The sequence below is a fragment of the Mus pahari genome, chromosome 10 (genome assembly GCF_900095145.1).
Source record: "Mus pahari chromosome 10, PAHARI_EIJ_v1.1, whole genome shotgun sequence".
Lineage (NCBI taxonomy): Eukaryota > Metazoa > Chordata > Mammalia > Rodentia > Muridae > Mus > Mus pahari.
In genome coordinates this window covers 39,776,069-39,904,263 of record NC_034599.1, presented here as the reverse complement: position 1 = coordinate 39,904,263, position 128,195 = coordinate 39,776,069, and the positions used below count along the sequence as shown (strand labels likewise).

Genomic DNA, 128,195 nt, shown 5'->3' with positions numbered 1-128,195 from the left:
AAAAAAAAAAAAAAAAGAAGAAGAAGAATGCTTAAAGTAAGGTGATGAAAATATCAGCAGAATAAAGTCCACAATCAGCCCTGAGCCTGGATTCACAGCAGCAGCTCTGGAGAGTAGGGGCTTCACATGCTCGCTCTGCAATCCCCCTTCATCATGTATCTGGGTTTGTCCACAGTCCCCTTCCCTATGAGTTAAAGTGACTAAGTTCAGGATAACATTGTAGCCTAAGTTTGAGTTTCTGGTTGGTCATGCTCCATTCTACCACCTCAAGTCTGTGAGAGAGGGCCTGGTGGTGTCAGCACCGCAGAGAGAGTTGAGACAGGGTCCATATCTTTGCCTTGTGCTCACAGCCTGTGGCATGCCCTCCCTTAGGACCTGACAGGTGAACAACTGACCTCCTTTTAAAGTAGCTTTTAGTGGCTGGAGAGATGGCTCAGCAGTTAAAAGCACTGGCTGCTCTTGCAGAGGTCCTGAGTTCTATTCCCAGCATCTGTCTCTGAGGGTTAGTAAGGACAAAGCCCTGGGTTCGGTTCCAACTGTCACATCAACTGGTAGCCCATAGCTGCAACCCTGGACTCTGGAGGTGGGAGTAGGAAGATTAGGAATTTAAAGCCAGTCTTAGTGATGTCAACGTCCAAAAAAGACCTGGTTTTGGTCACATTTTCCTCTAATAATGGATAAAAGTATATTATGACTTCTAACATCTATTCTATTTCTAACCACACAAATGTAGAATTTACTTAGTACACTTTACTGGTATACTGGTATAATTGATAAGAACTTATCCTTGGTCACATAGGAAGCAGTTTTTATTATATTTTTATTTATTTATGGGAGAAGGGTATGCACATGCATATGTGTGGAAAGCAGAAAATAACTTGCTGTAACTCTCCTTCCAGGATGTGAGTCACAGAGATCAAATTTAGGTGGTCAGACTTGGTGTGAGCACCCTTACCTACTGAACCATCTTGCCAGCCCAGGAAGTTCTGGCAACAGGCAACTTTTAAGAATATTGACTGTCAGCCGGGCGTGGTGGTACGTGACTCTAATCTTAGTGCTCAGGAGGCAGCCAGAGACAGATAGAATAGATTTCTCTAAGTAAGTTTGAGGCCAGCCTAGTTTACAGAGTGAGTTCCAGGACAGCTAGGGTTTTATAGAGACCTGTCTCAAACACAAAAATATTGGCTGTTAAGCCTAGCAGTGGTGGTGTTCTCTTTTAATCCCAGCACTTGGGGGCTGGAGAGATGGCTCAGTGGTTAAGAGCACCGACTGCTCTTCCAGAGGTCATGAGCTCAATTCTAAGCAACCACATGGTGACTCACAACCATCTCTGGTGTGTCTAAAGACAGCTACAGTGTACTTATATATAATAAATAAATAAATCTTTAAAAAAAAAAATCCCAGCACTTGGGAGACAGAGGCAGGTAGATCTCTGTGAGTTCAAGGTCAACTTGGTTCACAAAGTGAGTTCCAGGACAGTCAGGGCTATTACACAAAGAAATCCTTTTTTGAAAAACAAAAATCCAAAAACTCCACACACAAATATATATAAAAAAAAAAGAAAAGAAAAAGAAAAAGGAAAAAAGACTTTAGTGTTACAAAATATCAGTATCACTGCAAGGCTGGGAACAAAACCCTGCCTGGGCTAATAATTCTAAACACTTGCTTAGTATATGAATTTCTAAGACTGCCTATCAAAAATATAAGTTCTGAGATAGGCCCTTTGAGACTCTGGGAGGGAACAGGAATCTATACTGCTATGTTTTATTCCTTTATTGTATGTGTATGGATGTGTATGTGTATGTGTATGTGTATGTGTATGTATGTTCTGCCTGCATGTGTGTCAATGCACAGCCTTGGTGCCTGGAGGCCAGAGAGGCCAGAGGCAGCAATAGATTCCCTGGAACTGGAGTTACAGTGTGAGCTGTCCTTTGTGGGCTGGGAATTGAAGCCAGGTCCTCTATAAAAGCAATCAGTGCTCTTAGTCATGGAGCTATCTCTCTAGCCCAAGGCATCTTATTTTTAAGGGCAAATATCCTAGTTGATTCTTACAGTCAATAAAGTCTACAACACTGCCACACTTTAGATGAAACTCCTCACTAAAAGCCAGTGATAATGATAGTCTATGTCAGGGATGGGCTCACCAGTAAATGTGAAATTCTAGGTTTGATAGCTAGCAGCTGACAGGAAATAACAATAGCAGGCTTTATTCCTGAAGGTGCCGTCATCTCAACACTCCTCTTGATTCCCTACAGGAGCTCAAAGGTCCTCAGGCACTACAGGAGACTGTCCCTGCGGACTCCGGCCTTCTCACACCGACCACACCCACAGCCCTGGTCAGCAGAAGCCCAGAGTCAGAGCGCACGCACCTTGTTGTCCTCCTCGTACTCATCACTGCTGTTATCAGCCATCGTCTTGTTGGGAAGATTGGCAGAAAAAGGAGGGCCTTAGAGGAAGAATCTTTTCATTAGTTGATGTTTAAATTATTGTTTCAAAAAACAAGTATCTTTACACTTTTTTATTTTTATTTAATTTACTTATTTTTGGTTTTCCTTTTTTCTTTTCTCCCCACCTCCTACCCCTCCCTAGTTTTTCAAGGCAGGGTTTCTTTATGTAGCCCTGGCCGTCTTGGAATTCACTTTGTAGACCAAGCTGGCCTTGAATTCACAGAGACACATATAGAGGGGATCTTTTGTGCAACATTTACCTGCCATTTTTTATTTTTTAAGCCTTGGCCAATGAGCTGAGGCAAGATTAGAAAGGGAGACATCTGGCAGAGCTAGAGGAATTCTGGGAAACTAGTCATGTGCAGAAGATTTTACCCCAGAAACAAAAGGCAGTCTATGAAACTGAGGACCAGGTAACCAGCTATGTGGCATGACTTAGAATAAAATAAACAGGTGATTAAGATATGAGCTAGTCAGGGAATAGAGCCAAAGCTATTGGCCTAAGCATTTATTTATATATAAATCTCAGAGTTGTTATTTCTGGGAACAAAGTGGACAGGTGGAAAAATACAAGGTTACAGATGGTTTTTACTACACACACACCAAGCAAGCACGTTTTAGTTCTACCACTAGGGAGGCAGAGGCAGATGGACCTGTAAACTCAAGACTTGGGCTACATGGTAAGACCCTGTCTCAAAAATAAAATAAAATAAAATAAAATAAAATAAAATAAAAATAAAGCACGAGGGGAAAGCTAGGATACTGGATTCTAGTCATCGCTGTGTCAACTCAAGGCATTGTTACGAGCATGCCTCTGCATAGCCCTGGACGACTGACTAGCTGCAACTGTGAGAGTAGAGATGGGACTGAAAAGGGTGTGAACAGAGAAGTGAACCTGCTGGGCTAATGAGCGGAGGGCTTGAGGGCAACTCTGTCACCAGCCAAGTGACTTCCTCTCTCTGAGTGTCAGTATTTTCTTTCCTAAATGGTGTCAGGGACAGGACTGAATGACAAAGCCCACCTGGAAGGGAGTGACTTAGAACCTGGCTAATAGCAGCTAGCTGTGAATTTGAATTTGAATCAGGGCATAAGAGCATTAAGAGAATCTACAGGAATAACAACATTCTGAAATAGAAATAGAAAAATAACTAGGGGCTGGTGAGATGGCTCAGCAGGTAAGAGCACCCATCTGCTCTTCCAAAGGTCCTGAGTTCAAATCCCAGCAACCACATGGTGGCTCACAACCATCCATAACGAGATCTGGCATCCTCTTCTGGAGTATCTGAAGACAGCTACAGTATACTTCATATAATAAATAAATAAATCTTTAAAAAAAAAAAAAGAAAAATAACTAAAGCAGTGGTGACAGTTATCAGGAAATGTAAATGTATTCAAAGCCATTTAACTTTATACTTGAAGTGGCTAAAATAGCATTCTATACCATGTATATTTTACCACAGTAAACAAAAATGAGTGCGATCCCCAACTTGGGACTCAGTCTAACACATGAGCAAACCTTAATGATTCTGTAGGGGCAATCTATGTTGTATCTGTGCCATGTCTCTATCCATGCCACAGTCCAAACCATTACCATGGCAACCCAGCCACTGGCACAGTATTTCCACTCACCACCCCAATCTCACCTGTGTACTCTCCAATAAATTCTACATGTGACAGCAAAACAGGCTCTGAAGTTCTGCATTCTGCTTGGTAAGCCTGTCGCCTACCGTCTGATCGGGCCGTAACACACTGCCCTTTCACCAGGCACTGGTCTTTCCTCTTGAGTCTTCCCTGGCCACAGATCGATCCCCACCCACCACCATGATGCTTCATAGCAGTAAACCGTCTGCCTCCATCCTGCACACATGACATTCTTCATGATGACTGTCTATTCACTGTCATCTTTCTTCTAAGATTACAAGGGTCAGCGTGGAAGGGATGTGCCTTTTGTTTGCCATTGTGCTCACATGGCACATAGCAAGCATTCAAACATGTTAGGTGATCTGAGAATACTGGCATGCACCTTCACTCTCAGCAATGGGGAAACAGAGGCAGGCAGATCTCTGAGTTGGAGACCAGCCTTGTCTAGAATGAACTCCAGGGCAGCCAGGACTACACAGGGAAACCCTGTCTCAAAAAAACAAACAAACAAAAACAAAAACAAAAACAAAACAAAAAAAGTTAGGTGAATAAGTAAATAGTGAAGCCTTCTGATAAAACTGCTGCGAGTGTGGTTGGGATGGCAAGTTATGAAGCATCTTAACGAATTGTTAGAAACAAAAACACAGCGAGTCAGGCTGGAAAGATGGATCAATGATTAAGAGCACTGGCTGATCTTGCAGAAAACCCAGGGTTCAATTCCCAGCACCCACACAGCAGCTCATAACCATTTGTAACTCCAGTTCGAGGAGATCTGACATCCTGGTCTGAGGGCACCAGGCAGGCAGGTGGTTCACAGAGAAACACACAGGCAAATAACATTCATACACTTAAACATTTTCAAAATAATTTAAAAAAACAAACAAACAAAACAAAAACACAGTGAACCTGTGCCAGAATCTACAACAGTACACCAAGTTAATGACAGGGGATAAGTTTGCACTCAAAGATCCCCAAATCTGATGAACTGGTTTCTCCCCCAACTAGTGAGAAGACAAAAGTAGCGCCAGGTTACCACAGGTCAACACTTGCTGATATAATCTAAGAGCTTGCGGAATACAACCTGAATCCTATCTGTGTCACTGTTTTGAAAACCACCTCCCTTTCTGTCTCTCATCTTTTCTTACCTTGATGTCCTGGGGTTGGAGTACTAATGCTGGCAACCTCTTCCGAGTCGTTGATCTCTAGACGCTCATCGTATGTCTGGTTCTCAACAATTTTGGTCTAAGCAAAAGGAGATACGATTACATAGCTCCTATCATGGGATATATATATACATCCAGCACTCCGCGCAGAGATGCATTCACCCCCACCCAAGCTTTCCCCCAAAGGGAAGTTTCCTGACCCAAGAGCAAGCAGATAATCAGCTTCGACTCTTAATTAGCCAGCACTGGCTGAATGCCGCGGGAACTGCAGTGGAAAACGGTATCCAACCTTTCCCAGCAGCGGCCCAAAAGCTCTACATAAGACGCAGTCAGGGGAAACACAGCATGCACAGATAGACTGCAGCCGTCTGTCTCAGTTTGGTCAGTTTTCTCACCGCTGTTGAGGCTTCTGCCAGGGGTGGAGGGGATGGGGATGGGACGGGGCTGTTGAAGTTCTAGAGTATAGCCAGAGTTCAGCCTGTGAGTCACCTCTGACCCGGGAAGGGGAAGGATGGTCCTGAGAGAAGGCAAATTCCAGCCTCGGCCCCATCCACTAATTCGCAGAGCATCGCCTCTATTTCCACCCCTTTTGAAGATAGGATCCCACCGGGTTCTCGGAGAGGCAAGGATCCAGGGCAGTTGGTGGGGCGCAGAGAGCAAAGAACGCTGGCGGGAGCACCAATTACCTGTAGCCCCTCTGGATCCGTTTCTTCTATTTGGAAAGAACCCCAGCCAAGGACTGGGGTCTCACTCTCAGGCCCGGCCACTTCAAGGATCCCTAAGTGCAACAAGCCGCCTGTTGTCGGTCGTTAGGTAAAAAGATAAATCAAAACAAAGCGAGAGTCTGAAGGAACGATCGCGAGACGTGCATCGCCGCCACCCCGCCCCTCTGCAGTGGCCGGTGGTGGCGGAAGCAGAGACGCGGCACTAGGATAGAGAGGCCCGGCGCAATAGGCAGCCTAGCAGCCTGCTTATCTATGGTTTCCGCAACTGAGTCGGTTGTGACATCTAGTGGCCAAAGGTGGAAGGCCAGGCTAGTGGATTTCTTTTCTCCAACTGGAAACTCATCTCAAAGACAAGGCTCATTTGATTTGACCCACGGTTTCCCCTAGATAGGCCTAAACCACAATGTAGACTCTCTTCAAGGAAAAGTCCAAGCATGTTTAAAAGCCCTTTTATAGCATCTCTATGGAGCTATAGCCCTTTTCCTCGCGGTAGCCTATGTCACAGGAACATACGTTCTCTTCCTTCATCTGAGATTAGGATTTATCTGTGTCCTGTATTTTTATTTGCTAAAGAAAAATATGAGTCAGGCAAGCTGGTGCATAACTGCAATCCTAGCGCTTTGGAGGTGGAGGCAGGAGGATTAAAAGTTCAAGATCAGCCTCAGTAAGTAACTTGGTACATTTGAGGCCAGCCTGGGCTATTGAGGTCCAGTTTCAAAACTGATAAAAATTAAATAAAATAAAAAATAACGCCGGGCGTGGTGGCACACGCCTTTAATCCCAGCACTTGAGAGGCAGAGGCAGGTGGATTTCTGAGTTCGAGGTTAGCCTGGTCTACAGAGTGAGTTCCAGGACAGCCAGGGCTATATAGAGAAACCCTGTCTCGAAAAGCCAATAAATAAATCAATAAAATAACACATTATTTCATGTAGGAAAGCACACACGCCGTGTGTGTGTGTGTGTGTGTGTGTGTGTGTGTGCGCGCGCACGCAGGTCAGAGGGCAACTGTATGGAGTCTGTTAAAGTTCTTCCTAGTACCAGTAGATTGCATAAATAGTACTTTGAAAACCCTCACTGGAAGGCAGACATGGTGTGCAGGTCTATAATCCCAACCCTTGAAAGGGTGGAAAAAGGAGTCAGGAGTACAAGACCAGTCTGGGTTATATGAGACCCTCTCTTCCTCAAAAAGTAAGATAGGATCCTACAGTAAAACTAGACACAGCCTCTGGATTAAAGACCACAGTAAGGGCTGATGGCTTGGCTTGGCAGGTAAAGGCACTTGCTACCAGAAAGCACAAGACAACCTGACAAACACAATTCAAGCATCAGGATCCCTGTAAAAGTGGAGAGAACCAACTCCATAAGGTTGTCCTTTGACCTGCACGCCCACACACACACACACACACACACACACACACACACACACAGGGCAGCTCACAACCCTCAGTAACTCCAGACCCAGGGGGATCTAAATGACCTCTTCTGGCCTCCAAAGGCACAGACACATGCAGGCCAAACACGCAGACACAGAAAATAGTTTTAAAATAATAAAGCAATAAGAAGCTCTCACTGCTAAGGGCAAGGAGGTGTACCTCTGTGGTAAGCACTTACATGGCTTGCCCAGGGCCCGGGCTTGAATACTGATAAAAGGCAAAATAACAGGATGCTCATTGGATAAATCAAGGAGTAAGTGATTAAGAAACATGTAATGAATAAATAATATTACAGATGTAATTAATTTTGGAAATCAAGGTTGGAGAATCGTGAAAGAATCACAGAAACTAACCACAAAAGCTGCCTTACAAAGAAACACGGTGCAGCCAGGCGTGGTGGGGCATCCCTTTTGTCCCAGCCGTGAGGAGGGAAAGGCAGCCGGATCTCTGAATTCTAGGCCAGTCTCATCTACAAAGCGAGTTCCAGGAAAGTCATGGTTACACAGAGAAACCCTGTCTGGAGCCCACCCCACCCCCCAAAATAATAAAAGAGAGAAAAAAAAGAAAGAAAGAAAGAAAGAAAGAAAGAAAGAAAGAAAGAAAGAAAGAAAGAAGAGAAAAGAAAGAGTACTGTTATTCTTCTGAGGTCCTGAATTCAATTCCCAGCATCCACATGGTCGCTCACAACCATCTATAAGGGGGATCTGATGCCCTCTTCTGGCCTGCAGATGTACATGCAGCAGAGCACTAGACCTGCAATCCCAACTCAGAAAAAGAACAGTGAGAGACTCAGACATGCTTCTTTAAAAAAGAAAATCGATACCTAAAAATTGTACAGATCTATGGGGGCATTTTGTGTTGTTTCTATACATGTGTACATTAAAAAAATATTCAAATCCTAGCATTTCTAGATTCCCAACCTTAAAAAAAAAAAAAAAACAACTTAATGTATGATCTTATAGATGGTTGTGAGCCAGCATGTGGATGCTAGGAATGGAACTCAGGACTTCTGGAAGAATAGACAATATTCTTGATGGCTGATCCATCTCTCCAACCCTTCAACTTTTCCTTTTCTTACTTGACACAAGGGCTCATGATGCTCAACTCTATGGACTTGACCTCAAACTCATAGTAAGTATCCTGCTTTTGCCTCTCAAGTGTCGTTGTTCCACATGTGTGCTGCCAACAGTTCTCATTATTTTGTGGGGAAAAAAAAATCAGGGTTCTTCCTTCTAGGTTTTTTTTTTTTTATAAATATATACTAAACTATATTATGTTCTTAATAGCCAACTTTTCTATGCAACAGAACACCAGAACATATTTCTTTCTGTTTTAAATTTTATTTTTATTTTATGTATATTTGTGTATGCATGTATGTCTACATGAGGCTGTCAGAGTCCCTAGAACAGGAGTTGCAGACAGCTGTGGATGTTGGAGATTGAACCTAGGTTCTCTGGAAGAGCAGTTAATACTCTTAATCACTGAGCCATCTCTCCAGCCCATTCTTTTTTTTTTTTTTAAAGGTTTATTTATTATATGTAAGTACACTGTAGCTGTCTTCAAACACTCCAGAAGAGGGAGTCAGATCTTGTTAAGGATGGTTGTGAACCACCATGTGGTTGCTGGGATTTGAACTCTGCACCTTTGGAAGAACAGTCGGTTGCTCTTACCCGCTGAGCCATCTCACCAGCCCTGTTAGTGTTTTTCTAATTCCTAAAAAATATTGGGGCTGGAGAGATGACTCAGCAGATAAGAATACAACCATCTGTAAATGGGATCTGATGCTTTCTCTGGCATGTCTGAAGACAATGGTAGTGGACTTATTTATATACATAAAATAAATAAATCATTTTATAAAAAGATTTATTTACTTTTATATGTATGGGTATTTTGCCTGCATGTACGTTTATGCATCACCTACAAGCCCGGTATCCTCAGAGTCAAGAAAAGGGTGTCTGATCCCTTGGGATTGGAATTATAGATGGTTGTGAGCTGCCACGTAGGTGCCAGAAGTTGAACCTTAGTCCTCTGGAACAGCAGAGGGTCCTCATAAATCCCTGAGTCTATCTCTTCAGTCCAGACTTTAAACTCGAGTTTCCTGCCTCTACCTCCCAAGTGCTAAGACCAAAAGTGCATCTCACCATAGCTGGTCTTTGTTTGACTCCACACACACACACACACACACACACACACACACACACAGAGGTATGTGGCGCACAATGTCAGCCTGGTTTATAAAGTAAGTTCCAAGATAGTCAGAATTACACAGAATAACCCTCTCCGGGGAGATCTCTTTTTTTCCTTTTTAATGTACAGAATTCCTCCAGTTTCACTCCAGCTGCAGATGGCTCCCCTTGATGCTTCACTGGGGTGTATACTGTATTTTCTTTATCCACTTGTCAGTTGGTGGACACAAGGCTGATTCCATCTTGGGCTACTGACTAGCACACACCTCTTTTGCTGCTTTATGTTAAAAAGTGAATTGTCTCTAGTCTTAACACTAAGGATGCAAAGGCAGAGAGACATCTGTGTGTTCAAGGCCAGCCTCATCTACAGAGTGAGTTCTAGGTAAGGCAGGTATACAAAGTAAAGCTTTCTCAAAAATATGGTTTTAGTAGAATTGCTATTTTCTGTTTTATTTTTGTGATGCTATATCCATAATAACAAGTATAAATTGTTGAGCAATTACTGTGGTGGAACACTTAGCTTATACAGTCTAATTTATTTTATATTATCTAACTCCATAAATTTATGAAGTATGTGTTCCCACCAGTTTAAAGAGTAATAACTGAGGCTTAGAGAGGTGTAGTGACTTAACTAATGACTCAGGCCTTAAGTACTGGAAAGGAGTTAAGGGCAGGTCACTCTGATTCCTGGTTTGTTTTAACTTATGTTATACAGCCTCTAAGGCTCTCCTGACCAAGGACACTTGTGGACATACATTTTCTTTTCTTTCTTTTGTGAGGCAGGGGAAAACCAAACCTTCAAGATTGGTGTTCTGCAAGAGCAACATAGGATTTTAACTGCTGAGCTATCTATCTCTCAGGACTCTAAAACAAAACAAAACAAAACAAAACAACACCCTTTTGAAGTACACAGTTCAGGACTGGAGAGGTGGCTCAGCAACTCTGCTGCTTTTTCAGACAGCCCCCAGTTCGATTCCCAGCACCCATCTCAGGCAGTGCCTGCAGTCCCAGACACATAACTGAACACACACAGGATTTAAAATTAAAATAATTACATATTAAAGATAAACCATACAGTTCAGTGGCTTTCAGGATAGCTGCCTCTGGGTAATTCCATGACACTAACATAAGCTCCTCATGCACTAACTAGCCTTTACATCCTCGTCTTTTGGAACTCCAGTAAATCATGTATATGCTTTCTATCCCTGGTTTGGACATTGCATACAAATAGTGGCCTTTGCATCTGGGATTAAAGGCTTGTGCCCGGCTGGACAATTTTTGATCTTCCTCCTCAGCCTCCTAACTTACCTGGGATTGATTACAGGTGAGGGGACACCATGCCGGCTTTATTACGGGAGTTCTAAACGTCATGTATTCTGGATACTAGTTCCTCATGCTCACAGATTATTTTATATAATCCATTGACTGGCTTTTAGGAACTTTGAGAAGAAGCACCAAATAAACGCAGGCGAAGAGAAAGAAAGGACAGACGGATGATGCTCCACAACTCTAGGCAAACTTCCCGCAAACGCTGGGCTAACGGAGGACCGAGCTTCCTGGCTTCCGAGCTTACTGGGGAGACGCTGCCTGCCGGCCCCGCCCCCCGCCCTTTGACCCGCGCCGTTTCCGGTTGGAGACGTGGCTTGGGGCCGCCATCTTGGCAAGAGGCGAAGCGGCAGCGGCTCCTGTCAGGGGCGGCAGGTCCGGAGCGGCCGGAGCTCCGCGTCTCTGGGCGGCAGCCCGAGTCCCTGCAGAGGCAGAGCGCGGCGCGGCGCGCCCCACCTGCGGCCTCACCATGGTAAGCGCCGAGCCGGGTTCGCTTTCCACGTCCTCGCCGGCCGGGCCGGGACCGCAGCAGCCGCGCCCGGAGCCCGGCTGTCGGCCCCGGCTTGGCACGGCCTCCGGGAGTCCTAGGGCGAGAGCTGCCGCGCCCACCCGGCCTCCGCCGGCAGCGCCGCCCGTCCGGGCTGGTGGTTGTCGCCTGGGCCTTCCGTCCTCAGGTCCCGCCGGTTCCCTGCGAGCTCCGGGACCGCAAGACTGGGCCTGTCCGCCGCTTCTCGTCCTCCTGTCACCACGTCGTCTCAAAGCTTTTCTTCTCCTTCTTACTCCTCCTCCTTCTCTTAATTGAAAGGGGGAAGCAGAGGCAGTGCGGAAATGGTAACTTCGGGCTCCCGTTTGTGGGACCCCGGTGTCCCAGTAGCTAACTTGGGGCTCCCGTTTGTGGGACCCCGGTGTCCCCGTAGCTAACTTCGGGCTCCCGTTTGTGGGACCCCGGTGTCCCCGTAGCTAACTTGGGGCTCCCGTTTGTGGGACCCCGGTGTCCCCGTAACTAACTTCGGACGCCCGTTTGTAGGACTCCGGTGTCCCCGTAGCTACCCTGTGCTAGGGTAGCGCGTACGTGTGTCTTTGGCAGCGAGGCTGGCGCAGAATGTATAGAGAAGGTAGAGAAACGGAGCGACCACACCGGGCGTCTGTCTTAAGGGACCGACCGTTTAGGTGGAGTGGCAGGAGCGTGGCTTACTGTAATCACAGCTGTTGTGTGGAACAGGAGAGGTGAGCTGTGGTTGGGGACTTTTTGGTGCCATCGGAGCTTTCTTCTCTATGAACTCATCTGTGACCAAGACAGGAGAGATTATTGTAGGTGAGAGTAGGAGAAAGCAGAATGGACTCCACCCGATCCTCCTTTATCGATTGAAATCTGAATATTCGTGAAAACGAGGAGATTCTCGTTCCAGCGATCTAGTAACTTAACTTTTGAAGAATTTTTAAAGGTGCTTTGAAAGTAAACCTAAGTGACATGACTCTCTTGGTACTTGTCCTATTAAGTTCTACTAACAACTCTTTTGATAAGAACTTGGTTATAGGAGAAATTCATGTTTGGTCTTTAAACCACAGAAAGTTTCTTTTCCAGCCTCAGGTGTATACATTACATCAAGTAGGTTTGCCTCCCAAAATTTGGTATTAGACATAAAATTTCCAAAACCTCATATACTGACCCTGAACCCCAATTCCATGAGTTGATGTTGTTATTGTTGTGTCTGTATGGTTTTTCTTTTATGTTTTTTAAGATGTTTTTATTTTATGTATATGAAGTTGTGTGTTTGTGCAATACCTGAAGATGGTATTGGATTCCTTAGAACTATAGTTATGGACACTTACCAGCCTCCGTGTGGTACGGGGATTCTAACCTACATCCCATGCAAGAACAAGAAGAACTCTTACCTGCTGAGCCATACCTCCAGCCCCCATTTTTTTTTTTAGTTTTAGAGAAAAGGTTTCTCACTATGTTGACCTGGCTGTCCTGAAACTCACTCTATTGACCAGGCTTCCCAGCACTAGAATTAAAGGTGTGCACACTACTCTTTTATGTTTTAGGGAGTTTTCATAGTTTATGTTAGAGTGTGTAATTTTAATACTAACATTAGAACCTTATGGAAACAAAAAATCCAGATAACCTTTACCAAAATCTAGTTTGTTAAAATGTTCTTGGAGCTTTTAATATTTCAAATGCATTTATAATGGAGGAATGTGTCAGACTTGGTGGCACATGTCTTTAATTCCAGCACTAGGGAGGCAGAGGCAGGCAGATATCTGAGTTCAAGGCCACCTTGGTCTACAGATTGCATTCCAAGACAGCCAGGGCTACACAGGGAAACCCTGTCTCAAAACAAAATGGAAGATTATTACGAATCAGTAAAGCTTAGGTATTCCATGGTGATGTGTGTATACATATACATGTGTGCATATATGTGTAAACTTTTCTGTACATACAAATATTTTTGTTTGTCCTTTTGATGTGAATACATATTCATATAGCTGTGTCCTGTATTTCTGAATACGATATGACACTTAGCATGATCCAGATATCTATAGACGCCTGTGTTGTGGAGAGCAGTTATCTTAGCATATTCTACTCTGTCAAGTCAAAGACCTGCTTGGTATTACTTCTGTATGTTTTTGGGCCCTACTTAATTACAGAAAAATCACTGTACCATAGAGTTATATCAAGTGGGGTGAAATTTTGATCTTAAGGTTGCATCAAAATTTCTTGTAGTTTTTCCTCAACATTTTAATATAAGATTTCCCAACGTTTAGAAAATTTCACAGAACCCTATAGGGAACAGTCCTGTAACTACCAATTAGTTTCTCTTAAAGTTTCACTATAATTATTTTACACACCTAAATCATTCATCCATTTCTTCCTATCTTTTAAAAACATATATTTCAGAATAAGCTACAGGTCCATAAACATTGTTTTGAGAAATAAACTTTTTTGGTTTTACTGAATTATAAATGCAAAATATCCAAGAGAAAATACCATCTCCTTTTCTTTAACCAGAAGATGTCTATATAGTCCAGGCTGGCCTAGAACTCACCATCATCTTGTCTCTGCTTCCTGATAGACTTGACCATGCTAGCTGAAATGCATCTTCTGATTTGTCCTTTTTCTTTAGTTTTCTGTAAGCTTAATTTTCTTAACATTTGCCAAGCATTTCTTTTAAAGTTTTTTTTTTTGTTTTTTGTTTTTTTTGGTTTTTCGAGACAGGGTTTCTCTGTGTAGCCGCCCTGGCTGTCTTGGAACTCACTCTGTAGACCAGGCTGGCCTCGAACTCAGAAATCCGCCTGCCTCTGCCTCCCAAGTACTGGGATTAAAGGCGTGCGCCACCACGCCCAGCCAAGGATATATTTTTAAATGCATGCTGAACTGCTTGTGGACGTTGTACATCGTGGTGCGGAGCCTAGTGCGCACCACGATGTACAACGTCCACAAGCAGGTAGCGTCGAACTCAGAAATCCGCCTGCCTCTGCCTCCCAAGTACTGGGATTAAAGGCGTGCGCCACCACGCCCAGCAAGCATTTTTTTTAACTAACTTATATTTGAATAAACTTGATAATTAGTCCTGTAATACCACCCATTTCTAAAATTTGCTTATCTACAGAACATTGTTCTTAATTAAGAAGATGGTAAATAGACTTACTATGATGGCAAATATCTTTACCTACTGAGAAGTTTTCAAATGCTTAAACTTATAAAGTCTATAGACTTATAGGATAGTGAAACTTAGAGATTGTGAGTATGTAGGGGTGTGGGCATGTGGTATAGGCTTGGGTGTCTTCTCTTGCTCACTGCTAGGTTGAACCAGAAGCTTGCTGTTTGAACTATGCTGGCTGGCCAGTGAGCTCCCAGGATTTACTGTCTCTGACCTCCAGTGCTGAGGTTATAGGCATTTGCAGCCATGGCTGCATGTCTGGCTTTTTATGTAGGTGGTAGAATTCAGCTCCAGGTCCTCATGCTTATAGAGGACTAGCCACTTTCCCAGCCTGCCTCCCCACCCCCTTTTAAGTAACATTTGTTTCTTTAGTAGAGCAAGGCAAACTCTTCAGTCCTCTTTTTAAAAATTTGTTTATCTGCTTGTGGACGTTGTACATCGTGGTGCGCACTAGGCTCCGCACCACGATGTACAACGTCCACAAGCAGTTTTTTGAGACAGGGTTTCTCTGTATAGCCCTGGCTGTCCTGGAACTCACTTTGTAGACCAGGCTGGCCTCGAACTCAGAAATCCGCCTGCCTCTGCCTCCCCAGTGCTGGGATTAAAGGCAGGGATTACCATACCCTGCTGTCTTATCTTTATGTATTCAATACCTGAATTAATCAAATGTTATTTCTTTTATCAGTTAGAGGTAATCTTTTCTCCTCTGTTCACGCTCTTAAGTTTCTAAGCATATAATGCCTTATATTACAATATCTTATTTTTTGTCTTATATCTACTAATTAGGCTGCTTCTGATCAAAATGTCAGTTTTTTTCTTCTTAAATTTATGTTATGCATATAGATGTTATGACTGCATGTATGTCTATATCATGTGCATAGCTAGTGCCTGTAAAGGCCAGAAGAAGGAAAAGCCAGAAGAGGGTTATTGGAAACCTAGAAGTGGAGTTACAGAGAGCTGTGAACTACCATGTGGATACTGGGAATGGAACCCTGGTGATCTGGAAAGGTAGCGGTGCTCTTAACCACTGAGCCATCTTTCCAGACCCAACTATGATTCTTTATAATCAGAGAGCATCTAGTGTGATAACAGGCTTTCAGTAACTCATGCAGCCCTGACATTGTGGTACATATAGGTTATCTCAGCATTCAGGGAACAGAGGCAGGAGAATGAAAAGTTATAGGCCAATCTCAACTACATAAGGAGAACTCTCAAAAAAAAGCAAAAGAGAACAACAAAATCAAAGGCTGAAGATGTAGTGGTAATACACCATGTACTCAGCCCTGGGTAAAATAAATTCAGTAGAGTTGATAGAATCAGAGATGCAGGAGCATTCTGTTATTTCCTTTAAATCTAGCCTTTTCTAAACTTTGGTTCTTATTTGGGAAGTAGAACAGTATTAGCTCTTGAGATTTCATATAAGAAAAATGCAGTGTTCACTTAAATCAGAAAAAAAAAAAATCTGGGCGTGGTGGCCCACACCCTGTCTCGAAAAACAAAAAAAAAGAAAAGAAAAGAAGAAAGAAAGAAAGAAAAAAAATCTGTTTCGTGGAGGGAATATATTTGTGTTAGATATAGATGGAACACTTGTCAATATAAATTATTAAGGTCGGTGGGGTTGTTTCATTTTGTTATAGACAGAATCTCTCTAGGCAGCCAGACTAGTCTTGGACACACAGAGAACTCTCCCTGCCTTTGTCTCCCGAGTGCTGGGACTAAAAGTGTGCACCACCACCCCGGCTCAGTTGAACTGTTTTATTCTTCTACGTAAAAACAAGTTTGAGCCAGGCATGGTGGCGCATGCCTTTAATCCCAGCACTTGGGAGGCAGAGGCAGGCGGATTTCTGAGTTCGAGGCCAGCCTGGTCTACAAAGTGAGTTCCAGGACAGCCAGGGCTATACAGAGAAACCCTGTCTCAAAAAACCAAAAAAAAAAAAAAAAAAAAAAACAAGTTTGGTGGTAATTTTCTCCCAGATTCCCTAACTAGCTAACCTCTCCCCTCCCCTTCCCTCCTCTCCCCTCCCCTCCTTATTCCCTTCCCTACCCTGTGTAGCCCTGGCTGTCCTGAACTCACTCTGTAGATAATGCTGTCCTCAAACTCACAGAGATCCATTAGCTTCTGTGTCTCCAGTGCTGGCATTAAAGATATATACTACCAACACCCAACTTTAGGATGACCTTGAGTTTCCCATCCTTCCTTTACCTCCCAAGTGCTGGGACTGTATTCTTTGGATGCTGTGGCCTTCTGTACAGATAACAAAACATTGAAACTGAATGGATGCACATCTGTAATAAAACTGCGTTGGAAGCTGAGGCAGAAAGAACATACTTTGAAGGCAGCCTGGGCAATTTAGGAAGACCCCTAAATAATATAAAATAAGATGAAACTTAAGACAAAATGCTGGGGATATATAACATGCTTGCCTGTTATGCTAGAGGCCTGGGTTCAGTCTCCAGTACTGGGATGGGGAGTAATGCCACTGTGAGGATATTTATTCAAATTAACTGACTTTTGTTTTTCAAGTTCTTCATCTGTAATGGACAGGTTTTCATAAAATTGAGACATTTAACAAGTAGGGTTTGTTTAAGAGATTATATCCTAACAGTGAGTCTTGCCAGATGTGTCAATCTTTCCTTGTTGCTTGTGCTTATGAGCACTTGGATCTCTATACTGAAGAGGCTGTTAGAACACTGCTTAAACCAGTAATCCTAACACTTGGGAGGTGGAGGTAGGAAGATTGCTGAATTTGAGGCCTGCATGGTCTAAAGTGATGGAGTTCTAGGACAGCTAGGGCTACACAGAGAAACCCTTTCTCTAAAAACCAAATAAAAAACAAAAACCCACCAGGCAGTGGTGACGCACGCCTTTAATCCCAGCACTCAGGAGGCAGAGGCAGGGGGATTTCTGAGTTTGAGGCCAGCCTGGTCTACAGAGTGAGTTCCAGGACAGTCAGGGCTACCCAGAGAAACCCTGTCTTGGAAAAAACAAACAAACAAAAAACCCCAAACCACACTGTTTAGCCTTCCTACTCCTCTCATTGGTATTTGAAGATCTTCCTCCTCTTCTTGCTCCTCCTTTTGCATTTGTTTTGTTAAATAAATTGAAGCTATCAGAAAGTTGTTGGGTCTTAATCATTGCTCTATGGATGTCAAAACTTAGGTGAACAGCAGGCCTGTAGAATTTCCACTTCACAGCTTGTTTGCGAGTCTAGAAGAGTGAGTGGGATGGAAGGCTGCTCAAAGGCAGATCAACTCAGACTTAAAGACCTAAGTAAAAACAAAAAGGAAACTGGGGACTTCCTATTTGATACTTTGTTTTCTTTTTCTGAGACAGGTAGCTATCCTAAACTAGTACTCCTGCTTTAGCATCCTGAGTAGTAGAATTAATCTAGTGTTGCCATACTCTGGTGAGCTCTTAAAAAACTTTTGATCAGCTTCATCAGACTTCTGTTTTGACATGGAAATCTCTACCCCTTTTTAAAGAAAATGCTTGATCTGTTGTCGATTGTCGTGCCAAAGTAGAATGCAACCCAGCTCTGAGTCATAGTTGACTAATCAATAACGTGTGTGTACAGGTCGCTGAGATGCTACGCTGGTGACTTTATTTGCCACCTGTCTGATAACCTGAATTCAATTCCTGGAGCCCATAGTAGAAGGAGAGAACTGACTCCCTCAAGTTGTCCTCTGGCTTCTACACACATGGGCACTCCCACAGGTTCTCACAATCAGTCAACCAATATAAATAATAATTTTAAGTATGTACTTTGGAAAAAATAACTCCATGCGTGCTTGTGTGTAGTACTGAGTGGTGGAACCTCACTCTTTGCACATTCTAGGCAAAGGTTTTTTTAACACACACACACACACACACACACACACACACACACATAGCTTTAGGTATACTATGGAATAATTGCTTCATTTTCTTCTACCTTTGTCTTATAAATTACATGCAGTAATTAAAGAAACAATGAAGTATAGTTTGAAAGACAATGTAATGTCACTGATTGTGCTAATGTGCTATTATATGGAAGCTCTCCTGAGGTGCTGAGAAAAACAAATGTAAAAAATAAGTAAGGAGTACTTATTTATGTGTATGTTCTTGGCAGGTGCTGTTGGCAGCAGCAGTTTGTACGAAAGCGGGAAAGGCTATTGTTTCTCGACAGTTCGTGGAGATGACCCGCACTCGGATTGAAGGCTTATTAGCAGCTTTCCCAAAACTCATGAACACTGGAAAACAACATACTTTTGTTGAAACAGAGAGTGTAAGATATGTGTACCAACCTATGGAGAAACTGTACATGGTATTGATCACTACAAAGAACAGCAATATCTTAGAAGATTTGGAGACTTTAAGGCTCTTCTCAAGGGTGGTAAGAGACCTGTAATACTGGATTACACTGTTGTATTACGTTCTTTATTGAAAGTAGGTTTGACTCTAAAATAGCTGATATGATCAGTTTGTGAACCCTCGTACACATCTCAACAAGTTATCCATGCAACTCATTTTTTTTTAAATGCCTGCCTGCTTGCTTGCTTTTTTTTTTTTTTTTTTTTTTACTTACTTTGCAGTGCCTTATGCATTCGATACAAGCACTCTGTCGTTGAGCTACACCCAATCCCCTCCAGCATTTCTTTCATTCAGCAGACACTTGTTGGGTTCCTTCCTAGACTATAAGTATTCCAAAGGAGAATGCAGATTCATTCTGTATATCCCAGTTCTTTTTTTTTTTTTTAAANAGATTTATTTATTAATTATATGTAAGTACACTGTAACTGTCTTCAGACACTCTAGAAGAGGGCATCAGTTTTCATCATGGATGTCTGTGAGCATCATGTGATTGCTGGGATTTGAACTCAGGACCTTTGGAAAAGCAGTCAGTGCTTTTAACCGCTGAGCCATCTCTCCAGCCCTATATCCCAGTTCTTAACTAATTTAGTATGTCTGTTTCTGAAATTTGTTTGGGCCCCCACCCTGTTGTGTATGTCTGTGTTATCATGCGGATGGTGGGAATTGAACCCAAGTCCTCTGGAAAAAACAGTTCATATTGTTAGCCACTGAGCCATCTTCTCTCCAACCCCATTGTTTTAGTAATTGGGATCTTTTTGAGACAAGATTTCATGTAACCCAGGCTATCTTTAACTATGCTGTGTAGCCAAAAATGACTGTGAGCTTACACCTCCCGAGTGCTAAAATTCATTGTTTTTGAAATTTGTATTTAAAAGACTTAGAAACATAGCTGCTATGAAATTCTTAATCTTGTTGTCTGTTACTATCTGTAATTAGATCCCTGAATATTGCCGAGCCTTAGAGGAAAATGAAATATCTGAGCACTGTTTTGATTTGATTTTTGCTTTTGATGAAATTGTTGCCCTGGGATACCGGGAGAATGTTAACCTGGCACAGATCAGAACCTTCACAGAAATGGACTCTCATGAGGAGAAAGTATTTAGAGCAGTCCGAGAGGTAAGTGACTGCCAATTTGAGTGTCTTTCTGTTAGCTTTCATTAATCGGATTTTCCTGGTTTTACTTGCTAATGTAGACTGTACTGAAAGCTATAAACACGTCTCTTTCCATAGACTCAAGAACGTGAAGCTAAGGCTGAGATGCGTCGTAAAGCAAAGGAACTACAACAGGCCCGAAGAGATGCAGAGAGACAGGGGAAAAAAGCACCAGGATTTGGGGGATTTGGTAGTTCTGCAATGTCTGGAGGCAGCACAGCAGCCATGATCACAGAGACTATCATCGAAACTGATAAACCAAAAGTGGCGCCTGCACCAGCCAGGTATTATCTAGTGTGTGTATTACCAGCAACCTAGGATGCAGAGGAAGGCTCTATATGTGTGTGCTTCATGGGAGTGATATTTGGTTTCTAAGCTAACTTAAATAATGAGGGACTTAATTGATGTAAGCCGTGATACTAAATTTGGATATATAAAAGACAGGAATAAAGGAGATATCTATGTTATTTTTCCTTTTATAAGAGTATTATACAAATTACGCCATGATTTCTTCATTTCTTACAACAGTGGTCTTAATTGGTGAAGTGGGGTAGTATTTAACTGTGGAATATGAATTTTTCTTTTTAAATATTATTTTATGGGTATATCTGCCCTGCCTGTGTGTATATATGTTCATTGTATTTGTGCCTCTGAGAGGCCAGAGGAGTGTTGTCAGATCACCTGGAATGTAGTAATACACAAATGCCAGGAGCTTTATGGGTACTGGGAACTAGACCCAAGTTCTCTCTAGGAGCTGGGTGCTCTTAGGGTAATCAGGTTTTTGGTTTTGGTTTTGGTTTGGTTTGGTTTGGTTTTCTGAGACAGGGTTTCTCTGTATAGCCCTGGCTGTCCTGGAACTCACTCTGTAGACCAGGCTGGCCTCGAACTCAGAAATCCGCCTGCCTCTGCCTCCTGAGTGCTGGGATTAAAGGTGTGCACCACCACGCCCAGCTGTTTTGTTTTATTTTTAAATTTTGTGTGTATGCCTGCAAGTATGTGTGTGTACCACATAGGTGCCTGGTGCCCATAGAAGTCAGAAAAGTCCATTCAGAACTGGAATTAGAGATGACTGTGAGCCACCATGCTGGTGCTGGGAACAGAGCCTGGGACCTCTTCAAAAACAAGTGCTCCTGACCTGAGCCATCTCTCTCACCCCAGAGTTTTCTTAGTCTTTGTTGTTGTTGTTTGTTTGTTGTTTTTTTTGAGGCAGGGTTTCTCTGTGTAGCCCTGGCTGTCTTAGAACTCACTTTGTAGACCAGGCTAGCCTTGAACTCAGAAATCTGTCTGCCTCTGCCTCCCAAGTGCTGGGATTAAAGGTGTGGGCCACCACTGCCTGGCTTGTTTTTGTTTTTTTTTTAAAGGAATGTCTAATTTTTTTTTAAAAAATAGGGATTTTTTTTAAATTTATTTATTTATTATATGTAAGTACACTGTAGCTGTCTTCAGACACTCCAGAAGAGGGAATCAGATCTTGTTACAGATGGTTGTGAGCCACCATGTGGTTGCTGGGATTTGAACTCTGGACCTTCGGAAGAGCAGTCGGGTGCTCTTACCCACTGAACCATCTCATCAGCCCCTGGTTTTTTAGTCTTAATGTTTCAGAAGAATCTGTGGCTGCTGAAGGTATATGCAAAATTTGTTTTTTGTGCATAGTCACATTTATCTAAATGGAAAATGCTGTTTCCATCAGACCATTTATGACTATAAAATTATAGCTTTTGTATTTGTGTACTTGATACTTACATATTGATAATAGCTATCCATTTGTGCAAGTTCATATTATACTATCAGTGTTGTAGTTGTCCACCAACACTAGGAAACAGGTTTTCTCCTAAGATCTTCACATTCCTTCAGAGAAAGCTTTGTTTGTAGTAGGCTATTAATTAAAGTTTGTGAGTTTTTTGTTGTTGTTTATCATATATTTACTTGTTTTGTATTCTTCCATTTAGACCTTCAGGCCCCAGCAAGGCTTTGAAACTTGGAGCTAAAGGAAAGGAAGTAGATAACTTTGTGGACAAATTGAAATCTGAAGGTGAAACTATTATGTCTTCTAATATGGGAAAACGTATCTCGGAAGCAACCAAAGTGCACGCCCCACCTATTAATATGGAAAGGTAAGCAATGACTTCTTCAAGAACAAACAATACAATTCTTTTAAACCATCTTTTTAAAAAAGTTGTTGTTGTTGTTGTCGTCGTTGTTGTGTTTTTCTTTAAGACAGGATCTCACTATGTAGCTCAGGCTCACCTGGAACTCAACTGTGTAGCTCAGGCTGGCCTCAAATTCACAAGAGATCCTCCTGCCTCTGCCTCTCAAATGCTAGAATTAACGGTATGTGCTACCACACCTGGGTATTTTTATTATTTTTAGTTGATATATATCTGTGTGGAGCTCTAGAGTACAGATGTCTGGAGACAAGAGGTATTAGATTCCCAGGAGTTGGAGTCACAGGTAGTTTTGAGCTACTTGCGTGGGGACTAGTACTCTCCTCTGGAAGAACAATGTGTGATCTTAACTCCTGTATCATCTCCCCAGTCCTTAGAGTTGTCATTAAATTCTATTAGTTCTTGTTTATTTATGTATTTATTTATTTTTGTGCTAGGGATTTAACCCAGAACCTTTCGTATGCTGAGCACACTATTTACCTCTGAACTGCGTACATTCTAGCCTCATGTTTTTGTGCCTTTTAACTGTTGCTGATTTAAAATTTTTATTTAGTGCGTAATCCAGATATTAACTTACAATTTTTTTTTAATGTTTTATTTATTTATTTATTACATGTAAGTACACTGCAGCTGTTTTCAGACACTCCAGAAGAGGGCGTCAGATCTCGTTACAGATGGCTGTGAGCCACCATGTGGTTGCTGGGATTTGAACTCAGGACCTTTGGAAGAGCAGTCGGGTGCTCTTATCCACTGAGCCATCTCACCAGCCCAATATTTTTTTATCCACTTTAAGTTATTGGGAACTCAGTCATCTATTTCCTACGAAGTTTAAAACTTGCCTTCTATTAGCTAATTTAGGAAAAGTATCTTTATGGCTGTTGTGTAACTTGTCTCTTAAGCCAGGNATGGTGGAACATACCTGTGATCCCGGCACTTGGGAGGTAGACACTGGAAGATCTGGAGTTCAAGGTCAGCCTCAGTTATATGAAAGCCTAGGTCAAAGAAAACAACCCTCGATTTATAGAGCTGGAGCTACATTAACCCATATTTTGTCCTGTCTTCTTCTCATTAAAACTATAAAGGAAAGTCAATCTTTAGTATAAAATTTGTGAAGGTCCTCAAAGCAAATTAACATGCTAAATTTTATGTATTTGAATCTAGTATAATTCAATTTGTCTTTTATCTCAGGTCGGTGGCATTTTTAAGCAATAGGTTAATCAAGTTCATATAATCAAGATGCAGATTTCTTGCCCTTAATCCCAGACCTACAGTTATTGATAGTTTGGAGGCCAACTGAAAGATGAGTCTGGGAGGATACCACTATCAGGTGTGCATAAAAGTGGACTGTTTACTCTTTCGTGTGTTCTGTTTTGTAAGAAATGAACAGTTATATCTGGATAAATCTCTTCACTCACTAAATAACTTGTGCTATTTTGGTTGTTTTGAGAAAAGCTGAGGCTTCATGCCCTTTTTTTTTTTTAATTATTTTATTTATTTATATTTTAAGTACATTGGTGTTCTGCCTGTATGTATGTCTGTGTGAGGGCATCAGATCCCCTGGAACTGGAGTTATAGACAGTTGTGAACTGTCATATGAGTGCTGGGAATTGAACCCAGGTCCTTTGGAAGAACAGCCAGTACTCTTTAACTACTGAGCCATCTTTCCAGTCCCCATGCCTTAAAAAAAAAAAAAAATGTATTTATTTATTCTTTACCTTATGTGTTGCATTTATGGATCTTGTGCATGTATGAATGCAAGTGTCCACAGAAGCCAAAAGTGGGCATTGAAATCCCCTGGCACTGGAGTTAAAAGCTGTTGTGAGCTCACTCCTCATGGGTGCAGGGAGCTGAACTTAGGACTTCTATAAGGGCAGAATGTGGTTGTTTGTTTGTTTATTTTTTTGGTTTTTTGAGATAGGGTTTCTCTGTGTAGCCATGGCTGTCCTGGAACTCACTTTGTAGACCAGGCTGGCCTCGAATTCAGAAATCCGCCTGCCTCTGCCTCCCAAGTGCTGGGATTAAAGGCGTGCGCCACCACTCCCGGCTATCAGAATGTGTTCTTGATCAATGAAGACTTCATACTTTTCAATACCATCACATAGAAATGAGAATTTAAGACTCTTTTCTAAGTGATTAAGTTAACTTTAGCACAGAATGAACTCTTGTAAAAGGTAAAGTGGGGCCCTACATTTCTAAGATTTGAACTTTTGTGTTTTTGAGTCTAGTGTCTTTGTTTTGGGAAGGAACTAAGAGGCTGAGACAAAAACAAAAAACAAAAAACAAAAACAAAACAGCAAAATAAGAGCCCAAAATATTTGTAGTCACTGTAGTTTACCTAGCTTCAAAACAGTTCTAGAGCTAGGAAGATGGTTAAGTGGTTAAGAGCACTGACTGGCTGCTTTTCTAGAGGACCCAAGTTCAGTTCCCAGCATCCTCATGGTGAGTCACAGCCATCTGTAACTCTAGTTCTGGAGAATCCAATGCCCTCTTCTCTGGTGTTTGCAGGCACCAAACATACACATAGGCACACCACATGCATATAGACATGCGTTTCTATTACAGAATATGTGTAGATTGTACTTAAATTGCCCATAGCAGTAGCCTTATTTTTTGTTGTTATGTATTTCTAATTTCTATAGTAAAAAACTTTTTTAAATGTATAAAAGTCTTCTCGACTATGTAAGTTTCATATGGTGGAGACAACCAATATTAACTACTTTTTGGACATTTTTCTGAGGGAATAGGATAATTTGTAGTATACAGGGGAGTAAACACTTGTGGCTTACCTCTTTAAAATCTTTATACAAAGCAGACATATATTTATATCTTAGTTGATCAGGACAAGAAAGTATTTAATAATTGTGAGTTCTCGTATAGTTTTGGAGTTAGTTTATGATCATCATGGACGGGAGCATTGTGGCAGGCAGGCATGGTGCTAGAGCAGTAGTAGAGAGCTCACCTTGATCCTCAGACAGCCTAGGCTTGATGTGGGCTTCTGAAACCTCACTATTCCACCAGCTGAGCACCAAATATTCAATGGCCTTTGGAGGCCATTCTCATTCAAACCACCACAATTAGATATAATTTCCAGTTGCATTTTTCCATTAAATTATAGATAATGAGTAAATAGTAAATAGTGCTTTGTTGTGGTAAATCTCCAACCCCAATAAGCCTGTACAAAGAACACACAACTCACTTACAATATTTATAAGCTGTATATCTATACTGGGCTAGATTGGGAGCAGCGCTAATCTGTGTATAAGCATAAATATTTAGGAAGCAGTGTAGTGATATATCCATTTAGCAAAATAACAGTAGTAAGTTTTCTACTAAGACCTGTGGCATCACAAACCATGGACTTTAATTAGGCTTACATACAGAAATCTTACATACTGAAATCTTTCTTGTGAAGTGTAGGCCTCAGATCAAGCCAGAAAGCAGTAGGTTCCCCTCCTTTAACCTACATGCCCCTGTTGCACCGTTGGTCCTACCTTGCCTGGAAGGACACTAGTACAGGATTCAGGGTTAGCACTTGGTAAGGCTATTTATCTTTCCTCCCCAGTGGCTGCATAGTATATCTTCCAGCACTGAAAGCTAGCCAACAGGGAAGAAGTTTTCAGGTCAGATCCACCAATCTCCCAATGTCCTGCAAGCAAAGTGAGTTGTATCTTCAGCAGTTGTCCTTAGCATCTAGTTAAGGTGCGCAGACAAGAGCAATGGCAATAGTTTGTGTTGTTTGGAGGCCTTATATCTCATACCTGGCACAGAGATTTTTCTTTAATAAAACATATCTTCTAGGGGAAGCATTGTCTACTTTTACAGAGTATCTATGTTGAAATTCCTTTTTTAAAAAAGAAAATATGTTTTTTGTTTTTTTGTTTTTGAGACAAACACTGCATAGAACTTGTTATGTAGAATAGGCTGGCCTTGAACTCACAAAGATCCACCTCATCTGCCTCCTAAGTGTTGGGATTTAAAAGGTACACTACTACACCTGGCTTTTGTTTTTTTAAATTTGCTTACAACGTAAGTTTAGACATTACTGTCTTCTTTGTTTCCTTCTTTCTTGAAACGTGGCACTCACTGTAGGAGCCCATGTTGAGATTTGTGGGAATCCTCCTGGTTTAGCTCCATGGGCTTCCATGTCTACTGAATATGATTTTCATATTGAAGGTTTTCTTTATTTTTTTCTCACTGCTACCTGGTATTCGTAGTAGTATGTGTTCTAATAGCTGAGCCATCTTTCTAGCTCCTTCTCTTTCTTTTTAATGGCAGGGTCTCTTGTTCATACTGACCTTCAGCTCAACTGTGAGCTAAAGATGGCCTGAACTCCTCCTGACTCTCCTCCCAACCCTCCCAAGCACACATACCAAGGCAGTGCCATCAGACCTGGTTTTATGTGGAGCTGGGGTCACTCAGTGCTCCATGATGCTAGACAAACACTACCAACTTAACTCCGTCTCCAGCCTGCTTACTACTTCCCTGACAGACTGATTTACCTTTGTTCTGCAGTGTGCACATGAAGATTGAAGAAAAGATCACACTAACCTGTGGGAGAGATGGAGGATTACAGAATATGGAGTTGCATGGCATGATCATGCTTAGGATCTCAGATGACAAATTTGGCCGGATTCGTCTTCATGTAGAAAATGAAGATAAGAAAGGGGTGCAGCTACAGGTATACAGAGGCTTTTTATACAAGCATAGTTCCTGTTCTGGATTTTCTGTTTGATTTTTGCAGTACTTTGAAGTTGAATACAGGCTATTGTTCGAGCAAGGCTCAACTATAGCCTTAGCCACCCTTTTTAAAAGAGGATATAAAATCTTAAGTCTTTATAGAAGGGAAATCTTTCCACAAAATTTAATACACACACATTATTAGGAATCCTATTTATCCACCATGTAAACCAGAGGGGTTTATTTCCTGTTAGTCTTCATCTCCCTTCCTCCCTCCCTCCCTCCCTCCCTCGATGGGCAATAGTTGAGACAAGGTCTCATGTACCTCAGGCTGGCCTCAGACTCACTATGTAACAGAGTTTGACCTTGAACTTCTAATTGTCTGATACTCCTACCTCTAACTTCAGAGTGCTGGGACTGTAGGCAGTTGAATCCAGAGCCCCGTATATGCTAGGCAAGTTTTTTGTCTACTGAGCTACATTTTTTTCAGTTTCTTACTTCTTTTTTATTTTCAGTGCATTTATTTATTTGTTTGTTTGTTTGTTGTTTATTTTGTGTGTGTCTGTGTGTATATATGTCTGTATGGGCATGCATGTGCCCTGTCATATGTACAGAGGGCAGAGGGTAACTTTCCAGTGTTGGTTCTCTTCTCTTTTTGGGTCCCAGGGACTGAGCTCAGGTTATTGCTTAGAAGCAAGAGCCTTTACCTACTGAGCCGTCTTGCTGGCCCCTTTACTTGTCACTCTGAACTTCAGGCTTCTTTTCTCATTCCAGACCCATCCAAATGTGGATAAAAAACTCTTTACTGCAGAGTCTCTCATTGGCTTGAAAAACCCAGAGAAGTCATTTCCAGTCAACAGTGATGTAGGGGTACTAAAGTGGAGACTACAAACAACAGAGGAATCTTTTATTCCTTTGACAAGTAGGTATCTGTGAGGGGTATTCTCTTATCTTCATTACCATAGCAACTTCTTTTTGGCGAAGTGGGAATTGATGCTATTATTTTGTATATTTGAATTAATCATTTTAATTTCTTAAAGTGTATGTGTCTTTGAATGAATGTATGCCACCTATGAATAGGTGCCTGTGAAGGCCAGAAGAAGTCATCAGATCCCCTGGAACTGGAATTACAGATGGTTTTGAGCCACCAGTGTATAGTTTTATGTGGGAAGCTATAGATCTGCAGTTGTTGGTCAGCTGTACTTCTTTTCTTCTTCTTTTTATTATTTATTTATTTATTTATTTATTTATTTATTTTGGTTTTTCAAGATGACAGGGTTTCTCTGTAAATCCCTGGCTGTCCTGGAACTCACTCTGTAGACCAGACTAGCCTCGAACTCAGAAATCTGCCTGCCTCTGCCTCCCAAGTGCTGTGATTAAAGGCATGCACCATCACGCCCGGTGGCAGTCAGCTGTATTTCTGTTCTTCCATACTCTTGATATTAGCCCAAAGGCCAAGAAACAGTTCTACTCTTTTTCTAAAGCTGAGGTGTGATGGCCTTGTTTTTCTTCTCAGTTAATTGCTGGCCTTCGGAAAGTGGAAACGGCTGTGATGTCAACATAGAGTATGAACTACAGGAAGATAATTTAGAGCTCAATGATGTGGTCATCACTATCCCACTCCCGTAAGTGAAAGTCTCTTAATAATCCTTATCCTGTGTTAATTTGTAGAGCTGGTTTCTGGGGTTTGGAGATGAATTTTAGAGGCAGTACCTCATTGTATATCCATTTTGAAATGTTGGCTTATTTTCTTCCCCCTGAGGTAATACTGATTAAACCTAGAGGCTTAAACACAGCAAGAGCTCTACCACTGAGCTATGTTCCCAGTCCTCTTTGTACCTGTTTTGAGACAGTTTCACAAAGTGGCCCAGACTGCCCTTTAATATCAAGAGTAGCTAAAATTATAGGTCTGAAGCACTAGGCGTAACTGATACTGCTTCTTCATAAATACCAGTTGTGCATCACTCTGGAAGCAGAGGATCTCTTGAGTTCGAAGGCAGCTTGGTCTACAGAGCAAGTTCTAGGGCTACACATACCCAGTTTTGGAAAACAAAAATAATTAGTTGACTAAAAAATAAATTAAAAACCAGTTGTGAAACCTGGTATGGTGGCATAGGCCTGTAATTCTAACACTTGGAAGGTAGAGACAAGAGGATCAGAGCTTTGATCCTGGGCTATGTGTGACCCTGTTTTGAGGGAGAAGGGAGGTGGGGTGGAGATCATGACTAATGTAAAGGAAGGCAGACACATATGGCTTCCTAGAAAAAGGTAATCCTTTTTGAATAGAAATCAAGAGGTAGGCTTTGCAGACGCCACTGTCGCTTTCCGCCGCTTGCTGCAGCCATGGTCAACCCCACCGTGTTCTTCGACATCATGGCCGATGACGAGCCCTTGGGCTGCGTCTCCTTCGAGCTGTTTGCAGACAAAGTTCCAAAGACAGCAGAAAACTTTCGTGCTCTGAGCACTGGAGAGAAAGGATTTGGCTATAAGGGTTCCTCCTTTCACAGAATTATTCCAGGATTCATGTGCCAGGGTGGTGACTTTACAGGCCATAATGGCACTGGTGGCAGGTCCATCTATGGAGAGAAATTTGAGGATGAGAACTTCATCCTGAAGCATACAGGTCCTGGCATCTTGTCCATGGCAAATGCTGGACCAAACACAAACGGTTCCCAGTTTTTTATCTGCACTGCCAAGACTGAACGGCTGGATGGCAAGCATGTGGTCTTTGGGAAGGTGAAAGAAGGCATGGACATTGTGGAAGCCATGGAGCGTTTTGGGTCCAGGAATGGCAAGACCAGCAAGAAGATTACCATTTCCGACTGTGGACAACTCTAATTTCTTTTGACTTGCAGGCATTTTATCCATCAAACCATTCCTTCTGTAGCTCAGGAGAGCACCCCTACCCCATCTGCTCGCAATGCCCTGTAATCTCTGCTCTCACTGAAGTTCTTTGGGTTCCATATTTTCCTCATTCCCCTTCAAGTCTAGCTGGATTGCAAAGTTAAGTTTATGATTATGAATAAAAACTAAATAATAATTTAAAAAAAAAAGAAATCAAGAGGTAGAGAGTAAAGTACTTATGAGAAAGGGGCCAGGTGGTGAACGAGTCCTGGGACCTGAGTTGGTAGGCCTCATAGACAGCATGCCTTTGTCAGTACATGGAGCTGTATACTTTGGCTTGTTTGTTGGGTTTGGTTAGGATGAACTTTTTGAAACAGAGTCTCACTATGTAACCCTGGCTGGTCTGAATTCCGAGATCCACCTTCCTCTGTCTCTTAATGCGATGGTTAAAGACTTCTACACCATGTTGAAGTGAGCTTTTACTTTTTTTTTTTGAGCTGTATATTTTGAAAGGGGTGGAATGTACTTTGAAACCAAGACAAATGAATTGTAGTGCTAGAGCTGCTTTCTTGAGTTAGGCCTCACTCACTCTGTAGTCTTCCCAAGGCCAGGAGGATGAGCCCATTTCCAGTCAAACTTCTGCATGTCTCAGAGAAGCTTAGTCTGTCAGCCTGTGCTTTCCTTTCTCTTTCTCTGAAGGGAGGGGTGTGTTTTGGATACAGTATGCCTACATCGGTTTCATTAAGTTTTCTAGAAGTTTTAAGTTATGATTGACAAGAAGCATGCAGTGCAGTAAGTTTTGACATGTATACAGCTGGGAAACTGTCAGCACGGGCAAGAGAAATACGTATGTCAAGCTGGGTGTGGTGGCTTACACACTAATCCCAGCACTTGGGTGACCAAAGCAGAAGGATCCTCTGAGCTTGAGTTCCAGGTCAGCCTAGGCTATGGAGTAAGACCCTGTCACACACACATGCACTTTAAAATTTTCGTTCCAACAATGTCTTGTGTACTTCCCTGGCATGTTCTCAAGGTCCTCTGGGAATATCATGTGTCTCCAGTAGAGAGCGCTCTGTTACTACTTCAGCTTTTACCCTCACCCGCAGCCCTGCCTTAGGCAATACAGGGCTTAATTGTGAGCCACAGAGTATTGTATTGTTATATGCCTCAACTTTTATTGTTACAAAATAATTTTATATGCAGCAAAATAATACTTAATTTCTAGTTTTGTTTCCTTTGATTACTGAGGGATTTATCTTGGCCAAGTCTAATTTTAGTCATGCTTATTTCTGGCTTCTCTCTCTCTCTCTCTCTCTCTCTCTCTCTCTCTCTCTCTCTCTCTCTCTCTTAAAGACAGGATTTCTCTGTGTAGCCTGGCTGTCCTAGAACTCTCTCTGTAGACCAGGCTGGCCTCAAATTCATAGAGATCACTTGTTTTTACCTCCCAAATGCTGGGATTAAAGGCGTGCTCCACCACCACCTGACCTTATTTCTGATTTTTAAAATATGCTGTATTACCAATTGTTTTATTACTTTGGAGAGATACCATGACAGCTTTAAAAAAAAAAAAGAAAGAATTTTTTAAAAAAAATTATGTATATAGCATTCTGTCTGCATATATGCTTTCAGGCTAGAATAAGGTACCAGATCTCAATATAGATGGTTGTGAGCCACCACGTGGTTAATGGGAATTGAACTCAGGACCTCTGGAAGAGCAGATGGGGATGCTCTTAACCTCTGAACCATCTCTCCAGCCCCCTATAAAGAAAAGCATTTAATTGAGGCTGGCTTACAGGTTCAGAGGTTTAGTCCATTATTGTCATGGCAGGAAGTATGGTGGCAAGCAAACAGACATGGTGCTGGAGAGATAGCTAAGAGTTCTACATTCAGATCATCAGGCAGCAGGAACAGTGAGCCACTTGGCCTGGCTTCAGCTCCTGAAACCTCAAAGTCCATCCCCCCACTGACACACTTCCTACAAGAAGGCTACAACTACTCCAACGAGACCACACCTCATAATACTGCCACTCCCTGTGGGCTTTTTTTTTTTTTTTAATTCAAACCACCATGCCAATATTCCCATTAATATGATTAGCCAGCACACCTATAGTTCCAGCCCTTGAGAGGCAGGAGAGTTCTGATTTCAGGCCTATGTTATACAAAAAAACCCTAATTTGAAAAAAAGTAAAATAATAGGGTGACTGTCTTCACAAGTCTGTTGTTCCTTCAGAACAATAAATAGCTACCTTGAACAGTGGTAGGGCTTGGGCACTACTGACGGGTGGACTTTTTGTTTGTTGAGATTTATTTTCCTACACTATTTTTGGAATGCCACCGTTTTTAGGTCTGTCTACTCTATAATTATGGCTGTGGTGGTTTCCTGTGTCTTCCTTCAACTCTGCAGTGGCCTGAAGAGATCTTTGAAAAACATTTTACCCCAGCATCTGCAGCAGATAGAAGTCAGAGTCAGGGCCGGGCACAGAGGAGGAGTGAGCCCTGCAAAGTTGATAGGAAACAGTTAAAGTCTTTTGCCACCCCTAGAGTAGTCTTTGTTTTCCTCATTTACCCTGCTCCTAGTGTAAGCATTGAGTGTCACTGGTGAACTACAAAAGAGTAAATTTAGAATCTGTGGGAGTAGGTGACACTGCCTGTCAGCCATTTGTGGGAGTGCAAAGTACATCCTATCTAGCCCCGATTCTTCTGTGACCAAAGACAACCGTGGATCTCTTTTTCCAGTCTATTTTGCCCATGTCTTGTAGTCATGCTTTCACTTCTCTTTTTTCTTTTTGATTTTTTTGAGACAGGGTTTCTCTGTATAGCCCTGGCTGTCCTGGAACTCACTCTGTAGACCAGGCTGGTCTCGAACTCAGAAATCCGCCTGCCTCTGCCTCCGGAGGGCTGGGATTAAAGGCGTGTGCCACCACACCCAGCTCGCTTTCACTTTTCATTTACCAAATAAATCCACTAAATTATAATCAGATCAACTCACTAGCATTGGCATCAGTAAGGTTTGAACCATGATGAACTCTTTTTTTCAAAACAAATCTTCTCAAAGTTTGAGTTTGCCTCCATTATTGCTGTATAAAGTCTCCCTACTGCCAAACTGCTTTATTTATCATTGTCATTTATTAAAGAGTTTCATGGTTAAAAAGTCCTTAATAGGGAGCTGTAGAGATGGCACAGCGGTTAAGAGCACTGGCTGCTTTTCCAGAGGATGGGGTTCAATTCCTAGCACTCACGTGGCAGCTAACAACTGTTTGTAGCTCCTGTTTGAAGGGATACAACACCCTCATACTGACATATAGTCAAAACACCAATAAATATAAAATTTTAAAATGTCCTTAATAGGCTAGCAACCCACTAGTGATTTCTGCAATGAAAATATTTTTATAGACATCTGCAGTCTTAGTTCCCTGCTAGCTCCTAGGTCAGCCCCCAGAGCATTATCCTAAATGCCTGATCTGTTTGTCTTTCTCTACAAAGGGAATTAAGTGATGTCCTTAGCCAAGGTGTTATGACTTCCATCCTTGACCTGACCAAGCAGCATAATTTTTAGAAAATTTGAGGCAGAATTTGAAATATGTAATCAAATTAGAGTTTGAATTTTCTTGTTGGAGTTCTGTGAGCTCTAGACATCTACACTGAATGCTTGTTTCTCATGACAGATCGGGTGTCGGTGCACCTGTGATTGGTGAGATCGATGGGGAATATCGACATGACAGTCGGAGAAATACATTGGAGTGGTGCCTGCCAGTGATTGATGCCAAAAATAAGAGTGGCAGCCTGGAGTTCAGCATTCCTGGGCAGCCTAATGACTTCTTCCCTGTTCAAGTTTCTTTCATCTCCAAAAAGAATTACTGCAACATACAGGTACTCTGTTGTAACAGAAGGCGGGTATGGGGGAGGCAGGACAAGTGTCTGATAGGTAGCATGGTTTCATGTCGAGGCAAAAATCAAAGCTGAAGTCTTCTGCAGACTCCAGTTCTGACCTAATCATTATACTTCTTTTCTTTCCCCCTTTATAACAGGGTCTGTTTATGTAGCCCTGGCTGGCCTAGAACTTGCTATGTAGACCAGGCGCCCCTCCAACTCATAGAGGTCTGCCTTCTGAGGGCCTTTTTTTGTTTGTTTTGTTTTTTAAATCTTCTGTTTGAAGTGGCCAGAAAGCTCAGCAGATAAAGAGCCTTTACAGTTCTTGCAGAGAACCCTGGCTTGGTTCCCAACACCAACATGGTTGCTTACAAACATCCAGAACTCCAGTTCCAGTGGATCCAATGCCCTCTTCTGACCTCTGCAGGCACCAGGCACATAAATACACATAAAAGAAATCTAAAAAGAAAAAAAATTATTTGTGTATATGTGGGACCACGTGTGTCCCAGCAGTTTGTGGAGGTCAGAGGACAGGTTAATGTATTCAGTTCTCTCCTTGGCAGCAGCAAAGCAAGCACCTGTGCCTCCAGAGCCATCCTGCTGTTCTCAGATTTCTATGAGTGTGGGGCCAGCCTGCTCTACAGAGAAAGTTCCAGGACAGCCAGAGCTACATGGAGAAACCCTGTCTCAAAAAACAAAAGCAAACAAACTAAAAAAGAAGAAAACACTAATCCTGGAGCTGCAGAGATGGCTCAGTAGTTAAGAGCATTGGCTGCTCTCCTCCAGAGGACCCAGGTTTGACTCAGAGGATCCATGACAACTCACATGTGATTCCTGTGTCTGTGACTCCAGTCCCGGCTGATCCAATGCCTACTTTTGGCTTTTGCTGTCACCAGACACAAAACGATACACAAACATGAACGCAAAACACCCATACACATAAAATAAAATGTAGAAAAAGAAGATCTTGCAGCATAGTCTGGCTTTGGACACAAGAAACTTGAGATGGATTTAATAAGTAATGCAGAAGAGGTAGCAGGCTTACTTAAGATCAGAATGGTTTTTTTGTTTGTTTTGTTTTTTTAGTTTTGTTTTTGTTTTTTTTAAAGATTTATTTATTATATGTGAGTAGACTGTAGCTGTCTTCAGACACTCTGGAAGAGGGCGTTAGATCTTGTTTCGGATGGTTGTGAGCCACCATGTGGTTGCTGGGATTTGAACTCAGGACCTTTGGAAGAGCAGTCAGTGCTCTTAACTGCTGAGCCATCTCACCAGCCCTAAGATCAGAATGTTAATTGATCATCTTTATAGAATGTCTGGCTTTCCTGGGTTTTATATGGCAGCCTGAGTGAGCCTTGCCACTCATTCTAACTTTGACTTTGTGGCAGCTGCTGTCTTAATGTAGCAGTCATTTTCTCTAAAGAACAGATTAGATGATGCCACAAGGAACGTGTATGAGCTCTGAGTACTTTTTGGTATTTCCAAGGTACTTTTAGTGCTGCTTTTAGAGAATGTAATATAAATCTGTGATGAAAATGTAGTTAACATCTCAGAGACTCACCATTGTTTTTCCTATCTCCCCCCCCTTTGTTGTCCTAGGTTACCAAAGTGACCCAGGTAGATGGAAACAGCCCCGTCAGGTTTTCCACGGAGACCACTTTCTTAGTGGACAAATACGAAATCCTGTAATACCAAGAAGGGAAAGCTGAAAAGGAAGGATTTCAGATTAATAAAGAAGAAGCCAAAAGTGGCTGAAGAGTTTTTCCACATTTACAAGCCATTGGAGATCCCCCCACCCCCTTTTCACAGTGCACGTACTCTGCGCGCAAGGACCCTCAACTCACACCCAGTGTTGTGGTGTCACAGAGACATTTTTGACAAAGAAATGACACTGACATAAAGGGGAAAGGCTGCTGATTTCTTTGGCCAGCAGGAAGCCAGCTCTCCAGGGAATGCCCCAGTAAATAGCTCTTCTGCCTTCACCTAAGTCTCCCTTTATTTTAAGCCCTAAATATAGGTATATTTCATACTTTGTTTTAAAAAGTTTTCTCTATAGATTTGAGTCTTTCATACCCCTTTGCTTTCTGTTTTCTTTCAGTACACTTAGCACACACTGGGGTCATCTGTCTGTAGTATTGTGTTCAGCACTCTTGAGAACAAGGTTATCTAATCCATTCTTGACGTTAGATAGTACCAGTGAACTGTTTAAGGGATATAGAGTCTAAAAGTTGAAATACAAGGTTGTCTTGTTTTCTCTCCTGTATCCATCCATTGCTCCATCTCTTTTTGAAGTCGTCCTTGTGAGCCCTGCCCTTCCAGTTGCAGGCAGTGCTGTGAATCCCATTTGTATCAATATTAAAGGTAGCCAGCTGGGAAGCAGCTTTTATGTGTACACACCTTTTCAAGATGCCGAATAAGATGGCTACATCCATTTCCACACAAAATCATGTCTGCTGCTAATGCTACCCAGACTTACAGTTCTCTACGTGCTTCGGGGCGACTGAGTTGAAGCACTGTAGCCCACTTAGATGCCGAGTGTCCACCTCTTCCCCTTCCCAGATGCTCTTCCCTCCATCAGTCTTCTTTCCAGCAGAAATGAGTCTAGTGAGTCTGTGTCATTTCTCATTAGCCCTAAACCGTAGGAGAGTCCCCATCTTCACCGTTTGAGCGGTAGCATTTTGAGAGGCAGGTGATTATACTGGTGTTTAGTGAGGGGTTACTCAAATATACCCCATCTAACCTTATTTACCACCTTCCTCTCTGTCCTTGTTTCTGAAAACCTTTTTTCTCCTCCTCAGCCTTTTTGGTGTCATCATGTAATAATTGTAGGAGTTTCTCAGCTCATTTTGATCTATTACTTTTTCAATAGGGGCTGAATCAGCCAATCCTGCCAAGCACTGGATTGGGCGGGGTGGACGATCAGTTGCTGCAAGGCTGCAAGCAGTAGCAATGGGAAGCAGTAAATGACAATAGATGACCTCCACTCTCGGGTGGCTGCAGAGCAGAGATCTCTGAACACCTGCCTTCCCTGGCAAGAGTATATTATCCATGGAGCAGAGCGGTCCCACAGAAGGCTGTGGCTGGGACAGCTTGCCAAAGAAATTTCTAGCCTTTCCCTTTCCCCTAAACTGCATCAGGGAAGAATCCTTATCTCTAGCTTCGTTTTCACATGAGGTTTTCTGAGGAAGGGGACTGGGATAAGAAGTCTGTCATGTAGTAAAGTAGAGGAGAAATCTTATTAATCCAGTTGTATTTCAGAGTTGTTTGTCCCTATGATTTTTTAAGTCAAGTTTAATTTCACAAGACTTTTTTTCTGAGATTACTTTTGGGGTAATATTTAAAATGAGAGACATTTTGTAACCCTGTAAAATACATAGGGAATATAACATTCCAATGTACACAACGAAGGCAAATTCTTTAATCAAATAAAAGAGTATTATAAAATGAGATGTTTACTGGACTCTTAACTTTGAGGTCTGCTTGCTGATTCATGATACTGTAATAGGATCTAAAATTAAAGATTAATGATATGCTTTTTTAAAAGAAAATAATCTATCCAAGTGTATTCATTGCCTTATCTCCATTTCCCAGGTATTGTGCCTCTGTTGTGTGTTTGAGTACACACTCAATCCTGAAAGAGTTTTTTGTAGGATTAAGGCTTCTTAGAGCTTTTGCCAGGTCTGGAGTATTCCAATTTTTAGCAGTTTGGAGTCAGTCAAATGAAGCATTTTTTTTAAAGGATATCATTCTGCAGTACCCTGGAGCCTTCCCTTTGTCAGACAGTGATGAGTAAATGAACCAGGAAGGTATGGGGATGCTTTAGAAATTTGCTTATTCCCTCAAATGGCGCCTTGTAAAAGATGGTAGTATTCGCCTGTGGTCTCAGCACTTGGGAGGCAGAGGCAGGTGCATCTCCATGAGTTTGAGGCCAGCCTGGTCTCCTTAATGAGTTCCAAATACAGCCCAACCCCACCCAAGTAAAAGGTAATACAAAATGGAAATTAAAAGGGGGTGGGGACTCCAGAGAGCTCAGTTGGCAAAGTGCTTCCCATGCAACATAACCTGCTCCCAGCACCCTTGTAAAACCCGGGTTATGGTGGCTGCACAGTGTCGAAGCCAGCCTGGTCTAAAGAGTGAGTTCCTGGACAGNCAGGGCTACACAGAGAAATTCTATCCCGAAAAACCAAACCAAACAAAAAACCTCTAGGGGCCAGAGTAATGCTCAGTGGTTAAGAGCACTTGATGATGCTCTTATAGAGAACCCAGGGGGTTGGTTTCCAGCACCTATATTGTGGCTCAGAACTATAATTTCAGTTCTAGGGGACCTACTGCCCTCTTCTGGCTTCTATGGGCACCAAGCACACCCACAGTGCACACCTTTAATCCAGCATTTGGGAGGCAGAGGCAGTCAGATTTCTGTGAGTTTCAGGCCAGCCAAGATTACACAGGACAGTATCTTTAAAAAGCAAGAGTGAGGAGTGGAGAGATGGCTCAGCACTGACTACTCTTGCAGAGGTCCTGAGTTCAATTCCCAGTAACCACATGGTGGCTCACAACCATCCGTAATGGTATCTGATGCCCTCTTCTGGAGTGTCTGAAGACAGCAACTGTACTCACATACATTAATAATTATTATTTTTTAAATGGAGTGAGGAGTATGTTTCTTACCTTGTAAGCTTCTTAGAAGCAAGGCCAGGGAGTGATGCCTTACTACAAAACCGTCTCCCTCCTTTTCTTGCACCCTTTTGTAGACATACTTGCAGCTCTCGTGCTTTTTCAACACAATGTAGAAAAACCCACAAATTGTTGGCTGTACATTGCTGTTATGCAGTAGTAGGACAAATCTCTAACAACACCATGCCTCACTTTGTACCAGCGACTTTGTGACTGATACAAAGCAGGCTTTTATAAAATTGAGGCCACCTTGCCCAACTCACAAACAGAAGTCAAGTTGCCTTGCAGTTTTAACAGGGACTTCTCGTCCTGTCCCCTACCAAAAAGGAAAGGTCTTTTACTTTGCTACTCATTGGGCAGGGCTAAATGATAATATATGTCTGAGATAGCAGCATGGCCCAACAAAACCATAAACCTAAAATATTTTCTTTTTTGGTCTTGCTAGATTTTGTTTTGTTTTTTGGTTTTGGTTTTGTTGTTGTTGTTGTTGTTGTTGTTGTTTTTCGAGACAGGGTTTCTCTGTATAGCTCTGGCTGTCCTGGAACTCACTTTGTAGACCAGGCTGGCCTCGAACTCAGAAATTCAATCTGCCCGCCTCTGCCTCCCGAGTGCTGGGATTAAAGGCGTGCACCACCACGCCAAGACTGCTAGATTTTTTAATTTTTAGTATTTTTAATGTGTTTATGTCTGATTGCCTGGGTGTAGATAGGTCCGCATGAATGCAGATGCTGGCAGAGGCCAGAGGTATCAGCATCTCTGGCATTAGGGTCATGGGGTGATAAATCACTTGGTGTGGATGAATGAAATTCTGGTCCTTCCAAGCAGTTTACTAAGCCCCATCTCTCCAGCCCCATTTGGTTTTGTTGTTGTTGTTTGGTTTGGTTTAAAAATAATTTTTATTGCCACCAGGTTTGGCGGCACATGCCTCTAATCACAGTGGCAGAGGCAAGCACACCTATATGGGTTTAAGGCTAGCCAGATCTACAAAGAATTCCAGGACATCCAGGGCTACACAGAGAAACCTTGTCTCAAAAAAAGCTTAAAAAATAATTTTAGCCGGGCAGTGGTGGCACATGCCTTTAATCCCAGCACTTGGGAGGCAAAGGCAGGCAGATTTCTGAGTTTGAGGCCAACCTGGTCTACAGAGTGAGTTCCAGGACAGCCAGGGCTCCACAGAGAAACCCTGTCTCGAAAAACAAAACAAAACAAAATTATTGTCTTATATTTTTTTTACAAATTACTTTATGTGTAAGGGTGTTTTGCATACATGTGTATATGTGTGCCAGAGGAGGGCACTGTATTCCTCGAGACTAGAGATGAACATCATTATGAACCACGTGTGGGTGCTGGGAATCAAACCCAAGTCCTTTGGCCATTTCTCTTAACCACTGAGCCAACTCTGCAGCCCCTAAATATACCCTTTTAACTCATTTACATGATTTTTTGAGTTCGATCTTTATAGATGACAAGTTGTGTTGTAATATCAAACAGTTGAAAATACCTTAAACATCCTAGTCCAGCTCTAGGAAACACCGGTGTCCCCAGTTTGACCAGGTGTATTAATAAACCAGAACAGGAACTATCTGAGAATGGCCCTGCAAATCCAAGGCAACGAGAGAAGCAGAACTGATTTTATTTCCCAAATAAGGGTGTATGCAATTCTGGGGATGGCATTCAATACTGCATACCAAGCAGCACGCACTCTACATGTGCTGCACTCTCAATCCTCAGTGCTTGCTCTCAGGCAGGTCCTGAGCCACAGAGGCAGACATGACCAGTCTTCAGTGCTGGCCAAATTTTCCACACTGTTTGATTGTATTAGATTTGCATACAAGTGTGGACTGTGCAAATTTTGTAAGACCAACTGATAAAATAGTGACTTACCTCGGTTAAGGTAAACTTTGAGCCCTCTTTCCACCAAACTGGATGGAGTGAGGTGGTACTTGGCATCACTGATGCCACCACACCTACACCAATGGTGGTATTTAGGACCCAAAGGGGTCACAGAGGTGTATGACACAACTTTTCCTAGGGAGACACAACACACAGGTCTACTTACTCCAGAAAGGGAACCCACAACAGACCAAGGTAAAGATCCCACCTGTCTTAGGGTTTTCGTTGCTGTGAGGAGACACCTTAACCAAGCAACTCTTATTAGGGACATTCAACTGGAGCTGGTTCACAGGGTCAGAGGTTCAGTCCATTATCATGATAGCAGAAAGCACCGAAGCATCCAGGCAGACACAGTGCTGGAGAAGGAGCCAAGAATTATACCTCTTGATCCAAAGGAAGTCAGGACAAAACTGACTTCCAGGCTGCTAGGAGGAGGGTCTCTAAACCCACCCCCAACAGTGACACACTTCCAACAAGGCCACACCCTCCTAATAGTGCCTCTCTCTGGGCCAACCACCATACCACCAAAGTCCAGTTTAGTTTACCAATGAGTTTCCCTGGGGTTACTTTATTTTTATTGTAGTTACTTGTGGGTGATAGGTTACTTACAAGAGTAGAAATGACTCCAAGATAGATGTATCAGAAAGCCACCCCAGCTTGAGAGCTCACAGAGCTGGGAACTCACAATACCAACGGAGCATGCAGGCTGCTCAGCGGGCTAGAGAGCAGCTTTTCTAAATGATTTGGTTGGTTTAAACCTCTTCCAGGCAGCTGTTGTGGTCTGTCCGGTTTGAATCTCGTCCTGTCTGAGAAGCACTCTTGGCTTTTTAAAAATTCCTTACTCTGGCAGGGAGGGACCTAGAGAATCTGGTCAGTTTCAGGGACTTCCTGGAGCTATTTTGAGTTGTTTACTTTCCTTAAGGAACTTCCCTGCAGGAAAGAATGTTTCAATCTTGAGGAAACTATTACACAACCAGAGGGATCCTTTCTGGGAGAGGGAGTAGACTACAGAGGCTGTTGGCCAAATGAGTACCGTTCACCCTCTTCTGGAGCCAGAGGGAGCACAATTTGAGAAGAGGGACGGAATGGGAGGTGTGCCAAGGGAAAGACAGGAGGAGTGAGGAAACCCACTCTTGAAATTCACAGCTAAGTGCAGAAGGCTTTGAAGAACTCACCCTTCCTTCCACTCCCAGCCTCTGCCCTCTCCCCCTGCTTCCATTTCGGAAAGTCTGAAGCTTGCTTGGAAAGCTGGTTCGTCTCTGCTTTCTTCTCTTCCTCCCCCTTTGCAGCTCTGCACTGAGCTCCCAGCTGCTCGACCTCTTGCATAACTGTGAGAGAGCACTGGGCTTCTTGATGGGCTCCAGATGTGGAGTGGGATGAGGGTGGAGGGGTGGGGGCAGGAGGTCTTTAGTCCCCTGAGTGCTCTAACTGTGGGAACACAGAGGCTGGACCCAGCAGGAGATAGGACAAATTTCATAGAGCCTTGATCATAGGGTCAGCTGGACAGTGAGACACTGAGAAAAAATTAGGTGCTTTTTTAGAGCCCCCTGCCTCAGCGTCACCTGCCTCTAGGGGGATTAATGATTGCCTGACAGTCGTCCTGACCAAGTCAGTCAGCAGCCGCCGGAGGTTAAGAAAAAGATGGAAGAGTTTGAGATCCTGCTAATCTGAGCCCCTCTCCAAATGCTAGATTTGGAACAAGATGATTTTGGTTTGCTTTCTCTTTTTGCTCAAAAAAAAAAAACAAAAAAAAAACAAAAAAAACAACAACAAAAAAAAACAAAACCCACACTAGAGCAGCATGAAAATTTCTGCTGTGACTGACACGTGCCTCAGGAAGGTTGGCCAGAGCTGAAATTGTTCCTTGAGCCTCAAATGATACGAAGAGAGGTAAAAAGAAGCTGCTTGACCGGCGGCCTTTAATCCCAGCACTCAGGAGGCAGAGGCAGGCGGATTTCTGAGTTCAAGGCCAGCCTGGTCTACAAAGTGAGTTCCAGGACAGCCAGGGCTATATAGAGAAATCCTGTCTCGAAAACAAACAAACAAACAAATGCTTAAATCTGGTGACCACAGTGCACTTGTCACCTCTGTTGGCTAGAGGAGTTGGCAGGAGAGCCTTTCTCCTCCTCCCTCTTGTTCACTGCTCGGCAGTCTCAGGCTTAATTGGCAGCTGTGGATGCCCCCTACTAATGCTAGTTCTGTCAATGAGTGACTAAATTCCTGCAGTTCAGTCTCTTGCCATTCCTGGGAAAGAGAGAGAGAAGAGAGAGAGAGAGAGAGAGAGAGAGAGAGAGAGAGAGAGAGAGAGAGAGAGAGAGAGAGAGAACAGAACAAAAGCCACTGGAACAGAACAGGGTTTGTCCATTCCAAAGAGGACTTTCATTTTAAAAATTTTTCCAACCCATCCCATCTGGAACTTAGGCCAGACTTGGGGGCTTCCTGCTCGTTCCTTCACTGAGGAAGAGCCTCTGCCAATCCTTTAGTGCAGGTTAAAGAGGCCCAGTCTCCTCTGAGTTCAGCTCCCCTGAGGCCTCCCAGCCGTCTCCTGGGGCAAGAGCAGGCTTTGCAAGGTGCAGCTACACTGTCAGCTTGGATTTCGGGGTGGAGGTTGGATTGCTGAATGACTTCCTCAGGCTGGGTTTATAGACCGCTCCCCTCCCTCTTTTCTTCCTCAAACGCTCACTCTTCAGCCAACCTGGTGTCTTTCAACCCTGCTTCCAGCTCCAGCTGTAACCCCACAAGTCTGTAGTGGAGGTGAATGGGCAGAGGCAAAAGAGCCAGCTCCATTCAGCTTTCCTCGGTCCTGTGGTTTGCACCACACTTTTTTGTTTTTCGAGACAGGGTTTCTCTGTGTAGCCCTGACTGTCCTTGAACTCATTCTGAGACCAGCCTGGTCTCGAACTCAGAGATCCACCTGCCTCTGCCTCCCGAGTGCTGGGAAAAAAGGCCACCACCATCTGGCTTACAGTACACTTTCAACAGACCTTGCCTTCACGTTCATTTCTGAAGCCTGGTGTGCAATTATTAATTCGACCGACAGCTCTCTATGGTGGGGCTTGGAACAGCTGACCTGCGTGTCCTCAGTAGATGTTCTGAAAGGAAAGTTGAGCATCTGTGGTAGGACTGCGCTAGGGCTCATGGGGAGTCAGGGGAAGATTCAAGCATCTTGGGTAGGCGGGGGGTGGGGGGGTAAATAAAGAAGTGCTTCGAGGCCCAGAGTGGAGGGTGGTCTAGGAGGGTCGGAAGGGGAGGGCGAGAGGAGAGTTTGCACGGTGGTGGCCATGGTGGTGGTGGTGGTGGAAAGCCCAGCTGTACAGATGAACAAAGCGGGCGCTGTGCAAGCGGGGGAGGTGCTGCTGTGGGAAAGGCTGGGTGGGGGCCTTGGGCTCCAGCACCACAAGGGCGTCTTCTCTAGCTGGCCAGGCGGACAGGACGGGATGGGGGCGGGGACTCAGGGAAGGGGGGCGGGACAGTCTCCCTCTCCTCCTACTCAGCTGGCTCCAGGGGAAAAGCAACAGAGTTCTCGCCAGCCGGAGGCCGCCGCGGCCCACTTGGGCAAAGGGACCGGTGTCCCCCCAACTCCCCACAAGGTAAGCGTGCCCCTCCCACTATGCCTTGGGGTTCCATTCGCCGTCTGGCTGGGTCTACAGAAGGGAAAGTCCCCGGGACCAGACGAGACCAGTCTGGCCCAGAGAACTGGGTAGAAAGGTGCGGAAAAAGGGGGCCATGCCAGGTGAGTGCGTTGGCGGAAGGGGCTTTATGGGCCGCCCTCGGCGAGCTGCTTGCTTTTGCCCTCCTGAGTCGTTGCCAGCGCCACCGCCAGAGGGGGCCCTGGTATTAAGCGGAGGGATCCCCCCCTCCCAGACTTGCGGGATCTCGATTCTCCTGTGGGCACCCCGACGGCCAGTATCCTACACTCGCAGTCTCGGGTTGGGTACGCGCGCGGGACCTTGCCTACAGCATCGCACATGGTTCCTCTCCACATCAGCAGGACCACAGGAAGGGGGATCCCCTAGGCGTCTCCGCTCTTGTCCTCGTTCCAGGTGCCTGGATGGACTCAAAAAGATGTGGAGTCCAACTCTGAGGCGTGGGAGGGAATCAAGGAGGGATCCTGGGGTTTCCACGTCTAGGGTCTCCTGGGCACTTTTCCAGGACCCCCGTTATCTATGAGGGTCCCCGGCGACCTGGGATGACTGAGCCGCTGGCTCTCGCTCCGCCTCCGCGGTCTGGATCCAAATACAGCGCGGAGTTCCCCAGCCGAGGTCGAGCGCCGTCATCAGGCTCCCCCGGGATGGGGAAGCTCGGGCAGGCGGCTGGGTGGGGTCGTGGGGCGCGGGGTTGCCCTGGCGCCGCGGACGCTTCCGGCCAGGCCAACGCAGCGGGGATTTGGCCCGCGACCGCGCGGCCCGGCGGGGGACCCAGTGAGCCGGGGTGGGGCTGCATTCTGGGCCCGTTAGCTCAGCGGTCCCGGAGGCTCCCGGAGACTGACTCATCGCACTTCGGGCTCAGTCCACGGCGGTCACACAAACAGAACTGGCCACTAAAACGGGCGTCCGCACAGCTCCCACGCACAACATCCCACGCCTCACCTCCGCGCACCCGCAAGACACGTCACACCGACAGTCCAGTGTCACCCCACGGGTGCACACGTGAATCCTTCACATGGGCCTCGACTTCACACACTTAGTCCGCTTCACACCACGCACTCCACGCGCTAGGAAGGGTCGCCCGGGAAGGCTGCTCCACTCATGCAACCTCCCTGCACGCACGCATCTCCCTCCACATGCCAGCCCCCTTCCTGCAGCTGCGAGGCCGCCCCCTTTCCCTGCCGAGCAAACAAGCGACTTCTCTCTCTGCCCTGCTGAAGAAAGGCCGCTTGTCCCCGGGGCCGGACGGGCGGGGCAGCCGCAGCAGGCGACCCAACACTGCTGCCTTGTCCCACCCGGTGGCCTGGGGAGGGCCGAGCTTCTGCTGTGCGGAGATCCACAAACCCTGCGGGTTTCCGAGAAGTGCACCTTTCCAGAGTCGCTCCCCAATACTCTTCCACCCCAACTACTCTTCCCAGCTCTGTCTTCTCTGTCCCCAGACTGTCCAAGACTCTGTTCTCCTGCTTCTGGGATTCTTCTTTTCCTAGCTGCCCTCCGGTTCCGTCCCCCCCCCCCCCAAAGACACTCCGAAGCGCCTGGTTCTTCCTCTCCTGTTTGGGGACTATGCTAAGTTGTGCCCTTACCCCCCCCACACCATGCGCGCTTATTAGGGTCCCCTGGCCTCCCCTACAATCTATTTTCCTAGTTCACTATCTCATCCCCAGAACTGCTGTTATTTTTTGAGACAAGGTCTCATGAAGCCCAGGCTGAGGCTGGCCTTGAGTGTCTGCTATCCTGTCGCCACATCCGGAGTTCAGGGAATTGGGTTTACAGGCATGTACCACCACACCCAGGCTCTCCTCACCAGCTTTCGGTATTTCCTCCTGATTTCACACTCTACTATCCCTGTGCCTCATCCTTTCTAAAGACCCCCTTTTTTTTTCTGCCTATTTTTCTTACTTCTAATTTCTTCTCTACATGCTTGGCCTTTGGACACTCGCCCTGCCTCTCCTGGGCATTCTGCCCGACCGGCCTCAGTTTCCTTCCCGTCCTGACTCCTTCCTCTGCTGGTGGCCCTTCCTCTAGGGCGGATGTGAGTAGGGAAGGCGAAAGAAAGTCATTGTGACTAGAAAGGCCTTGGCCTACTGCTATGCATTGCCCCTCTAGAGCCACCAGTTGGCTCCTATGAGACCCAGGTGAGGGAGGGGACCTGGCTTTTTGCTCTAAGGCTTTGGACCTTTCCTCTTGGGCCCCTTGGGATCCCAAGGACTTTCTTCAGTGCTTGCTGGTGTCAGGGCTGGTTGGCTCTTTCTAGAACTCCCTTCACCTTTGTTCAGGTGCTAAGACCCGGAGAGCGGTGGTGTTAGCACATTGGGGTTGGGGCTAGGGTTAGCTGGGTCAGACCCCAGTCCTTATACTCTAGGGTGGCTTTCCCTATCTCGATAATACAGGCACAGCCAGACCCCTGCTACCTAAATGGCTGGCTAGGAGGTGCTCGGCCTTCTACATCAGGGTGCGAGAGGGTTGCAGAGAGGGCTAGGCCGGCTCTTCAGCAGTGGAAGCCATACCACAAGGACTTTTTTTGTTGTTGTTTGTTTGTTTGTTTGTTTGTTTTGCATTTGGGCATAGCTGAGTGGGTAATTAAAGCCCTGGATCTAGATAGCCACTCAATGGGACCATAGCAAGCCAGCCAGTGGAGGGTGTCAAGGGACAGCACTGCTTCTCTGAGAGACATGGGATTAGGGTCAGAGAGGAGGGCACCTAGGCCACAGTGAGATCCCTCTATCAAAGCACTGTCGGAACCCAGGTCATGTTGGTCCGGTGTCTTTTTCCTCTGCTGTGGGTTAGGTTTCTGAGCTGAGGCCATAGCCTCGCACCTTCCAATTGCTGTGCGGTTTCTTATCTTCTCTTTACACCTCTCTCCTTATCTCTGCCTCTCATTTCACCTCCTTATTCCTGTCTAGCCTCTCCTTGAGTCACTCTTATTTCCTCACTAACCTAATTCCTTTACAGCCTTTAACTCCACTTGAATTTATTCTCTGTAAATAAGTAAGGGCTTCGCAGGTGACAGTGACAGTATGGCAGCTAGGGAAACTGAGGCATAGACCCAAGTGCCATCCACAGCTAGTCATAGCTGCTGTTTTAGATTTCTTTGTGGCTCATGGAGTGTGATTTAGTATCTTTCCTGGATCTTCAGATACACTTGAATTTAAATTTTTTTATTTGTATTTTATGTGTATGGTGTTTTGCCTGCATGTATGTTTGTGCATCCTGTATGTGTCTGGAGCCCACTGAGTCTAGAAAAGAGTGAGGAATCCTTGAAACAGGAGATGCAAATGATTGAGAGCCACTGTGTGGATGCTGGGAACAGAATTCCTGTCTTTTGGAAGAACAACAAGTGCTTTTTTTTTTTTTTTTTTTTTTTTTTTAAAAGATTTATTTATTATAGCCGGGCGTGGTGGCGCACACCTTTAATCCCAGCACTCGGGAGGCAGAGGCAGGCGGATTTCTGAGTTCGAGGCCAGCCTGGTCTACAAAGTGAGTTCCGGGACAGCCAGGGCTATACAGAGAAACCCTGCCTCGAAAAACCAAGAATAAAAAAAAGATTTATTTATTATAGCTTAAGTACACTGTAGCTGACTTCAGACACACCAGAAGAGGCCATCAGATTTCATTGCGGGTGGTTGTGAGCCACCATGTGGTTGCTGGGATTTGAACTCAGGACCTTTGGAAGAGCAATCTTAACCACTGAGCCATCTCTCCAGCCCCACAAGTGCTCTTGACAGAAAGTGATTTCTCCAAATCCTAGTCTCTCTTCACAGTTTCTTTCTTTCTTTCTTTCTTTCTTTCTTTCTTTCTTTCTTTCTTTCAAGAATTATTTATTGTTATATGTAAGTACACTGTGCTGTCTTCAGACACACCAGAAGAGTGTCAGATCTCTTTACAGATGGTTGTGAGCCACCATGTGGTTTCTGGGATTTGAACTCAGGACCTTCGGAAGAACGGTCAGTACTCTTAACCGCTGAGCCATCCAGCTTTTTTTTCCCCCCCCCTTGATTTTTCAGGACAGGGTTTTTCTGTGTAGCCCTGGCTGTCCTGGAACTCACTCTGTAGACCAGGCTGGCCTCGAACTCAGAAATCCGTCTGCCTCTGCCTCCCGAGTGCTGGGATTAAAGGCGTGCGCCACCACTGCCCAGTCTTTTTTCACAGATTCTTAAGAATTAATCTGTATAGCATAAAATCAACCCAAATTAACTCTGCGATTACTTTTAGAGTATTTACAGAGCTATGTACCTATCATTGAAACTTAATTTTAGAGCATTCTTGTTTCGGGCAGGGACAATGGTTTAGTAGATAAAAATGAATGCTACTCAAGCATGAGGAACTGCGTTCAGATCCCCAGCACCCGCGTCTTTAATTTCAGAGCTGAGGGTGGGAAAGAGGCAGGAGGATTGCTGGGGTTTGATGGCCAACAGCCTAGTTCAGATTCAATGAGATAACCTTAACTCAAGGGAATAGCAGGGGGAGGGGGGGTACCTTACATCTGCCTCTGGCCTATGCATATGTGTCCTAGACACATATGTGTGTACATGACAACCCCCAAAAAGAACATTTCTGTTGCACACAGCTCAAACATCTTGTGCTTATTCACAGTCTATTTCTGTTCCACGCCTAGCCCCAGGCAAGTACTATTCTAGACAAGTCCTGTTCTGGCTAATTTTTCTTTTAATTATTATTATTAAGGTTTTGTAGAAATTGACTTGACAATGCGAGAAGTTTAATGACTTGTCCAATCAAGGCATAGTGGCTTACCTGTGTAAACCCAGCAATTAGGAGGGGTAAAACAGGAGCTGTAGACCAGTCTGGTTTGCATAATAAGTTCTAGACCAGCATTAGCTACAGACTGAAACTCTGTCTCAACAAATGAGCAACAAAAAAGCCACCCCAAGGTCCTGGGATTGTAAAATGGTCTCTAGAAACAGCAACTACAAAAGTCCTGGATTTCATCCCTAGCACCACATAAAAGAGGGCATGATGTCATACACCTAAGGTATATCAGGAAGTTTAGAAAGAAATTCAAGGTCTCCTCCGCCGCCACCACCTTCCCCCACGCCCCTTACACAAGATTTTTCTGGGATGAAACTTTAACTGGCCTGGAATTTGCTGTGTGGACCAAGCTGGTCTCAGACTCCTAGAGATCTACTTGCCTCTGCCTCCTGCGTGCTAGAATTAAAAGCATGTGTCACCACATCCAGCCTTCATTTTTCATTTTACAGCCAACCTGGGATATTTTTAGGCAACTAGATCTTGCCTAAAAAAACAAAACCCAAGTATGTGTGTGTGTATGTAAAATACGTTGTACAAGATCATACAGGTAATGAAGTCGGTAAATTTTAGGGGTCTTGCATCCTAGTCTAAAATTCTTCCAACCCAAGAACCTTTGTTGTCTTTGGTTTTGTTTTCTTTTCCAGTCTTTTTACATAATCCCCCAATTTGAACCTACTCCCTTGCCATTCCCCCCCTTAAAAAAAAAAAAAAAAAAAAAGATGCTGAGAGATTTCAATCCTGTACATAAGAAAGACTTTGGAACTAGAGGGATGGCTCAGTGGTTAAGATATCTGGGTTCAATTCCCCTCACCCACATGGCAGCTCACAGATGTCTGCAACTCCAGTTCTCAGGGATTTGGCACCGTTACACAGAACATGCAGGCAGAACAACAATGCACATCGAAATAAATAAATCTTTTTTTTTTTTTTTTTTAAAAAAAAAAAAGATTTATTTATTATATGTAAGTACACTGTAGCTGTCTTTAGACACCCCAGAAGAGGGCATCAGATCTTGTTAACGGATGGTTGTGAGCTACCATGTGGTTGCTGGGATTTGAACTCAAGACCTTTGGAAGTGCAGTCAGTGCTCTTAACGCTGAGCCATCTCACCAGCCCCCGAAATAAATAAATCTTAAAAAAGAAAAAAGAAAGAAAGACATACAGCTCTGACTCTAGGAAGACTCCCGTGGCTAGTGCTTTTGGAGAGGGGCCAGTGAGGGCCAGTGAGGGTGAGTGGCCTATGTCTTCCCTCCTCCCAGGCAGTCCTAGAGTGGGTCCCAGGCATTCACTGTTCCTGCCTCTTTTCTGCCAACTCGGGTGGAAATAGTGACGGAGATGATGAAGGCCTGGCCAGGAAGAAGGGTGGATGTGGGAAAGCTGCATTGAGTGACTCCGTGCCTGATTGCCTGGAGGTCAGGAGGGGACAGTCCTTGGAATCCAAGCTCTCAGCCTACTTCCTTTGAGGGTCACTTGTGTGACAGCTGGAAGAGAAAGTGGGAAGGAACCCTGAGGAGCTGGTATCGTGCTCATACACAAAAGGTCAGGCACCAGAACACAGCCTAAGAATGAGGGCTGGTCAGTTGGCTTAGCCTTCAAGCCGTTACACGGCTTGTAATTGCTGCCATTTCCAGAGCAAGTTGAGTTGTATCCGGTGGGACACGTGACCTAGTATACTGCTTGGCCTTCATACACTTTAAAAATATAACTAACAGATTTATTGAGGTATACTAGATAGTCAGAAGGTTCAAATTTGGGCTCAGGAATCTATTTCTGCTTCGTCCAGCACCAAGCCACTGAAGAGCCTCAGAGGTCTGGACTCAAAAGCACAAACAGTTTACAGCTGACTATAATAGGTGAGGTAGCTTTCAAGGAAAAAGTTACAGGAGCTGAGACAGCTGTGTGACAGGAATGGCTGGGTTTCCCCTCTCAGTCTCCTTTAAGAAAACATCCCATTGAGACCCTTGGGAAAAGAGACAAAGGGAGAGGAGGAAAGGGGGGGGAGGGGTTGTAGTTACATCAGCCCTTGCACCCACCTGGCTGATCTCTGGGTATCCGTGTCCTTAGAGGGGCTTCCTGCTTCTCTTGGTAGGCCCTGCCTGCTCCATTTAAGGCTCCAGATGGCAAGGGGTGTGGGGAAGGAGAGGGGGACAGGGGTCAGGCATCTTCTGCTAAGTCCTGGGACCTGGGTAGTATAGAGCAAGAAAATGCAGGTTCATGGTTTAGATCTAGTGGGCGGTTTGCATTTGTTGGGGCAAGGATCAGGACTGGAGAGGCGTAGCGTCCACGCTGTAAGCTGGAAACTAAGTGGAAACAGAGAATGGACATGTCACCTCTGCTCCCCCTTCCTCAAGCTCCTTAGCATCTCTCCACCTTTTCTTCATCCTATGTGTCCTGAAGATAGTTGTGGCTGGCACTGGCTTTGCCCTGAGAACCCCACCAAAGAGCTGACTTCTCTCTTCCGTTCCCAGCCTTCCCGCTTACCAGCTTTTTATTGTGTTCCCAGGAGCTCTGGCGCCCTTGGACCATGGATCCTCTCAATAGGAGCCAGCTAGGCCCTGGATGCAAGACCCAGGCTGTGGTGCAGGTGAGTGGGACCAGGACCATAGGGTAAGAGGGCTCTTGGTAAGGGTGGTTCAGATCTTTCTCTTTTTGAGTTTTATTTTTATTTTATATTATGTTAATTTATGTGCTTATGTGTATGTGAGGTGCAGGTGCCCAAAGAAGTCAGCGTCAGGTAACAGGAGTTGGACTTACAGGGAATGATAGCCTTCTGATGTGGGTGCTGGGAATTGAACCTGGGTCCTCCACAAGAGCAGAACACTCTCTCACACCACCGAGTCATCTCTCCAGCTCTTTTACTCATCAGTTGTCCAAGTCTGAGGTTGAGAGCAACAGCAATTGCCCATTGCCCTTCCCTAGTCACAAGCCTATTACCAGCTCAGTCACAGTCTGAGTCAGGTTAATTGGTTCAGCCCGGCACTCCTCTGTGAAAGTCTGAATTCAGTTTACAGGCGCTGGGGCAGGATCACTCTCCTGGTTCATGCCTTCCTGCTCCCTTGCAGTTCAGTTTAGGAGGAGGAAGCAAGCCACGTGGGTAGTCATTACAAGCCTTCCAGGAGCTAGACTGGCCCTCCTACTAGTTATGGCATTCCCTCCTCGTTTCTGTTTTAATAAACAAAAGGGACACTTGAGCCTAGCCCGGAGATAATTCCAGTGGGATGAGCTAGGGACCCAGATTCAGGTGTAATTAGAATTTAGTGCAGCAATGCTCTGCATAAGATTTTTATGCTAAGCCTTCCAGACCTCAGAGCCTTTGGAGACGGCCAAGGGCTGCAGGGGCTGTTGGTGTGACAGGGAGTAGGGTGCTGGCCAAGAGTCTGTGCCTCTCACCTCCCATCCATTACCTGCAGAAAGGGCCATTGGATCTGATTGAGACGGGTCAAGGACTGAAGGTGCAGACGGACAAACCTCATCTGGTGAGCCTGGGCAGCGGGAGACTCAGCACAGCGATCACTCTCCTGCCGCTGGAGGAAGGTGAGTTAAGGTGCCAGCAGGACAAGTCTCCTGCCCTCTTCATCACTATGTGCATTCCTGCCCTGGAGGCTGGGACTGCGGTGGCCCTTCTGCCTTATGCAGGCAATGCTTGTTTTGCTTCGTGCCTGCCTCCCCTGGCTGCCGGCCCTTTTTGGCAGATGAGCTGATTAAAGTAAATAAATAAATTTGAGTTCAGAATCAAGGGAACTGGCAGAGGGAAAGAAGAAAGCTCACTGCTCTCAGCAGTCTATGGGATCGAGAGCCAGCCCCCACCCCACCCCACCCTTGCTCCAGGATGATGGCTGGCATGGGAGACTGAACTATGTGGAACGTGAAAAGATTGAAAAGATGGGTGTATATCCTAACAGGAGGCCCTGGCATGGCTTCTCCTGCCCTTCTCCCTTCCTGGCTGCACCTGTTGCCTGGGTGACACTGCATTCCCCACATTCTCCAAATGCCAGTCCCAGGGGCTCTACCAGGGAGGGATGGAGGGGAGAGGCTGTGCTGGAGAGGGAGAGAGGACTGGAGAGAGGAAGGGAGTGGGTAGGAGAGACAAGGGGGGCTTTCTAAGAAGATAGGGGCTAGAAAGGAAGTATAGACAGCCAGTTAGGGGAACAAAGGGAGGCCCCCCTCTCTGCTGCCAAGGTGTCTTGAATCCTGTGGCCTCTCTCTGGATCCCATTCAGACACAGAGTTTTCGCTGCTTGCTTGAGAGGAATTTCTACCCCTTACTGACCTTCAGGGGGTAGCCAGAACTGGACAGGGTCAGTCTCAGCATAAGTAAGAGATAGACATATACTGCCACCCACCTTGGTCCTTACCTTCTTAGCCTGGATAATTGTTCTGACTCAGTTTGTCTCCTGTCTCCAGGGAGGACAGTGATTGGTTCTGCAGCCAGGGACATCTCCCTGCAGGGTGCAGGCCTGGCTCCAGAACACTGCTATATCGAGAATCTGCGGGGCACTCTCACCCTGTACCCTTGTGGCAATGCCTGCACTATTGATGGGCTCCCTGTTCGGCAGCCCACCCGGCTCACTCAGGGTAAGGTTTGATACCTCCACACCAACGAGGGTGGGTCTGTCTATCTGTGTCTGTCTGTCTGTCTGTCTGTCTGTTTCATAGCTTGTGCGTGTTAATTTGGGGGAGGCCTGACATGGCGGTTCCCATGTCAGTTAGATGGTTGGCTATCCTTCAGTGTAGGTGTCAGAACATCTTAAAAATACCACCCCACCCCCATCCCAGCACCCAGCCTTTCCCAGCCCACCCCCAGCCCACTATTTCTTCACAATCACATAGAGAGAAGAGGTTTTAGTTCCTGCTTTCAGAGGGTCCTGGGTATAGTATGGCTTTTGGTGTTTGTAGGAGGGGAATGGAACAGTGGAGATAAAGGACCTGAGGTTTCTATGATGTCAGCAGGGAGTCGTATTGAGTTGCCCTAGAGGATGAAGTCCCCTGAGGGCATGCCTGTTCTGCTGCATAAAGCTGAGGGCCATGGCTTTAGCTACCCCCATTTCCTAAGGCACCAGACTGCTCTGTTGGGTAAGGGAGGCCCAGGTGGGTAAAGTCCCCTAATTGCCATGGTTACCAGGCAGGCAAGCAAGGGCTGGCTGGGTGGTACTTTGAATAGGCCCAATGTATTTGCCTTGGAAACACTGAGCATCCTTAGTTCGTGGGTGGGTCTTTTTATTAACAGACTGAGAAGAGAGGATCCGACCAGATGTGACTCTCAGTAAGTCAAGTTCACCTAGGAGAGAGGGTTGAGCCTGGCTGTCTCAGCAAGCCCACTAGCTGGATTGCAGGGGAAATCCCACTCGCCCCACTGTCTCTCCGGCTCCTTGGGGGGGGGTCTTCTGTGACACTCCCTCACCTCTGGCATGGGAACTACTCCTGCCTTCTGCTTTTGGGGTGTAGCAGAACATGGATACTGTGTTTCAGGGAGGTGAGTCCTACAGCAGCTAAGGGCAGATTCACCTTCTCCTGGGGCTCAGGTCTCTGACTCTGGAAGAGAGGAGTGAGTCCCCACAAACTGGGGCTTTGGCTGGGATGCTGTCCCTGGCCATCCTGTTCAGGGTCGGAGAGAGCATCTGCTCCAGGCTTCAGTGAGTCACAGAGCAGCAAAGGAAGAGACTGGGCAAACTCCAAGACCTCCTTCCCAGCCTGTACCTCACATCCCCCAATCCCATTGTTTCCCTGGGGTATGAGCACTCTTGCCCTCTCTGGACAGTGAACGGACTGGAAGCATCAGTTCTGTGGTCCAGGTTCCTAGGGCATCATTTAGCTCTTGAGAAGAGGGAGGGTCTGAGGCCATGGCAGAAGGCTCACACATTTCCTGTGGCCCTAGTGACCCCACTTTCCAGATCCAGAAGCCCATCTTACCAAGTATGTACCCTCCTACATTCTTCTGACCCCAGGCTCCCTTTGCCACCCCCCCCCCACCCCAGTCTTCTTGTCTGGGCTCGCCCGTTTCAGAAGCTTGGCAGGGTAGGCGGAGGCACAAAGGGATGGGTGTTCTTCCTAGCCCCCACCCCTCCCCTTGGGTTCTAGGAGCTGAGAGTTTCCTTGTCTCATCTCTGGAGCAAGGCACCAAGCCCAGCCCTGCCTGGCCCCAGTCCGGACATTCTTGGGAGTTCGTTTCCTTGGATACTGGGTGGTGCGGGGGTGATGTGCTATCTCTGTGTGTCTGTGTGACTGGACTGTGTTTATGTGTCTCCGGATATGTTTGTGTCTCTGGGCTTGTGTGTTTTGGTGTTTATTTGTGCCTTTCCTCGTGTGTTTACAGACCTGTGTATTCAAATGGGTGGTGGGTGAGCACAGAGCTGATGTCAGCAAAATGTCTGTGCGTGTCTTCCCGTGTGTCCATGAGAACTCTGTGGCACGCCATGTTTTACAAAAGGATCACATAAGGCTGGAAGTGTAGCTCAGTGGTAAAGCAACACAGGCCCTAGGTGTAGCATGCGTGTGTGTGTGTGTGTGTCTGTGTGTGTGTGTGTGTGCGCGCGCGCGCGCGCGTGCACTCACACACTTTTTTTCTTGTCTTATTTTCTACTCTGGCCTTGAATCCCGGATCACCTTTGAGAGGTAAAGGGATATCTTGGGAATAACAAGGAGCCTTCTTTGGCTGGGCCAGGCCTCCCAAGCATCATTCTGGGCACTGTGCCCAGCCATAGGCAACTTGGAATGCCACTCTTCATGGCGAGCAGAGATGGCAGTGACAGGCTCTTGTCAGGAGTGTGCTTGGGCTAGGGGAGGGAGAGAAGGCCAGAATACAGATGCCAACCTTTAGCCCAGAGCAGTGAGCATGTGAGGTTGCCACCCTGGTACCCAGGCATCTTGGCATATCCCATGCTGCCCTCTTCTCTACAGAGCAAAGGGTGGAGCTGGGAAAGGGACCAAGGAAACAAATGGGGCGACTGCATCTCAACCCCGGGGTCTAGGCTGCTCCGCCCTGGGACCGCAGCACCAAACCACATGAAACATCTGGGAGGGGACTCCAGAGAGCCCCACAGCTCAGGGCCTGGGCTGTGTAGGCAGGCGGTCCGGTCCTCCATCAACTCCTACCACAGGCTGCTGCCTGAGTGTCCTTCACTGCTGAAACCCCCGTTGATGGGAAGGAGCTGCGGTATAGCCAGGATCCCCAGGGTGCCTGCTGCCACCTGAGATCCAGAACACCAAGCTCTCCCCGTCCCCTCCGGCTATGTTATGTCTTCTGTGAACCAGACAGGCAGGAAGCGTCCAGGCTTTCTCTGTTAGGGCTGATAAGGATCTTTACTAGGGAAGCTCAGGGAAGGAGAGCAGGAGTGAAGGCCGGAGCGCCCAGCTTCCTTGTGTCGGTCTCCTGCGCTGCTCCTCACTGCTCCACACTGGCAGCATCCTCCTCCCTGCCTGGTCTTCCAGCTGGCCATCACAGTTTCCAGACTGGTGAATCACTCTTCCTGGGGAATCTTTGTTTTTTAACGCCTCCCCTCGTTTTTTTTTACATTTGACCCTATATGGGTCTTCCTCTTTTCTTCAGAAGGGAAACCGGTTTCCTGTGTACATGTGAGTGTGATGTGTGTTTGCACACGGGCATGTATAGTATGCCGGTGAGTGGGCGAAGCAGTGACCTATTCAGCAAGAATGGAAAAATCCCTTCGTATTTCTTTAAGGAAGCTGGCTTTTTATTTCAGAGTCCCCCCAGGGGCTGCTTGGAAGACTAGCTCTGTTCAAATAAGTGTATAACTAGGAGGGGGCTGAAACTGTGACAGTAACTGTGTGTGATAGAGCATGTATAATGTGGGGGCCTGTCTGGATCAGCGTGCAGGCGGTGTCATTGTGACTGGGCAGTGTTGCTTTGTATTGGAGATGACAGTCAGACTGTTTCCCCGGGGGCTGCTGGGAACACAGTGTGTCTGAGAGAGTGTGTATGGTGTATAAGTGAGGTCTGGTGTCCAGGGCCAGGTCCTTAGGTTAAAAGCAATTCCCTGTGGCCCCAGCTCAAGAATGTTCTAGTCTGGGTGACTGGTTGACAATGTTTACTTGACTTCTTGACCTTGGAGGCTCTAGATAGCAAGGGTCTTTAAATTTATTTTTATCCATACATGCGTACGTACATACATATGCATGCATTTATATGTCTGCATGCATGTATTATGTATGTATATAATGTGTAGGGGTGTTTTACCTACAACTATGTCTGTACACCACATGTGTGCCTAGTGCCCACAGTGCCCAGAAGACGAAGGTGGGTTCCCATGGAACTGGAGTTACAGACAGTAAAGGACAGTGTGGGTGCTGAGAATTGAACCCAGATCCTCTGGGCGCCCTCAATCACCTAGCCACCTCTCCAGCTCTGGCAAGCGTCTTAATAGGGGACAGCTCTCTGTGGCAGCCACCACAACTTGAAATTGTGACTAAGTGAAAGGAGGGCTGCTGCCCCGTGGAGTGGCCCTGGAGGAACAGGACATTGATACAGCCTGGGTCAGTGCGGGTGAGCTCTGGCAGGTGGGGGCCAGAAGGAAAAGGGTTAGGGTGCTGACAGGAGCTCAGATCGGTGTTGCTTGCATTGCACAGAACACTGCCTTGGCCTGAGCTCTCAGCCCAGGGTGACCTTGTCACAGTGCCGGACTGAGGATCGTAGCTGACCCTAGTGACCCTAGCTGGATCCCATGGTGATTCCCACTTTTTTTCCATCATGTATGGAGTCATAGAATGGCCTCCGCTGTCACTGAGACCATCTCCCTCATTCTGTGGGTAGGAACCCAAGGCCACCAGGCCAGAAGGTGTGGCTGCCGTAAGGTGACACTGGCTGGCCCCACAGCCGTGGGCTTCAGTCATTGGCTTCCTACTCTAGAGAGCTTTAGGTGAGACAGAACTCTGACCTCTGGCTCTCCATCTTCTGGCCTCTGTTTACCTCTCACCTTAACTTTTAACGTCATGTCCCCAGGAACCTCTCCTGCCTGCCCCACTATCCCTCCAGCCCCGAGCGCGGGTTCTTCATCCCGCCGCCTGGTGGCATCCTCCCTCCCACCCCGCCCTCTCCATCCAGCTCCACACTCCTCCATCACTTCCTCTTCCCCTCCTCCTCGCCTTTGTCCCTCCCTCTCTGGCTCCCTTCCCCCGCCTGTGGTGGCCGGCCCGCCCCTCCCCGGGCATTGGCGGCTGCTCGCTCCCTGGCTGCTCGCACCGCGCCTGGAGCCGGCGGCGCGGGAGGTCGGCCCGCCCCCTCAAAGGCCCAGGGCGGGCGGGCGACCTGCAGGGCCCGGGCTGGTAGGAGCGAACAGTCCGGAGGTCCTGGTTCAGCGGTGAGTCCTCCGCCAGGTCAGCCACAGCTCCAGGCAACCGGGCGTAGACGTTCCAGCTGGGAGGGGCGTTCTGGGACGGGTGAGCGCAATGAGAGGAATGGGGTCTTCGCCCCCCAGTGGGAGCCTGAGACTGTTAATCTGATGGTTTGTGTGCTCAGAACGTCTGTGAGCGGTGGTCTGAGTTATTGAATGGCTGTGCAGACCCCATCTTCCCCATCTCTGGGGAATCTGCTCCTTGGGACCCGCCTCCGGAGCCTGTAGAGGGGTCCTGCATAGGTTGAGGGAGCCTATGCTATCACCAGAAGGAGACTGATGAGAAGAGCTAAGATTCTCACATTCACCCCTCACCCAGCTTCCCTCTGGCCAGTCCATTCTATTTGTGTGGCCACCAGGTCGGTGACTGTCACTGTGAGTGTGCAGCATGTCTGCCCATATGGCCGCGAGTCTGTATGGTTTCTGAGTGTCTCTGTGTGAGGCTGCGTGGGGTGTTTCCCTTCTGCATCTCCCACAAACAGGATCCACCCTCTCCTTTGCCCCGTGTTTTCCCTCCAGATGTGCAGTTCCTCCACCCACCTGTACACAGCTGGACCCTGAGTCCTTCTGGGCAGAGAGGACAAGACAGGGACTGTTGACTCTGGCTGGATGGCCAGAGTGCCCAGGGATTCTGTGGGGTCTGAGTGAGCAGAGTAGGGGCTTCCTGACATAGATGGGCTGGCCAAGTCTCTGGGGGCAGTAGGTGCCAGAGTTGGAGCAATGCCTGGGGCCCCTGAGTACAAATAGTAAGTTAATTTGGGCTAGAGCTGATCTGCTCTCTGCTCCGCTGCCCTCCTGCCCACTCTATTAATACAGCGCCAGTGCCTGGCACCACTATTTATAGCCCAGAGCAACATGGCCACACCCCCTGGGTGTGAATGGGGGGAAGGGCAGGGCAGTGTATGTAGGCTGTTGGTGCCAGGGAAGAGGGTCCCTAGATACCCAAAGCCTCCTTGGGTGGCACTGCATGGATGGAATCCACCCTGCCTCTCCACCCGGTGCCTGGTTTGGACTGTGCGGAGAGCCATAGCCTTTGCCCCCTCTCACCCTAGAGTTGAGTGAATCTGTCTAGACCCTTCAAATTCATCATTAATTAGACTGTTAAATATTTGTCCGAAAGGGGAGGGGTGACTGGCTTTCTCTGAAGCAGCTGTGCTTGTAATTAGGTGGGTGGCTTGGGTGACTATTATTTATCCCAGTTATGATTGCTATGGGATTAGCTCCTCTGATTGGTGGCTTGGCAGGGGAGGCCTTCCCTGTTCTCTCAACTACCCATCAGCCTTTAGAACTAACTGTTGGTGCTGTCTGCCTGGGAGGGCCTGTGGGTGTGCCAAAGTAGTGGGTGGCTTTGTCTGCTACAGTTTTCTGCTATGGTGGGCTTCTTAGAGTGCCAGCCTCTCAGGGTCCAGGGTCCAGGGTCCCAGGATCAGACCTTTAAGCTCAATAGGGGACCTCCTGTCAAAGTACCCCCTTGTCCTGGGATGTCCCTTGCCCTTGCAGCCTCCCTGAGCTGAAACTGCCTCAACGTCCTGGAATGTAGACTTCCCTGCCAGTCTTATCCCAGACTGGCGTGAAGCACGGGGCACTGTGTGGCAGCACATCGGGTAGCCAAGAGGTTGGTTGGGGCCGGGAGTGTGGAGTGTGGACGGATTGGAAGGCTATGCAGTAGAGAGCCCTAGGACTCTGGCTTCTTTCCGTAGAGCATCTTCTGCAGGAGCCTGGAACACCTGGCATAGCCAGAAGGAGGAATTCTGCCAGCCAGGCTTAGGCGCCTGTGGGCACACCTGCTGCTGCGCACACTCCCAAGCCCCTGGCTACGTTTTCTGGCTCCCACATACCCACCTCTTTCTATGCACTCATACTTCCTGGGCAGGACTGGGCTTGCATCTCTTGCCTGGGAATGTGCTTGGCCTAAAGGAGCCCAGTGGCGGAGAACTGGCTAGAGTCTATGGGGACCAAGATATAGCCAGGGGATGCTTTGCCTGAAAAAGAGAAGAGTTTGTTCCCTAGATGCTCAGAGGGTGGTAGCCCTCCTGAAGTCATACCATGGGCAGGGATCAGACTGGATGCTGAGCCCCACCTGCCCGTGCACCTGACTGATCTGTGGGGTTTTATTTGTCCCATATCTTACAGGTTTTGTGTGTGTGTGTGTGTGTGACTCTGGAAGATACTGCCTCTAAAACTAACCCTTTTACCCAAGAGGCAGTTCGGTGAATCACCGGTACACATTGATGTTGGATGTTCATTTTTTCCTTTTTAAAATGTATTTATTTTATGTGTTTTGTTTACTTGTTTTATGAGTGTTTTGCCTGTGTGTTGGGGCACCACATGAATACCTAGTGCACTCAGAAATTAGAAGGCATCACAGCTCATGGAACTGGAGGTACCGATGGTTTTGAGCCACCTTGTAGGTCCTGGGTACCATGAACAGTAAGAACCGCAAGTCCTCTTACCCACTGCCATCTCTTTAGCCCCTGAGCATTCTTCTTCTTCTTCTTCTTCTTCTTCTTCTTCTTCTTCTTCTTCTTCTTCTTCTTCTTCTTCTTCTTCTTCTTCTTCTTCTTCTTCTTCTTCTTCTTCTTCTCTTTTTTTTCTGGAGAATTTTTTTTTCCACTTCTGGAATATTTTCACATATACAGTCTTATTAACCCCGGGAGATCTAATAGTATCAAGTGTCCCATTTTTGGGGAGAGAACTAGCTTAGAGGTGTAGTGACGTCACCTGAAGATTTCACAGCTAGTGAGTAGGACTCCAATCTGGGGAACTTGCCTGGCAGTGACCGTTCCTATTCTGACCTATGCCTTGGAACCCATCTTAGGACTCCATTGCAAAGAGAGGCAGGGCAGGTAAGCACCATGTGGATACCATGTGAGTGCAGGCAGGGATGGCTCTTGAGAGCTGAGGGTAAGCTTGCTGGGATTGTGGCTGGGGTAGCTTCGTCCCTGCCTGCACTTTCTAAGTGAGTGCTTTCTCTGCAGGCTGCATGTTGTGTCTGGGTCAATCCACCTTCCTGCGCTTTAACCATCCAGCCGAAGCCAAGTGGATGAAAAGTATGATTCCAGCAGGGGGCCGGGCCCCAGGGCCCACCTACAACCCCAGCTCTGGTAAGTAGCCAGCTGGGGCAGGTGGCTGGGTAAGTGGCACCCCTTGGACATGTGTCCTTGCCTGTTCCAACCACTCTCGGAGTGTTAGAGTAGGACAATCCCAATGGTCTGGGCTCATTGCCACCTGCCACGGGCTGGTAGAGAATGCTAGGCCATAGGGCCACTGGAGAAGATCCAAGGCGTTGCTGTTTGGCTCAAACTGGGAAGTCACGTGCCTTGAGGGCACATACAAAGTTCTGTTAGCCTGGAACCCTGCTGCCTCGGAAGATGCCACTCATTGTATGGGACCCTTGTCATCTCAGGAGTGCCTCACATGACCTCATGACCTCAGTAGCTTCTGGGGTGGGGGGGTCCCACCTGCTGGCGATCATGTCCAGAGTAGGCACTCGTCAAACCCTCAGGCCATGCCATGCTGACCAATGACTCAGAGAGCAGCTGCAGCCAGCTGCAGCCTGTGTGTGAATTATTGATCCCTAGAAGAGAATTGGTGATTGTTCTAGCACTCTTGACACAGGCCCCTCAGCAGGCTGCCAAGGGGGCAGATGGGGAAGCTAGTTAGCTGTAGATGCTGACCCAGACTCCTCCACAATGGCGTTCCGATGACTGTGGGGCTAGAGGGCCAAGGCTGGTTCTGTGGCAGGTGAGCACAGTAGTCAGGTTCCCTTGATGGGGTGGGTATTAGTGACCTACATAGTCTGATGACTTCAGGAAAGGCAGGTGGTCACTGGAAACACATGGGGCTTCCCTCTGACTAGGACCCAAACACAGCCTTGCAAACCCATTCTTCTCTTCACTCCCCACACCTATGACTTCCAGTCCCCTGGGGACTCACTTTGCCCCCAACCCAATCCGGGTCATGCCACTCCTTTAGCTGTTTATTGGTTCTGAGGATTCTGAACTCCTGGATGGTTGACAGGGGCTAGGGCCAGGCGAACGCCAGCTCTTGCTGGTGTGGCTTAATGGAACAATTGGAGACACTGAACTGAACCTCGAAGCTCCTCAGCCAGGCTTCCAGGCACAAGCCGTTAGCTGATCCTTCTCTTGTGTTGGATCGGATAAGCTGGTCATCAGCCCTGGAGCCCCACCCCCACCCCAGCCTCTGACTGGTTTATTGAAAGGCTTTGCTGTCCCTTAGACTGAGAAGCCTTAGAATGTCTGGCCAGCTCCACAGTAGGTCCACATCTCTTTGGTAGTGTGCCTACTTGATCTTCCTAAAAGAGAGGCACAGAAAGTTGGGGAAAATGAAGGCAAGGAGGACCGTCTTGCTGGAGCGAGTTAGAAATGACTAGACTTAGAAGTACATACCTGGTACTGTTGCTCTGTCCTGAGTCATTCAGAGTTCGAGCCAGGGAGGCCATGCCATACCATTTCCCTTTATAGAAGGGGAACCCAGGGCAAGAGAGTTTGGATAAAGCTGCAGAACAGGTCAGTGGCAGAGTGGGTTGGTACCAGAACTCGGCTCTCCTGGCTCCTCCAGAGCCCTCGCTGCCCCGTTGCCCTACGATGAGGTAGGATGGTACTTTCTTGCTTGTGCATGAATGCGGCTCCCTAGAGCCAAAAACCGGAGCTTGAGGCCTCTTTGCGTTTCCCCCTCAGCTGAATCAGACACCCTGGTCAATGGGAACCACACAGCACAACCTGCAACCCGGGCACCGTCAGCCTGTGCCAGCCATAGTTCCTTGGTGAGCTCTATTGAAAAGGACCTGCAGGAAATCATGGACTCACTGGTGCTAGAGGAGCCTGGAGCTGCAGGCAAGAAGCCTGCAGCCACGTCCCCGTTGTCGCCAATGGCTAACGGCGGGCGCTACCTGTTGTCCCCTCCAACCAGCCCCGGTGCCATGTCAGTGGGCTCCAGCTATGAGAACACCTCTCCAGCCTTCTCTCCGCTTTCCTCACCGGCCAGCAGTGGGAGCTGTGCTAGCCACTCACCAAGTGGGCAGGAGCCAGGACCCTCTGTGCCCCCACTGGTGCCTGCCCGCTCCTCTAGCTACCATTTGGCTCTGCAACCTCCACAGTCTCGCCCAAGTGGTTCCCGCTCCTCTGACAGTCCCCGGCTGGGCAGAAAAGGGGGTCATGAGAGACCTCCCAGTCCTGGTCTCCGGGGTCTTCTGACGGACAGTCCTGCCGCTACAGTCTTGGCTGAGGCCCGCAGAACCACTGAGAGTCCCCGGCTAGGTGGACAGTTACCTGTGGTGGCTATCAGCCTGAGTGAATATCCATCTTCCGGTGCCCGCAGCCAACCCGCCAGTATTCCTGGCAGCCCAAAGTTCCAGTCTCCAGTGCCTGCTCCCCGAAACAAGATCGGCACACTCCAAGACCGCCCTCCCAGTCCTTTCCGTGAGCCCCCAGGCACGGAGAGGGTACTAACAAGCAGCCCCTCTCGACAACTGGTGGGCAGAACATTTTCAGATGGGTCAGCAACTCGTACCCTCCAGCCACCTGAGAGTCCCCGCCTGGGCCGGAGGGGCCTGGACAGTATGCGGGAACTGCCCCCGTTGAGTCCATCTCTGTCTCGAAGGGCTCTGTCACCACTGCCAGCCCGGACTGCCCCAGATCCCAAGCTAAGCAGGGAAGTGGCAGAGAGCCCCAGGCCGCGTCGCTGGGCAGCCCACGGAACTTCACCTGAGGACTTCTCCCTGACTCTAGGAGCACGGGGTCGCAGGACTCGGAGTCCCTCGCCCACCCTCGGGGAGTCCCTGGCACCTCGCAAGGGCAGCTTCAGTGGCAGGCTGAGCCCAGCCTACAGTCTGGGCTCTCTTACTGGGGCTTCACCTCGTCAGAGCCCCCGTGCTCAGAGGAAGCTTTCTAGCGGGGACTTGCGGGTTCCCATCCCAAGGGAGAGGAAAAATAGCATCACAGAAATCAGCGATAACGAGGATGATCTTCTGGAGTACCACCGTCGGCAGCGCCAAGAGCGGCTCCGGGAGCAAGAGATGGAGAGGCTGGTGAGCCAATGCCAGGGAGGCTGCCGCTGCACAAGCCAGTGCCTCTGCCAGGGTGTGGGCAGGCCAGCTGGCAGAACAGGAGGGACCATGTACAGGGCCTGGGTGGATTCAGGATGAACCATCAGGTTAAGTGTCCCAGGTTAAGTCTCACCATCCTGGTACCCTGGAGAGAAACTGTCTTTGAAATCACTAAGGCTTTCTAAATTTTTTAGTTTTGGATATGTGTGTGCAGGTGTGTGTCTGTGTGCGTAGGCCAGAGATGAGTGGGTAGTGTCTTCCTCAGTTGCTCTTCGGTTTTGTTTCTTGAGATAAGTCTCTCGTTGAACCTGAGACATACTGGTTTAGCTGAACTGGCTGGACAGCAAGGCCCCAGGTTCTTCTGTCTCTGCCTCCCCAGCACTAGGGTGACTGGAGGATTGAACTCATGTCCTGGGCGCTTTGCCAGTAGAGCCCATCTTTCAGGCTCTAGATCCTGGTTTTGGATTCTTGCTAATTTTGCGTCTATTCTATGGCAGATCATTTGTTTTGTTGTGTGAGTTAGGTTCATAGGGCTTACCCTAGCGCAGTGTTTCAGGAAAGCATACATGTGGTGGCGTCTTGCATCCCTAAGTTCGAAAAGCGAGTTTTGAGGCTGAGGCCCAGACATTAATTTATTTGGCCTTTTATTTTGATGGTGCGGGGCCTTGAATCTAGGACCTTTGGCATGTCAGAACAGCACTCCATCATCGAGCTATATAGCCCCAGCCCTAGAATTATTTTTCTCTTCTGCTCTTTTTTTTTTTTTTTTTTCCCAGTTGTGTAACCCATCGTGGCTGTGAGCTTACTGTGTGACCCAGGTTGAGCTTGAGTTCATGATCTTTCTGATTGCCTCCTGAGCAGACATTACACAGGCTTGTGACCATGCCCCATGTGGGCTGGGGTTGGGAGGAGTCCTTCTTTTAAAGCTTTTATTTATTGAGTGTGTGTGTGTGTGGTGTGTGTGTGTGTGTGTGTGTGTGTGTGTACTTGTGTGTGTGTGTGTGTAGGCCAGTGCCGTGATGAGTGTGGAGACCAGAGGACAGTTTTGTGGAGTTATTCGTTCCTTTCCCTATGCATGGGTTTCGGGGGTCAGACTCAGGTCATCAGTCTTGCACTCAGGCACCTTTACCTTGGACTTATTCTTTAGGGAAACGTTGGTACCCCTTTCTCGCTTGTCTTTGGCATCAACAAGTGGGCGTGAATCACTGACTGTGGCTCATATGGGTTCCCCCCCCCCCCCGAGCATGGTGCTAAGGAGGAGGGAAAGGCAGGGTGGGCAGCCCCCCCCCCGTTTGTCTCCCTGATTGTATGTGTCTGCATGCATAAATGTGGGTGCTGCCGAGTCTGGGTGTGGTTCTGGGCAGCTGTTCTAGAGATGGCCTCTGAGCAGGGAGGGGGCAGGGATTCCCCCAAATAGCATAGGGAGCTGCAGGGGCATTGGCTGCTGTGTGCATGCTCAGAGCATGGGTTTCCCCCTTTCCCTCATGAGCATAAGCCCTGGGTATTTTGAGACACAGGTACCCTGGAGTTGGTTTGAAGAGGAAGTTTGTCTGAAGAATCTGGGAAGACACTGGTCAGGGCGGGGTGAGGGTATGGGCTGGTATAATTGTGGGAGTCAGGACTCCTGGTCTTTCTTTGTTACACCTTCTTGTCACTGTGGTGCATCGGTGACCCGGGATCCTCATCCTGGAAGGGCTGGTGAGCCTGACATAATAAAGCACTGGGCCCAGCCTCCCCACCCCCGTCCCCACACACAGGTACCCCACCCCCATCCCCACACACAGGTACACACCTCACCACCAGCCCCAACCTGCCCCACCTGCCACTTTAAGTCAGAGGCCGCCCGCACCCTGCCCCTCCCACCTCAGCCAGGCTGCTTATCTGGGTCCTAGGGCGGGGGTGAGGCATTGGCGCAACCTCCTGGGTGCTGAGGCTTGGTTCCTGGATCTTTTGCCACACAACTGGGCAAGCAGCAGGAAGGAAGCTGGGTAAGTGTTCTGGGATGGGAAGGTGAAGCCAAAGTAAATGTACATGGTGAGAGATACGGGCGACCAGAGACCTCAGAACGCACTGTAAGGCTCCGGGCTTGAGAGCCAGGGCTTGGGTGTTACAAACGGATGAGCAGGATAGGGACCAGGAATATGACTGCCGTAGTGCCCTCAAGTCCTAGGCACCTGAGAGGTGACCATGTCTGCATCGGGATTTGTAGTGAGAGGAGAGAATGCCAGCACAGAGTTCTCGATCTCGCTGGCCAGCTTGCGCCGCAGCCTTAAGGAGCAAAGGGATAGCATCCTGAGGGACTTGGAGCTGAGGTGGGGCTGGAAAGACAGTGTCCCCTCTGCCTTTTCTCTCTGCATCTGGACTGTCAAGTCCTGTGGCCTGTGCTCCACTTTCCAGCCCTGGCTGTCTTCAGATGCCCACCCAGCTGTAGATAGACTATGTTTATCTCTATGTGTGTGTGTGTGCGCGCGCGCGTGCGTGTCGGGGCTGGTGTCGTAGTGTGTGCCTACCTGTTGTTAGTGCTGATGTACCTCCCAGGGCACATGGAGTGTCTGTGTGTGCCTGCGTGGCAGAAGTAATGTATCAGTGTGCCCTTGTGCCCGAACCTGTATATGTACCTGTGTCAATATGAGCACTCGATAGCTCTGTGTCTCATTATGGTCTTTTTGGTTTTTCTGTGTAGCCTTGGCTGTCCTGGAACTCTGTAGACCAAGCTGGCCTTGAACTCACAGAGATCCCCCCTTACCTCTGTCTCCCGAGTACTGGGATTAAAGGTGTGCACCATCACCACCTGGCTTCATTATGATCTTTAGGCTGCTTACCCTGTATGTTCCCATGTGTGTTTGGATGTCTCTGTGTGACTATGAAGAAGCCTCCTAGGGAGAGTAAAAAGGGAGATGGGAGGGGTCGGCCAATGGACAGGTGGCATATGGCCACATTCTCTTGCCTGCTTTTGAGGAACCCTCTTTCCCCTCTACCTCCCATAGATTTTTTTCTTTTTCTTTTAAGACAGGTTCTCTCTATATAGTCTTTGGTTGGATGGCCTGAGTCTCACTCTGTAGACCAGGCTGACCTCAGATTCTGAGATCCGCCAGTCTCTACCTCTCAAGTGCTGTGTATCACCACCTGCTCTCCCACCGTTCTTACGGTTGAGGTCATTGTCATGATGCTGAGCCCAGAGTTTCTAGGGGTCAACACGCCCTGGCTCAAGCTGCACTGGGCCTCAGACTTCTGCTCCTCACAGCCTGCTCTGTCCGACGTCTCTAGGAACGCCAGCGCCTGGAGACCATCCTGAACCTGTGTGCTGAGTACAGCCGAGCTGACGGGGGACCTGAGACTGGAGAGCTGCTCAGTATTGGAGAGGCCACGGCAGCGCTGGCCTTGGCAGGCAGGAGGCCCTCAAGAGGCTTGGCAGGAGCCATAGGAGTCTCTGGAAGGTGCGGGGAGGAGTCTGGAGGTGCCTCCCAGCGCCTGTGGGAGAGCATGGAGCGCTCTGATGAAGAGAATCTCAAAGAGGAATGCAGCAGCACCGAGAGCACCCAACAGGAGGTGAGGGGGCCAGGGCGGGGGCCGGGGCGGGGCTGGTGTGGAGGTAGTGAAGGGATCAAGGCTTGGGTGAGACCAGAATGAAGAACTGTGGGTGTCAGGAGGGAAAGGAGGTGACCATGACTTTCCCAAGCTATAAATGTGCTTTATGACCTGTTTTTCCTCTGAGCCCCACCCAACCCTGGCACTCTGGTAAATCCTTTCCCCGATAGCTGAGCTCTCTGACTGGGAGGAAAGTGGCCTCTTGTTTTGGTCTAGTTACTCTTTCCAAGTGCTTTGAGGAGCGTGTAATCCGCCCTCTTAGTCGGATCCTGGAAGGTTCTAGACTTCTCCCATGGTGCCCTCCTCCCCTCCAGCATGAAGACGCTCCTGGCGGGAAGCACCAAGGAGAGGCGCTGGCTGTGGAAGAGGAGCGGGCTCAGGTGCTGGGGCGAGTAGAACAGCTGAAGATCAGAGTGAAGGAGCTGGAGCAGCAGCTGCAGGAGGCAGCGCGCGAGGTGACCTGGCTGGGAGGTGTGCAGGCCCTGGGATGGGGCCCCACCCTTCCGTCCCCGCCTTGACGGGGGATGCTGATACCTGCGTCTAGGCTGAGATGGAGAGAGCACTGCTGCAGGGGGAGCGGGAGGCAGAGCGAGCGTCCCTGCAGAAGGAACAAAGGGCGGTGGACCAGCTGCAGGAGAAGTTGGTGGCCTTGGAGACAGGCATCCAGAAGGAGAGGGACAAGGTAACCCATACCTGACTACCAGTGGCCCAGAAGGAAGGCGGTACCCCTTCCCTGGCGATGCACATCCCTCGGCATCCGTCCTGCAATCCGGGTGGTCTCTCTAGCCCTCTAGGGACAGGGGGCCTTGTTCTCTGTGGAAGATACAAGCTTGGATGGTACTGCCAGGGGACTGGGCTGGTGTTTGTGGTCTAGATCTCTGTGCTGCCTCTGGTTGCCTGGGTGCCTGCCGTTCTGGAACCTCCGTGGTCCTTCTAGGGAGTGCCAAAGCCCTTTCTTGGGCAGTGAGCACAGCCTGAAGGACTGGTGCTGCTGGGGCGGGGGGCATGACTCGGGTTTGGAGCCCACCATGAGGAGAAAGCTCCCTCCAGCATGCCTCAGGTGCTTAGGGTGTGGTCTTTGGGAGATGGCCCACAGGCCTCTGTTTCCTATCATCAGGATCTGCAGCCTCCCATCCCAGACGGTCCCAGCCCTGACCCTGACCCTTTCAGATTGAGTACCAGTCTTCAAGGGCTGCTCCGTCCCCCGGGGGTTGTGCCAGCCATGCCCAAGATGTCCCAACGGTGTGCCAAAAGCCCTGAAGTGGAGAGGGTTCATCTATTTCTGGATTTGACAGTATTTTTCTAGGAGGTTTAATTTTCCTTCTGGATTATTTTTGAGACTTATCTTCCTCTTGTTCTCAATTTTGAGGATCTTAAAAATTCGTTGCTCCCCCCCCCTTTTTTTTTTTCATGGAGCTTTGGCTCTGGCCCCCAAAACCACACTCCCAGATTCTGTGCCAGATTAACCCCATGCTTGCCGACCAGGCCTGCACTAATGCCCCCTCTAATCACTGTCCTGGGCTCTTCGCATGCCCCTAACTGCCAGGCCGCCCAGGCAGGGCTGACTCATGCCAGCTTTACTAACCCCATGGGTGCCTTTGTGCCCTTGGCCTCTCCCCTCTAATGTTGCCTCCTTTTCTTGGTGTGGGTCCCCATTATCAGAAGGGAACTGGCAGGAAGGCACAGCTAAATTTTGCTTAGTGGAACACTGACAGGAGAAGAGAGAGAGAGAGAGAGAGAGAGAGAGAATTTTGCAGGGAGATGTGCATGACCAAGGAGATGCTCTGCCTAAACAGCGCCTCCTACTGGAAAGGTCTGGGCTTTGCCTCCAGAATGTTGGCTGCTTACTGCCAGGCAGGGGTTGGAGGTGCAATGAGCTGTTTGTCCCTCCTGCTTAGCCCTCCGGAGCTGAATAATAAGGAGGTCCAGATGTGGGCACAGTCTTGGAGAGCTTGGACAGGGCCTTTCTGAGTGGCTGGCTACCCATTCTTGCATCCCTGAATTCAGATGTCCCTTTCCCTAACTCTACTCCTGGAGGCCACCTAGAACACAGGATAACTTAGAGGCAGTACCGTCTAGACTTCAGGACTGGCTTGACCAAGGCCTTCCCTCCAGGATGGGTGGGTGAACTGGCGGGTGCAGCATAGGGGTAAGGCATTCCACAAGCAGCTTGGCTAGCCTCACTTAGCTGAGATTGCTCCCCGGCCTGGACTTTGCCTTCCCTCCGGTCCAGGTGTTTGAGGCATCATGGTGAACTGGTTGTTGGTGGTGGTGGTGCTGATGCTGATGGTGGTGTTGGGAAGGTTCTCTTGACTTTCCCGCCCAGCTTCCAGCCCATGGCCCCACTCTGGCTTTGGAATCAGTAATCACAGTTTCTCCTCTGCCTGTCCTTCAGAGGGGTGACTCACCAACTCCTCCCTCGTCCCCCTTTCCGCCCTCAGAGGTGTCATCTCACCCCAGACAGAGCCATCCACCTCCTCCCTGTATCCACTCCTGGGGCTCCTATTACCATGGCAACAGGCCGAACTAATTGCAACCCTCATTCCTACTGAAGTTCAGCCTGCTTTGCTGGCACCCCACCCCCACCCTGGGCAGGAGGGGAGGGAGGCCATGGGGGTTGGGCTGGGGTCCCCTTGCTGCACCGCTGTAACTCTAACAACTTTAGCTCCACGTTTACTCCCCAATCCTGTATTTAACTCTTCCCACCATCCCCATTTCCCCCAGGGTTAAATTTTGGTCTCGGAACAGTGATAGAACTCGAGGCTCGGTACTTGCCTTGTTGCATCAGCTTTAACTTTAGTTTGGAGCGGAACCGGAAGGTCCTGTCTTAGGATCTTCCTAAACACATCTAAAGGGACCAACATTTCCACCCTGCCCCCACACCTCTGCCTTTGTTACACCGTCCGTTGCCCAAGTCCCGTCTTAAACCTCTGCTTCTCCTGCTCTCTTCCGTCTCGCTGCTTGCCCCCCCCACTCCCGGTGTACCCCTGTGCTCGCCCCTGCCCCCCGCGCCGGGCCGGAGTTGAGGAGTGTGTGTTCTCTCTCCCCTGTGCCCCGCCTCCCTCCCCTCCCGCCGACCAGGAGAGGGCGGAGCTGGCCGCGGGACGGAGGCACCTGGAGGCCCGCCAGGCGCTCTACGCCGAGCTCCAGACGCAGCTCGATAACTGCCCCGAGTCAGTGCGGGAACAGTTACAGGAGCAGCTGAGAAGGGTCAGTTCCACCAGCCCCCTCCCCCGGCCCCCGTGGGCCACGGCCCAGACCGAAGATAGGAGAGCGGTGGGCCAGGACCACCTGGCCCCTGCAGTACTTGCCGGACAACAGGGTCGGTGCAGAGGCTTGGAAGGGGACCGGCAAGGTTGGGTGGGGATCAGCGCTCCAGACCGGGATATCGGTCCCGCGAAAAGGGCTCAGCCAAAAAAGTAGAGGGAGTTGGGCGGCGGGACCGGTTCCTTCCCCAGTTTCCCCGGGTTCAGCCCCACCTAACTCCTGGCTCTGTGGCCTGACCTTCCTGGCCCAGAGTGGCGTTGTAGAGCATCCCCACACCCAAACACGATGTCACTGTCGTTGAAGGAGGCAGACGCTCTAGAGACTGAGACAAAGCTCTTTGAGGACCTGGAGTTCCAGCAGCTGGAGCGGGAGAGTCGCGTGGAGGAGGAGCGGGAACTGGCTGGCCAAGGGCTGCTGCGGAGCAAGGCTGAGTTGCTGCGCAGCGTGAGCAAGAGGAAGGTGCGCACTGCTCACTCTTGGCATAGCCTGGGTGCAGGATGGAGGCTAGTGACCTGGGGTTGAGTCACAGGCTGTGAACGACACAAAAGACACCTTTTTGCCTCTCTGTTACTTAGTGACTGTCAGTAAGAATGAGAACTATAGGGCTGGTGTGAAATGAATGTGGAAAGGCAGAAGAATGGATGACGAGGTGGCTCAGCAAGGAGAGTTAGTTTTACTAAACCATGGCTCCCCGCAGTCTCTCAGGGGAAAGTGTAATTGCTCATGCTGGGAGCTCTTAGTAGTTTGTCCAGGAAAAAGAGTGTGGAGGAGGAGTCTGCAGCTGAGGTGCCTTGCTACTGTCCTTGAATGTCTTCTTACAGTGTTGGAGTTCCATCTCAGAGCTTTCTGTATGCTAATAAGCACATATTTGCCATTCAGCTATAGCTCTCTCAGCTCCATCTCTGTCCGTGCCCTGCTAGAGCTGTTGGAGGTTCTGGGATGCACACAGAGACCTAAGATCTGGATGCCTAGCCTGGATGAGTATCCACTTGGGTTCCTGCTTTGGTCCCACTCAGACTGTATGCAAAGAGAAAAGATGGAGCATTTTCCCTGGTCAGCTCTGATTTGCTAAAGCTGTAGACAGTGACAGAAGATGGGCCATGTGTTAGCAGCGAGAAGCAGGAAAGGGTTAGGGGCGTGGCTTAGGTGATGCCAGAGTCTGTGGCTGACACCAAGGCCCATATAACGTGCAGTTTCCTGGCTATAGTGTATGTGGAAGATAAGGAGAGCAACGTCTGGGCAGTAGGGTTCAAATGGGAGATGGGGACTTGCTGGCCAGCCTGGGGCTCGATGGTAAAATGGAGCCACCAGGTGTCATACATTCAGATCCCTGTTTCCTTTCCTGAGCTGTTCTGCCATAAAAAAATGTGCCCTTGGGGACTGGAGAGATGGTAGTTACGAGCACTGGGGGCTTTTCCAAAGGACCCACATTTGATTCCCATCATCCACTGGGTGGTTCACAATAATCTCTAACCCCGGTTCCAGGGGATCCAACACCTTTTCTGACCACCTCTGGCTGTATGGTACACAGAACACAGATACACATGCACACAAATACATGTAAAATAAAGTAAGTAGATATATTTTTTAAATGCACTCATTGTCCTGATAGAAGACACAGGAAGGGAAGAAAACTCGAGTGTCCCAGGCTCATGGGGCAGATCCTCCTAGGACCGGTCCCTGAGTTTTCTTGTGTTGTTCTTAGGGTATTGCCTAGTTTTATAGATGAGTACCTAGGACTCAGAAACTACTTGTTTGCACAGAGCCTTTTATCATACAAGCCTCAGAGTCAGGGTAGGAACCCAAGCCTGCTAGACTTCGCTAGACTGCAAAGCCCAAGGCATTTCTGCTGTGCAAGATGCGATCTGGTTTAGCATTTCTTCACTGTTCCTCCTCCTCCTCCTCCTCCTCCTCGCTTGGAGAGGATACAACCGGGAGACCCAGATCAGCTGATTCCCTAGAGGTTCGGGAGGGTCCAGGAACTCTGTCTCTTTGTGCCCAGCCTAGGGCTGGGAAGCCAGCTCAGGCTCTTAACGCCTGGAGTGTGTATGCATGTGTGCGTGTGTGTGTGTGTGTGTGTGTGTGTGTGTGTGTGTGCGCACACGTGTATGTGTACAAATGTGTATGTGCATTGTGACATTCTTTCCTATACTGCTGAGCTTTGTCCAGCCCCTGTCCCTGCAGAAGTCCCCTCAAGCTCTGACTTCTGTAGAGTGTCTGTCCACTGTGGTTCAGAGCCGTTGAGAAAGCTGCCCTACAGCTTTCTCAGCCCCAGGTTCTAGTCCTAAGCCCACCACTACTACCCAGCAAATCTTAGCTCCTAAACATGTCAGTGTTCTCCTCTCTAAAACAGCCGTAAAAGCACCCACCGCATAAGGTTAGATGAAGTGACAGATAAAACACTCAGCAGCACTTCCAGCCCTCCTACATTCCAAGTAAGCTGTGGCGGCTGCTGTAAGGATTCCTGTCTGCTGTTGCCGGTTGTTGCGTGGGCTAAGGCCCAGGTTTAGGATAGCTTCCTTCTTCGTGCCTCCCCCTCCCGTGTGCTGCTCCTAAGTGATGGTCGAAGACCTCCTGAGATTAATCCAACATGTTTTGCCTAGCTCTCATCTTTTCCTCTCAGAAATATTTTCATTTTCTTTTAGCACGCGGTTGTTGAGCCAAGTCCTGTGCTAAAGCCCTGTTGGGGTTCTGGAGACAGGAATGACACTGGTCCTGCCCCTGATCTTAGAGAGAGGGCGGGGCTAATTTGGAGACAGGGTCACAGATCACAGTATGATGAGGTAGATGGATATAAACTAATGTGAATGCACGGGCAGGATCAAGGAGGCGGCATTCAGCCTGCCTGGCCTTGGAGGAGGAGCCTTGGAGTAGTGGGAAAGACTGGGATGGCCCTCATCCCAACAGGGTGATAGACTACAAGTCTACAGTGGCACAGTTGAGCTTACAGCAGAGTGAAGCTAGGTGCCTGGAGGGACAAGCAGGCGGGCAATGGGTTCTCAGAGCCCTTAAGTGCTGGAGAAGGAGTTTGTGTTCTAGCCTGTGCGTAGTGAAGAGCCTCTGAAAGAGTTTGAGGAGAGGGCTGATCGAAGCCTTGCTATGTTTTTTTTTTTTTTTTATTTGTTTGTTTTGTTTCCTTGGCTTCCTCTCCTTGTTTGTTTTGTCTGAATGGGTGTTCTGTCTGCATGTGTGTCTGTGCACCATGTGTGTGTTGGATCCCCTGGGACTGGAATTACAGGCCGTTGTAAGCTGCTGTACGTCGGGTGCTGGGAGTGAATCCTGGTCTTCCACAAGACCAACCAGTGAGCCCCACTGAGCCATCTCTGCATTCCCAGCTTGTTGAGGGCTTTACTTGTAAGTTACTGAAGAACCAGTGTTGTGGTCCACACTGGGGTTCTAAGGATATGTCCCAGTTTCTCTGGTGACTGAGGCAAGAAGAGTGCCCGAGCCCAGGAGCCACGGCCAGCCCGGGGTGTGTGAGACCTGGTCTCAGAACCAATGGAAAACTGGGGCGTGGTAATTCAGAACGCAGGAGGCTGAGGCAAGAGGATTGCCGTGAGTTCAAGACTTGCCTACACTCCAGGGACAGATGAAGTCCAGCCTAGATTGCAGAGTGTGTTAAAGCAAGCCTAGGCTGTAGTGTGACTTTAAAGCTAGTTTGGATTATATAGCAAGACCAAAAAACCAAAAATCAAGCAAACAAAATGACTCAAGTAATATGGAATTCCTTTCAGGATGGTTAGGAAATTCAGACAAGCAGACAGGGTTCAAAGGTTATTTTCGGACCATGTAGAAATGTGGAGTGGGTCTAGAGATGGTGAGAGAGATGGTAAATGGAGCAGGAAGCCGAGAACCTGGATTCCAGCAGTGACGGGGATGGGCAGAGGGATAACTTGGTGTCACCAGGATTTGGGAGCCATTGGCTACGGGGTGAGGGGATAGGGGCCAGGGGATTGGGTTCATCATGCCTGATGATACAGGGTCACTGGCTGGGGGAGGGAGGGAGGGAGGGAGGAACAAGAGAAGGAATTGATGTCCCTGGCCAGAATTCTCCTGGGGTGAGCTGAGGCCAGGCGGGAGTGTAGTGGCAGTTGCCTTCACAGCTTCCTGGGTCTCTGGACAGGAGACTCCATCAGGCTGTGGGCTGAGTTATGTCCCTCCAGGGCCTGATTGCATCCCGTTTCCTCAGGAGCGCCTAGCTGTACTGGACAGTCAGGCTGGACAGATCCGGGCCCAGGCAGTACAGGAGTCAGAGCGTCTGGCCCGGGAAAAGAATGCTGCCCTGCAGCTACTGCAAAAGGTAGCTGGCCTTGGGTCCTGAGGTGCTAGGAGTGGGTGAGGGGAGAGGTGGTCCCGATGTTGGGGTGGGAGGGAGGGATGGCAGCACAAGAGTGGGGTGTGGGTCCTCGCAGGGATCTTCCCTCCTGTGTCTCTGACCCATCATGTCTCTGACCCCCGCTGTTCTGGGCTCCAGGAGAAGGAGAAGCTGACTGCGCTTGAGAGGAGATACCATTCGCTCACAGGTGGCAGGCCTTTCCCGAAGACCACCTCCACCCTCAAAGAGGTAATGTGGCGGGGTTAGCCCCAGCTATAGGCTCAGAGGGGCATCCCAAGAGGCTCCAGAGTTTGGTGTGCACCCTTCTTCCTGGGTGGTTGAGTTCCGGGTGAAGTTCCTGGGCACTTTCTGAACTGGAAGAGCTTTGAAGCGGATGGCCCTGGAGGCTGACCTTCAGCCCTCCACAGCCGCTGGCCTTTTACTTAGCTTTGGGACCTCACCCTGTGGCTGAGAGGCCCAGGGGCCTTGTGGAGGAGATCTCAGGATTTAGTAAGTTGCGGGACTAGATGGACCCTACCTAGGATCCTGGGGTCTAAGGCTCCTCACTCGGAGCTCCTGATCATCTGTCTGAAGCTAGGCTTTCAGCATGGAAGCGGGCCTTGAATGGAATGGTCCTTTCCCAGACCTTTACATCTGGCATGAGAAGTCCAGTCAGGATGTGCCTGTTTTCCTGACTTTTATTTCCCCTTCTTCTGTCTCATTGCCCGAGCAATTTCGGTCTGGGATAGGGTGGTTTTGAGTTGAGCATTAGGGGTGAGACTCACTCTCACCGTGTTTCCTCTTGTAGGCTCAGCTACTCATCTCCGAGGCCTCAGAGATAGGGCTGGAGACCAAAGCTCTGGGCCAGTCCCCAAGGTCTTCTGAGGCTGGGGCCTCCTCTGTTCCCTTAACCCCTCCTGCTTCCACTCAGCTCTGTCCCAAAGCACAAGAGGTAACCCCAGCTCACTTGCTCTGGCTCTGCCCACTGCCTGTTTGCCTGCCTCTAGCTCTTCCCAAGGAGGGCTCAAGGGTGTGTGGCACATCCTCGGAGAGTTTGTGTGTGCACCATGATGGTGTTCATGGCCTAGGCAGCCTGTGCAAAATAATAGCATTAATTTGCATGTGATCTGCATGCCACTCTCCTCTCGACTGTTCACGAGACTTTGAGGCCCATCTTCCTTTTCTTTGACCCTAGAAGATCCTCTGGTTGTGGCGCTAGATGGGAACCTTAGATAGGCAGCCTAGGGACCTCTTTTGGTGAAGGAAGTGTGGATGACCAGATAATCTCAGGACTTAAGGACAGGTGATGGAGAGTCACAGTCCCTGTGTTCCAACCTCCAGGGAAGTGGGCTGTCATCTTTCCACGCACTTACCCTGAACAGTGGGCCCACTTTTAAGCTGGCAGAGAAGTTGCTCTCTGTTAAGGCCAGGCCTGGTTCTCCAAGCTTCTCTTGCTCAGGCCCACATGGGATCTCCACTCCCCTGCCTCCGTTCTGATGATCGTCCCCTGGGGACCTTTTCCCTTCCTGGGCACTGCTTAGTCCTAGTGCTTAGTGCTGCGTGTTTGTGCCCAACCTGGGATGCCCAGTGTGACAGGCAGATGGGGTTCTAGGGTCTGGGTCCTGCTTTTTCCCTGTGCTTTTGGAAGGCTGTCATCTTCCTCAGCCCAGGGCCAATCCACAGATGGTTATATTGGTTCTCTGGGCAGCAACTAAATGCTATGCTAACCTCCAAAGCTGAGGTAGAGTGGAACTGTCCACTGTTGGCTCTGTCTGCCCCTTTCAATCCTGCTTTCCCTACAGCCTTTGTGGCCATAGTCAGCTTCTGAGCACCCTACTCCATTCTGGTCTCCACATCAACAGGAAGTGATGAATCTAGCTTGGCACAGAGTCTGGGGTATTGACTACTTGGTTGAAATTGTTTATTTCTTCTCTGTCTGTCCTCCACCCTGGGCACCCTAGGAGTGTGTGAGCCTGGTTGAGGTTCTCCAGCTGTGTGCTCTTGCTTGGGTCCCTATGCTTCTGCTTCCTGCCCCAGCAGGCTCCCCCAGTCCCTGCCTGACAGCAAGGTACCAGCCACAGACCATATGCACAAGGGCCTCAGTTGCCTCTCAGCCTGGGTGGGGGCCAGGGGCAGACAGGTCTTCACTTGGCATTGAGGGTTGAGCATGGTTCGCTTTCTTCCATGGGACCATGGGAGCTCTTCTCAGCACCTAATGGCCTGGGAGAGGCAGGCCCTGCCTCTTGATCTTCAAGGAGAGAATCCTGCCTGCCATGAGAGGATGCTGGCTCTCTCCCAGGGTTGGTCTCCCACTGTGCTCTTCCCCTCCCCCACGGTCAGGGCCATCTCTTGGGTTCTACGTCCATTAATCTTTTGTATTCCCTCCTGTGGCTGCCCTTCTCTCAAGTACGTGACGCTTGAGCAGCTAAGAGTGGTGTGGGGCACCCCACCCATGCCCCCACGCCCTTCGCCAGGCCTGCCTTCCTGGGCTTCCGCCTCCCAGGACTTGGCTCCCATCACCTGTCTTCCTCCCATGCTGCCCTCTTCCTTCGCTTCCATCACGCGTTCGTCTAAGGTTGGTGGTCTGTGTGTCCTTCCCACCCCCACCCCCCGTCCCACCGCTGCTGGGGCTGTGTGTTGCCCTGCTCACTGGCCTCCCTGATGTGTTCTAAGCCAGCCTAGGGCTGTGTCTGACGCCTGCAGGTGCTGGCTGTGTGGCTGCTGACACCGCACAAATCTGTGCTCCTCAGCTTGTACCCTGCCTGTTTCTCTTTGCTCTCAGCACCGTTGGCGCAATTGTCTTACTCTTTTTCTCTTCCTTCTCCTTATACACTCCTCCTCCCTCCCTCCCTCCTTCCCCTCCAACCTTCTGTCCCATGTCCCCAACATGGCCTCCCTCTACCTTCCCTTCCTTGCCCTCTTCCTCCTCCTCCCATCGCTCCCCTCCTTGTCTTGGCCCTTCCTCTCCATCCTTGCCTTTCCCCTGCCCCTCCAGATGGAGAAGCTGCTGCTCCCCGCTGTAGACTTAGAGCAGTGGTACCAGGAGTTGATGTCCGGGCTGGGGACTGGCCTTGCTGCAGCCTCCCCTCGCTCCTCTCCCCCGCCTCTGCCTGCCAAAGCTTCCCGTCAGCTGCAGGTAACCCTCACCGCCTGTCTCCTTCAGGTCCTGTTCTGTCTGCTCTGAGCACCCCTGCCAATCCTTCCAGCACAGTGTATACCTAGGGTCATGGGGTCAGCCCAGCAGAGCAAGGAGGGGGCACCAAGGCTCTTTTCTTGGGCAGCCATGTTGTCATTCTAGTACATTGGCAAGACCTGAGTCCAAGGGGGTCAAGATTGACTGACCAATGGAAGAGAGTTTTCACCAGAGGTGCCCACTCAGACCGGGCACTTGACATGCCCTTTTGGGCCTGTTTCAAGTAGGACTAGTGTGACCCGGGGAAGCTATTTTGGTGTTCCGTTCTCCTGGTCTTCCCAGGGTAACTTGGAGGCAGAGGAAAAAGTATAGGTTCTCTGAAATGACAGCCCTGCAGAGTTACCTGTGTGACCACCGTAATATGTGAGTTGCCGACTGTCGCGGGCAAGGGTACTTGTGTATTCTTCCACCAAATTCTGCTCAGCTGACATGCCTTAGTGCCTATAATCCCACCTTCAAAATTCGTTCTTCAGTGAAGGAGCTGTATCTGAGCCTGTAGCCTCAGCTAAATCCTTCCTTCTGGGGAGATTCCGACTCATGTAACACGTGTGGTACCTCTGCTGGATAGAGGCTTGGACGGGTTTTGATGCGTTGAATCCCCTCCATAGGCCTTGGAGGTAGATGGTGTTATCGCTCAGTATGTAGATCAAAGGCTAAGGCACGAAGGGACAAAAGGTCCTTCCCCCCCACCCCACCCCCCGCCCCGTGCTGCTCGGGTGAAGCGCTGGAGACTCAGAGCTCCTGACTCCAAAGAGCAGATTCACCGCGTGTCGGTGCTGAGAGGGAGTTCGGCAGTTACCTGTCTAGTTCTGCCCTTGCCTTTGCAGATGAGAAAGCCCAGATGCAGGGTAGGGAGGTATGTGGCTCAAGGCCACTCAGTCTGCTAATGACTGACCTGCGACTAGGAGCCTGGCCTCCACTTAGCCTCCTGGACAGCTCTGCCCAGCTGACACTAACTTCTTGCATGGGTCAGTTTACAGGTCCAGGCTTGGGCTGGAGACTGGCTCGTGGAGGAAAGGCCGGGAAAGGAAGCTTGGCTGTTGGCCAGTAGCATCTGCCCACTGTTCTTGCTCGGGAGGCTCAATCTTACTGTCTGCTAGAGACAGCAGGTCTTGGGCCCTGGGCCAGGCTGAATCACAGCTTGGATCGCAGCTGGGTTAGGTGCTGTGACGTGGCAGCCAGTGGAGAAGCTGGGGGGTCACTGGGCAGTGTGTCTTTCTCCTCCAGGTTTACCGCTCCAAGATGGATGGTGACACAGCCAGCCCCCTGCCCAGGACCCGTAGCGGCCCTCTCCCTTCCTCTTCAGGCTCCTCGTCCTCTTCTTCACAGCTCAGCGTGGCCACCCTGGGCCGTAGTCCTTCCCCAAAGGTCTGGGGATATGGGCGATGGTGGGGATGGAGGTGGCCATGTTGGGCAGAGGCTAAGAGGGGTCTGGTGAGCCCCAATACCAGTGCTCTCGTGCATCCCCAACCAGAGTGCTCTGCTCGCCCAGAATGGCACCAGTAGCCTTCCTCGCAACCTGGCAGCCACGCTGCAGGACATTGAGACCAAGCGCCAGCTGGCCCTACAGCAGAAGGGTAAGTGGCTGTAACGCCAGCCTGTCCCTGCTTCCATTCCCTGGGCTGATCCTTTTGTCACCTCACCCATGTTCGGCCCTCTCGAGGGATATCTTTCCTGCTATTGGGATCTAGGCAAGAGCAGAAGGGATTAGATCTCATAAAGATCTTCTTGGGACATTTCAGAAGACCCCAGGATAGGACGAAGGGTGGGGGTGGGGGGCTGTAACATCTTAGAGGGCCCGTCCAATAAGGGGAAGTCTTGGTTGACCAAGTAGGGTAGACTTTGGAAGCAGAGGGGCAGGTGTGATGTTGACCTTCAGAAGTGGTTCCCCAAAACACCGGCTCTTCAGACAGGAGTCCTATGGCTATGTGTTTCAGTTGTTTTGGAAGCCCATGCCTATGCTTCTCTCTCCTCTTACCCCCTGTGTCTCTCTCCTGCACCCTCTTCCCTGGGCCCCCCCACACCAGTCGAGTTACCTCCTGCCGAGCCCCTCCCACCCGAAGACCCAGCAGGTAGAGCATTGGTTCAGGACATTGCTTTGGCCAGACAGCCCCTGCCCTGACATTAGCATGATGTGTTCTGCCCAGGCTGTGCTGCCTGCCAGCGTAGCCCTGGGCTTTGCTGGGCTGGGGTGCCTGGCTGGCTTCACCTCCAGCTCACCTCCCACATCGCCCTCCGTCTTGTTCCCAGTCTCCTTGCCTCTCCTCGCCATCCCCCCTGCTCTGGCTGTATTCGCTTCCGCACTGTTCAGGGGTTGTCACCAGCTCTCCTCCTCCCTCCCCAGGAGATGTGGTGGGTGCATGTGCCCTGTTGTACAGGCCTCAGCCGAGAGCTGGTACCGCTGACTGGCGCGCCGCCTGGGCACAGCTAGGGCAGTTCTGGTGCCCCGTGTGTGCTCAGGATGCGGAAAGAGGCCTGAAGTCAGACTGCAGACACTGGCCTGCACATCTGCCCAGTTGGTAGGGCCACGGTCTGGAGCTGTGGGAGCTATGTGGAAGCTGCGGGGGGCAGGGGCTGCTCTGTGTTAGCCTCTTCCTGCTTGCCTCCTCTCTCTGTCTGTGACGCTCCAGTGTCCCCTTCCCTGGTGAGCAAGGAGCCCTCTGTGACGCCCATCGTTCCCCCTGCAGGACACCAAGTGATCGAGGAGCAAAGACGGCGACTGGCGGAGCTGAAGCAGAAGGCGGCAGCAGAGGCTCAGTGCCAATGGGATGCCTTGCATGGTGCAGCGCCCTTTCCAGCAGGCCCCTCAGGCTTCCCTGCACTCATGCATCATTCCATCCTGCATCACCTGCCAGCTGGCCGGGAGCGCGGAGAGGAGGGCGAGCACGCTTACGACACCCTGAGCCTGGAGAGTTCAGACAGCATGGAGACCAGCATCTCCACCGGCGGCAACTCTGCCTGTTCCCCCGACAACATGTCCAGGTGCCTCCTACCTCCAGCCCTCCGCTTTTGCCCGACACTCCCGAGCCCACCCGACACGCTCTCTCTTCCCCTTCCCTTCCTAGCACCAGTGGTCTGGACATGGGCAAGATCGAGGAAATGGAGAAGATGCTAAAGGAAGCTCACGCAGAGAAGAGCCGTCTCATGGAGTCCAGGGTGAGGCTGACTGGAGCCAGGAGGCAGCAGGTGGTGAGCACGGAGCTGCCCTCCGCCTTCCAGTGCCTGTACTCTACCCCCAAAAGCCCTTCCACCCTCGTTAGTTATGCAGTGAAAAGTTTGCATCTCTCAGGTGTGGCATGGGACACTTGGGCAGGCTATGGCGTCCCAACCCTGTGGAGCATAAAATAGATGTCACTTTGTTTAGGGTAGCTGGGGCTAAACAAAGAGGGATCTAGGTTTATCCTGGGCACAGACAGGTAGGCAGAAGAAATCAGAGCCTGGGTGGCAAGTTTAAGAAGGGGTTTGTAGAAGCCGTCCTAGCCTGCATTTCACTCCCTCCCTCCCCGAAATAGTGGTCTTGCTGGCCTCAAAGTTCTGATCAAGCAATGCCTTAAAAAGAAAAAAAAAAAAAATCTGTATCTGCCAGGAGTGGTCGCGGACGCCTTTGAGAGGCAGAGTTGGGCAGATCTCACGTGAGTTTGAGGTTAGCCAGGGCTACACAGGGAAACCCTGTGTCAAAAAGCCAAAACCAACAACCAAGCAACAGTAAAAACCCCTCTCAGTCTCTTGGTTGAGAAGCAGAGAATTTGTAGGGTGGCAGCCCATAGACGGGTGACAGAGGCCGGGAGAGGGTGACAAGCCTTTGAGGTCCTGCTTGCTCGGCCAGGCCATTGTCCAGGGTCGGTGCCCCCTGCAGCTCTGGCCAGGCTTGAGGGCACTGAACCCTGGCTTTCTGGTCAGGAGCGGGAGATGGAGCTACGGAGGCAGGCCCTGGAGGAGGAACGGAGGAGGCGGGAGCAAGTGGAGCGGAGGCTGCAGAGCGAGAGTGCCCGCAGGCAGCAGCTGGTGGAGAAAGAAGTCAAACTCCGGGAAAAGCAGTTCTCCCAGGTGAGTGGTGGTGGGCCCAGGTGCGCGCTGCTCGAGGTGGTGGTGGGCCGTGCGGCCGCAAGCGTGCGCTCGGCGTGGTGGTGGTGGTGGTGATGATGATGATGATGATGAGGGGTGTGAAGGAGGCAGGATGTCCCAAGCTCCTCTGCTGCACAGTGGGACCTGTCCTCAAGAAAAGACGGCTGTGGGCTTAGCACAGACAGGATTCTACTTGGAACTCATTGGCCACAAAAATGGACCCACTAGGGTTATGTATGTGTGCATGAGAGAGTGAGTGTGTGTGTTGGGGTGGGTGGGGTGTGAAGCTATGGCAGACCACCTCTGTATTTCTGGAATAAGATAGGGTCTATAGAAAAACACATCTAGACAAACGCTACACTAACATATATGTATGTATGTATATATTTGGAGAGACACACACATACACAGGACTTTGAACACCACTTTAAGTTGGTAGAAGCTGACTTGGAGAAGCCAAGGCCTTGTCGGCTTTGGGAGCCTGTGCTGCACCTTACACCAGTTGCCCGTCTTGCACGTGGCACTGCTCTGTGTCCCAACCCTCTTCACTGCACAGGGCCTTTGGGCTTTGGTCTCCATCTCCTGTGGAGAGCCTCACTTTTAACATTTGGTTTTCATCACTGAGAGACACCAGCTTCTCCTGGAGGAGAAATCTCTCGTTGTTCAAAACCAGTCCTTAGCTGGGAGATCTGAGCAGAGGGTGAGAGAAAGGCAGCTGGCCAAGGACATCCATCCACCTGTGTCCCTGACTGGTCCCTGACTGAGAACTATAGAACTCAGCCAAGCCACTTCTTCCTGGTCTCCATAGGCTGAGGTCTTCTGGGATCTCCTGTAGAGGTGACCAACAACCACAGTTCTCTCATCTCCTGAGATGCTATAACACAAAACATAAGGAATAGGACCTCATACTAGCCTTTGATAGATAATTAACAATCAGGAGCTAGGCAGGGAGGTACATGCCTTTAATCCTAGGACTCTGTAAGCAGAGGCAGGTGTCTCACTGTGAGTTCAAAGCCATCCTGGTCTACATAGTGAGTTACAGGACAGCCAGAGCTACATGGGACCTCGTGTCAAAACACAAAAACACAGATAGAAAGGAAAGATGCTACCAGTGGGGCTGGGGAAATGGCTCAGCTGTTAAATGCATTTACTAGTTTTGCGGAGGACTTAAGTTTGGTTCCTAAAAATCATACAGTGGCTCACAGCCAGCTGTAGCTTTAGCTCCGGGGGATCCTATACTAGTCCCTTTCTGGCCTCTGCAGGTATACTCATACAGCAGTGTGGTATACAGCAGGTACACACTAATGCGCATAAAATTAAAATAAATAAATAAAAAATCCCTCTAGAATTTTACCTCAGAGTCTGACCTTCATCAGAGATCTTGTTCCTTTTCCTGTCCCAGCTCCTAGCACCCCTCAGACTCCCTTCTCCAGCCTCCGTCTTTAAGGCTGGGCCCTGGTAGGAGAGGGGGCAGGGTCAAGCCACCCTCAATCTCTTTGCAAGTGTACATTTCGTGTTTAAGTCATGTGTGACGTTGTAAGAGTACGTGACATTTCAAGGTCTTCCTGGAAAAGCAAGAGTAGGAAAAGAATTATTTCAGTTAATGGAGAATTCTCCTCAGTAACAGAGGCGGAGTGGGCCTTCGTGTTTGTCTAGTTTATAGACAGAAACTGGAAGACCATGACTCAAAGTCACTGAGCTAAAATGAGGTTCCCCTGACTCTCTTATCTCTCTATTAATTATGTATTTTGTGTTTATGGGGGGAGGGGCTGGTGAGAGGTCAGAGAACAACTTGTCAGATTGTCACCTTCTATTATATGGGTCATAGCAATCAAATTCAGGCCATCGGGCTTGGCAGCAGGCTCCTGTACCCACTGAACCATCCTGCCAGCTCTGTTTATTTGTCTTTTGATTCAGGGCCTTGAGAGTGCCGGGGAGGTGCTCGCCCGCTGAGCTGTATCACCCCACCCCTTAGTGCAGGTCTCCCACGGGCCTCGTTTTCCCGGAACATGTTCCCATCTGGCTTCTTGTTGGTTCTGTCAGGAGGGAGAAGAGGGGCAAGTAACAACGGTGGCCGTGCCATGGTCATAAGTGGGAGAACTGAGACAAGGAGCTGTCAGAAGAGTCAGGCACGCTAGGTGTCCACTCTGGTCACAAGTGCTGTGAAACCAGGGAACATCGCAGGAGCCGGGAGGGGGTGCTGTGAAATTGTGGGAGGGTCAGGACTGAAGCAGAGGAACAAGAACAAGAGAACCAGAAGAAAAGAAAAATACCTCCACTGTCCCTGCACTTTCCCTCCAGGCACGGCCTCTTACACGGTATCTTCCCAACCGGAAGGAGGACTTTGATCTGAAGACCCACATAGAGTCATCAGGCCACGGGGTGGACACCTGCCTACACGTGGTGCTTAGCAGCAAGGTACCAGACCTACGTGGCTTGGGGTGGGGGTGCGGGTGCAGGCGTGGGGCATTACTCATAGTCAGGTTCTAATCCGAAGCACCTCCGGGGACCTTGGGATTTGGTCTCAGTCTGTCCCAACGTTGTCAGGACCGGCTCAGTGTTAGCCGGGGATAGCCTCTGGAAATGCAGACCCAGGCGGGTGGCTAAAGGAGACAAGCTCGGGGCTCCACGTTCACGCACTTCTTTGCTGTTGCTCCCCACCAGGTGTGCCGTGGCTACCTGATCAAGATGGGGGGCAAGATTAAATCGTGGAAGAAGCGCTGGTTTGTCTTTGATCGGCTGAAGCGTACCCTTTCCTATTACGTGGGTGAGTTCCCACAGGCTGCCCTTGAGCCTGTCAGGGAGGGTGGCTCCTAGGTTCCAACAGCTGGGTTGTCTGGTCTGCTAGAAGGAAGCCAGGCTTCCAAGTGGAGGGCCAGAGGCTCTAATGGGCTTTAGCTTTCCACGCCTGAAAATGTACAGAGTGTACCTGGTTCACGTTCGTTTGTTCTTCATTCGTTCACTCATTCATTCATTCATTCATTCATTCATTGGTGGTGTTGAGTATCTAAAAAACTCCAGTTCCTGTTTTAGACTGGAGTGACAACAAAGTGGCCATGCCTTCTCCCTTGGGGCATAAAGTCAGGAAGTTGGATGCTGAGCAGAGAGTTAGAATAAATACAGTGAGTGAGTTTACTGACAGGAGAATAAACACCCTGAGGGTGGGCTTCGGACTGCCCCTTAGTCTTGCTCAGAGACTTTGAGGAATCACTTCAGCAGTCTCAAGGACTCCCGGGACAATCCAGGAACCAGGAACCTTAACCACAATGCTCTCCCTCACCCTGTCTCTGGCATAGACTCCTGTCCCGGCATGCCTTCAACCTTTCCCATTAGGTCCTGAGGTTCTTTGTGGCCCTCTAGTCAGCAGAGAGGCTCAACTGCAGTGATCGGCAGTCCCCCATATGTACAACATGAACTCACTGTGCGCTGCGGGCTGGCTGTCTCTGTCGCACAGTGCCACTTTCTGGAATGTCACTGGGCATATTGGCAGAGCCAAGAGGCGCTTTGCTTTGACATTAAGGGTCTCAGTGGGGAGGTAATGTGTGACAGGCACATCTGCCTACCAGTCACTCAGACCTGCCACCTGCAGAGCTGGGGAAAACAGCCCTACCTACCAAGAGCCTGGAAAGGGGAGGGCTTCCAGGTCACGAATGCACAGGCCCAGGGCCTTGCTTGCCCCTCTCGACTTTCTGCCCGTTTAAGAAGCCTTCCCCAGTCACCGTGGGTCCTGGATGTGGAGAGACACAAGCCTGAGTGAGTGTAGCTAGGCCGAAGCAGTAGAGGGACGTTGTCAGCCTGAGAAGCAGAGCCACTTCAGGCACATTGGAGCTGAGATGCATCTAGCTAGGTCCAGGGAAAAGGTTAGGCTGGGAGGCAGACCCTAGTTGAAAGTCTTGGCATAATAATCATAGGAAATTCAGGGCCTGTCCATCAGACACTTGAATGGTCAGTACTCTGGATGCATCGGCTCATCTAATTTTTGCCAAAAGCACTATATTGACACCTCCTTTATGTATAACGAAAACCAGGGCTCAGGAAGCCTTTGCCCACAGTCTCTCAGCAACGACAAGGCAGAGGAGAGGGGAGGGGCAGCCACTTGTGGAGAAGAGGCAGGATAGAAAGCAGCAGAGGCAGATGGGCAGGAAGCAGGAAGCTGGCTCTGACTGTGAGCCAGGTGCTGGGCTGGCACTTGGCAAAGGCGATCTGGGTTCATGTCTAGGAAACAAAGGAGACCACGTTTAGACGGGCAGCGGAAACAGAAGGAAGCCAGCCAAGGGCACAGCCAAGGGCACAGCCCAAGGTGTCACCAACCATGATAGATTCTACCAGAAGGTCAAGAAGGATGTGGCCCAAAGGCCGTTTGACTCTGGGTCTGAGATTTGTGGAGAGAAGGTTTTACCACCATGCAAGCAGGCAGAAGCCAGATTGCACAAGACCAAGGATAGGTGGGCGGGACAGAGTGTGTGAAGGCTGCTGTTTCCCTCTTACTATTTCCAGGGAAAGAAGAAGGGGGGCAGGGCACAATACCACTGGAGGATGGCCAGGAGGAAATGCTGAGATGGGTTTAGGGCTACACTAGGACCTGGGTGTGGCTTGCCTGTTGAACCCGCGCCCTCCACCTTCCTACAGCAGGAAAGCACATTAGATTAGTGTGGGTAAACCCTTCAGGCGCTCGCCTTACCTGGAACCATTCCCACCCTCCTCAGCACTCCAGCAGTCTTCTCTGCCTTGCTGTGTGACATCAGCCCAGAGTGTAATGCTGTAGTGACAGATGCCGAGTTCCGTGCCAGACTATGCTGGGTGCTCTGAATGGGCTCTTGCTTTTCACACTTCTTCCCTCCCTCAGATGTGGCAGAGTACTCCTGAGCTCCAAGCCACTCTGGCAAGTGACGAGGCTGTGTGCCTGTACCTCCTCGCCACGTTGTAGCTTCCGAGCACAAGAGTGTAAGATCCCTTTCCGGGTGTCAGTTCCTAGGACTCAGTCATCCTGCCACGAGCGAGCACCTGTTCTGTGCCTGGCACATAGCGGTTGCGGTTGGAGAATGATATAGGTGTGGATAGCAGGGGTTCACAGTGTTGCGAGCTCTGTGTTGAGAATTCGTTGTCTGTAGTGGTCTGCAGTGGGTCTTAAAGGTTGGTTAGGAGTTTGTGGTCAGGGGGTCCTGGGGTGTGAAGAGCTGAGTTAATAAGGGGACAGTGAGAAGCTCAAGAGAGTCCACCTAATTCAATGTGGAGGAGGCTGCAAGGCAAGGATGGGGGGATGTGTTGTCGGCAGTATGTGTCAGGACACAGGCAGCTGACTCCCCAAAGAGGAACCATCAGAGAAGGTTGTGTGCTGAAGCTTTTAAAACTCATCCCTCAACACCAGGTTAGATGAGAGGCAGGGCTGGAGGCTGGGGCAGGACCTTCAGGAGGCCGGAGGGAGGAGGGACCCATGTACCCCGGGCCCAAGTACCCCAGAGTGTGGGGAGGGACCCATGGGAAGAGCTTGCTGATAGCTGTCACTTCTGAGCCCAGTGATTGGCATCATCCTCTCCTGGAGGACTTGGCTGGAGGCTGATGGTGGCAGTTGTACCATGTGATCTGTGTTTTCGATCGCCTGTTTCCCTTCCTCCACACCCAGTGCTCACCTCTGCTCTCACGGCTCCCCTCCCCCACCCTGACCTTGAATGTTGTGTACTATGTGTGTGCTCCATGCAGTTGACGTGAAGGGAGTGGAATGGCCTGAAGAGCCCATTAAGGGCTCATTGTTTGTCCGTCCTCCTTAACCCCGCCCCCCAGAGGTGGGGCAAACCCCGCCCACCACGGAGCTAGAGCTACATACGGGCCCCAGCTCTGTGGCTGCTTCCTTCTGTGTTTTGTTTTGTGTTTAGGTTTTCCTTTTTGAGACAGACTTTAACATAGCCCAGGTTGGCCTTAAATTTGCTATGGTAACAATAACCTTTGAACTTCTGATCTTCCTGCCTCTGCTTCCTAATTTCTGGGATTACATGTGTGAAACGTAATTTTAATTACAAAATAATTTAAAGGAATACGTGTGTGTGTGTGTGTGTGTGTGTGTGCGCGCGCGTGTGTGTGTGTGTGTGTGTGTGTGTGTGTATGTGTGTGGTTCGCGAGCTGTCTGAAGTGGGAGCTCTTCACCGCTGAACCGCCCCAGCCACCACCATCCCGGGGTTGTGTGACATTAGGAGCTCAGGGCTTCATGTGTGCTAAGTAAGCAAGCACCCAACTGAGTTTTGCCCCTGCCTTCCTTATTTCCTTTAATAACACGAGATTCACATCTTTATGGTTCAAAATCAAAACATAAAAAAGTTTACTTTGAGAAATATGTCTCCACCAAACACAGGTAACATAAACTTTTTTTTTTGTTGTTTTTTTTTAAGTGAGACACTGTCTCTTGTAGCCCACGTTGGCCTAAAGCTCACCGTGTAGTCAGAACTGGTCCTGAACTCCTTACCCTTAAACACTAGGATTATTGATGTGCACACACTCAGATGAACAATGTTCTTATCCCCAGTGGCAGCTAACACATTCTCCTGGTTGCCTCTTAAGTGTCTTAGCAGTCTTTCTGTTTCCAGGACATCTATGAATGTATACTGACATTTGGTGCATTTTATCGATTCACCCCGCACCTGTATGCCTGACGGCTGTTCCTTGGGGCTGGAGCGATGGCTTGGTGGCTAAGAGCACGTGAGGGTCAGGCATGAGACCTGAGCGCAGGTCACAGTACTTAGGCATGGTGCATCCCTGCTACCCGAGTACTGCGTGTGACAGAGGGAGATGGGGAGTGCTGGGTTTGCTGGGAGCCAACAGCCCGGGGTCAATGAGAGATCCTATCTCAAGAAAATATGGTAGAGAGTGACACCCTCCTCTGGCCCCTTGAGTGTGTGTACGTGGGCATGCACATCCTCACACATCCCACATACACACATTCTGTGTCATCTTAACGTAAGAGCAACCATGTAATATTCCATTGTGTGGTACACACTCTAATTTATTAACTCATCTCCGCTTGAGGGATATTAGTGTTGCCTACACAAAGCTGTGGCAACTATTGTAAGTCTGTTTATGTAAGTCGGATGCACGATTTCTGTTGTTTGCTTGTTTCTTGGTACAGGGTCTCTATGTAGCTCTGGCTGGCCTGGGACGTACTAGGTAGACCAGGCTAGCGTCAGGCTACCTGCCTCTGCCTCCTGAGTGCTGAGATCAAAGTCTTTCTAATCTATTTATTATTTGTATTTATGTTACAATGTATTTATTTTAGAGATATGTATTATGTCATTTAGGCAGGCCAGGAGCTCAATACCCTCCCGCCTCTGCCTCAGCAAACTGCCAGGATGCCAGGTGCGTGTGAGAACACTGTAGCTGTCTTCAGACACATCAGAAGAGGCCATCGGATCTCATTTCAGATGGTTGTGAGCCAGCATGTGGTTGCTGGGAATTGAACTCAGAACCTCTGGAAGAGCAGTCAGTGCTCTTAGCCACTGAGCCCTCTCTCCAGCCCCCAGGTGCCTATTTTAATCGATGAGGTCAGGTTATCCGTATGAGCCTCACCAGCTCTGCGTCCAGCTGTCTTACGGTAGATCGCATCTCAGCAGAGTTCTGATTCCCGTCATCCCTGCCGTCAGGCTCCCCTTTAGACTCTGTTTTGGAGTCCTGTAAGCTATTCCCCAGATGAGGACATGAGCTCAGGCTCAGAGGCTCCGTGCTGGGTCCAGCTCTGCCCATCCCTCCCCTCCTTCTTTGCAGACAAACACGAGACGAAGCTGAAGGGGGTCATCTATTTCCAGGCCATCGAGGAAGTGTACTATGACCACCTGCGCAGCGCAGCCAAGGTGAGGCAGGGAGGACCAGAGTGTGGCTACAGGAATACCACCGGGCGGGGTGTCGTGGGCACAGAGGCTTCGAGTCCATCCTCCGCCCAGACTCTGGCTCTGCTTCACGCTCCTCTCTTTACCTTTTGTCTCTTCCTTTCTTCCTCTCCCCTCCCAGAAAAGATTTTTCCACTTCACCATGGTGACTGAGGTACCCCAACCCCACATGCCAATAACCAGAGCTCCTCATATTAACTGTTCCCGTGTCTTCTGGCCCCTGACTGCTGACTCCCTGCATCCCTCTAACTTGTTCCAGGCCAGAGAGAAGAGCAAGGAGCTCCTGTCGATTGAAGCCCACTTGTTGCCTTCCTCTCTGGCCAGGACAGCTGGTGTAGCCCCCGGGCAGGGACAGTACAGATGGGAGCTACGGGGCTGGCTGGCGGGGAAGGGCAGGCACTTGATTGGAGAGGGGGGTATTGATAGAAGGTGACCTTGGAGGCTGAGCCAGCTCACCTTACAAAAATTGCCCTCTCTTGCCAGCCCTTAGACCTCACCTAACCCTGACCTATGCCCTCTGGGGTCTGGGCCATCATCCTACTGACAGCCTTCTTCTGCCTCTTTTTGGCTTAGAGGAGAATCTGGTTCTCATTGGGACAACCCTTGTGACAGATTCTCTTGTATTAACTTTGGAACTGAGGTATGCCCCTGTTGGGGTTATGAGGTTTTAGAGAGCCTTATACTGTCAAGTGTTAGAACGCAAACCTATGAACTCTTGGGGACCAGGGTCTGGCCTGTCTGAGACTCGGCCTTAAATTCAGGGCTTCCTGGGGACTTGGAGGAGAAAGACTAGGCAGGTGAGCAGAGTGTTCTAGGCATGGAGTCACATCTTAGCACTTACTGTCTTGCCTTCCAGAGTCCGAATCCAGCCCTCACCTTCTGTGTGAAGACCCACGACCGGTTGTACTACATGGTGGCCCCATCTGCAGAGGCCATGCGCATCTGGATGGATGTCATTGTCACCGGAGCCGAGGGCTACACTCAGTTCATGAACTAACTACCATGCACCTCCTGGGTTCCCCAGCTCAGCCCCAGGACTCTGTGCCCTACCACCTGCCACTCTACTTGTCCCTGGGGACAGTGGCACATTGGGCACGGGGCCCCGCAAAGGATCGGGATGTGGTTGAGTACCCCAGGGCCTTTGTGCAAGAAGACAACTTGTGTTATGAGGAGGTTGGTGCTTGGGAATCGCGCTCCGGTCCCTAAAGAGCCAGCAGAGAGGAAAGGAAGAGGGAGAGCCCTTGTCGGTCCTGGGAGTCCAGAAGTTCAGGTTCCCTCCTGGGTCCAGCAGGCTGAAGAGGCTGCTGAGCTGCGCCCTCGGCTCTGTCACCCACCCACCCCAGCTTGTTTTCTCTTTGTAAAGGACAAACAATGGTACCAGAATCTGCCAAAGACCCCCTTCTCATCTCATCCTCTCTGCAGGGGCTGGGAGGGGTCCTGAGCAGAGCCAGGCAAAACTGGGGAGCGGCTCAGGCCTGCACTTCCCACCCCACCCCCATCTGCCTCCTCCTCCTCCTACCTCCCACTTGTCACTACTCAGCTCAAGGACCAGAGACCTCAAGGGTCACTCTGGAGGTCCAGCCCCATCATCCTGTTACAAGCCTGTCATCCTTGTCTCCATGGTGACTGCTTCGTCACCATGGTTACACACTAATTGCCATGGCCACTCTGTGGCTCTGCCCACTGCTTCTGGCTGTGGGCCACATGAGGGTACGTGCCATCATCTCTCCAACCCAGACCTGGGGGCATGTCACATGGTGGGAGGAGATGGAATTCCTCCCGGCTGCTGTGTGTCTCCAGCCCCCAGCCCAGCCCTCTCCCTTTTACTGTGCCTTGCTTAGAGCCAGAAGGGATGATGTCCGGGGATCCAAGACCAGAGGAACAGCATCACTGAGGGGAGAGGAATCTGAGAGGTCTGCCCTCCCATTCTGACAGGACTAGTTCCCAATGAGGAACAAGGGTAGCTCAGAGTGCCTGGAAAGAAACCGAGCTGGGGGTGGGGCGGGCAGAAGCAGAGGCCCTGAGCTGTGGTAATCTCCCTTCAGTTTTCCAAAGGTGATGGGAAAGGAGAACGGAGGAGAAGTCTCCAGCTGGCTGGCCTCAGCCTTGCGCCTTAACACTAAGCCACCTTCCCTGCCCTCCCCAGCACTGGGCTCTTAGTTGCTGGGCCTGGTTGGGTGTTTTGCAGTATTTGTAAGCATTTCAGCAGAACAATAAAAGCATTTTGACTATGTACGTGAGTGTGGAAGTCTGGGCTGTATGTAGTACCTGGTGGGACACTTTAGATATCAGGATTCAGTTTCCACCCGCGTGAAAATTACAATCTTGACCTCTTGGTCACTTCTTGGCTCAGAACACCATGAGCAGGGTGGGGCGTGGGGGTGGGGCTAGAAGAGAGGGAGAACAGGGGTTTAATGAACCATGAGTTGGGGCCAGAGGAGAGGCGCAGGCAGTGAGTCCATTCTTGTCTTTGTCACTGTAGCAGAAGACTGAGAAGAAGGGCAGCCACTAGGCAGTGAGGTCCCAGGGAAGCTAACTGGGTTCCTGACGTCAACTGTCCACCATAGCGATCCAGAAGCATCAGGGCCAGTCCGTTTGTCCAGCCAAATCCTTCCTAGAGAGAGTCCGGGACAGTAGGGTCAGATCACTGAGGCCCTCAAGCCCTGTTTGGGGGATCCCCTCTTGCCAGGGTTTATGTCCCCAGGGGCACCAATGATTACCATTCAGACTCCCATAGGCCCACTTACTGGGACAGCAGATCCCAGGAGTTGCCTGTAACTGGATCAGCTCACCCTAGCTTGCTCACCTGAACTTCATACTCCCCTCCTCCACCTGGATGTCCACCGTTGCTGATGTCATACTGGGGACAGACATGGGAGTTATAGGTGGATACTGCCCCTAAGCCGGACCACCCTAGCTGTAGAGTAACAGCCACTGAAGCAAAAGATGTACCGAGCTGCAGCTCAGACCCCTGCAGTGCCCAAGAAGGGCCACCAGGGGTTGCACTGTACCGTTTGTTCCGTCTTAGGCCTGGCCAAGTCTGACAGCCCCCACTTCAACCATGGAGTGAGACCCCGATGGCAGACATACCCCAGCCAGCTCACCTTCTCAAACATGGCTGACTTTTGGGAGAAGACATTGAAGTTGGTTTTGATCCAATTCTGGGCCAGCTGGAAAGCCACCTCCTGAGTCCGGGGGGAAGTTGACTTGGCCAAACCTAGACCCCACCCCAGATAAGGCCTGAGTATTCAGAGACCCCATCCTGGGCAGGAAAGCTTTGGCCTTTCTCTCCCCAAGGTAGGGAGAAGATCTAGGCCCTCCGATCTCCTTTCTGGACCTGTGAACCCCATGTTCTTAATCCCAGTCCTGGGGTTGGCGTGAAGGGGAGGAGGGAGGGTCTTCCAGACAAGTGAAATGGGTCTATCAGTTATCCCTTTTCTTACCTCTGATGACCAGGTCCTGCAGTGGGGCCCAGGCGTTGGGGAAGTCCCACTGCTGGCCTGTGTTACGAAGAGAGGTTGGGATCCCATACTGGTAGGTCAAGATCTTGCTGTCCTAGAAGGTTCCAGACATCGATGTGACCGTGAGAGGCGATGGCTGAAGCAGGAGCCAAGGACCCAGCACCCTCAGGGAAGGCAGGTCTGTCCCTCCTGACCCTTCCCATCCTGCCTTGCAACCACTCCCAGTGGCCTCAGTGAGACTTGCAGGGAAGGGAGGGTCCCGCCTCCAAGATGCCGGGCCTGCGGCCCGCCCACCTGCCCGTCCACTGTCCCCTCACCTCCAAGTACTTCAGAGCCCTGTCGGCAACACTAGGGTCTGAGAAACAGCCAGCCCAGAGTGGGGTGAGGTTGGAGGGATAAAACTCTAGGTTCTTCTTCCCCTTTTCCAAGTCGTAGTCGAACCAGGCACCTTTCTGCTCGTCCCACAGGATGGCCTCCATGGCGGCCATGCGCTGGGCCCGCAGGTTCCTGTACTTTGTGGCCTCTGTGTCGTTCCCTGTGTGGTTCTGCCTTTAGTCTCACCAGGCAGAGCACTGGGCACTGACTGCCTTTGGGTCCCTAGCTTTAGATGTCTTTATGGTGTCCCCTTCCATATGTGGTGCCCATACAGACTAAGAATCCTAAGGACCAAGGACCATGATTCCCCAGTGCCCACTAGAATTCATGGCTCTTTGAACTAATAGTCCTGCCCCGCTCCCTGGGACTTGCCACTCCGTCTCCCAGGTCCATCGTTCTGATGGCTCTTGCTCTGAAGAGGCTAAGGAGAGCTACAGGGAACGGAGAGAGAGCTGATGTATGCACCAAGGTACCCTTCAAAAAGGACAGTAGTGTGAACATAAGTGTGGGATCCTATCATTCTCTCTCTCACTCTCTGTCTCTCTCACTCTGTATGTCTCTGTCTCTGTCTCTCACCCACTGTCTGTCTCTGTCTGTCTGTCTCTGTCTCTTACTCACTGTCTCTGTCTCTGTCTGTCTCTGTCTCTCACTCACTGTCTGTCTCTGTCTCTCTGTCTGTCTGTCTCTCACACTCACTCTCTGTCTCTGTCTCTCTGTCTCTCTCTCTCTCTCTGTCTCCATAGGAGTGAAGGCTTGCACTGGCTGAGGAGACGTCTCTCCAGTCCCATGGCCAGGCTGATGCAGGGGCCCACACTGACCTGTCTCCTGACACAGGATGCTCACCTAGTGTGGAGTAGAAGTGACTCATCAGCTCCTCTGCTTGGCACAGGAACGCATTCAGATCAGCGGGTACCATTTTGCTGGTTCGGATGCTGCTAAGCAAATCAGGGTCTGGGCCTCCAACAAGCCAGCGTGAAGAGAAGTCCCACCCAGACTCAGCTCCAGCCTTGAGCTCAGCCCACAGAGTCTCTCGGTCCCCTGTGAGGACAGAACAGTAACCCCAGGTCACTACTGACTTCAGGACCAAGCAGCCACAGATCAAAGCCAGACAGTCGCAGAGGCTAAGCACCACGCCGTCGCTCCTCCCTCCTCCTGTTCCTGCTTACCTTCCGGCACAGAGTTTGCCAATTCTGCGTCTTTCCTGTAGGACTCTGGCCTAGCCAAGAGAAGGACAACAGCCCAACATTGGGAGGTGCTAAGCCCCTCTGCCAACCAGAAAGCTAGGTCATCTTAACTCGGCGGCTACCCTGCCACCCGACATGCACAGGCTCGCAGGGTCCACGTCTGATGAGCTAAGTCACCCCTCCAGCTTGAGGTTGCAGAGATGCTCATGTCAGAGTGAGCTGATGGCAGGCCAGTTTCTCACCTGGGTCCCCCATAAGGGACATAGTAGCGATTTAAGACATAGCTTTGTCCTCCTGAGACGACAGAGACAGTCCTGTTCAGAGTCCAGAAGTCCAGTTCCGAGGCTAGAGTCCCAATATTCTCCCTGGGTTGAAGCAAGCAACACCTCAGCCCAGGTACAAAGCCATTGCCCTTGGCCCTGGGAAGTCTCCAGCACTGGCAGAGCACCCACCGAAGGAAGGCGACATCCTTGGTGTGAGCTACGTATCGATCCATCATGAGAGTCAGGAGTGGGGGCTGGCTCCGTTGCAGGTAATATATGCGTCCACCGTTGGGGATGTGTCCGTAGCTGCCCAGAGAGACTCTGCTTAGGTACCTCCTGGCCCCCAACAGCAAGGCGAAGGCAAGCCTAGTTCCCTGCCCAAGATCCCTTCTTACGTCTTCACCAGATCCAGAAAGTTCTGGAGCATACCCTTCACCGTTGAGGCCATCTCAGAGAGAAGCAGGCCTTCCATCACCCAGTACGAGTCCCTGAGAAGGAGGCAGCTCTCGTCAGCCAGCTTGCGACCTCTGCCCAGCACTCCCATGTTGGAGGGTGCTGGCCCTGGATTCTCCACACCTCTGCCAGCCTCTATGAACCCCCTAGCCTTTTAGACGTGGGTACTCACCAGTAGTAGAATTCAACAAAGCGCCCTCCGGGCACAATGAAGGGGTGCTCTGAGTAGATCAGGGAGGACTTTTCAGGGTGGCTGAGGAGTTCTGCTTTCATCTGGAATCAGGGAAGAGGGCCCAGAGCAGCCTAGCATCAGCCAGGAGGGTAGAAGTTGCAGACGGTAGGAGCAGAAGGCCTGGCAGCCCTAGCCGGGGAGGCTGTGCTCTTATTCCTTTAGTTTTGCTGTGTGGTGAAGGCCTGAAACTTAGTACCCTCACCCTCCGTATGCCAGCCTCCAGGCTCCTGGCTCAACTGGGTGGCGTGCTGAAGCCTGCGCCACTCAGCACAGCATCAGGCAGATGACCCCTGGCAATATCCATCGTTGTGGCCCAGATGAGGCCAATGCTATTCAAGGTTTCCTTTGATCCCTCCAAACCCCCTCCCCACTCCCACTCCACCCCTGTGCCACTTGAAACCAAACTCGGAAGGTGGTGGACCCTCTCCCAGTGCCCCTCCCAGGATGATGGAACCCGTGGCCTTTCCCCAGGGACAGTTGAGATCCGGAGCAGTGAAGACTTGCGTGAGGCCCCTCCCTTGGGTCCTTCACCCTGTTCCTGCCAGTTCCAAGTGCATTAGTGGGGGAGCTTAGCCTTCCTCCATCATTGTGAGCAAGCAGTAGGATGGGGTCACGTATGTTCCTACTAGAGTGGCTAGTCCTGAGCAGCCTTAGGGCAGACGGCCAGGCAGGAAAGCGTCCCTCTGCACTGGACTTAACATCGGCTGGCCACGTGCAGCCCAGATGACTGTCCTTGGGACTGTGCTTGGCCCAGAAGCTCAGGAAGGGAGAGAGGCAGAGGCCGTGACCCCACCATGCCCTTGGCTGCAGGAGGCAGCGCTGGCTAGCCCTTGGGCAGTAGGACGAGCTTGGTTAATATGGGAGGATGTGAGGGGTTAGAAGCAGATGTTCCCTTCTGAAGTCAGAAGAGCATTCTAGAAGGCTTCTACTTAGGGCTCAGGGATGTGGGCTATGTTCTTAGGAAATATCTGTGCTCCCAGGCACTGTGGGCCCCAGCAAGTAGGGCTCTGTTCCATGCCTGGAGCCATCAGCTAGGCCATAAAGCAGGCCCAGGCCACTGCTACCTTCTTTCCCAGCTTTTTCCAGATCTTGTGTAGCTCCTCCGCCCAGACACGCAGCTTAGCATCTGAGATCTTCTGCAGGAACTGGGGGCTAGAAGAGACGGTCCCACACATTTCCTGGAGGCTGCCCCAAGTGAGGGGCCCTCTCCTGTCTTCCCTCCAGGGCAGTACCTGTCCTTCCAGTCTTCAGGAGTCCAGGACTGCAGCTCCTGCCCCACGGGCTGGAAGTGACGCTGGACAAATTCCTGAAGCTGTTCCTTGGGGATGCTGTGGTTGTGGGCCATGGCCAGCTCCCTGAACTTCTGCAGGACTTCATCTGGAGAGCAGGTGACATGGAGGGTCAGTGGGTGCGATGAGACTCACCCCGATCAAGGAAGCCCATGCTTCTCCCTCACTTGCCTGGTACAAGATTCAGGACAACAAAGGTGGCTTTACCTGGAGATGTGGCCAGTGACATGTCCACAAACTGCTTGTCATCTTGGTAGAGCTGGGCCATCTGAACTTGGTGCAGGAGCTCTCCATGGCAGTAGATCTGGCTGTAGAGACAGTCGGGGTGGAAGTGGTCAGAAGAGAGGGCTGGGGTAAGGGACAGATAACTAGTTGCTGCTGTTGTTATTGTTGTTGTTGTTGTTGATGATGATGATGATGATGATGATGATGATGATGATATAAGATATCTCTATCACACAGCCCTGGCTGTCTTGGAGTTCGATATATAGACCAGCTAGCCTCTTACTCAGAGATCCACTTCTCTTTGCCTCCAGAGAACTGGGATTAAAGCCACGCACCACCTCTAACCCTGCCTGTGGAAATGCCTTGATAAATCTTCCCAAGCTGGCTGTGGGAGAACACACCCTTAAAATATCAGGGCTCCAGAGTCGGGGGCAGGCAGATCTCTGTGAGTTAGAGACCAGCCTGGCACATATGGAGTTCCAGGATAACCACAGCTACATAGTGAGACCCTATCTCAAAAAAGAAAAAGAAAAAAAAAAAAAAAAGCATTAGATAAAGAATCTCAGGCCAGCAGGGCGTGGTGGCGCACGCCTTTAATCCCCACTTGGGAGGCAGAGGCAGGCGGATTTCTGAGTTCGAGGCCAGTCTGGTCTACAGAGTGAGTTCCAGGACAGCCAGAGCTATACAGAGAAACCCTGTCTCGGAAAACCAAAAAAAAAAAAAGAATCTCAGGCCAAGAAACAAACAAGACCAGTGGGCTCGTTTTCTTTAAAAGAATGAAGTAAGGGTTAGAGAAACGGCTAGACCATTAAGAACACTTGCTGCTCCAGGACCTAAGTTCAATACTCAGCGCCCACAGGGCTGCTCACAACTGTCTGTAACTCCTGTTTTAGAGTTCTCCGATGTCTCTTCCAGCCTCCGTGGGCACCAGTGGTGGATGGATGTGCATGCAGATCAATTATCTTTTATACACTTTTTAATTAAAAAAAAGAAAGGGGGGGAGTTGTGGGAAAGAATACAGTCCCAGAGGCCACCAGTGGTCCAAGTGACATCACACTAAGTGGACATACAGGGAACTGAACTTTAGGACCACTGGGAACTAAACCCGATGGTCTAGTCTTAATTGAGGAGCCACCTCTGTGGTTTCTTATGATGTCACTTGTTTATTCCGAAGATGGGGTCTCGCTCACTTTGTAAACTAGGCTGGCCTTGAACTTACAAAGACCTACCTGCCTCTGCCTTTTTTTTTTTTTTTTTTTTTTTGAGCTAGCTCAGGCTGGTCTCAAACTCTAGATCCCCTTGCCTTGCGCAGCCTCCTGGGCGCTGAGATTTACAAACGTGGGACACTGAGCTCAGCTGGAACTCGCTTTTAATGAGGAGAAGCGTTCCGAGGTAAAGATTTATTCATTAGGGCACTTCGGTCTCTCCCCAGTGGGGAGCAAAGGTTGGACAAGGAGAGGGGAAGGGCAGCTCAAGTCGATGAATAACGCCAGATAATGCCAGGACCCACCCCGGGGAGGGCAGTGCACTGCCCCAGCAGGGAGGGCCTCCTGAGCATTTAATACATATTGAAGCCAAAGTAGTTATGGACACCACCCTACACCCCAGCTGCCAGGCTTGAGGGACATCTCCCACCCTTCTGCCATATTTCCTGCAGGCTTACAAGATGCATCGATGCTCTCTGACCTCTCTTGCTGCCAGTCAGAAGACACACCCCATGGGACACCAGGGGGAATGGTTAGTCACTCTTCTGAGGACCACTTGTGTCTTCCCTTTAAGAAGGCCTGGGTTCTGTCATGCACTATGGGGACCCAGTTTGGTCCAAGTTTGTGAACTGAGACCAGGTGACCAATTTTGTTCCCAACCAACATAGAACCCAGGAAATAATCAAAGCCCCTCCTCCCCCTCCCACCAGACAGCAACATCTGCACGCCCACATTTGGTAAATAGATGAAAACAGAAAATTTCTCTGTAATTTTTGCAGACTTGCCTATAAGGAAGCTGAGCACCACTGCGATGGGGAGGGGGAGGGCATGTAGGCATCGCTGGTAAGCTTTATTTACTACCTAGTGTAAATAACTCATTTAACAGCACTCATACTGGGAGCTCCAGCAAGAGCATCTTCTGGACTGAGTGCAGCAGAACAGACTGTCCTGAGAACTCTAGTCACTCTGAACCCAGTGCTCTACCACATTTGTCTACGGCACAGTAACAGACCAAGGAGATCAATCAAGTTATTGCAAAACACATAAATGTTATTAAGTAAGATTGATCATTTCTTTAAATCTGTCACTAGTGTTAATCGATGCCTTCAAATACTGCCATATACCAACTGACCAGCTCTGTGTCTTTTATGTAAATTCTACGTTCAGTGGGAATGTTCAGGCATACGGGCTGGTGCTGTTATAGAAGTCTTGACCAGGGCTGGTGAGATGGCTCAGTGGGTAAGAGCACCCGACTGCTCTTCTGAAGGTCCGGAGTTCAAATCCCAGCAACCACATGGTGGCTCACAACCATCCTTAACAAGATCTGACTCCCTCTTCTGGAGGGTCTGAAAACAGCTACAGTGTACTTACATATAATAAATAAATCTTAAAAAAAAAAAAAAAAAGAAGTCTTGACCAGCTGGGCTGGAGAGTCGGCTGATCAGTTCCAAGCATTTGCTGTTCTTGCAGAGGACCTGGGTTCTGTTTCAAGTACCCACACGGTGGTGGCCCTCAACCATCTCTGACGCAGTTTCAGGGTATCTAATGCCCTCTTCTGGCCTCCATAGGCACTGCATGCATGTGATGCACTTGCATACAGGCAAAACACTTCTAAACATAAAACAAATGGACAAACAAAAAAATAAAAAGTATGGCCCAGGCATGCTGGCAAATGTCTTTGTTTTAAAGATTTGTTTGTTTGTTTATTATGTATAAAGCATTCTGCCTGCGTGTACACCTGCAGGCCAGAGGAGGGCACCAAATGTCATTATAGATGGTTATGTGCCACCTTCTCCTCCTCCTCCTCCTCTTCCTCCTCCTCCTCCTCCTTCTATTATCATTTGGCTTGTCCCAGATTTATTTATTTTATGTATATGAGTACACTGTTGCTGTCTTCAGACACACCAGAAGAAGGTATCAGATCTCATTACAGATGGTTGTGAGACCCCATGTGGTTGCTGGGATTTGAACTCAGGACCTCTGGAAGAGCAGATGGTGCTCTTAACCACTGAGCCATCTCTCCGGCCGCACAAGGCAGCTCTTCATGTCTTTATATCTCACTGTTCCCGGCTGCACAGGACAAATGCCTGTTCCCATCCTCCTCTTCCTCCATCCTCATTCAGGCTCTTATCCTGGAGCAGCTGTGAACTAGATAGGAGCCAAGGATGCCCTTAAACTTCTAATCCTCCCACTTCCACCCCCTGAATGCGGGGATTATAGGAATGGACCACGCTGCCCCATTTAGGCACAGCTAGGGATCAACTTCCTGTCTGCTAGGCATGTATTCTACTACCTGAGCTATAGCCTCAAAACCTTAAGGGCAAATATTTTTCTATTATCTTTCTGCCTGTCCATTATGATCCAGGCCATTAGCCAGGACTCCAGAGTTAGTGAAACCCAAACTCGTTGGCAGAGTCTTAATTCAGCCCATAGAGTTGGTTTCATATTTCTTTTAACCAAAACAGCATGCTACATGTTCATCTTGGAATAGACACTCATAAAACACACGGTGGCTTTCTTGAGGCCTCTTTCTGAGAACATTTATTTCAACATTAAGCAGGATGCCTTAGTCCTTCATGTGTCAACAATATTTCATAGCCTTTACTTTAAGGGAAATTTCAACCAATATCTAATAACTACTGGTTAGCTAATAGCCAGCCTGTAATTCTCTAGTTCAAAGTATCAGCAATTATGGGGGAAAGGTGTTCAAAGGCTGCTACTCCTCAGATGGTGAACAATCCCTTTGGGTGTGACTATAATCCCATACTCCAGTGGATGAAAGAGGAGGATGGAGAGGCAGGAATTAACCCGGACTCCACAGTGAGACTCACGGAGTCTTCTCTGTTAAAATAGTTTAGTTTTTGAGATGGGGTCTCACATAGCTCAAGGTGGCCTCCAACTTGCTATGCAGCTGAGAATAACCTACAGGCTGACTGAATTTGTCATTCTCCTGCCTCCACCTCCCAAGAGCTGGGATTAGAGGTAGGGACCACCATACTTTGCTTATGCAGGGCTGGGATCAAACCCAGGGCTTCACTCATGCAAGGGGCTCTACACATGAGCTACACCCCATGACCCACTGGAATATATGCTTTAAGCTAGAGAGAGAGGGAGGGAGGGAGGGAGAGAGAGAGAGAGAGAGAGAGAGAGAGAGAGAGAGAGAGCGAGAGAGAGCATATGGGTGTGGATATCTAAGTGAAGCTGCCCAAGGACACAGAGAGGGTATTAGGATGTTGGATTACTTGGAGCTGAAGGTATAGTCAGGTGTGAGCTGCCAGGTGTGGGTGCTGGGAACCGAACTCCGATCCTCTGGAAGAGGTGGAGGTATTCTTAAGCACGGAGCCACCTCTCCAGGCCCTGCCAGTTCCTTATTGATGTCCTTTGCCTCGAGCATCAGGGAGTCAGTTCCCTAGGAATTAGATCTGTCACCTCGAAATCCCATCATTAACTCACAACAGCAGAACGATTCTGTTTGTTTGGGGTTTTGCTGTTGTTTTTGAGACAGGGTCTCTCTGTGTAGCTCTGGCTGTCTTAGAACTCGCTTTGCAGACCAGGCTGGCCTCGAACTCACAGAGATCCTTCTGCCTCTGCCTCCTGAGTGCTGGGATTAAAGGTGTGCACCAAGACTCACAGAAGTATTCTTCAGTACCAAAGTGGTCACCCAGGAATGAAAACTTCCTCATCACCCAATCTTTTGCCCTTCCTTTCTCTAAATTGTCCTCTAAGGGGTTAATGTCATTCTCCTAAAACACACATTAACTGCAATTTAATTCTGGGGCAAGCCACCTGGAGACATGCAGATTCCATACACAGGTTAAGGGAATAGCCCTTCCTTTATGAAGAGGACAACCATAAGTTTAGGGGGGTCCTCATTTCACCTGCAATTAAATGTGGGGGTTCCCATAATCCCCTCAGATTCCATAATTTGCTAGAACCCAAGAAACCACTATACCTGTGGCTAAACTTTTCTCTTGTTTTTGCTTTTCGTGACAGGGGTTCTCTGTGTAGCCCTGGCTGTCCTGAAATTTGCTCTGTAGACCAGGCTAGCCTCAAACTTAGAGACCGGTCTCCCTCTGCCTCTTGAGGCATTAAAGGCATGCGCCACCATGCCCAGCTGATTATATTTCTCTTATTGGGAGCAAATCAGGATGAGCCAGATAAAGATGCACATGGGTAGAGGTAGAGAGACTGTGACATTTCTAACGGGGGAACCACAATGCTCACCCTACCAACCCGCTGCTGTGACTGCAACCAGAAAGTTTCACCAGTGTCTGGAATTTAGAGTTCTGGTCAGGGTCTCATTACAAAGAGCCCAGTTAACCGAGTCATGTGGTGGAATTTTCCATGTGCAGAAACCTTCCTTTTCCTGAAGGTCAGATGGTATCTTGTAACTCCAAGGTCCAAGTTTCTAAACACCTTCTTGTGTTTCGGGAGTGCCTGTCCCCATCCTGAGTCATGCCAAAAGCTCCTGGGGACAATGCCACAAATCACTTTATAAGCCATAAAGGCCTATGCTGTGCAACAAAGGCAGTCTAATCCCATGAGAAATTCCAAGGGCCGAGAGACAACTTGCCAGGAACCCAAGAGGAAGGCCATTCAGATTCCTCATCACACAGCAAAAACGTGCTGCTGCACAGGTGGTCATGTTCCCGCCTCCACGTCGCCAAGTCCCAGAGCCACCTGAGAGAACGGGGCTAAGACATCAGAGTATGCTGCCTGATGGAACCTGGAGCACACCGGCTATCCTAGGCTAACGCTGTCACTTGTGATGGGGACAGTAGGCTTCCCAATATCAGGTTAATCTCTGGAGACCTACAGGGGTCTCTGTGAAGGATCTCAAGAAACTCAACATGAAGACTCAGGGGTCCCTCCTGATGGGTACGTCCGTGCACGTCCTCTGGGAAATGCTGGAAGTCTGAGTTTCTTCTCTCCTGGACTCTACCCTATCCATCTGTGCCTTCAATGGCTTCTGTCCACAAGCACACGTGTGACCGTCCAAGTGGACCACTGACATGCCCTCAGGGACCAACAGCAGCGTCAGGGTAGGCACTCTGCAAATAGCCCAACAGGACACAAGAGACTGGACGGAAGAGCCACTCTGAGTCCTGCCTACTGCTGAACAAACAAGCCCTGGTGATTATTCCAGATCCTTCCACGCTGCACAACTGGGCATCAGTGAATAGTCACAACTCAGTCTTCATGCATCCCTAATTGGCTCCTCAGCCCCACCCCCACCTCAGCTCCACCCCCACCCCCCAGCCCCCCCAGCCCAGTCCTGCCATCCTAGGGCTTGGTCTTCTTTCCTTAGAGCTTCTCCACCTCATAGCCTGGTTCTGCTTCTGTCCAGGTCACATGGGACTTTGTGACCCTTGGAGGACACCTCAGAGCCTTTGCCCTGCAGACTCTTTGCCCTGCTCTCCCCTTCTGTTCCAAGATGGCTCCTTCCACATTCCGTCGACCCATTGCCTCCTCTGAGGCTCCCCCTTCTTCTTCTTCCTTGCTGACTTAGCTCCCCAGCTTCACATTGCTCTTCACCATCCTAGGCCTTATTTTTTTACCCTTCTTGCAAGAACTGGTGGAGGGAGGGTTCCATGAGTCCAAGTGGAAGAGAGAATGACAATTCCATACCCAGGAAGCAGGGTGACGCCCCCCCCCCCCCCCGCCCCACACACATCTTTGTATTTGCCGGTAGAAGCTGAGGCTCAGAAGAAAGGATTGATTTGCCCTTGGACACAGAAAGAGCATCAGGGTAGGCTGAACTTATGGGTAAGTTCTTGACAGGACCTAGACTCCCCTCACACCAGGCTAGGAAAGCTTTGCTAGAACAGTGGAGAGAACAGCCCTGCTAGGTCCAAGGAGCAGCTTGGCTGGTGAGCTCTGGTCAGCAGCACAGAGAGCAGGCTTTGGTCAACAGCTCTCCAGTCACTCACAGGCCTGCCTCAAAGTCCCAGCTTGTTCCAACACAGTGAGTTTGGCATCTGGTTTTGGTCCTTCTCCAACTACAAGCCTGGCTTCTTCCTTCATTATCCTCTGAGAGGCTAGTCCTCAGAGGGTGAGCTCTCATCCCAGCCCTCCACCCTTGTCTTCCTCCCCCACACATCCCTACCTCTCACAGGGTGGTGGCAGGGCCTCCTGGGACCTAAGTACCAGCCCCAGCAGAAGCAGCAGGTGCAGCTCCCAGGTCATCCTGGGCACGGTGCCTAGAACCGAATGAGCAAACCCTGGCACCTCTGGCTTGCTGAGCACGGCCTGCCTCACCTGCTTACCCAGGTCAGCCAAAGTCCAGGCCATGAGGTGTGGCCACCTGAGGGGGGAGATGTGTGTTCCAACTCCCTGAGGGCTGCTTACCACTTCTGCCCTCCAGCTACAGTGCTCACTACGCCATCAGCCATTTTCTTCCATTTCTCAATTCTCACCGGTGTTACATGCTCAGGGACTTTGCTCAGCGTCATATGGGTGGGCACCCAAGGGCCAGAGCCACCACTGAGGTCACCCAAGTATGATTTAGACACCGAGTCTGGGTGTGGCTCCCCAGTCACTAATGCCAGAAGGGACCATTTCTTTACCATTTTAAACAGAATGGCTCGAGTCTTCTCCAAAGTTTTATCAAACTCACTGTTATCTACAGGAGACCCTGTGAGGACACAGAACAACCTCTCGGGGGATGGGTCAGGAAGCCCCACCATAAGATGATATCTTCACTGAGTCTTGAGGAATAGTCAGGAGGCCATGTTGTCACATGAGACATCCAGAGACTTGGTGCAGAGGTTGTGTGACAGGCTAGAGGGACATCTTGGCACCCGTTAGTGAAGTTTTGCCAAGGAGCTGGTGAAATGGTTCAGAGGTTAAGAATACTGGTTGTGAGGAGGGCAGCTCAAGAACTTTGGAAAATTCCACCTGACCCCTCCCCTCCTGGAAGAGAAAGGTCATGGAGCACATAGGCACCCTTTCCTCCCCTCCAGAAGGGAGAGGCTAATTACATTCCTCAGACCACAGGGGGGACCAACCTCTGACCACCTGCAGATAAGGGAAGCCCAGAGCACAAAGACAGGCCACCCCCACAGACAAGGAAAACCCTTGTCACCGCATTCCCTAAGGACCAATCAGTTTAAAAGGCACACTCTTCTACCAATCACATTGTGCCTAGTGGCTGTTGCTCTATTCTACCTCTGAAAGCTGTATTAAAAACTGGCTGAATGGGTTGTCTGAGGTCAACACTTCTCCTATGGGTGAAGGATGCAACCCCAGTGTGCTAGAACAATAAATTCCTCTTGCTTTTGCATCGATCCCTAGCTCCTAGTTGTTCACTGTGGGGGGCTGGGGTAGGGGTCCCAGGTAAGCTAAGGCTCCTTAGAGTCTTATGTTTGGTGCATGGGCTGGGAATCCAACCCCCTATGGGGACACACCAGAGAGCGATGAATCAGAGGTCTTGAGCAGGTGCCAAGGGTCTATCTTGTTTGCCTTGCCGTTTTTTGTCAAAGTCTGAGTCTGTAAGTCTGTTTGAATTTTTGGTTTGCTTGCAAGTGTCTGGGGCTTAGAGAGTCTATGGTGTCTGGGGTGGTTAAGTGCAGCCGGCAGACGCGCCTTAACATCGAGACCGCTGGGGGATGCTCCAGAGACTCTGGATGGAGCCGGGAGGGCTCCCCTCCTTCTGGAAACAGCAAGACAGTGTTGGCGGGAGGGAGCCGAGTCTTCCTATAATCTGGCTCCTGCTGCACTGGCAGGGACGCCCGGTTTGTCTTGGTGGGGCTGGAGCCAACCAAGCAACTCTGTTCTGCATCCGTGGAAGGGACGAACTGTCTGTAACTGTGACCATGAAAGGGGTGAACTGTGTGTTGATTGTCTTTCTCTGTGTCTGTTGGTGTTGGTTATCTCATTCTGAAAGACCCACAACGTGAGGACTCCAACATGTTTTGACTCAGGAGAGGTGACACCCCAAAGCACTCACAAGAAACGGTCTTGATGCAAACTGCACGAGGATTTTTATTCCAAGAGCGCTCTGGGACCCACGATCGTACGCCATGCAGGGGTAGAGGATCGTGGGCCATGAGTAGTGTTTGAGGGGGGTATTTAAAGGAAGAAACCATAACTCAAGGGGGTGAGGAGGGCGTTGTTGGAAAATACCAAAAATACCAGTTAAATGCCAGGAGGAAGTGCAAAGTCAAAGACAAGCATATTTGCATAGTGGGCCCCAAACCCAAGAAGCAGGTGGGTGAAGGAATGTCGCTATCTGTTTTATGATTAGCATGGCTTGGAGCATTGAGTCACAAAGGTCACCTTCTCAAGCCTGGGCCTAAAGGCCTAGTTTTTATGTTTTTATGTTTCACTTTTTCATTCCCCACTTCTACTTGTTAGAAGTTCTAAGCTTAGAACTAGACACTATCTTCTCCCTGACACACTTGATTCTCTAGGGCATGGTACAGTTGTCTCAAAACTAAAAGCTGCATTGTACCAAGTCTTGCTCTAATAAAGGCGACTATCCTATCTAACACACACGGACCTATAATTAAAAGCAGAAGCAAAAATCAAAATGGGTCCCATAAGGGTAGAAAGTAGGGTGGTCAAGAGTACAAGATAAGGGCCTTTCCACCAAATCTCAAGGTTTTCTGTGCGCTGGTGTCTAATGTAGCCCGAATCTTTAACTTGGAAGCGATGTGGGGCTTGCATGTCTCCTCCTGAGTAGGCCTTCTGGAGCTGCTTCCACGCTTGCTCACTGTCTCGCCCACTTGAGCGCCTTGAGCCTAGAGAACAGAGGCTGGGAAAGCAGCATGTCAGCACTATGTACGGAGGCTATTTTTACCAGTGAAGGAGGCGCCCCCGTAGAGTAACTCATAGGGGGTCAGTCCAAACTGTCCAGGGTGTTTCTAACCCTGAAGAGCACAAAGGGTAGGAGAGCTATCCAACCATTAGCGCCAGTCTCCGCTGTTAATTTGGTAAGGGTCTCTGTAATGGTTCTATTCATCCTTTCTACCTGTCCTGAGCTTTGGGGCCTGTATGCACAATGTAACTTCCGATTAATCCCCAATATCTTGGCCAGTCCCTGACTTACCTGGGCAACAAAGGCAGGTCCATTATCAGACCCAATTACCTTGGGTATCCCAAACCTCGGGAAGATTTCTTCTAGGATCTTCTTGGCCATCACATTGGTCGTCTCAGTCCTGGTAGGAAAAGCTTCTACCCAGCTTGAAAAGGTATCTATAAAAACTAATAAATACTTGTTACCATATCTAGCTGGCTTAGATTTTGTAAAATCTATCTCCCAGTAGGCCCCTGGCTGGTCACTCCTGAGCCTCTTCTCAAGAGTATACATGGAGTGTCCTGTATTAGTCATAGCACAGGCCTTGCAATTTTTGACTATTTCTTCTGCCAAGTCAGAGAGTCCTATAATATAGTAGTCGGAGTACTTAACCACACCTTTTAATTTCTTGGCCCCCAAGTGGGTCAAGTAATGTAAGTTGGTAACATTCTTGTGTCCTTCCCATGGAAGGACTAGTTTTCCTTCTTCTGTTTCTACTACCCCAGACCTAATTTGTACATAACTTGATAGTCTTCAGGGGTGTATCTAAAGCTGGTCTCTCTGACATCATAATAATCTTTAGGCTCCTTGACTGACAGGATCATTGCTCCTTGAGCCACCTGTTTGGCAGTTAGGTCTGCCATCTGATTCCCTTTAGCCACAGCATCTCATGTCTTTCTCTGCAGATGTCAACAGCCCTCTTTGTATATTGCTCCGTGCAGTGGCAAAAGCATACCTGCTGTCAGTGTAAATGTTGATAGCCTTCCCCTTTGCCGTTCGTAGAGCTTGTATCAAAGCCACAAGTTTGGCTTTCTGGGCCGACGTCCCTTCAGGGAGGCTGCTGGCCTAAATCACTTGCTTTCTGTCCACCACTGCTGCCCCTGCCTTCCGCTTACTTTCAACCACTTAGTTACTGCCATCCATGTACAGCTCAGACTCCCAGGCCAAGGCTGATCCTTCAGATCATTTCAAGTACCAGTTTCTTCTGCCAGAATGTCAGCACAGTGATGAGTAGGTGAAGAGTCATCAGTCTTGGGCAGTAGGGTAGCAGGATCAAGGACAGTAGGGGGAGCAAAGGTCACTCGTTCAGTCAACAAAAGGCTCTGATAATGTGTCATACGAGTGTTGGTCATCCATCGGCCAGGGGGCTGTTGGATAATGCTTTCAAGAGCGTGGGGTGCCACTACAGTCATTTGCTGTCCCAGAGTGAGCTTGTCAGCATCCTTGACAAGCAGAGCTGTGGCATCAACAGCTTTTAAGCAAGAAGGCCACCCACTGGCAACAGGGTCTAACTTCTTGGATAGGTAAGCCACTGGCCTTTTCTAAGGTCCCAAAGTCTGGGTAAGGACTCCTCTGGCGACCCCTGTTCTCTGATCCACATAAAGTGAAAGGCTTGGTTAGGTCAGGCGAGGCCAAGGCTGGGGCCTGGCCATCACTAAGGCCTTTTTAATTTCTTCAAAGGCTTTCTGATGATCTGGGGCCCACATAAACAACTCCCCTTCCTTGGTTATGGGGTAGAACGGGACAGCTAAGGTCACAAACCCAGGTATCCAGAGCTTGCAGAAGCCAGCGGTGTCCAAGAATTCTCTTACTTGCCTTGGTATAGTTGGCGTGGGGATCTGAGCTACAGTCTTGTTTCTGGCTTCCTTTAGCCACCACTTCCCGTCTAGAAGGGTGCATCCCAAATAAGTAACTTCAGTCTGACACAGCTGAGCCGTTTTAGCTGAGGCTCGGTACCCCAACTCACCTAATTCTGTTAAGCACATTGGTCTTCTGTTGCCCAGGTTCCCTATCTGTCTGGGTCCTGTCTTTCTTTTTCCTACCACTGCGACCAAGATTCTTGTCAAATTTCTCTCTTGTCTGCAATCCCTCCTGTTCTCCTCCTTCTGCCTCCCGCCTCTCTCTCTCTCTCTCTTTCTCTCTCTCTCTCTCAATGCACCTTCTCTGCCTCTTTCACTAGATCACATACCTGTCTCCCTTCCAATCTCTGAAGTTTCTTTCTAATATATGGGGCGATTGCCTTTTGAAGGCCAGGGCCACTGAGGCCTTCTGGGCTTCTGAGGTAGGATCAAAGGGAGTGAACCTCCTGAAGGCTTCAATAAGCCTTTCAAGGAACACCAAGAGAGGTTCGGTCAACCCCTGCATTACCTCTCTTACCTTAGCCAAATTAGTGGGCCATCTTGAGGCACCTTGGGAGACCAGAGCCTGGCGATAGATTTTCAAACTCTCCCTACCTTTAGCTGTGTTGTCTCAACCGGGGCGAGTCAAAGGGGATCTCATGTCAATCTCATTTTGTAGCTGTGTAGGCTGCCTGTCAGCTCCCGGGATATTTTTTCTAGCCTCTAACAGAATTCTCTCTCGATCCTCGGTTGTGAAGAGCGCCTGCAGCAGCTGCTGTCAATCATCCCAAGTAGACTGATGAGAGAACATAACCCTGTGAGGCGTTGGAGATCCTCTGAAAAGGCGGATAGTTAGTTTTCCAATTATAAAGATCAGCAGAGGAAAATGACCAGTACTGAAGTGGTTGAAGGTTGGGCAGGTCCACCGGAGTCTGTCTGGACTCTGCCCTCTCAGGCTCTGTGTACCTGAAGCGGGTCCGCCTCCTGCCACCTGGAGGGGTTCAGGGTTCCCTGGCAGTGGGGGTTGAGGCTGTGGATAAGGGGGAGGTAGTGGACTAGACCACTCAGGAGGCTTCTCAATCTCNGGATAGATTTTGGAGGAGCCAATGGATTAGCTGGTGACTCTGACTCGGGAGAAGCCTTCACTTTCGATTTTTCTTGTAACGCCAGAGCACAACCACAATTTTGGGAAGCAAAACCCAATTTTTAACAGTGTAAACAATCTATTTTCTTTAAAAATCAACACTGAAAACATTACTTGCTACAAAGTTTTTAAGTGTCTCCCTACTTTTGAACTGCGGTTAGGTTAGCGAGCCTGCAGGCAAACTTGGCCCAGAGCACGCAAAAAACTTTGGAAAACAAAACTCAACAGCTAACAATTCTGTCTCTCCAAAAAACACCAAGTGAATCACCTCCATGCTACAAAGTTTTGCTACACCGTCTTTGTGTGCAGGAACCAATACCTCAGAGACACTGCCCTAAATCCTATCTTTTATAAGTCTGGTTTCTAGGATAAGAATTACATAGAATAGTACCCAATTCAGGCGTATCTTTAGAGATGTCTCCTTGGGTTGTCTCATACCACATGTTGTAGTTCTAGATTACTCCAACCCAGAGTCACAGTTTTAAGCCGACTTTCTGTCACCAATGTTACAAATTTTTAATCATAACCAATAACTTATGAGCCAATAATCTATAACCAAGACATATAAAACATATTTATACCTTTAAAACTATTCAGAAACAAAAATGAAATGGCTGCACACATTTGCTTATTTAAACCAAACAAAATTCTTAATTTTTCTAGCTGTAATTTCAAGAGAGGAGCTCCTTGTTACCTGTTGAACCCAAGAATCACAGCGACAGAGATTTTTGTAGGAAAAACAGCCATCAGCACCCTTACCATAGAACTTGAGAAGGTGCTGGTCCCTTTAAGAGCAGCGTTTACAATCAGCTCCTGGCAGGGCTTCTCCAGCCATGCTAGACTCCTAACTACAGGTGCAGGGCTTCAAAGACCAATTGATACTATTTCTTTTTTCTTTGTTTTTTTCTTCCATGGGTTTTCAGAAGGCCAGGACTTGGGGGCCTGGCTTCTGCTGGCGCACCCAAGGCTTGACCCAGGGCAGAGGGTTCTGGACCAGGTCTTGCCATTACTGTAATGGCTGTGGGTCAGGGTGCGATTTTGGTCCTTCCTAAAAGATAATGGCTTTGATCTCAAAAATTATAGTCAAGTCAAAAGTTCCCTCTGGTGGCCAGTCAATGCCAAAAGTTGGCCACTCAGAGACACAAAAAGTCCGACAAGTCCTTTCTTGTTCTCCACAGAAAGGTCATGGGCTCCAGTCCTAACTTCAGTCCAACAGGTAAGAGTCAAACTGGGGGGGGGGGGGTGTCACAGTCTGTCTCATCGTCTTAGTCACAAAGAATACAAACAGCACACATATTGTCAACAAACACAAACACATGCACCAAATGAAAAACCCAGAGAGTTGCTGAATCAGATGGCCAGTTCTCGTCAAGAGGGTTACAGTATCGCTATCAACCTACAGATGGGATGGAGGTCCCCACAGATGGGACGGAGGTCCCTACAGATGGCCTACTGATGGGACGGAGGTCTTTACAGATGGAGTGTCCCCCAGGGCAATTCTTAAACCAAACTCAGGCGGATCCAAACTCAGGCTGATCAGTATAAACTCAGGTGGATCAGAATCCAAAATTCTGGCTGACCAGAATCTAAACTCAATTGGATCCAAACTCAGGTGGCATCGTGCTTCAGAAACAAAGGCCGAGATACAGACAAACAATCCAACACAACAAATGCACGTTCGTTTCAGAAAACAGAAAACACACTCAAAACAGAGACACCAGCCGGCACACACACATTCCAGAGGGGACCCCCATACCTCCAAGTCGGTTCTCGAGTGTGAGGAGTGATCGCAATTCCCAGCCCATGCACCAAATGAAAGACCCACAACATGAGGACTCCCCCACATTCTGACTCAGGAGAGGCGACACCCCAAAGCACTCACAAGAAACGGTCTTGATGCAAACTGCATGAGGATTTTTATTCCAAGAGCGCTCTGGGACCCACAATCATACGCCATGCAGGGGTAGAGGATCCTGGGCCATGAGTAGCTGTTTGAGGGGGGTATTTAAAGGAAGAAACCACAACTCAAGGGGGTGAGGAGGGCATTGTTGGAAAATACCAAAAATACCAGTTAAATGCCACGAGGAAATGCAAAGTCAAAGACAAGCACATTTGCATAGCGGGCCCCAAACCCAAGAAGCAGGTGGGTGGAGGAATGTCGCTATCTGTTTTATGATTAGCATGGCTTGGAGCATTGAGTCACAAAGGTCACCTTCTCAAGCCTGGGCCTAAAGGCCTAGTTTTTATGTTTTTATGTTTCACTTTTTCATTTCTATGTTCTTGGACTTGGACTGATGATATCTTTGGACACTGGACAGACTGAATCTCCCTCGTTAAACATTCTAGTTAACCACTGGAAGAAGTTAGGAAAAGAAGAGAAGAGCATGTTTAGCTAACTCTGTTCCTCCAAATGGTCCACTTTGGGAGTAGGGGAACCACTTGCAGGGACCTTTGACTTGCAGGTGATCAGAGCAGTAGAGGAAAGAGTCTTTAGGCCAGGATCCAACACCCAGACCAAGTGCCCTATATGGAAGAATCAAGTAGAGAACCCACCCCCTTCCCCACAGTTAAAAGCCTTTCTTTCCCCAACACCTACCTCACAGGTTCTGACTGTCAGGAAGAAGGAAGCACGGGAGGAGGGATCCGGACCTGAGAGAAGTCGATCCTTCAAGACCTTTCGCCAGTGGACCTGTTGCTCCAATACCCTCTTCCTCCACATCCCCCTTCCCTTTCCCCCATTGACCTGCCAGTGTCGGCACTGGCTCTAGGATCCTCAGCCCATATGGGACCGGAGCCATTGTATGCTGCATTACCAGAGGGTTGAGCAGGAGGAGACATGAGGACCCAAAGTCTGAGAGCCACCTCCCCTGATACCACGGTGGCTCTTCCACTGAGGGCACATGGGCCTCTAGAAAAGGGCAATCAGGCATTGGCCCTTCTCTTCGGGTGACATACAACTGGAAGGCCCAGCTACCCCACCTTTTCCAAGGGGCAGATTAATCTCTTTGAGACTGTTTTATTTACTCATCAACCCACCTGGGATGATATCCAGCAACTCATAAGAATGCTCCTCACCACCGAAGAGTGAGAGAAGATAATGCAGGAAGCCAGAAAGACACAGGGGCACCATCAATTGACCAGGCAGTTGTCAACAGGGGGCTTTCCCTGACTAGACCTGACTTTAATATGGCAGAAGCTAAGGGTCACCTGAAGGTCCACCACCAGACTCCATTAGCAGGTCTCAAGGGGGCCGTACAACGACCCACAAATTTGACTAAGGTACATGAGGTTAAGGAGGGACCAGATAAGTCACTCACAGCCTTTCTAGAGTGGCTCATGGAGGCATTCCGCCAATATGCACCCTATGACCCCAGCAGCAAGGAGCATAAAGCTACTGTGACAGTGGCTTTTATAGACCAGGCTAGTAGAGATATCAGAGAAAGGCTTCAGAGGCCAGAGGGACAACAGGATAAGCCATTGAAGGATTTAGTGCAGGTTGCTGAGAAAGTCTACCATGACAGGGAGACAGAGGAGGAGAAGGAACAGAGAAAGAGAAAGAAAGAAAAATGACAGGGAAGGAACCTACAGAGGACTTGACTACAGTAGTTAGGGAAAATAGAGAAGAGAGACTCCAACCAAAGAGAAACAGAAACCCCTTGAAAAGGACCAGTGCACACACTACAAGGAGAGGGGTCACTGGGCCGGAGAGCGCCCTAACAAATAGAAGCTGGGGGGCAGGAAATCCCAGACCTTGGGAAAAGTGCCCCCAAATGGTGAAGGTGTTAGCCATGGGGGAAGACAGCAACTAGGGAGAACAGGGTTTGGACCCCCTCCCTGAATTCAGGGTAACTCTGAGGATAGAGGGAAACCCACTCAATTCTTAGTGGACACAGGGGCCCAACACTGGGTCTTCCTCCAAGTTGATGGGCCAGTCTCCAGTAAAAAACCTTGGGTTCAAGGAGCCACTGGCACCAAAATGTATTCATGGAATGTATATCCGAACAGTGGGCCTAGGGATGGATCGGGTATCCCATTCATTTTTGGTCATCCCAGACTATCCTTAACCTTTATTGGGGCGAGGCTTACTCTCCAAGATGGGGACCCTGATACACTTCCTGCTAGATGGGTTGCAACTAACTGGCCCAAAAGGAGAGCGCATGGGTGGAGAAAAGACATCACTGGCTGACCCCTGCTGGGAGCCAAGGCTACCTGCTTTGTAGACCAGAGCAGTTTTCTCCCTGCTGGTCAGAGACGAATGAGTGCTGCCATGGTGGACAGCTCAAACGTCATCCAGGTGGAACCTCTACCGCCATCACGTCAGCACAGAAATTGGAGCTAGTTGCCCTCACTGAGACCTTGGAACTTGGGGCTGGCAAGAGAATTAACATCTACATGGATAGTAGGTATGCCTTTGCCATCGCCCACATCCATGGGGCTATATACCAAGAGAGAGAATTGCTCACACCAGAGGGGGAAAAAAACCAAACAAATAGGAAATCGTGGATCGCTTGGATGCCCTGATGAAGCTGGCATCTGTGAGTATTATTCACTGCCCAGGACATCAGGAGGGAGACTCGGTGGCCTGGGACAATAACCAGGCAGATCAAGTGGCTCAAGAAGTGGCCATGCAGGAGCCTGTCCTGGTTATGGGCCTACAAGAGATACCTGCTAGGGGATGGGACTGGACTAAGGGATGACCTCACTTAGAATATACAGAAGAAGAAAGGACTCAGATTGCTAGCTACCCTATCAACTATTACCTAGAGAAGGTAGGACAATGGCCCACACAAGAAAGAAAATTATACTTCCTAGAAAACAAGCAAGAGACTTACTAGACCAAATGCACAGATGGACTTATTTAGGGCATAAAAAAGCTTGTCCCAGCAGTTAAGGGATCTAAAGTATATATAATAAACCTCAGGTTCTGGGCCAGAGAGGTAGAACAGTGTATGGTATGTTGGCAAGTGAATGCTTATGCAGCCAAGAGTAAACAGGGCAAAAGACCTGGGGGAGAACAGCCTGGAGTGTATTGAGAGGTCAATTTTACAGCAGTTAAGCCAGGAAAATGTGGTTACAAATACCTCATAGTGTTTATAGATAGTGTTTCTCTGGATGGGCTGGGGCTTTCCCTACCAAGCAGGAAACAGCTACCATGGTAGCCAAGAAGATATTAGAAGAAAATTTTCCTGAGGTCTGGAGTGCCCAAGGTAATTGGATGGGACAATGGTACTGCTTTTGTCTCTAAGGTACGTCAGGGATTGGCAGAGATATTGGGGAATTAATTGGAAGCTCCATTGTGTATACTGTCCCCAGAGCTCAGGACAGGTAGAGAGAATGAACAGAACCCTAAAAGAGACTATAACTAAATTGTCCTTGGAGATTGGTGCTAACTGGGTGGTGCCCCTCCCTTTGGTACTGTTCCAAGCCCAGAACACCCCCTACCATAAACCTGATCCCTTTTGAGATCCTGTTTGGTATCCCAACTCCATTGGTGTCCACTGGGTCCTCCTGGAGGTATCTTAACTCACTGATAGGAACCTCTTCTTGAGGTTCCAAGCTCTTCAGTCAATTCAACATGAGATTCAGTCCAAACTATCTGCCTTAAAAGCTCCAAGAAGACTGAAGAGATGGCTCAGTGGTTAAGAGCACTGACTGCTCTTTCGAAGGCCCTGAGTTCAAATCCCAGCAACCACATGGTGGCTCCCAACCATCTGTAATGAGATCTGACGCCCTCATCTGGTGCATCTGAAGACAGCTACAGTGTACTTAGACATAATAATAAAGAAATCTTTTTTTGAAATGCTCCAGGGATGCCAGAGACCCCTCACAGCTTCCAGACTGGTGACTGGGTCTACATAAGTAGGCATCAGGCATAGTTGCTGGAACCCCAGTGAAAGGGACCCTTATTGGCGCTGTTAGCCACTCCCATGGCCCTCAAGGTGGGCGGTATTACAGCCTAGGTGTATTGGAGACCAGGTTGAGAATACCCAGGCATTTTACAGCCCAGGCATTTTTACAGCATGCAACTGAGAGCTGTATAGTTCTTTGTTAGGAGCCCTTTCCCCTCTCCCCTCAAGGCTGTTTCATGAGAATCAGCAAGATTCTGGCCCTAAGCAAACATCATTGACTGAGGGAGTCTTCCTGCATTCTGGTGCTGCCCAGAGCTGTAACCTTGGGCTGTTAGAAGGATCCAGTACTTTGAGATAAGCCGCCCGATGTTCTGGAGCAGTGACGCCAAGGACCTGAGATAAATCACTAAAAGTTTCAGACTCGTAATTAGCCTCCCCATTTGTCCTTCACTATGTCTCTTTTGATCACTCCCTAACCCCTGTCTGTATTGTATAAAACCTGAGCCTTTTCCTTCAGTGAATGAGACTATGACAAGCACACGCATGGTCTCCGTCTCTTCTTTTATCCCCATTTCAATATAGGTTTGGGATCCCCCTCGAGGACCATGGAATAACTTGTCCCGTGGGACAGGATATAGGTGCACACTTCCCACGTGAAACCTGCAGACACTCCGCTCCCCAGAGACCCCCGCTTACTGTACAGAAGACAGACGATCTGCTCAAGTTCAGGATCACTAGATCTTAATCATGACTGCCTGGTGGTACCTTTGGATTCTGGTGCTTTCCCCCATATGTGCCCTTCCACCAGACCTGTTACAGCACTCACTGTTTCTCTTCTGTTGGGGTTGAGGGTGGCCGGGGCAGCCACCAGGACCTCTACTTTTGTCTTACAAGAGAAAAACAGTCTGAGGGCAGCCATTGATTTAGCTGTAGAAAGAATAGAAACTTCCATCAGTCACCTTCAGGAATCACTGACTTTGCTATCAGAAGTGGTACTGCAGAATAAGAGGGCTATCTGCTGCCTTAGCTGAGGAGTGTTGCTTTTATATAGACCATTCTGGGGTTGTTAAGGATTCAGTGGCCAAGGTGAGAGAAGGACTAGCCAAGCAGAAGAGAGAGAGAGAGCAAGCCCAAGGTTGGTTTGAATCCTGGTTTAACAATTCTCCTTGGTTCACCACCCTGATCCCTTCCCTATTAAGACCCTTAATCATCTTGTTTTTACTTCTGACTTTTGGTCCCTACATTTTGAGGGTTTTGTTAAGGAATGCATAGGTACAGTCCTGCTAATGATCTTAAAGCAGAAGATACAAAGAACTAGATACAGAAGACCAGGAGTGTGAGCTATCAATACCAGCAATAGCTTCAGGACTGAAGCTTGCACAAAGAAAGGGGGAAATGAAGAGGTCAGCTCAGGAACTTTGGAAAATTCCACCAGACCCCTCCCCTCCTGGAAGAGAAAGGTCATAGAGCACATAGGTATCCCTCCCCTCTGGAAGGGAGAGGCTAATTACATCCTCAGACCACAGGGAGGACCAACCTCTGACCACCTGCAGATAAGGTAAGTCCAGAGTACATAGATGCATTCCTCGGGGTAGACAGACCATTGACTGCCCCGACAGACAAAGAAAGCCCTTGCCACCTCATTCCCTAAGGACCAATCAGTTTAAAAGTCACACTGTTCTATCAATCACATTGTGTCTAGTGGCTGTTGCTCTATTCTACCTCTGAAAGCTGTATTAAAAACTGGCTGAGCTGGGCAGTGGTGGCGCACACCTTTAATCCCAGCACTTGGGAGGCAGAGGCAAGCGAATTTCTGAGTTCAAGGCCAGCCTGGTCTACAAAGTGAGTTCCAGGACAGCCAGGGGCTATGCAGAGAAACCCTGTCTCAAAAAACCAAAAAAAAAAAAAAAAAAAAAAACAACTGACTGAATGGGCTGCCCGAGGTTGCCACTTCTCCTACAGGTGCAGGATAACCCCACTGCACTGGAACAATAAATTCCTCTTGTCTTTGCATCGATCCCTAGCTCCGCATTGTTCACTTGGAGGGTCCCAGGTAAACTAAAGTTCATCAGAGTCTTACAGTTGCCCTTCCAGAGAACCCTGATTCAATTCCCAGCACCTACATGGTAGCTCACAACTGTCTGTAACTCCAGTTACAAGGTACCTGACTCCCTCGCACAGATAAACATGCAGGCAAATACCAATACACATAAAAATAGAAAGACAGGGGACTAGAGAGATGGCTCAGCAGTTAAGAGCACTGACTACTCTTCTGAAGGTCCTGAATTCAAATCCCAGCAACCACATGGTGCCTCACAACCATTCGTAATGAGATGTGATTCCCTTTTCTGGGATGTCTGAAGACAGCTACAGTGTACTTACATATAATAAATAAATAAATCTTCAAAAAAATAGAAAGATAGTTAGATACAAAGATAGATGATAGGTAGAAAGATAAATAAATGATAGAAAAATAAATGATAGATAGGTAGATTGATAGATAATAGATAGAAAGATAGATAGATACAGAGAGAGAGAGGAGGGAGGGAAGGAAGGAAGGAAAGAAGGAAGGAAGGAAGGAAGGAAGGAAGGAAGGAAGGAAGGAAGGAAGGAAGGAAGGAAAGGTTTTGCCAAGACACAGAGGCATTCGGTTCCCCAAATAGAACCATCAGCATGAGATTAGGGTTTCAGAAGCTTGTGCCTATGAGTGGTGGCAGGTGAGAGGTGCGGAGAGAAGAGGTGTTGGACAGAGCCCCAGAGCTCTTGGGAGGCTGCACCAAGGACACAATATAGTCCACCCAGGTTTAGATAGTCCATCCAGGTCTATGGCCTAAAGCCATCACAGGGAAGAAGGCATAGGCTCAGGGAGCGTGTACTGGCAGCTGTGACGTCTGAGCTCGGGGACTGGCGGGTCCTTCCTTTCCTGTAGGGCTGGGCTGGCTGTTGCTGCAGGGTATTTGAAAAACCTGTTTGTAGTTGTGGTATAGCTCAGCCTTAGCACACCCCTTTAATCCAAGAGTTTTCTGTTTATTGTAAACAGGATTAAATAAACTCAACCATAGGTCAAGAGACAGAGCATGCAACCAGTTGACAGGAAAAAACCATAGAGAGTAAAAGGAAATCAGGAGGATGGAGAGAGAGACCCACAGGAAGTAGAAAGGAGGGACTTCCGTTTGAGGGATTTTCTAGGTGTGGGGAAGGAGAGAGTCATTTTGGGGTATCAGCCTTGCTCACAGGTTTCATATTAAAGAATGTAACTTTTCACTATTCCTTCATTTAAATGACTGCTCTCAATAATCAACTGCCTGTGTCTCATAATAAATAACTAGACGAAAAAATGTAAAATTTATTTGATATCTGAGAAAAATGCTTGTGGGTCTAGAAAAATGTTTAAAATTAATAAATGGAAAGGATGAAGAATAATGGATGTAAAACACTTGAATGGTGAGAGAAAAAAATGACTTAAAAATAAAAAATGCAACAAAAAAAGAAAAAAAAAACAATAAAAAATGCTTCAAATAAAAGGTGTTTGGGTTTGGTAAATGTAAGTTATAAATGTTGGAGAGTCAAGAAGATATTTAAGGTTGGAGAGTCTAAGAAGGTATTTTAAGGTACATACACACAAGTTACAGAGGTATAAAAAAATGATCACACACACACACACACACACACATCCCTTGCTACTGTTGTACCAAGATTTCAGCGTTCAGAATTTTAACATTGATTACTGGAGTTTTGATAAGCTAATGGAGCACTGGCTGCTTACAATTCAGTCATAGGCTCAAGATTTTAAATTCCCTTTAGTTGTCTTCTGAATGTAGACTTAAGGATGTTTCTCATCACTCTGAAAATGTCTCTGCTAAGTCTACATATCTAACCCTCTGGACTGAGAAAAGAATGTTCCATGCCTATAGCCAGGGCTACACAGAGAACCCCTGTCTGGGAAAAAAAAAAAAAAAACGTTCTGTGCCTTCTACGTAAAACTATAGCTTTTGCTAGGTTTCAAAGTCATAAGTCTATTCCTATGGTCTTACAGACACCTGTTAACTGCTTTTTCTAAAATATGGAGTTCAATACAATGGTAAATTCTAATGTACATAGTTTTGTAAACTAAAATTCGCATAAGTTTCAGGGAATCAAAAAGTCACAAGATTTGGATCCACCTGCCTCAGATCAAATGGACTCCAGATAAGTACATACCCCTGTACTTGAAAATGGGATTTTCACTGGGTGTGGTGGCACACCCCTTTAATCCCAGCACTTGGGAGGCAGAGGCAGGTGGATTTCTGAGTGAGTTCCAGGACACCCAGGGCTACACAGAGAAACCCTGTCTCAAAAAAACAAAAAAACAAAAAACAAAAAAACAAAAACAGAAAGAGAGAGAGAGAGAGAGAGAGAGAGAGAGAGAGAGAGAAAACGAAAGAAAGAAAGAAAGAAAGAAAGAAAGAAAGAAAGAAAGAAAGAAAGAAAGAAAGAAAGAAAGGAAGGAAGAAAGGAAGGAAGGAAGAAAGAAAGGAAGGAAGAAAGAAAGAAAGAAAGAAAAGAAAATGGGATTTTCCCTTGGTCTTGGAATTCCTTACCTTCTCCAATTACGAGACCATTTTAACTTCTGTCCTTGGTCTATATTTATCTCAGGAGATTTTCCCCTGACTAACTGACTCCATCCAGGAATCACCTGTTGAGCTGCTGAAAGCTGATGTTGACCAGTCCAGTCAATGTGATTACTCCCTGGATTTCAACTGGATCAGCTAGTCAGATGCATCTGATAAATGTCCCATTGCGCAGCCTTTGACTTAGCATTCCAGCCTTCCTGGGCCCCTATGGAAACATCCTAATATCAGCTGGAAGCAGTTACAGAAGAAAAATACAACTTCTATTGTCCCACCTAACAGGCTGAAAGGCTAAGTCAAAAAGGAACCCCCCAGGGCCCACACTGAAATGGACCCAACTTCATGGTCCTGACCACCCTGATGGCTAGGAAAGTAGACAGGCTCCAATCCTGGACCCAACACTCTCCTCTGAAGTTTAGCCTCTGGAAACACCAGGACCTGGTCCAGTGATGGGTCATCAGGCAATATCCACAGGACCCCAGCCTCAGAGGAAAATATTTGAGTCAATGATTTGACTCACTTAAACAACTCAAAAGGGGAAGTGTTGAGGTCTGCCTCTCCCCCAGCATAGCTGTAGCCATTTTGTTCCATAGCTGTCAGCTATTCCATACTGTTTCTTTAATATGCCTGCCAGTCACTGATGCTGAAAAATAAACTTGACTCAGCAAGGTCATGCTGACCACATATTCTGTTATGTTCTGTGTGTTCTGAGGTTTGGTAATCTTAGGAAATTCCAAAAAGTTTTACATAGGATCCATCAAATTAAAGGTCAATATGAACTGCTATGTTTAACCTGACCACCGGGCACCATGTACTGCACCTGAGTATGAGCTCATTCTGGTTTTGTTTTTTTCTTTTTTCGGTTTTAGTCTTTATAAAATGACAGTTTGTTATTGTGACTCAGCCCCTAAAGTCTGAGCTATGGCCCTGATCGATCAGTATTAGGGTGTGCATTCAATAAACCATCCTGTCTGACTGTATCAGTGTTTATGTAGTTTGTGTGTGACTCCTGACCCCAACATTAACAGATTTAAGAGCCATAAATAAGATGATTCAGCCAATGGGCTCTGTATAGCCTAGGATTTCATTGCCTTCTTTGTTACCTAAGTTATGGCCTATAATAGTAATTGATTTTAAAAGATTGCTTTTTCCACAATGCCTTTGCATGAACATGATAGGGAAAGATTTGATTTCTCAGTAACTACTTAAGAGGTATTATTGGGAAGTCTTACCACGAGGAATATTAAACAGTCCTACCTTGTGCCAGTATTTTGTACAACAGCCATTAGAAATAACTTGTAAACAGTTTCCTCAATTTAAAATTTACCATTGTATAGATGGCATCTTACTGGCTGACTCAGATGCAGGTACTTTAGAGAAAAATGTTTGATGAAGTAAAGACAATTTTGCCTTGCAGGGGATTACAAATGCTTCTGAAAAAATACAAAGAAGAGATTCTGTTTAGTATCTAGGATAAAAGATAAGTTTGTGGGGCTGGTGAGATGGCTCAGCGGGTAAGAGCACCCGACTGCTCTTCCAAAGGTGCAGACTTCAAATCCCAGCAACCACATGGTGGCTCATAACCATCCTTAATGAGATCTGACGCCCTCTTCTGGGGTGTCTGAGGACAGTTACAGTGTACTTACATATAATAAGTAAATAAATCTTTAAAAAAAAAGTCTTCTTTTAAAAAAAAGATCAGTTTGCAGAAGTACAGAAAGTACAAATCAGGAGATATCAATTACAAACTTTTAATGATTTTCAAAAAATTGCTGGGAGATATTAACTGGCTATGGCCCATAATTGGATTAACTACTCAAGAGCTAAGTAATTTATTTCAAACCTTACAAAGTGATAAGGATTTAAATAGACCAAGAAAATTATCAGCTTAAGCTGAGAGAATTGGCTCTGGTGGAAAGAGATTACAGGAGGCACATGTGGACTGATTGATCCAAAGCTGGATGGCATTTTAATTATTGTGCCCTCTACTCATTCTCCCACAGGAATTTTATGCAGAGAGAAGGTAATATCTTAGGATGGATATCTATATAACACAAACAGGTTAAAAAAAATTCAAGACCTTAATAGAAAAAGTTTTCAAATTGAAAGAAAAAATGAGACTTTGTCAATTAGCTGGAATATATCCAGCTGAGATTGTAGTATCTTTTACCAATGCTGAAATTATGGAGAGAAAATGAATACTGGCAAAGAGCCTGAAGTTATTTTTGGGAAGAGAGATTAACAACAAATATTCCCAAAAGCAAGAGACTTCAGTTTATAAAAAGAACTAATTGGATTCTCCCTCATATAGTAAGAGTGACAACAATTTCTGGAGCCCCTACATTCTATACTGATGCAAATAAACCAGGAAAGGCAGATTACAAGTCAGGAAAAATAAACGAAGTGGCTCAGAGTCCTTATGATTTAGTTCAAAAATCAGTGTTGTATATCATTCCTACGGTATTATTAGATTTGCCTGAATCTTTTAGTATAGCTTCAGACAATATGCAAAAAGAGTTGTTTTACATATTGAAACTGCTGGGGTCCAGGAATTGTCTCACAAACCACACGAACACCGATCTCAGTCTGACAGGGATAGTTTATTTAGCGTATGCCCCGGGATTTGTCACCCTGGGCCATGGTTACCAATTCAAGAATTGAACTATGACCCCAAGTTAAGATCCTACAGGGGTTTTAAGCCCAAAAGTCACAAACTGTGCCGAGTTATTTCACCAATCAGAATTTAGGGATAGAGGAACATGTCCTTGTTGTAGATTTATCCTGCTTTCATTGGTTGGGGTCTTCCACTGTGACAGGGGACTTGCTTTGTCTAATATCTTGTTTACCAGGATGGGACTTGTCTAACAGTCATGTCTTAACTTGCCAACCAGGATGTCAGTTACCCACGTTCATGTCTCTTTCTGCCAAGTAGGATGTCAGTTTCCAGGGAGGTCTTGGGAACTTAAATTTTACTGGACCACTACACAAAATAGAAGTCTTACTCCTAATAGTTTCTTATATTGGTACAGGTGTCTCTCTTACATTGGGGTCCATCCCAGAGGCATCTTATACCATAAAAGCTTATATGTAGGTGCAAGAAGTGATGTTAGGTGGTTGGTTTGGGTACAAGCTTACTATGGGTAACTATATGTCTTAGTTAGGGTTTTACTGCTGTGAACAGACACCATCCATAACCAAGGCAATTCTTTTTATTTTTTTTAAAGATTTATTTACTTAAATCTTGTAGCTGTTTCCAAACACACCAGAAGAGGGCATCAGATCCCATTACACATGGTTGTGAGCCACCATGTGGCTGCTTGGAATTGAACTCAGGACCTCCGGAAGAGCAGTCAGTGCTCTTAACCTCTGAGCCATCTCTCCAACCCCCTAAGGCAACTCTTTTTTTTTTTTTTTAAAGATTTATTTATTATATGTAAGTACACTGTAGCTGTCTTCAGACACTCCGGAAGAGGGCGCTGGATCTATTTACAGATGGTTGTGAGCCACCATGTGGTTGCTGGGAATTGAACTCAGGACCTTCGGAAGAGCAGTCAGTGCTCTTAACCGCTGAGCCATCTCTCCAGCCCCTAAGGCAACTCTTATAAGGACAATCTTTAACTGGGGCTAGCTTACAAGTTCAGAGGTTCAGTCCATTATCATCAAGGTGGGAACATGGCAGCATCTAGGCAGGTATGGTGCAGAAGGAGCTGAGAGTTCTACATCTTCATCTGAAGGTTGCTAGCAGAATACTGACTTCCAGGTGTCTAGGACAAGAGTCTTATAGCCCACATCCACAATGACACACCTGCTCCAACAGGGCCATACCCTCAAATCATGCCATTCCCTTGGCAGAGCATATGCAAACCAGCACATTCCACTCTCTGGCCCCCATAGGATTGTTCAAACTATGAGGCTATAGGGACATACCTAAACATAGCATAATGCAAAATGTATTTAGTCCACTTCCAAAGTCCTCATAGTCGATAACTGTCTGGACAATATTAAAAGCCCAAAGTTCAAAGTCTCTTCTGAGATCCATCCAGTCACTTAACTGTAATCCCCAAAGCAAGACAGGAAACCAGCTGGGCAAACTCCAAACTCTGCATCTTCATGGCTGATGTCAAAGCAGTCTTCAGATCTCCACTCCTTTTCAACTTTGTTGACTGCAACAAACTTCTTTCTCCTGGGCTGGTTCCACTCTCTGTTAGCAGCTTTCCTCAGCAGGTAGTCCGTGGCTCTGACATCGCAAACATCTTGGGATCTCCAAGGCAACTTCAATGTTACTACTTCTTGTTTCAATGTCTGGGGTCTACACATGACCTTTTGGGCTTCTCCTGAGGACTGGTGTCACTTATAGAAATATATATAGTTATAACTTACAATTATAGAAAGGTCTAATCATACTTTTTAAAAAAAACATGCTTAAAAAACAAAAAGGAATAATAAAGACCTCCAGACATACATTACACAGGGCTTTATTAACTTTACATTTTCAAAATGCTAAAGAGAAAGGGACAACAGCTGCGGACTGACATTGGATAGCAGGAAAAAAACTACTAAATTAAATAAGCCAGTTTATGTTAAAGATGTGCTAACCCCAGAATGGAAACCAGGATATGTGTTATATTGGGGAAGAGGTTTTGTCTTTGTTTCCACAGGAGAAGAAAAGCTGTGGATATCATCAAAATTGATTAAAAATTAGCCGGGCGTGGTGGTGCACGCCTTTAATCCTAGCACTTGGGAGGCAGAGGCAGGCTGAATTCTGAGTTCGAGGCCAGCCTGGTCTACAAAGTGAGTTCCAGGACAGCCAGAGCTACACAGAGAAACCCTGTCTCAAAAAACAAACAAACGAAGAATGTTAGACTATAGATTGCCACATGACCTACACCATCTTGGCCATCAGCTTTTGAGTTCTTAAAGGACACTTTGGTTGTTTGGTATTAAAAACATAATTAAGAGATTTAAAATGTTTTTAGTAAATTCAAACTATAATTCTATAGTTCAAACTTGTTTTCTAAATCTCTAAGAGTCGGAGTGACTTGGAGCTAAGATAAAATATTTGAGCAGGGAGATTATAGCTGATGCCTTTCATCCTAGCAGAGAAGAGAAAGAGAGAGAGAGAGAGAGAAAGAGAGAGAGAGAGAGAGAGAGAGAGAGAGACGGATCTCTATAAATTAGTTGTTTTCTAGAGTTACAGTGAACACAGTGGTCATGGCCCATGCCTTTGATCCCACCACCCAGGGACAAAACTCAGACACAGCTCCTAATGGGTATTTTTTGCACACTTAGAAAATTGCATATCATAATTATAGATTATTATAAAACATTCTCTACAAGGTTGTAGAAAGGCAGCTAATTTCCAATGGGGACAGGAAGAAAGAGCAACTTTGGTGACTGCCGATAATCTCAGATTGATGCATGCAGCCCTAACCAATATTGAACCAGATGATACCCTAATTATGGAAGTCATATTTATTGGCAACTGGGGACTCTTCATAAAACAAAAAGGAGCCCACCAATATTTGTCTATTGGCTTCTATTCAGATGCCTTCCATATACAGAGAATAAATATTCTCTCTCTGAGAAATTAATCTGGACATTTTATATTACATGGAGAACCTTATACTCGCCATTGTCAACAACACTACGGCCATAAGGATGTCCCTTACAATGATGGATTAGACCCATTCAAGGGTAGAGTGCTTCACAGGCTTAGCCATGGAAGGAACGGTAATATGGTTGCCTGGTGCCTGTCTGAATTCCTTCATGGCCAGGATGTGGTAGCAAAGGGATCTTCCCACAATGAGGAAATTCCTCAGTTGCCTATGATAGGTCGTGGGTTGGTCTGGTGCTGCTATGCATTCAAATGCTAAACTCTATACCTGTCTCAGTCAGGGTTTCGATTCCTGCTCAAAACATCATGACCAAGAAGCAAGTTGAGAAGCAAAGAGTTTCTTCAGTTTACATTTCCACATTGCTGTTCATCACCAAAGGAAGTCAGGACAGGAACTCACACAGGGCAGGAACTTGGAAGCAGGAGCTGATGCGGAGGAGTGCTGGTTACTGGCTTGCTTCCCCTGGCTTACTCAGCTTGCTTTCTTATAGAACCCAGGACAACCAGCCCAGGGATGGCACCACCCACAAGGGGCCCTCCCACCCTTGACCACTAATTGAGAAAATGTTGTACAGCTGAATCTCGTGGGGGCATTTCCTCAAGAGAAGCTCCTTTCTGTGTGATAACTTCAGCTGTGTCAAGTTGACAGGTAAAACCAGCCAGTACGATTGACACCTTGTCAACTTGACACACAAATAGCAACAAAACCCAAAAAAACAAAACAACAACAACAAAACAACCCTATTTTGTCCTAGGAAAGATATAACTTGTTAAAAAAGGAACCCCCAGACTTAGGTTTGGAACAGGATTTTGTTTATAATCTTTCCAGGAGACTAAAAGCATCCGACTAAGGAATCTGGAGGCCACTGGACAAGTGTAACATCGGAGGAAAGAGAAAATGTCCTAAGGAAAAAAAAGAGTAAATTGGCTGAATGGTATCACCCACGTCCAGCTTGTCTCTGCTGCCCCCTACTGACGTAAGTGGTAAATGATCTTTACGTGGTCCCAATTCAGTGAAACTTAATTTAAAACTAAAGTTGGCTTTGGGCGTGGAGCATGGCTCTCTCCTTCTCTAAACCCACACATGCTTATTAAAGACTACAGTAGGCCTTGGCTCCGTAGAAAAAAGAAAAAGAAAACTGAACGGAAGTACCAACGAAGTTGGAGCGGAAGACTCAGGCAGGTGCCTGCAAACCAAATCCTTGCTGTTCTTTTTTTTTTTTTTTTTTTTTCATTTTTTTATTATTATTATTTTCTTTATTTACATTTCAAATGCTATCCAGAAAGTACCCTATACCCCCCCCTGCTCCCCTACCCA

General features: G+C 48.3%; 4 protein-coding genes and 1 pseudogene across 18 annotated transcripts in view; 3 read left to right on the top strand and 2 right to left on the bottom strand.

Annotated features, from left to right (window-relative positions):
* Ift46 (intraflagellar transport 46) overlaps positions 1–6,133 on the bottom strand; it is a 16,627-nt gene extending 10,494 nt beyond the window's left edge. The window contains exons 1-3 of one of the 2 annotated variants that reach the window (XM_021207058.2): positions 5,938–6,133; positions 5,234–5,330; positions 2,370–2,446 (exon numbers count right to left, since the gene is read on the bottom strand). In XM_021207058.2, the coding sequence (XP_021062717.1) occupies positions 2,370–2,411 (42 nt within the window). In that variant the 5' untranslated portion in view covers positions 2,412–2,446; positions 5,234–5,330; positions 5,938–6,133. Of the gene's footprint in view, positions 1–2,369; positions 2,447–5,233; positions 5,331–5,646; positions 5,739–5,937 lie in introns of those variants that run through there. The other variant, XM_029543816.1, reaches the window with a different exon arrangement.
* Positions 6,134–11,243: 5,110 nt separating this feature from the next.
* Positions 11,244–37,184, top strand: Arcn1 (archain 1). Its single transcript, XM_021206504.2, has 10 exons — positions 11,244–11,393; positions 18,696–18,959; positions 19,874–20,053; positions 20,168–20,373; positions 22,039–22,203; positions 26,767–26,932; positions 27,706–27,853; positions 28,448–28,556; positions 33,441–33,645; positions 35,245–37,184. Exons 1-10 carry the CDS (start codon positions 11,391–11,393, stop codon positions 35,332–35,334), a joined length of 1,536 nt encoding a protein of 511 aa, XP_021062163.1. The 5' UTR covers positions 11,244–11,390; the 3' UTR covers positions 35,335–37,184.
* LOC110327479 lies at positions 29,216–29,971 on the top strand (annotated as a pseudogene). Its single transcript, XR_002380837.2, has one exon. The product of XR_002380837.2 is annotated as a peptidyl-prolyl cis-trans isomerase A pseudogene (transcript).
* Positions 37,185–43,729: 6,545 nt separating the features above from the next.
* On the top strand, positions 43,730–92,573 carry Phldb1 (pleckstrin homology like domain family B member 1). Of its 12 annotated transcripts, none has more exons than XM_029542801.1 (26): positions 43,730–43,802; positions 51,130–51,210; positions 52,037–52,160; positions 53,030–53,200; positions 60,951–61,076; positions 62,673–64,021; positions 67,307–67,588; positions 67,942–68,082; positions 68,172–68,309; positions 70,709–70,837; positions 71,198–71,353; positions 75,084–75,194; positions 75,369–75,458; positions 77,617–77,784; positions 78,205–78,345; positions 79,630–79,770; positions 79,877–79,979; positions 80,430–80,474; positions 81,090–81,384; positions 81,468–81,591; positions 82,303–82,449; positions 84,769–84,885; positions 85,132–85,234; positions 90,217–90,302; positions 90,460–90,492; positions 91,195–92,573. In XM_029542801.1, exons 2-26 carry the CDS (start codon positions 51,151–51,153, stop codon positions 91,333–91,335), a joined length of 4,521 nt encoding a protein of 1,506 aa, XP_029398661.1. In that variant the 5' UTR covers positions 43,730–43,802; positions 51,130–51,150; the 3' UTR covers positions 91,336–92,573. The 12 variants fall into 12 exon arrangements, with proteins under 12 accessions (XP_029398661.1, XP_029398662.1, XP_029398659.1 ...); XM_029542802.1 differs by lacking the exon at positions 77,617–77,784 and adding an exon at positions 76,018–76,161; XM_029542799.1 differs by lacking the exon at positions 90,460–90,492 and adding an exon at positions 76,018–76,161 and having other exon boundaries at positions 81,468–81,558.
* Positions 92,574–92,618: 45 nt separating this feature from the next.
* On the bottom strand, positions 92,619–105,219 carry Treh (trehalase). 2 transcript variants are annotated; one of them, XM_021207739.2, is made up of 15 exons: positions 105,132–105,219; positions 97,803–97,903; positions 97,539–97,683; positions 97,371–97,458; positions 96,247–96,347; positions 96,017–96,109; positions 95,811–95,927; positions 95,601–95,723; positions 95,341–95,390; positions 95,018–95,212; positions 94,117–94,334; positions 93,782–93,893; positions 93,443–93,555; positions 93,145–93,198; positions 92,619–92,952 (listed from the first exon to the last, which is right to left on the bottom strand). In XM_021207739.2, the coding sequence occupies exons 1-15, from the start codon at positions 105,209–105,211 to the stop codon at positions 92,812–92,814; spliced, it is 1,731 nt and encodes a 576-aa protein (XP_021063398.1). In that variant the 5' UTR covers positions 105,212–105,219; the 3' UTR covers positions 92,619–92,811. The 2 variants fall into 2 exon arrangements, with proteins under 2 accessions (XP_021063398.1, XP_021063397.1); XM_021207738.2 differs by lacking the exon at positions 96,247–96,347 and having other exon boundaries at positions 97,803–97,899.
* Between the last annotated feature and the right edge of the window lie 22,976 nt (positions 105,220–128,195).

Excerpts from the sequence above, each read along its gene's own strand:
- Arcn1 (XM_021206504.2), top strand. Across the intron at positions 22,204-26,766 it reads CCACCTATTAATATGGAAAG|TGTGCACATGAAGATTGAAG; the intron begins GTAAGCAATGAC and ends TTTGTTCTGCAG. Across the intron at positions 33,646-35,244 it reads AGAATTACTGCAACATACAG|GTTACCAAAGTGACCCAGGT; the intron begins GTACTCTGTTGT and ends TTGTTGTCCTAG.
- Phldb1 (XM_029542798.1), top strand. The coding sequence starts at position 51,151 with ATGGATCCTCTCAATAGGAGCCAGCTAGGCCCTGGATGCAAGACCCAG. Across the intron at positions 68,083-68,171 it reads TGCAGGAGGCAGCGCGCGAG|GCTGAGATGGAGAGAGCACT; the intron begins GTGACCTGGCTG and ends ACCTGCGTCTAG. Across the intron at positions 75,195-75,368 it reads CCCTGCAGCTACTGCAAAAG|GAGAAGGAGAAGCTGACTGC; the intron begins GTAGCTGGCCTT and ends TCTGGGCTCCAG.
- Treh (XM_021207739.2), bottom strand. The coding sequence starts at position 105,211 with ATGACCTGGGAGCTGCACCTGCTGCTTCTGCTGGGGCTGGTACTTAGG. Across the intron at positions 97,684-97,802 it reads GTCACTGGCCACATCTCCAG|ATGAAGTCCTGCAGAAGTTC; the intron begins GTAAAGCCACCT and ends CCTGCTCTCCAG. Across the intron at positions 96,110-96,246 it reads TTTGTTGAATTCTACTACTG|GGACTCGTACTGGGTGATGG; the intron begins GTGAGTACCCAC and ends CCTCCTTCTCAG.